Below are 139963 nucleotides of genomic sequence, written 5' to 3'. Positions count from 1 at the left end.
AATAAGAGAAACAGTAAGAGCTAGGGAAAAATTATCCATAAATCTTTAGCAAAAAGACACCTATTTTCTTATTCCCTTTGTTAAATAATATACTTTGGCATTTGTTTCTCATAATTAAACAGCAAACGCTGTATTTTACATGGAGATATACTGATATCTCGTGAAGAGAATAGATTAATGTAATGTTTTGCTACCTTTGACCTTGTATCCTTGGGTCTCTTGATTCTATGTCACCAAACATAGCACTGTAATAGAGTAGAGGTCCAGCTAATAGTGTGTGCTATTCTGACTGTCATGCTCCATCATTGTAACTTACTGCATGAGGTCCCCAAAGTGGTCTCGTGAACACGTGCACATGCATGCCCATGAATGCACACCCACACACACACACAATTCTCATTGGCAGATGTAATCAGAGAATGCCTTTAAATACAAATTCTTCATTCAACTTATAAGAAAGTAAATCAACTCGTCCAAGGGCTGAGTTCTAAAATGTTATGTTCAAAATGTATTTAAGTCCACCTCCTTTATAAAGTTTATTAAAAAGAGATAGTCATCGGGCTTCCCTGGTGGTGCAGTGGTTGAGAATCCGCCTGCCGATGCAGGGGACACGGGTTCGTGCCCCGCTCTGGGTAGATCCCACGTGCCGCGGAGCAGCTGGGCCCGTGAGCCATGGCCGCTGAGCCTGTGCGTCCGGAGCCTGTGCTCCGCAACGGCAGAGGCCACAACGATGAGAGGCCCGCGTACCGCAAAAAAAACAGTCACCAAACATCCAAGTCCTTTCACGTTTTGCATTATGCCAATATGGCAAAATGCTATCGATTTACATTTCAATATTCTTTTCAACCTAGAAATATTAAGATTTCTAAAAAGAGTAAATATTTTATGACGTTTATGTTCCTTGAAATTGTTCCCCTTAGGTGACTGATTTTAAAAAGAAAACTTAGAAATATATTAAGTTATTTACAAGCTAAATATACTAAATAAGTTGCTTCCTCACTACCTACTTCCCTGTTCCTATATAGGAATAAATGTATGAGAGAGAGAGAGATTTTCCTTCCAACTAATAAGAAAACTATATGAATTTCAAGCAGCTGAACATTACCCCAAAGCTATTACCCAACTCTTCAAACTTTAAGAAGGGATTAAAATTCCTTAGGAATGCTGCAGTCTTCTAAGTGAGTCTTAAAAACGTAAATGAAGAAGCAGCTGTAACTGTTTATAAGTGAAAGGAATACCCAAGAAGTATGTTTGCTCTTAAGAAGCCTACCCCAAACCCATTATGAGATTTAAAATTCCCATCTTCTCCCCTGTTCCCCAGTCTCTCATCCTCTTCCCTCTCCTTTCCATTTTCCTTTCACTGCTCCATTCTCCACCTTCATTTTAGGTGCTGAATCCATTAGACTTTAATGAGCAATTTCCAGTATCTGGTAATAACACTGTCTTTTTCTAAATTCACTTGAATATAACTCTTGGGCAAGATCATTTCAATTCCAAATATTACCCCAGATGACTGGTCTGATAGGTCCAACATTATTTTTTTAAGAAAAAATCATAACAAGATAAGCAGTGGTTATAATAATTTAATCTATTTTGAAAGCATTGCAAGTGTTTCATTTTTGTAAAGAAAACTACGAACAGTTGCCATTTTTGTTACTTCATATAAATATATATATATACACACTGCGCACACACACACATACATATGAACATGTTATATAGTTAGGTGCACAAGCAAATTTGAAAGAAAAGTTGTCTTATCTTGCTAAACCAATTTATTAACACCAAACATAAGCTAGACACAACAATAGCCATAGTAGCCATTTGGGGAAATGGTGTAAACCTTAAATAGAGTAGAAAGAGAAGTTATTTTTAGCCAATGTTATTTTTTTCTGTATGTCGGCATTTAAATCGCATTTTATAAAATTTTAAAAATATATTTTTTTCGCACCTGAAATTTTACTAATTGAAGTTTCAAATCAGAAGCATGATGGTTATCTGCATAAACTGAATGTTAGGTATAAAAATTATGTTTAAAACTTTAGAAATAAAAATGTTCTGTTAATGGGTATCATAGTAAAAATGGGTTAAATGTTCTTCCTAATATGGCCCACCTAGATACATATGAGGCCATCTGACAGATCAATACATATGTAAACAGGATACCAGATCCCAAGTGCAATTAGAAAATCAGATTGGAAATTCTTTATTCTACAATTAAAACACAAGACTTAAAAGGAAAAACAGCACATTTTCAATTAAATCAACTAAGTACAAGTTAGTTACTACCATGTCCCACTTCTAAAATAGTAGCTTTTGTTGGCACGCTTTAGGAAGTAAATGTTTACCCAGAGAAATGTAATTTCCTTTTCTTTTATTTAGAAACTGCATGAGCTGATCTCTGCTTTCCAATTTTCCTTTTACTAGTTAAAGTAGTAGAGAGATTTCTCATTTTCTTCATTTTGTATTAGAATTGCGTAGTTGAGTTTGTATATATTTGAAAGAGAAAGACAATATTTTTCCTAATGTTAATTAGCAACTCTCTTACTTCCACTATGCTTTTTTAAATTAAAAATAAACCTTGATATAACATCAATACCTATTTCCAAAGTTATTTTGAATAACATCTGCTGACGAGAAGCATGCAAAAAACTTTCATGCCGGTAAATGTAATTACTAATAATTTCATCATGATTGTTATGACTACAATTTACTTATTCTTAATTTATTTTTATAATGAACTGCTTCACTAAAATGACAAATGATTCCATTAGTTAAGAAACTAAAATGTCAATTTACATGTGGTCTTCGGTGACTAATTTGCTGAGTTGAGGGTTTTGTTTTCGTTATGCTAATAATATTTGGCTATGCTCTGTGAGCAAAATTTATGAGGTCTTAAATATTAATCTTTCGATTTACTGAAACAAGGTAATTTTCAGCTTTAAACTGTTAGCAGTTTCTCTTTCAGGCTCTTGAATACACAAGTTTTAGGCACAAACTTCTGAAACCATGTCATCCAAAAAATAATGCTCACTTTGTTCCCTGGGATCAAAACAATTCTTTTTCACTAATGACTGCAAATATCAGCTCATTTCTAACACAGTTTCCAATGGAAAACATTACTCAGTTGTCAGTAAAAGAAAAGGGATTACATCAGCATTCAGGGGGGAAAAAATGTTCTGTTCCTTCTCACTCCATAGTCTATGTTCAATCAGCCTGGAGCTAATGGAAGCCTTCCAGTGCAGAGAAATAAACACACACAGTTGGGCAAATAGTCCAAAATCAAATCTAGTATATAAGGTGGACAATACATAGTTAGTTCCATTACCGAACCCTCCCTTGGGAGCTAGAGCAGCTTCAGAGCCCTTCTCATTACACACCAGCACCATCTGTAGCCAGCCTGAGCCTGATTTGGGAACATATAAAGTACACGAAAAAAATAGACTCATAATCAGGAGCCAGAGAATCCTATTTCAAGTTTAAATTTTGCTTGTGAAAGATCATTTGGTTTTAGACTCAGCAAACAGTGGGCCTCATCACTCACAATGAGGGACGCATGTAGCTAGGATTACTTCAGATCAGGGAGATTGAAGGTAATTGCTGCTTTCCACAGGGATGTGTCTAGCTCTCCTATAGCTCAGGAGAGTTACAGCATGGTCCCATTAGCAGCAGAGCTTCTATTCCACTTCAAATGGCAGGTTCTCTTTCCTTGTGGCATTTGTTTCAGTGTTGTTAAATTGCATTATTTAATTCTAAATTGTGAATGGAAAGAAAGCCAATGGCATTGCCATCCTTAAAATCCATAGACACTTCGTGTGTGTGTGTGTGTGTGTGTGTGTGTGTGTGTGTGTGTAGTGTGTGAAATTTAAGAAAGGCTCTGGCTCAAATATAGAGCAGAAAGCTTTTATTTAGTAAAAATAAACCATGAATTACTACTAACAGGAGCGGATGATGCCAGTTGTTTCTGTTTGGGGGCTAAAAATTGAAGACATTATTACCAATTTTAAAATATGTTACAAGATTATGTGCAGTATTGGATATTTTCACCCAAAATATGCCAGCTAGCAGAAGTTACTTTATCAATATTTTCTCTTGTCATTTTTATTCCACCCCCATTCCCCAAGCAACCTCCAGCTTCATCTGGTATCAAAATGTCTCTGGAAATCTGATTCTCCTCCTCTATTTGAATCACTCTCATACAGAACTACAAATGACTGTGGTTTTTTGACTTTTGAATGCCATTATAAATATGTAGAGAGCACTGACTACATAAAAAGTATCTAGGGATTTATAGGCAGGGTAGATCACATTCATCTGAGGGGATCAGAGAAGGCACTCTGAACATTGTTTGGACCCTGGCTTCCTGCCCAAGCAGAAGCTGTACTTCCTGTAATCTAAACCTGATAGTTGTAACCAGCCCCCAACCTAGGAAAGCCCACAGTCCCCAAATTGTACCCCTCATCTCCTTCTTGGTGCACATCATAGGTGGGAATCGTTAGTTATGTCACACCCTCCTCTGGCCCTCACCTGCTGCTGGAGGTGTTTCCAAGCTTGCCAAACATCAGCTCCTTTCCACGACTTATGGGGCTGCAGGAGCTTTGATTGTCGTCCCTCCTGGTATGGTAGGATGATTAGGACCTCAGCCATGACCTGGCAGTATCTCTAGGTGGCATCCTAACACCCTGGAGTGATAACCTGAATCTCAAACAAGATCCTACAAATAATTAGATATTTCTTTCCCCACCCATCCTCATACTCTGAGATGTGTCGTTTTGCTCTAGGCAAAAATTTTAAGTGGGCAAAGTTGTTATTGCTAATGATGTCCCCCTGCTCCATCCTGAGACAGACCTACCTCTGGACTTCTTTAGAATTTGACTTTTCATGTTCCTGGCCTTGGCTGAGAACTGTCAACAATCCTTCCAAACACTCTTGATAAGTTCTATTCATTTTTGTTTTTAGACTTGATGAATCCCCTTCACCCTAGATTCTGATATAGACTTTTTTTAGAACCTGAACTTTCTAGTAAGGTGGATCTGCAATCAAATCTTATTTCTCTAATTTCCTGGTTGTAGATTTGTATAAATTACTTAATATTTTAAATCTCTGTTGCTTCAACTAAAAAATAGGTATAATAATAGCACTTGCATAATAAGATTATTGTGAGTATTGAATAAATTAATCTATGTAAAGGTCTTTATCAAGTTAGTAATCAATGAATGTTAACCAGCATTATTGCTACTTAATAATAATAACAATAATAATAATATAAACCTGCGTTGCAATTTGTCCCTTGCTTAAGATTTCGTTCAGTAGTTCTGATACTCAATCACACCTACCCAGTTCTGATACCTCCTATTATAATACCCAAAACGATGTCCTTGAATACCTTCTTCTCGCAAAAAGACAAGAGTTATCATTTACCAAGTAGTTCCTATTGTCAAATACTGAGCTAAGTACACTATGCACAAATCACTTTTAATCCTTATAACAATTATACAAAGTATGAATTAGTATTACTACCATTTTACAAAAGAGGAAACTGAGGCTCAGAAAAGTTAAGTAATGTGTCCAAGTTCACAGAAAGTAAATGGCATTGTTGGGACTTAAATCTACCTTTGTCTGTGGCAGAGATTGTCATTAACGTCTTAATACTCATTTCCTCTTCTCGTGGACACATTGACTGTATTTTCCAGCCTTCCTTGCAGTGAATTTCAGCCAATGGGATATGAGTGAAAGTCATGTACACAATTCAATTCCTGGCTTCTTTAAAACTCCCATTTAAAATCCTTTAGGTTTTCTCCCCACTTCAACTGGCTGGATGTCAATACCACATGGTGAAAATGGCAGAGCCTTCATCAACTTGGATCCTTGAATAACAGCATGGAGTAGAGTACTTCCCGCCACCCACTCACTTTGCCAACTGAGCTGGAACAAGCTTGTTCTGTGTATGAGACATATGCTTTGCAGTCTTTTAAAATAAATCACAGTCCAATGGTACTGTAACTAATACAGTGTCCAACTCTAATGTATTCTATCTATGCTATTATATTATACTGGCATAAGAACTAGCCAGAAAAGTGTACCAATCTGCTGAATCACAGAGGAACTGTTGAAATGTTTAACAGGTATTTTGCCTCAACTTTGGAATAAAGGTATTAAAGATTTTAATTAATAATTTCAAAGTATTATAAAATGAAGCCCTTAAATTAGAGAATTATACATTTCAAAAGTTAACTTGTAATGTTCTCCAATTATCCAAAATGGTATAAAAATGAAATATGCAGGATAGCTTTAATCATGGAAATCAATCCCTAAAGCTTTTTTTTTTTTTTTTTTTTTGCGGTACCCAGGCCTCTCACTGTTGTGGCCTCTCCCGTTGCAGAGCACAGGCTCCGGACGCGCAGGCTCAGCGGCCATGGCTCACAGGCCTAGCCGCTCCGCGGCATGTGGGATCTTCCCGGACCAGGGCACGAACCCGTGTCCCCTGCATCGGCAGGCGGACTCTCAACCACTGTGCCACCAGGGAAGCCCCCCTAAAGCTTTTTAAAACGTTGTTTAGAATTATCCATTGTATCCATGGTTTTGTACCTCTCTTTGTGATTGACACATTTTTGAACTGAACTAAATTTTGATATCCCACACAAAGAGTTGATTACACGTTTTAAAAAGTAGTATTCTATCAAAATCCTCTGCATGTTGGAACCATTAAGTGTAAAAATTTTTTTTAATATTGCCTTCTCTTAAAACATTGATTAGCAACAATCATGACAAGCAATGAATGCTTTTATTTCACAATTTATTCAGAACTTTTCAAAATACGTATTTTAATCTACAGACGTCCAAATTCAAGGTTTGGTGCCATGGAGGGAAGATTCTATAGTGTACAGTCAAGATAAACATTTTGAAATTAGACAGCCCTATTTTTATATTTTGTCTTTCACATTTATAAGCTGTATAACTTTGAGAGATTTACTTAAAATCTCTTGGCTTCTGTTTTCTCTTCTGTAAAATAGGGACAATAATTACACCTCCCTCAAAGATTGGATATAGAAGACTGGCAAGAAAAGTATATCAACTGACATATCATAAGTGCTCAATAAATACTATCGTTTTAAAGACTATAATTATTATTAGCCTTAAAATTTTTCAGAAGTATTTTATTTCACATAATCTTTACATTATTAATACTATGCTATGTCAGACATTTCAGATGGAAGAAGTGTGAATTATATTAGCATCTGCTATGTCTAAGACATATTGCGAATGAAAATTGTGTGCTTCATAGATATTTCCAAGAGATTTAGAGTTTTTATTTCAGATTCCAGGAAGCAGAGATTTAATGGCTAATATTTAAATGACAGCAATTTTTCAGTTGGGGTCAAAAGCTTTCTCCTTTTGTGCATGTAATGATGCCAAAGAATTGCAGAACCCCATTCCTCTAGCTTAATCTGATCCCAAATTATGATGAAATAGAATATTCATCAGTTCTCTCTTCTCCTGAAAAAAGCGAATGAGTTAGGAAATAGTGAGTCTCTATCCTCTTTTTGGAGATTTGTTGTTGTGTGTGTGCAGTGGCGGTGGAGGTGGGTGTCTTGTTTTATTGTTGTTGTTTTTATTTTTAAGAGCTAGAACATTTCAGTTCTCAATCTTCCACCCAATACCTGCTTGGCTTGCTTTCAGATGCACTATCTAATTGTTTCTCTTTCAGCACAAATCAAGGCACCTCTGGAATCCTGCCTATATCCAAGTTATAGCCATAGAGGGAGTAGAGTCAGGAGGATATTAACAAATTTTGCGTACCAACTGTGAGAATTTTCTGACCACAAATACCCTCCCTTCCCATGTCACCCCACTGCCACATTAAGAAAGTTCTTTAAAGAAAGCAGTTCTGGATGATTCAGCAGTACTTCTCATTGGGTATTCCGAACCTCCATTTAGCCGCTACACATCCATGTTTCCTTACAGCCAACTAAACTCTGCCCTTCCCCTGCTAAACTCATTCTCTTACCCTAAAAACGACCCTGTTTTCTGTGTCTCTATTTCTGTTTATAGCATCATCATCTTTTCATTAGTTCCAAATAGAATCTTGTAGTCACCTTTGACTCCTTCCACCCCAAGTTCTAAAATCAGGCACATCTAACTCTGAACAATCACTCATTTCAGGCTCTCTCTTCATAGCTTTTTCTGTAGTCTGGGCTTCACTCACATCTCACCTAGACTAATCTCTTTGTTTCCATTCACTTTCAACCCACCCAACATCCAATCAGTTCTCTATTCTCTTAGCATAATTCTCTTTCTAAAGCATGATGCTGACATCCCTGCTTCACACCCTGGGATAACTTATTAAGATACCAGTACGTGCTTTGTTCTCACTACATTTCCCTTTCTGCTAAATGAGATCTTTCCAAGCTGGTGGACTTGGGCTTTATTGAAGAGAAGTTGCAAGGTAGAAAGCAGGAACTCCTTGCAGAAAACCACTTCTGCCAGCTTTTGTTTTCTACAGCCTGAGTACACCGAAAGGATTATTCTCCCAGGCATGTGAGAGGAGAGTTTCTTTGAGGAACCAAGTGTCACGCACAATGCCGAACATCAGACGATTCTTCTCTTGAGAAAGGTTTATTTCTTGGGGGACTAGAGAAAGATTCACTCTAGTTGATGTTAGCAGTGGACTCAGTGGTGGGCTTGTTATCAGAAGGAGCAGGCAGCAGCCGCCTTTGGGCAGAATCTCTATTGAAGGTAGGTCCTCTGGAAACAAATTTGAAGCAGAGTTTTGTGTGCAAGATGTTTATTAGGGACCAACACCCATACTAAAGAAAGGACGAGGGGAGGAAACAGGGATTGGGTAGTGGGAGCAACTTAATTGTGGTGCAGACTAGACAAAGCCTTGGTCAACCCAACATGGAGCCCTAGGATGAAAACTGCTCATCAGACCTGTCTTGCATCATAGGCTGCCCTGGGAAGGTTACGACCTTGGGTGAAGAGGTTCTTTGAGGCTGAAGCAGAAGACCCTGAAGGAGCTGAGAGCTGGAAGCTGAGGACTGGAAGCTGGAGGACCACTCCTCTCACAGTTGAGCAACAAGCCCTTCTCTTTCTTCCTCTTAATTGTCAAGCACAAATAAGTGTAAAGGTCTCTTGCTGGTAAGAGCAATGCCTCTTCAATCTCCCTGACTTTGAGCATCACAGATGGAAACAGTCGAGACAAAAAAAACACAGGAGCTGAAGTCCAGCCTCAGAGTAGCTGGCAGTGGGCAACTCTTGCAAACCCATCAGTAGCCAAGGTGCGTGTCAACAGGAGCCATTCATGGACACACATGAACATTTCTAAAATTTTTCAAAATTATTTACAAAAGATAAACTTATAAAAAATTTAAGTATTCTGAAGCCAAGCAATTGGAGGTTGAATCACAAAAATTTGAACATTGTGTATAATGTTCAAAAGGGCAAGTCTGTGATATTTGGTTTATAGTATTTACATACCTGCAAGTTTGCCTTCCTAACTAGATTATAAATTTCACAAGATTGAAAATATCTCTTTTGTGCTTACAAGACATTAAATACACATGTCAATGAAAATGAAAGGATTTACAGTTATATATGGGGTCTCAAATTCTCATAATTTATTAATATAGTAGATTGCATACTCTCTTTTACTTTCCATAAAACAGAGGTGGTTGTTTAAAAAGGATTGTATTTTTAATAAACATATGCATACAAACTATAAGTTATCTAAAATGTGAATAAATTGTATGGCACTGCAAATTACCTGAAACAGTCCCTCATTCTTGAGTGTGTATGGGGGAGGGGATAAAAGAGGATGCAATGTGTTTGCGTAATGCGTATGTGGAAAAGAGAAAGATAGAATAAGAGTTATATATATTCTGAAGTCTGCCTCAGAAACGCCCCACTCTTGAAGTAAAAATGTTTAGAAAACATTGATCAGATTCCATGAAATAAAGAGAATAAAACGTTGAGTGTCAAAAAGTAATTGCTACTATGTGTCAGGCAGTGAGCATACAAAATGATTAAGACAAAAGAGAATGAAATGAGCTCCCAGTCATATATAATAACTGACATTTGTAAAGTGCTTTCACTTACATTTTTCCAATTGACCAGCTAGGGCATGAATCATAATCATCCTCACTTTACATATGAGGAAACTGATGTCAGACGCCTAGTTGAGGACAGAAGTATGATTTTGAATCTGTGATAACTGATACAACATCCTCCCTCCTATGTCATGCTAATTAGCTACTGACGCTGAATTGAAAATGTTCTTAAATTTGTATATGTTAAATAGTATTTATTGATCTTTTCATTCAGTCAGTCCACAAGAATTTAGTGAGCCCAATGATCAAGGGCACCAAGTGATGGGGATATACAGATAAAATAGACCAGATTCCTGCCCTGAGAATGACTACATTCTTAAAGCATATGATTCTGTGGAGAGAGGGAGATGGGATGTTCTAAGATGCACTCTCATGATAAATCTAGGAAGAAGGATAAGTAAGAAAGTTCCATGAAGATGATTTTGGGAGAGGCACTCCAAAGTAAAGCAGCATATGGATTTCTCCTTATGGAGTATGCAATATCAAATCTTTACGTGGATGAACCATTTGGAAACATAAGTGAAGTCATACCCTCAAGGATGCTGTCTGCACTACTGAAGAATTAATTCTGTACACAATGAGGGCTAATAAATGATTTTAAGCTAAAGAATCAGGATTTTAGAACCAACAGCATCACTGCGCAGCAATGTGGAAATTGCTTTCACTTAAGAACATGGGTAGCATAGAGGAAAGTTAAGCTGTAGCAATAGTCAATGGGAAGAAATGTAGCAGTCCAAACTAACAATGGGTAAGTAAGTCTACAGGGAGGCAGGCTGGATAGTTTAGGAGTTATTTAAAAGATAGTCTTAACTGGATTTCATAAATCGATTTCAAATAAAACTTAGTGAGATGCTTTTTCTCTGGGATAGAGGAAAACAAACAAGGATGGATTTATTGGTGGGAAAGTGGGAAATTGAGCAAGTCCATGTTGGACTTATCTGTCATTGAGGAGAATAGATCACCTGTTACAGGGAGAAAAAGGACCTGGTGGGATAGCGGTTTGATATTGCCTCTGTGTGAGATGAAGGGCAGCATGTAAAAAGATCTCTGATATCATGGCCCATCCGAGGGTCCTTGCCACACTCTTGCCACAGCAGTATTATGCAAGTCAAGGTAACTCCTCTCCAATGGCTCTTAGCACTTCAGGGCTCGAGTCAAAAGTGCCAGGCTGTGTGGATCCTGTCCTCCGGTGTGGAGGGGTTAGTTTGGCAGAATGATGGGAGTTGAAATATTATTCCATGATCTCTGAGCTGGGTACAACAAAAAGCAGGGAGAATTGGAGCTGAGACTGGAGGCCTCGATGAAAAGACTGGACGGAGTGGAAGTAGAGATGAGAAGAACCAGAAGAGGATGTCATGTCAAAGAGAGTACATTGTAATTTACACTGTCTGAATTCATACAATGTTTCTGTGCTCAGTGCGGTGCAGTAGTCTTGTACAGCACTGTATTATGCAGAATAACATGTTAGAGGTAAAAAGGACTTTAGAGACCATTTATTCTCATCCCTTCATTTTACAGATGACAAAAGTGCGCCCTAGAAATCAGGCAGCTAGCTAGTGCAGAGCTGAGGGATGAAACACTGACTTCACCGGGAGGTCTGCCTACCCTCAGTAGAGCTTAAATATTAAAAAAGATTTGTTAAACACTTGCTAAATGCGAGGCCCATTGATAAGCACTGATTGATATATAATCCCTATTTTCAAGGAATTTGCTACCTAGTGTCCTACTGAGAATTCATATTATGTATTAAATGAAACAGTTATTAAGGTGACATTCTGAAAAAGCAGGAATCCAAACTCCCTCTAAATTAAGCAAGGTTTGTCATCAAAGGGTTGAATAGCTGCCCTTTCTTTGGTGGAATCACAATTTTCTATCACCAAACATAGATAGTGGCATAATTTTTATGTCCTAGGACCACAAATGATAGTTTCTATGAATAATGCCTGCTGAAAACAAAGTAAATAAACTGGAAAGTTATTTCACATCTTTACTTTCCTATCTGCAATATTAAACTGTGTTCATTGTTTCCTCAGCTTTTCCTGTTAACGACCAATTTCTGGTGAGGCTGGAATTAAAATTGTGTGCAAAATGCTTCATTTTTTTCTCAACAATTATTTTTATATTCTTCACCTCTGGTGAAATGACCCCTACCCATTGCATCATTTTATAAGAGGCAATCAGGAGTTTTACAGGAAAAAAACCCACATATTTTATTAAATTAATTTAAAAAGAAATATTTGAACATGAAATTCTACATAGTATAAATATTTTATAAGGGAAATAGCAATAAAAATTAATATTTAGTTATATTATTCATGTGCAAGGGGAAAAACCTGCTAACTAATTTGGAAGCCAATGGTTCTCCTCCTAGAATATTCCAAATAGCATATATGGAAAAATTTTGCTGTACCATATTTTAACATTTGCTTATAATAACTCTGTTTTACTGTTTTAAAACTATACTAATGATTATATTTCTCACATATTTTCTTGAGTGCTCACATACCTCAGAGATATATGTAAAAATAAATGTGAAATTCACAAAACCACTACAACCAAATTGGAAAGAATCCAATATAGTACATATTAAAACTTCTTGGTGAAATGTGAGACAGAGATCTTTACCAGCACATCCCTTTTATGGGCATGATGCAATATGTGGGCTGGGGAAGCTCCCTGCTACATGGGTTACTCTATGGGAGTAAGTGCAGACTTCAGGAATATTACTGTTCTGGTGTAGTTCTCACAGCACTCTTTAGAACTGTCAGAGATGTCTTAATGGCCTGAGTAATTTAGTTCAGATTCTCAGGGTTCTTTACTCCCACAAAATAAAATCTCCTCTGGGAGGATTATCACATTGAAATCATTCCTGAGTGTGTCCCTTTCGAAATTTAAATTTTTTTGATACAAACTTTTGCACAGAAATAGAGGTGATTAAAAGTAACATTCTGGGACTTCCCTGGTGGTCCGGTGGTGAAGACTCCATGCTCCCAGTGCAGGGGGTGCAGGTTCCATCCCTAATCAGGGAACTAGATCCCGCATGCCGCAACTAAAAGATCCTGCAGGGGGCAATGAAGATCCTGTGTGCCGCAACTAAAACCTGGCGCAGCCAAGTAAATAAATAAATAAATAAATATATTTTTTTAAATGTAAGAGTCTGTGAAAGATTTCAAACATCTTACCATCCTTATTTATGTGTTTTCACGAAGTAATCAGTCAGCGCTGAGCATTCCCTGAAAAATATTTAACCTCCGAAATGACTCAAGTAAGTTCAAATATCTCTTTCTCGGAGAATATACAAAATATTCTTAACACAGGTTTTCACCATCCTTGCTGTTCCCTCGAGAATGAATTCATGCAGTTGATTAAAATAGCATGTGACACGTTGAGACTTGTCTTTTTTCTAAGTATAACCGATTTCCAGTGAAAGGAGTAATTTAAGCTACATGTGGGCAGTAGCTTAGAGCTGTGATTTCAAGGTGTTGCCCCTAGACCAGCCATATCAGCAGCATCTGGGAATTTGTTAAAAAAAAAAAAAAGCAAATCCTTTGGCCATACCTCAGACATTCTGAATAAAATATTTCAGGGGTGGGGCCCAACAATCTGTATATTTACAAGTCTTCTAGGTTATTCTAATGCAAATTAAAGTTATATGACTGTCTTAAAATTTACCTCACCAGCAGAGGCCCATTTCTTAGTCCAGAAAGCATTGCTATACTCAATAAAACATTTGCTGAATGAAGGAATAAATGAATGAATGAGTCATAGTTTGTGAGATGGTCTTCAATAAGTCTTAGATTCCTACCCCAGCAGCAACTAAAAACACCAAAACTGGGTATTACTAGATAAAGCTCAGGCAAGGTATTCGTTTATTTAGTACTTGGTCACACTATAACGCCAATTACTCTTAGTCACTGACTCACAATGAATTTTAGATGCTCATTTCAGAATGAGTATATAGAGCTGTATGTCTCAGTTCCTGGTCACTTCAATAGGCCCAAGGTGCTGGTAAGAGACGGACATAATAAAACAGAACCCATGGCATTCTACCCTGCTCACTATGGAAAGCCAGAAAGTGCTACCTGATGTTGAGGTCCCCTGCCCATCACGCAGTAAAGCCAATCTATTGACACCGGGTTGTGGTGAAGGAACATGCAGTGTTTATTGCCAGGCGCCAAGCAAGGAGTCCAAGCAACTAGTGCTCAAACACCCCAAACTCCCCGGAAGGCTTTCAGGAAAATGTTTTTAAAGACAGGGTGAGGGAAAGGGCTGCGGGGTGTGTGATCAGTTCATGGACATTCTTCTGATTGGTTGGTGGTAAGGTAATCAGGAGAGGAGTCAACATGATCAACCTTCTGGTTCTAACTGGTCTGGGGTCTACATGCTTGTGGTCCGCATGCAGTTAACTTCTTCCATTGGTTGGGGTTTCAGTATCGGCAGAACAGCTCAAAGAATATGGCTCAGAATATTATCTTTAGCCTTTGAGGGGGAACTAAAGGTCCTTGACTTTGTTTAAAGGCTGAACTATTATTATTTTGTCTGGCTTGACTGTTTTCCTTTGTTTCTGCATTTTCTCACTTCTCTGATTAAATTTATTCTTTGGAACTTAGGGGAGGCTAAAGTTTTTCTACAAACAAGAGGCAGGCAGAGGACATGGAGTGAGGGGTGGGGTCTGTCCCAGAAGGGCCCCAGAGGGTCCTGCTTGGTTACACCTTTTCTGTGGAAATAAAAACAGGTATGAGAAATATGTCAGCAGATCATGCAATTAACTCAAACTATAAAACAAAGCCTAGTATGATTGTTGAAAATCCTTCACAGTGGATAACTATCTAAGATGTAGTCTAAATAAAAGTGAAGACAATTTATTTTTAGTCTCTGTGACATTTAAAATGTGTAAAACTTTCTAGGTAATTGCCTGAACGTGCTTCCACTCACGTGTACCATTTCTCCTGGGCAAAAATTTCAGGGATAAGGGGAAGAAAGTAATTCTCCTAGTAGATCCCTCACTCACCACCCCTCTTTCTGAGACTATATTGCCAAACTCAAAGTCATGCGGAGAAGTTGAATTTATTGAATTTGTTAGCAACATGGCAACAAATAATTATAGCAAATAATAAGCTAAAGAAAAGGTGACAAATAATAAGCTAAGAAGGCTTTACTGCTTTTACATATCCCTTCCATCACTAAAATAATTTCCTGGGCTTTCAAAATGTGGTGAGAACAATGTCATAATTATTTTTATTTGGCTTGATTTTCCTGATTCTTGTTCAGATCTGGGGTCATATAAAAATTGTAAAAATTACATATATATGTAATATAATATATATATATATCTCAAAAAGAATAACTCACTAAAAATACTGCTTACAAAAAGATATGGAAAAAAAACAGCGGGATTTCTATTTTGTCAAAACCTTGTTAGTCATGTTTTGGTTTTGGATTTGCAGTCCGTGGAGTATTTTATACTTCTCAAATTTCTTCTGTTCACTTGTGACTCGCAAACCTAATAGAAATCTCTTTTTCCCCTTCAAGTAATACTTGTCTGCTTCTAGGGCTATCAAGGGAATACTTTTTAAAAAATTGTTCAAACCAGATAGAGCAGTGCACAAATACATATCGAATAGGAACATACTGAAAAACAGCCATTGAAATAGCCAAAATAATCTAAAAGCTCATTGTAAAAAAACACAGAGAACAAAGTAAAAGGAATGCCTTAAGGGCTTAGTTTCAATTTCTGCCATAATCCACCATTTCAGATAGAGTTAATTCCCTAGACTGTGTACATATGGATAATTTAATTCCACAGATAATCTCTAATATTTGTTTGGGGATAAAATGTCAAACTTTTCCCACAAAACCTTTTCACCTCACCTTTGGACAAGTGGTCAAATGGGGGGATTTGTGTTTGCCTCTCATTTGCCTGACTCTGTATGCCAAGGGCAGTGCAAACAAAGTGCGAAGTGAATCTACCCATCTCTCTTCTACCTCAGCTTTGTTTTGCCCAGGTTGAGGGAGGGAAGTGAACAATGAAGTAGTAAAATGCCAAAGTCAGAGGTTTTTTTTAAAAAAGACATTGAATTTATTTTAATAATAGAGCGATTATTTTATATATATATATATATATATTTTTTTTTTTTTTTTTTTTTTGCGGTACGCAGGCCTCTCACTGTTGTGGCCTCTCCCACTGCAGAGCACAGGCTCCGGACGCGCAGGCTCAGCGACTATGGCTCACGGGCCTAGCCACTCCGCAGCATGTGGGATCTTCCCGGACTGGGGCACGAACCCGTGTCCCCTGCATCGGCAGGTGGAGTCTCAACCACTGCGCCACCAGGGAAGCCCTATTATTATATTTTAATGTAACAAATAAATTAAACCCTCCACATAAAAAGTGGATACCTCATTGTTCAGTTTGGAAAGGCAATATTGGAAAAAGCTTAGGAGTTTGAGGCAAAAGGCATGTGTTTCAATTGCAGCTCTGCCACTTGCTGAGTGACCTTCAGAAAGTTATAAAAATCTATGAATCTTAGTTTTGTCATCTATAAGATGTGAATAATAATAATTTTCTCAAAGTATTGTTATAAGGACTAAATAAGGTCACGCACATGAAACGCCCTTTTAAACCATAACTGCAGCATAGTTGTTACTTTTTAAGAGATAAAGTATAGAATGTGAAGCACTCTAATATTGGTTGTATATGAGACCAGGGTGTTTCAGAGTAGCTGAACTTCAAAATATCATTGTCAGCAGCAGTCAGTGGAGCTCTCTATGGGCTCCTATTTTTATAAACCCCATTATCATTCAACATGTTCTACACACAGTAGCTGCTCACAAAATCTTTCCCCAACAGACAGATTGAAATCCCGAACAGTAACCAACCGTCTTCAATGCATCCTGTTCTTTGGCTGACTAGAGATGGATAACTAAACAAGAAAAAATCGTTTGCTTTTGTAAAAAAATATATGTTTTATATATAAAGTGTAAATATAAATATATATAAAATATATATTTTAAGTGGAAATCCTATACTGAAAACCAGAATTCTCAAGTAGTAGTAATCCACCTCTCAATAATCAAGACCCCAATTTTGTTACAAATATCATTTTCTATGAATTGTTATACATTGTGTATATACAGAGGCTGAAGGCTATGGAGTTCTAACTTTACACTTTTCTTCCAAAACCTTTATACTCATGAAATGAGTCCCTGAATTTGGAAGACACATATTTTCTTAGGCAATTTCCTTGCTTTAGATAATAAGAGAAAATATGACAAATTTTAATTTATAAGAAATTACAAGTGGTCGCTTTCTCATTTTATTTGTGCATATTCAAATAAAGGATTTAGCTTTTAGCTGCAGTCAGCATCACCAGAGTGAATCACCTCCAAAGAGAGAATTGCTAGATAAAAAAATTCGACACCTGGCATAAATATCAAAGAATCAAATAATTGCTATTCCTTAGTGTGCTCATCAGATCATTTTCAGTTGCAAGTGTTAAGAATCTCAACTCCAATGAGCTTATGGAACAAAAGAAAAATGCATTGGCTCTCTCTACCTCTGTCTCTTTTCTCCTTGTACATTATACTTATTCTCTTCTGCTGCCATAGTTCTCCTGTCTTGGGGTAGGACCATAGCCAGCAGCAGCATGGAACCCACATGCTAATAGCTCTACTACCAGAGAAAAATTAAATGTTCCCTTTCCAAGCTCTCCAGTTATATTTTTTATCCTGGAAAAGGCTCTTGAATGGCTTGACTTAGGTAGGGTCTAAGACCAGAAGAAGTGTGGAAAGGAAAAGAATTCTGGAAAGATAGTATTAATGGCCTTGATATTTAATATAAGAACAAATTATTTTCATTAGTAAAGAAATTCCATTAACTTCTATAATAATTTGAATGAGTATTTTTAGCTAAACAATATAAAAGAGGAAATGCTTTGAGTTATTATTGAAACAATTATAATATCCTTATAGAGGACTGCACTTTAGATGAAGGAAAATTTTTTCATACAATTGCTGAATTTGAACAAGTTTTCTATCAATGAAATCAAAGTGTGATATTGAAGCTTTTATGGTCCTCTGACATCTTGGAAGACAAAACTTTCCATTACTCCTTCTGAGAAAATTAACTCACTAAAGACTTTCAGCATCATATTCCTGAAACATAACATTTTATATCAGCAGGGTTAAGAAGACATTATGACCTCTAAAAAACACTTCAAAGTAAGTCACTGTTTCTCCAGTTTAAACCATCAAAATAGTAAGGAGATGAATATATATCAAACAAAGGCTTGAAAGAGAGCTGAGTTCTAACTGGCTTCTCTATCTTGATAGTGGTCAATCTTTTAGTGGTCTCTTCTACAGGTTAAGCAAGTTGTATTAGTTTCACCACTGCAGGACTTTTCAGAGGCTTTGATGAACTACCATGTAACACTTCCAATCCTATGTGACTTACAGAACACTTGTAAAAATTGCTCCCACCCCCAGAATATTTATTATCCTCTTCTGTAACAGTGATACTGTTTAAGAACTACTTTCCATATATTCATGACCTGAGACTTGCCATTCCTTACGTATTATACAGTTCTTTGACTTTTTAGTAGGACCAAATTTTTAATAAAATATTATAATTAGGAAAGTCATCTTGTTAAATCTTCTAAAAAGAAAATATTTTTAAAATCTCATGTGAGGTTTTAATTTAAATTTTTAATTAAAATTTTAATTTGTGATTTCAGAGTAGCATAATAGAATATTTAGAATTTGAATAATCTCTACTATTTAAATGGCTAGAGAATATCTTGATAATGCTTTTTACCACACCACTCCTCTCTCAGCCCTCAGGTTTGCTGAAGATAACAGAAAGCTAAGAATCACTGTATCTTGTAAAGTCTCCTATTCAGCCATCCCATCTTAGATTCTCTGACACTCCCCACAACCAATGCCCAGGATACAACCGACTACAGCATTGCTCAGAGAAACAAGCAAGGAGTCAGAAAGGCAGAATGGTCTTAGACAAGTCACTTAAATCTTTGACTATTGATTTTCCTCATTTTTAAAAACAGGTCTTACAGTATTATAATATTTATTATTTTTCATCACATGGTTATATTATTGTGAAGAATCAATAGGTAACATATGGGAAGATAAACTGGTTATGCTACATAACTAATAATTTTTTGTTACTTTGCCATAGCCTCTGAGAGGACATTTCTACCTGCAGGCTCTTCAGTCTTCAGTCATCCTACACACTGGTGAAGAAACACTCCGTAAACTGGATTATTTCTCTATTGGGAAGGCCTGCTGGGTGTCTTCTGTTTCCCCTCCAGGTTCTTTATCCAGCCTCTCTATCCTGTCCTTTGTCCCAGATGCTGACCTTTATTGACTACATCAAATTTTTCCCTTGTCCTCTGGCTTCTGGCTGGGTTTGGCCAATGGAGAACAGCGACAGGAGATGTCAGAAGGGGAAGAGACTAAGTTCCAGTTATTAATCCCCTGCTGCTTTCTGCCACAGCCTGGCTGCCCACACAGTGCAGAGGTCCAGCTCCTATGAGGTGCTCATGTCGACAGCACCCTCTCCGTCTTCACATTCCATTATCTGCTCACTTCTCATGACTGGTCAACCCATAGGTGGTACTATTCAATGCACGTGCCATCTTTAGATGGAGGCACAGGGGCTTCTGCCTTTGGCCTAATGATTTCAAGAGCCCCACTCTGATTCTCTACATTGAGGAGAGTCTTCAGGGCCAAAAAGATGTGGCCACTCAGGCCTGCTCTCTCCCAGACAAAACCATACTCAGGACCTCAGAATTTCCTGCCTATACAGACTTGTGACCACAGTTATCCTTTTCCCCAGGTCAGCTGTCCGAAGGCAGACTATGCTGTGGATGAGTATACCCTAGAGCCAGAGAAATAGCCAAAGGGTTGCTGTATGTGAAGCGTGGCTAGAGTTTGGACATAAAAGGTAGAGATGCCACCCAGAAATATGAGCATCTTTTGCTAATTCTTTAAGGTGCTGCCGTCTTGCCAAGCCATGCATCTTTAGGGCCACATCCACCTAATGAGAACGCTTTCTTCTAACTTGCAAAAAGGTACCAATAGTAGCCTTGGAACTATTAAAACTAAGATTTTAATAAAATTGTGCTACCCTAAACCCTAGGGCTTTTTTGCAGGTGCTTTGTGGGATACTGCTGAGTCATGAGGGAGAACTGTCAGTTGGCCAGGGTTTTCATTAATCAGAGCAGTAAGGCTCTGATTACTTTTAAAGTTTTATTTGAATAGCTAGTTCTGAACTTAACTTTTGGAAATCACTGGACTCTTTAATCTAAAAGTTCCCATCAAGCTTGACCATTAGGAGGTCTTATGATCTTCTGCAACCTTCTAGTCTTCTGGTTCTAGACTCTATTTAAACTATGAAATTTCTCACTGCCCTACCTATTTCCTTTACTGGTCCTTATTCACACATGTCTCTCTAATTCAGAATGGTTTTCTTTCCTTTTTTCTACTACGTCCTTCAAAGAACTGCTCCCATACCACCTCCTATGTGAAGGTTTCCAAGTTAATCTGAACACTGATGAGATGTTTTAAACTCTTTATCAGATACTCCAAAGCAGAAGGAACACAAGCATTTTGTTAGAGTTGTAGTGTTGTTGTTTGTTGTTCTCCTTACTTGAGCTCTAGATATTGCCCACTTTCTCTTGATCCTATGTAATAGGAAAGAAGGTGGTTCCAAGTCATGAAAGTGCTCTCTACTCTGTTGAAATTATAATAAGTTTAAGTCTAAAGGGGGAACATAAAGATTAGCAGCCAGGTTCAAATGAATGTTAAAATTCCACAGAAAGGAATAGAGAAGAAATATTGGCTGAATACCATGAACCAAGTGTTTTAGAAGATTTGTAATAATAAGAACATCTAACATTAATTGAACACACATTATGTGTCAGAAACAATTTCACTCAAGCCTCCCAACCCTGTGAGGTTGGAACTATTACTAACCCTATCTATAACTTCAACTATCCTAAGCCTGCTTATTTTAAAATCCCTTGCAGGATGTTTAGTCCTGTCCAAAATGACCATAGGACAGCTGGTCCGTAAGATATTTGGTCCATGCGGGGAGGTCCTTGAAATTTGGTCCTATCCAAAATGTCCATGAGCATATTTGGTTCATGCCAAATGGTTTTGAACAGGACCAAATATCAGGAACCTTTTGACATGGACCAAATGTCTTATGGACGTTTTGAACAAAACCAAAATGCTGACCCCAAAATCTCTATCTCAACATCCCTTACAATTAATTTAATCTGGAGTTAATTTATGCCCCAATTGTTAAATTCGTTGCCTGCCTTTCTTACTACTTGATTTAGTCATTTGTTTAGAATTTTAATATTTGGACTCAATTTGAATAATTTTTGTATGTGTGTTAATTTCTTACTTATTCTCCTATGGTTCTCTCTATCTCTCTGTCTCTCTCCATCAGTCTCCCTCTCTCTCTCTGACTGTCATCATTCTATTCATGAGTTTGGAATTCTTGTCTGTGAGTTTATTCTGAGTGTGATTTTTTTTAATCTACTTTTTTTTTCTTTATTCTCCTTTGTTCTCCTCTTTCACTCTGTTCAACCTAGTTGTCCAGCTTTTTATATCTGTCTCCATTTAGTCCCCTGACCAGAACCAAATCTTATAGATGCATTTGGGTGTTCCTGTCCCATGGTGGTCTTGCCAATATTGTGGATCCAGTTACAGAACCAACGGGTAGCTAGTTAAGATCCCATTTATGTGGCTCTGTGTTCTCCTGTTCTCCTGTCTCCCTGAGCCTGCAGCTGGCTAAAAACAGAAACCAGGACCGCATAATTATTGAAAGTATACATTTTCTTTATTTCAATTTTTTTTTCCTACAAATGGAAGCCCCTTATCTCATCTCTGGTTTCAAATAGTAAAGTTCACTCTACTGCTCCATCTGGTGTGGAGCAACTTTCTTCATTTTTACCCCAAGAAATCCCAAATGCAAATGCCTTTGCCTAATTCCAGATTCAGTGCTCAGCTGGCCCATGGTGACTAAAAAGAGGATACTTGTATTGAAACTTTGAAAGCAGTGAAAATACTTAAGGTAATCTGGTAAGTTCAGAGAAACCCGAAATCACTAAGGATTGTGACAGAGTTGTTTCTTAGTCATTCCGAATGAACTTCTCATGGAGTAAGGTGAAGACTTAGCCCAATCACAGGTGACGTGAGCAGCAGCAACCAATCTGAAATATCACTGTACATGTATACATATTTAAAATATAGGACTTAGTATTGTGCACCTAAACCTCAATGTCTCTTGTTTCATAAAATCTTGCACAATAACTACAGAACAGTCACATTTACAGAAACATTTAAAGATTTCTTGGCAAATTTTTATAACTGTCAGAACTTTTAATAGTCAAATGTAAAGGAGTCCTGACTTTTGTAGGAGCCATACAATAAAAAACACAAACTATTAAATAAAGAAACAATAAATATTTTATCTTTCCTTTTACTTTAACTTCAGAATAACCTTGTAAAGCATTGCAAAAAAAAAAATCTGTTGATCTTATGCACCCTAAAAATGTTCAAATTCATTTTGCGTCAAAAAGATACAGCCACTCTAAAAAAAAAAGGACCCTTATCAGACCAAATATCCAAAAGAAAGGTAACAACTGTATGTGCTTAGGAGCTGTACTTAACAATTGTTTGAACACTTACAATTAACCCACTCTTTACATCATCTCTGAAAGCTCAGATGTTAGTAAGTTGATGATTTGATTAGTCTGCCCTTTTTAGTATAATGATCTTTAACAAAATATGTTAATTCACAACATGATGATAAAATATTTGATAGTAAAATATGTTCATTTTACAGATAAGGGTATTAAGTCTCAAAGATTTTCAGAATATTTCCTGAGGCCATACAATAAGCTATAAATGGCAAAGCCAATTTTAGAACTCAGGTATTCTGACCATGAATTCATAAGATTCAGATCTCAGCTACAATGTCCAAAGCCAAGATAAATCTAGTTGGGTTATTTATTTATTTATTTATTTGCGGTACACGGGCCTCTCACTGTTGTGGCCTCTCCCGTTGCGGGGCACAGGCTCCGGATGCGCAGGCTCAGCGGCCATGGCTCACGGGCCCAGCCGCTCCGCGGCATGTGGGATCTTCCCGGACCGGGGCACGAACCCGTGTCCCCTGCATCGGCAGGTGGACTCTCAACCACTGCGCCATCAGGGAAGCCCTAGTTGTTTTTTTTAACTTAGGATCAGTTATGATATTTTACAAGTTGCAATTCATATTTTAATATTTTCATTGCCATTTATTTCAAGTTTTTGTTAAAATGCCACAACAAATATGTAAGATATTCTTTTAAGCAACTTTAAGAACTATAATATCAATGAATGACTTTACAGAAAGAATTACCGAATAGAATTTCCACTTAGTGTTGAAGAAATGCCTTGGTTCAGCAACATCCAGTAAAGTGAGCACATAAATAATTGCTTATTAAAGACTTTATATATGGAATATTACAACTTCTAAGTATTAGCAATTCGATAATGAAAACATGATGATTTACTTGCCACTACCATTAGTAATTGACACCATGGATTATATAATATTACTTCCTGTCAGTAATTTTGATTGAAGCAAAGGAGAAGTGGCCATGAAATATACATTTCTAACTCTATATGACTACAGTACAATTACTATGAATGGTTGATGAACTCTTTAACTTTCTGATACTCATTGACAAGCTATATTAAATTTCATTCTATGGCACCTGTCAAGGGAAATACAAAACTGTATTTACTGGGCCAATTAGAAAGAGAAAGAATGTTCAATCAAATTTATGTGAGGTCTGAATAAGTTATATCAGATTTATCCTTGGATAGGGGAAGAAAATGTTCTTAGACTTTTGCACTTTTGATACAGGAAAGAAACTGAGAAATTGATTGGGAGTTCATGGCAAAAGGAATTTTTGCAAGGTCATAACATATTGGGGGCCCCTCCAATGTAGACAGCCTGAAGGTCTGACCCCATGAGGACCACAGGAACATACAACGGTATTACAAAGCCAATGTTATAAAGCCCCTTTCTTCCATGTTCACATGAGCACAAGGCTGTCCAGATAAATTCATCCATTAGGTATTCTTATTCATACATAAATTCTGAAATTAGAAAATCTGTCTCCAATCTAGAATTTGTCTAGGTTAAAGAAGCGTCTCTATCCCTCATGTGAGAGAAAAAAAAATTTGGCAAACCAACAAATCGTGCAATTTCTGAAACTTCTGATATCTCTCACAGAATAATGCTACTATCTGGACTATGTATGGTCACTTAGTTTTGTCTCAGCACACAAATTGTTAAGAAGGGGGAAAAAATCTATGGCCTCTAAGTACCAACAGAGGTAGAATTCAAGGTCTTTCTGAAGATGACCTAAGAAACAAACATGTGAGCCAAAGAATTGAAAAAACTTTGTCCCATGGCCCTTTTAAATTTATCCCTCAGCTAAACAGACATCTAGTCATTTAGAAAAGAACCCACCCCCTTGTTAGACTAGCTGAGGGACAATCCCCTGTTGTCATTTTTATTGTCTGCCCTGGAGAAGGAGGCAGCTTGGGATGCCTAATGGAATCTTGATTCTATTTCACAGCTACAGAGCACAGCCAGAGGCCCGTGGTGCTTTTGTGAGCCAGAATCCACGGAGGCTAATTTTGGCTGAATAGAGGCTAAAGAGAATTCATTTTTCCTTGCTACATTTATTTCACTAAAATTGTTCAAACTCACAAGATATTGCTGGAAGGACACCAGCAAGCACTTCTTAATTGGGGCCCCATTCAGCAGCAAAACTGACTTTGCAGGTACCAGCCACAGAGGTGATGAGGATTTTCAGGAGCCCTAAATGCATGGAAATTAACCTGAACACAGGAGACATCAACGCTATCTCTACTTAGATGTGGAATATAATCTCGAGGCTTCTGTTTCACATACTTGCTGGAAACTGTAACCATGGCTCTCATCTTTCAGTTGCTACACATGAAAGGTTTCATGTCTGGACATCACCAGTAGATCCTGCTGAGCATGCTCAGGGAGATAATTGCTATTCCCCCCAAACACTGAGAGTCTCCAGAGATAACTAGCAGCACTTGAGTATTAACCAGTTTGCAGTGAGCCAAATGGACAATAGAGATACAAGAAGAATCATTTTGCCTTTCCCTCCTACTTCAAATTTTAACGAGTAAGAAAAATTTTACATTTATGTTTTTAAATGTGTGCAACACTCTGGTCCTACGAATTATCTCAGTGTTAATAGCACAGATTCCTATTCTGAATTTTAAATTTGCACACATTGCAATTACTACTTAAAGTTGTAACTTTACATGTATTTTTAGCTCAGTAATTAATAAGGTAAGCCATTAAACTGTTAAAATCTTGCAGAACAAAATTCTGTTAAGTCCTTGCTAACTCTTGATATTACTCTTGTTATTTTCTATGGGTTCTTGTATCTTTGTTTAAAGGCAGCATCGTCCTCAGAAGGTACTTGGGAAAAAGTATAATCGTCCCCACTTTACAGATGGAAAAATTAAAGCACGCTGGTGGGTGTGCCTGATGGAAGAATTTCTGTCTTCCATTTCAAAACTCACTCTTCTGGAATCAGCAGCAGAAAATAAACCTAATGTGACTTTTTTCCCAAAATAAATTTAAAATATAAGTCGAATATGGAAAATGGTGTTTCACAACGGAAACTCGGGGAGAAAATGAATTTCCCTGTAACAGGTACTCCACATTGTTTGTTGTCCAGAGGGTTCTGAGGGTAGTTAACCTAAGTTCACCTGCATTAAATATTGACCCTGAGGGGCAATTTGAGGCCTTGCTAATGGGGCAATTTGGGGCCTTAATGATGCAGACAAAAAGGTCCACAATCCTACTTGATGAAGTGAAGAGGCTCATTAGCATGATTTTCAAGGGTGGTGCTAAAAGAATTAGCTTGCCAACCAAAGCCATGTCTAAACTGGTCAAATAAAGAGCTCTTCATTTAGCTAGAGTGCTGTATTTGAGCAGTGTCTACAAGTTCCTATGCATTTGCTTTGCTTTTCTTCTAGAGGAGTAAGTTTTTACCACTACATAAATGGACAGCTCTTTGACTTTCCGCAAAATTTTGAGAGCATAAAAAAAATGTATTTTTTAAAGCAATACAAAATAAAAGGGGAGTTAATGTAAACTTACCCCGAATGACCAATTATCCCCACTAGAGCAAAGTTCTGTGGTGAAAACAATGGGATTTTGTTTAAACTCCTGGATTTGTGCAACAGAAGCCAATTTTCAATATACAGTGAAGGCAAATTTAGGAAATAAGGCAAGCCAAATCACTTTTAAACATAAAACAACTGAGCAACAAATGCCATCACATATGTAATTTCAGTGACATGCATGGAGTTTTACAAGTGCTCAGTGAATTTAAATCTGTAATGCCCGCAGTAGACAAATGCACACTGAAATACATACCACACATGCCGCACGCACACACACACACACACACACACACACACACACACACACACCATGCAAACCCACACGTCAATATTAACTTAGTCAAGTAGAAAAGGCAGCTGTACATAAACTTAGTGCTTCATCATTAGAAATCCACATTCCTTGAACACATACGCAGTAGGAATTATCAACGGGGGTGGAGAATTTTCCTTGTTCCTAGAAAATGTGTTTAAAAACTCTAAGAAATATAATATTCAATGGATAATAGAAAATATCTTACAATATTTAAGTTTATCAAATAAATATATAACTGTTTTTTCTAGTATAATTTTATGTAATATATAGGCACACTGTCTAATTCAATTATCAAATACAAGGATAGACTATTCTTTGACTTATCCTGAACTGCTAGACTAGATAGACTGAAACGCCCTCAGCTTTGCCCTAGGCTCTTAATGCCTCAAGCTACTGCTTTAGTGACTGGTTGGAGGGAAAAATAAAGAATGAAAATTCACAATGTGACACTTTTAACTAATCAACTGCTAGATAATTTCTTTTCAGCACTGGTAAAAGTATCCTCTTCCTACGAATATGCTCTGTATTTGGCTATAATCTTCAAAATGAACATGTTTAAAAAATGGAATAATGTAATTATTATCAAAACTAATTTGTACCTCAAACAGCCCAAATTAAATTCAATAAACGCAGTAGAAATTACAGTGATTTAAGTTCCGATGTTTCATCCTACTAAATTTTTAATTGTGGCAAATATGTTCTGCTTCTGGGATGTAGAATAAGGAGGGAGGGGAGTCGACAAAGATGTCTGAAATTCCTCCACATAAAAATGTTTTTGTAATCACTCTATTTAAATAGTAACATTTTATTTTTTTAAGCATTTAGTTTCTTGATCAGGATCCATACTCATGGGGTCTTTCTGTAATCCACTTTACCACTTAATGTTGCAATTCAAATGTTCAGTCAGAAGCAAAGCCCTCCAGAATAAAGCATGAATATTACCATGTGGGGCTGTAAAGAGAAGACTATTAGAATATATCACCAACACACTAGGGGACCATTTAGTCCACTGCTCTAAATACATCATTTAATTACAATGGAGACATTACTTCATGTTTCTACTGATGTAAGTATTATTAGAATTCATGATATTCGCAGGCTACTGTGGGCCATTACATTGGCCATAAGCTATTCCATAAGATTTACTACTAAAGGCCCGCAAGGGTATTTGAGCATTCATGGATTCTGTGGCAGTAGGCTTTTATCTAAGACACATAAGTGAGGGACAACCGAGTTATTATCTCTAAGAAACATAGCTTAATATTTTGGATTCTAAAGGTTAAGGTACCATAAATCCTGAATTACTCTGAGATATCACATAAAAAGGCATTTTTATTTTATTTTACTCTATTCTGCCTCTTAAAATATTTTATGATGGCAGTTTCTAGAGTTGTACCATGTTGTTTACATTCAGTCCCTGGATGCATCAAAACACTGACACAGCAATTCTTTTCAACTGTAGTAATGAAAGCAAAAATATATTTGGGGAGGTGTGTGTGTGTGTGTGTGTGTGTGTGTGTGTGTGTGTGTGTGTGAAGTCTGGTCTAGAAGGAAGGGAGAGGAGAGTTAACAGAATGCTTCCTGTTTTTAAGGCATACCCAATTTCCATTTGAGAAGTCCTGCTCTCAGTGCTTTGATTGGTCCTTTTCATGATGGGTGTCACTGTGTTGGGCTGAGCTGAGCTGAGCTTATCTGCCTTTGGATGCAAAGCTGGGATCCTCTTAGACAAGAGATTCTAACGGACTACACAGGGAAGCCAGGGAAGTGCAGAATCCACTACAAGAAGCAGTTTCAGAAGGCTGCCTGCCCTTTAGACAATGAAAATTGCAACCAGAAAACTCAAGAAAGACTGATGAAGGGATTAGTAAGTTTTGTCACAAAAGTAAGCAGAGAAGAAAAACTTTTCTCTATTATAAAATGGAAATTTCTAGATAACTTTCCAACAAATCAAAGATCAGGGGTTTGGAAAGCAAAGTTTTGAAAACAGCAGGTGAAACATGAAATTCAACCAAACAATTCAATTTCCCTGTGTCACAGCAATGCCAGTTTTATGGGTTTTTTCAAGTCTTTTTCTTGGTATTGGAAGGCACCTGTTAGGTTTCTGAGTCTTAACAGATGAAGTACATAACTCTTTTGCATTTTCCAGGAAAACTATTAGATTCATCCGCATTGGCTGCCTCACTGAGAGATGGCTCTAAAATGATAGAGAGTAGCAGGCAGCTAGAAGAGTCTAGTGAGGGTACAAGAAGTTGTGTTTACTGAGACACAGGAGGAGCCATTGGTTTGAACACAGAAAACCAACTGAAAAGTTGGGCAGACAAGTCAGAGATCTGGTCCCCAAAGCTGAACTTGTAATATGGGGATGCCTCACTTCTGGGGCAGATTTTGTAATCATCTACCTTTCTCCTTACCCTCCTTTTCACCCCAAACTGGTCAAGCCTCAGTATGTACTATTCTAGGTCCTTAAGACTTCTCCTAGTAGAAGGATTTCTACCATTGCTACCCAAACTGTCACCAGAAGGGCTATTCGTTATTCATTATTCCATTAAAAGTCTCAATTTCACAAAGCATCACTTTCTTTTTTTTTGGGCTGTGCCACATGGCATGTGGGATGTTAATTCCCCAACCAGGGATCGAACCCGTACCCCTTGTGCCCCCTGCAGTGGAAGTGCAGAGTCTCAACCACTGGATCGCAAGGGAAGTCCCAAAGCATCATTCTTTTTGCTTTATATGAATTACAAAAGTACCAAAATATTATCTTTAAGACAATAAAATAAATAAAATAAGCAGTACTGCCTTGGACAAAATGGGCTATTCTTCATTAAACTCAAAAATATTTAATTACTTCAATTGAATAAAAAAGCATCAAATATATGCATTAATAATGTTTATCATAAAGTCACATTACTATCTTTTCCATCCAATTAGAATGTACTAAAACACTGCCCTTTTGGACAAAACTTCTAGATTTAACCACTTCCTGTTTTGCATAAAATGTATAATGCATATATTTTACTCTCAAACATACTAAATATGAATAATATTTAAAAAGCTAAGCATTCTGAATTCACAGGTCTGTAAGAATAAATGAATTTTTAAAAAATTAATACTATTTTTAATGAAATCACCATGCTGTTAAGACTGTGCAAAATTTCTACATAAGTATTAGCCTTTAAGTTGACATATAGCTGTTGATAATAGTATAATATTAGAGCTGTGTGCCCAATTAACATAATAATTAGGCTATCAGTATGAATCAGCATGACTCTAAGTGCATTATGAGTATTATATAATTTAATCCTCGCAATAACCCCATTATGCAGATATTATCATCATCCTGATGTTATGGATGGGAAAACTGAGGCCAAGAGGACTTAAGCAACTTGCCCAAGGTAACATAGCCAATCAGCAGCAGAAGCAGAGGTTGAACTTGGCCACCTGACTCTGCAGCCCCACTCTTAACAAAGGTGCTCTACCCCTCCCACTCCATAGAAACTCAATCCATATGTACTGCATGATCGCACCAATGGATAGACATTAAAGAAAGAAAATGCAGGAAACACACAACGTTGAGGTGTTTATAGGAACATTTCTACACATGCTATGCTTTTTTCAATTAGACCGTTAATGTATCTGACACACTTATGCTTCTCTAATTTTCTTTTCTGAAGCCATATTTTTCCCTATAAATGTTTCCAACCACACACATCCACCAACAACAAATGATTTTTTAAAATTATGCTTAAACAAATTTGTTCAATCCCTCTCTTTAAAAAGTAGCAAAAATCACCATAATCATAACTTTATCCAGCTACTCTTGTAAAAAATCTGATGGTCTAGGGTGGTGCTGCCCCTCTTCCTAATTTCAAACCAAGTACCTCTTCCTTTTCAGGACCGAGCGGCACCTGTAGAGTGGACACTTGGGCTCAGGAAGCGGGTGGAGGCAGAATTCCAATGGAGAGAGCCAGCACAGGATTTTTGGCAGCCTCAGGCCAGAGGTACTGATGGCCAAAAGACCAGTGCTGAGAATCAGGGCTCCAGGATTTCTGACTGAAGGAAACTTCACCCCTGGAGACCTGGGGACATTCAGCAGGAGGAGGCTGGGAAGATTTGGGGTTGACCTGGTTCCCAAAGAGCGCGCTGAACAGGTAGACTGATGCTTAGAAAGGGTTAGGATTCCGTTAATTTATTCATCCTATTTATAGAGCAACCACTATGTGCAAAGCCCTGTTCCAAGTGTCAGGAATACCAAAATGAAACCAAAAAGGCAGAAATCCCCGGCCTTTTGGGTCTATCATTGTGGTGGGAGTGATTAAAACCAAAGTTTGTATCAAGTGCCCAAAAAACATGTCTCATTGTTCTTGGAAGTGTGGCTCACTCCCAACTCAGCCTTCCCACCAGGTTCTGCCACCAAGTAGAGCAGCTCCGTTACAGGCTCACAGTTTTAGACATTGCCCCAACCCATTCAGACATGAGGTCCTGGGTCCCCATATTTAGCTCACTGAGCTGTCTCTTTGAAGCCACTCTGTCTTTGCATGAGGTAAGGAAAAAGCCCCTCCCATCCCTCACCCCTGGGGACAGGGATGGGAGCTCAGCCTATAGACAACTGTCTCCTGTTAAACTTCTCTCCAGCCACTTTTTCCTGGCTGGAGGCAGATGATGCTTAATACTGGGAGGAATGATTTTAATAATCTCTTTGCACGGAAAAGATGTGTTTAGATGGTTTAAAACAATGCATTTTGTTTTCTTTCATGTAACCCTAAGTTTTTTAATTAGGTCCCTTCATGCCTATTTTTAGGTTGATAATTAAATTTTTATCCTATATTTAAAAAGCTACGAAAAATGTAATTACTGGCATTAGAATAAAACCTGTTTCGTTACTCTTTTAACGTATCCAGTGAAATCTATCACAGCAGCTTGACACCCACCACTATCCTTTTAAAATACACGAACAAGGGACTTCCCTGGTGGCGTGCTGGTTAAGAAACCACCTGCCAATGCAGGGTACAGGGGTTCGATCCCTGGTCCAGGAAGATCCCACATGCCGCAGAGCAACTAAGCCTGTGCGCCACAACTACTGAGCCTGCGCTCTAGAGCCCACGAGCCACAACTACCGAAGCCCGTGAGCCACAACTACTGAAGCCCCCACACCTAGAGCCTGTGCTCCAAAACAAGAGAAGCCACCACAATGAGAAGCCCATGCACTGCAAGGAAGAGTAGCCCCCGCCTGCCACAACTAGAGAAAATCCCGTGTGCAGCAATGAAGACCCAATTCAGCCATAAATAAACAAACAAATAAATATATTAAAAATAAATAAAATAAAATACATGAACAAATTCTTCTCTAACAGTTGGAAATTTTACATCACCCTCTTTACTCTTTGAATTTAAAGTCCCATCCCAATTCCCTCCACAGGAATTTCACCTAATGTATTATATTGTTATGTTTGAAATTATTTTTGCAATCACCCTGTTATAGCTCTATGGGACTAAAATATGTATATAAGTCAAAAAAAATTAAAATCTTTTGTGACCACAAGTTTCTAAGTATTTTAAAAAATTATTCTGGATTGAGTCCTCATTACCATTACTATTACCATGTAATTGATCAGAATAACTTGGATACATTACAAATTTTTATAAATAATTTTCAAAGATAAAATTACAATTTTGTTGGAAAGAAATATTTTAATGAGAAGATTTGGCTTTTATTTTCAGGTAATTCATGAATCCCTGGGTGAATATTATTTTTGCTGGAATAACACAGGATTTAGCATCAAATCTATCTATATTTTATACATATAAAAATAAGAAAACCTATCCACATAAGTAAGATGATGGTAACACAAGGACTTTTATGATAGTAATGTTTTCAATTCTTATAACTCTTAAATTAAAAGCCAAAAGCCTCATGGTGATCATAACAAATCTATTCTTAATAATAATTTGATTAGTCCCTGCTTCAATTTTATTCAAAAAATAAAATAAAAGGAAATAATCTCTTTTTAAAAAGGATGGATTACACCATCATTGGAGTAATTCATTTCCTTATTTCTAGTAAGTAAACCAAGATTTATTAAATGACAGTAATCCCATTATTCTTCTACTTAGAGGCAACTTGTTTAACCTTACATACACAGAAATAGTTAGAAAAAAGAAAAATACAGTTTATTTAAGTACTCTTTCCCAAAATATTTTTGGTGGAAATAGGATTTTTATATTTTCACACATTTTTATCAAAACCATGGGCCTATTGATTTGGCTTATTGCCCCTTCGGAAAATAATTATTATAAACCTAAAGGCAAAGCAAGTCCTTATTTTCAAGTCAATCAGACTGACTTTCTATTAAAAAATCTGACTTCATTTTTCATTTCAAATAAATGTGCTACTTTGTGCCTCCATGAAAACAATCTCTCTTTTGAATTCTAATTCTAAGATAATGTTAGATAGGTAGATAGATAAATAGATATAAATATGGATATAGATGAATAGACAGATAGGTATTAGATACTTAGATAGTACAGTGATTTGAATGGTAGCCCCTTAAAGATATCCACATCAAAATTCTGGAATCTGTAATTGTAACTTTATTTGGAAAATGGGTCTTTCAAGAAGAAATTCAGTTAAGGATTTTGAGATGAGAAAATTATCCTTGATTATCCAGGCAGACCCTAAATCCAATGACAATTGTCCTTATAAGGCATACACATAGACAAGACAAGGAGGCCATGTGACCATGGTGGCAGAGATCAGAGTGAGGCCGCCACAAGCCCAGGAATACAGACAGCCACCAAAAAGCTGAAAGAGACAAGGAGTTGATCCTCTCCTACAGTCTCCGAAGGGAGTAAAGCCCTGCCAACACCTCAGTTTTGGACTTCTGCCTTCAGAACTGTGAAAGTATAAATTTCTATTATTTTTAGCCACCCAGTTTATAGCAATTTGCTAACAACAGCAATAGGAGACTGATAGAGATAAACAGATAGATGATAGATAGATAATAGTCAGGTCAAGGAGTTTGCTGTATGGATGAAATAAGGCACTTCACTCCCACCTTTCTTTGTTTTGTCCTTATTGGACTCTTCATAGTCTTCCTATTCTTTATCAATATTCAGTGGATGGAAGGGGCAACAAATCTAAATGAAAATAATTATCTAACTTTGGAACCTGCCAACATGGTCAAAATATTCCACTTCTTATGTCATGTGTCACTCCTAATAGAAGCGGTCAGGTAATGATTTTTTAAAAGTCTGGATTAGAGGATCTTCTCCAAGGGCAATATTTTATGAAATCTCTTTGGTACCTGAATATTTTTAAACCCAGAGGGGGAAAAAGTCACCATGTTAAGATTCAGAACAAGTTATGCGTTCCTTTTGTAAAGTAAGAGAAAGAGGAATGCAAACGGGAAAATGCAAAAGAAAAACCAGCATGACACTTGGACCACAGGCATATTTTTAGGTAAATCAATCCACTAAAATAATACATATAGAAGCTAAGGATATGGAGACTGATACTCTTAAAACTATCTATGCTGCATACCTCTTGGAAAGTGTTGGTAAAGTACACTTAAACTCCTGTGTGAAAACCACTGGTCCCCAGAAGAAGATCCAAAATTTTCAGTGCCTAAGCTTAAACAATTCTAGGAGCCCTCTTGAAAAAAAAAGGACAAAGTTTTAGTATGTGTTTAAATAAAGGGCCTTGGAAGGATCTCATGCACCTGAGAAACACTGAAGCTTAAACTTCTTTAGCTTCATGGTAATTCTACCTCCAGACAGAATAACCGGGGGTAACTATACAGTAAGTGCTAATTCTTAGCACTTACTGTATAGTTGGCCTTTGGGACCTCAGCTCAGACACAAAACATCCTATTTTAATATCCACTTAGAATTATATTTCTTTTGTCATTTGTGATATTTCTTTATGCAGATTTGTCTCTCTCCTCTCTTAGATCACAAGCCATTGAGTCATTTTTCTACTGCTGAACACTCTCCAGAAACCTGAATAATGGACATGCCAAAATGTTGGTGACCAAATAAACTGACTCAAGCCTTCAAGCTTGTAGCCAGGACAGCACAAAGTCTGGACCTATTAGCCTCTCCATAGTTTCCAAAGATCTCCTGGTACTGTGACAGTCCAAAAATGTTAGAGTACATTGCCTCCTGTTGTCAGATGTGTTCCAGGGATGCACTGTTCCTTCCCGGAAACCTCAAGGAGACCACTAGGATAAGATAAGGATAAGATGGAGCCTGGATAAGACACACTGACAGCCCAGAAGTAGGAGGAAGCTTTTAACTTGGATAGTGACCAGGGTCTCCTGTGGGGACCTCGGAGGGAATTTCTGGGATCTTGGTAGGTTCTGACCCAGAAGTTGGGTCCAGAACATGGCAGCAGGCACTATTCTCTGTGTTTGCTCTATCATGCTCTATCCTCTAACAGGTGCTTCTGTTTCCAGGCATAGCCACTCCTGGGGCCTCAAGCCTGGATCCAGAAAGAACCCTTCTGTGAATGGAGGTTACTTCTCCCTTTAGAACCACACAAGATAGTTCTGATTACATTATCCTTGTATGACAATGGAGGATCCATCCTAACAAGAGGAAGGAACTCTCATTTTTTCCAGGAGCCCTGACAATCGCACACTTCAGAGAGAGGCTATCTTCAGATATCCAGTGTTGGTCTGCTCTCCGGAGACATAATTTCTCAGTGATTACAAGATGTTCAAACCTGTGCTTCTAAGGGGCTACCTTCAGTGGTCCTATGAGGATTTCCTACTATTAATGTATACTATAAAATACACGATTATTGGAGCTTCCCTGGTGGTGCAGTGGTTGAGAATCTGCCTGCTAATGCAGGGGACACGGGTTTGAGCCCTGGTCTGGGAGGATCCCACATGCCGCGGAGCAACTAGGCCTGTGAGCCACAACTACTGAGCCTGCACGTCTGGAGTCTGTGCTCCGCAACAAGAGAGGCTGTGATAGTGAGAGGCCCGCGCGCGTACCACGATGAAGAGTGGCCCCTGCTTGCCACAACTAGAGAAAGCCCTCGCACAGAAACAAAGACCCAACACAGCAAAAATAAGTTGATTAATAAACTCCTACCCCCAACATTTAAAAAAAAAAAAACAAGATTATTCTCCCGAAAGGCATAACACTGCGTTGGCATTTTATCATCCATCTCCTCTTTAACATGTATATTTATGTTCGAATTGTCTTTTTTTCCTTATAGCCTCCTTAAAGGCATAGATTATATCAGAGCACTTCTCTGTAAACCTATAGTGCTTTGGACGATTAGGAGCAAGCAGAAGCTTAATTGTCTCCAGGACTGAACTTAGTTACAAGTAACAATTCCCTAACTAATTACACCTTACTTCTTACAGCTTACAAATAAATGTTTCTGTACGGGACACTAAGGAAGCCAAAATGAATATGAGCACCCTGGCTCCTTGGCAGCATTTCCCTCAGCTTATACCATATTCCTTCCCACACTTGCTGATATAAACGCTTAAGCACAGCAGGGTGCTTAAGAGTTTAACCTCATTGTTAAAGCTCTTATGAATTATGTGTTTTTCAAGTAGATATAGAATTAACAGGTATCCCCACTTCATCATTTTGGTGGCCCCCAAAGAATTACTGCATCTTTCACCTTGTGGTTCAAATCAGTTCAAAAGAGGAAGACAGCATTATATGATGGAAAGGGCCTCACGATCTCAATTAGATTAATAGACCCTCACTTTAATCCAGTTCTACAGTATCTAACAAGAACTAAGTCTTGCCATAAAAATAATAAAATAGTAAACACAGACCATGCGATAGCCAGAATACATTTTTGTTTGACAGGTAAATTCTCAATCAAAACTGGGTGAAGAAAATAATAACTAGGAATATTCTTTGAATATTTAAACACCAGATTCTATAAGTGAATTATCTCAGGCTGACATCAATCCTATGAGTTAGGTACTGCTATTGGTCTCATTTTACAAAATAGGGAATTGATATTTAGAGAAAATAAATTGTATTGACTAAATTTATATAGGTAGCTAGTAAGGAGGCAGGATTTGTGCCCCCAAAGGTTCCTTATTGGTAACTATGACCATTACAGAGAGGTCTGAGAAACCTTCCCAGTTCTATTTACCCAAGGCCAGTTTCTATGATAGATGGGGAAGTGACAGATGGGAGGTGGAAAATCTGGTGATTTCTATTGGCTGTTATCTTCCTGTATAAGACATGATAACAACTTCTATGAGGTTCTTATCAACAAACAGCATAAGCTTAATTGAGGATTAATGGTGAACCTTACTTCAGAAACAATACTTCACTGTGATTCTTGAGTTGGAATTAAATGCCACCTCTGGTCTGTACTTGTGGCTATAGATGGAGTAGAGTGCTTTAAAAAAGGCCTTCCACAGAAGGCCTTCCTTCCTTTTGTGGTCCTACAAAAATCAATATCCATGATATATGCAGGCTTTTTGATTATTCCCATTTCCATGGAAAAGTGGGTGCCTTTGGCAGATTATGCAAAGTAAACTGATGGTCTTTCAATAACTAAATCAATTCAAGGTCACAGACACAACTCTTAGTAACCATCTCCTTGAAAACGATTCCAAAATCCATTGCACAAAGCTTAGCCAATATAATAGGATGGCTGTCTTTTGAAAGAGCAATATAATTTCCATAGGAAAAAATATCATTTGTGGCAGGTAACTTACGTTACTGTTTTGTGAAATGCTTCAGTTCCTCAAGAAGCTCTCTTATTTCTATTTATACTTTAAAACAAGGTAGACTGAACTAGCCAACATCTTCTTCCAACATAAACATTTTTCATGATGGTGGCACATCTACCATCAGCAGTGGACAATCATTCAGGACATCATATGATATTTAAGCCAAAATGAAGACACACAGATAGTCGTAAACACTTAACAGAAACATTCAGATGATATACAGGTTGCATAACTAACACAGGAGTCAAATTACCTAAATACCATAGAAGCGGTTTCTATTTTTGCTTGATGAAAAATCTGTAATGTTCGTACTGTGGCACAACAAACAAGAGTTGTAAGTTAATTAAATTTCAAAATTTACATCTACTTTTTTCTTGAGAAATTTGATCATATTTCTGATATATCAAATATTAAACTTATGCTTATGTGTTATATTAGTTTCCTATTGCTGTTGTAACAAAGTACCATGAACTTAATGGCTTAAAACAGCACAAATTTATTATCCTACCATTCTGGAGGTCAGAAATCCAGGATGGGCCACAAACCAGGTTAAAATCAAGGTGTTGGCAGCCTCAAGTTACTTCTAGAGGCTCTAAGTGAGGATCTGCTCCTGGTGGAAACTTCTACAACTTCTAGAGGATGACTGCATTCCTTGGCTCAAGGCAGCATCACTTTGATATACTTCCATCATCACATCTCCTTCTCTTACTCTGACCCTGCTGCCATCCTCTTACAAGGATCCTTGCAGGACCCACCTGGATAATCCAGGATAATCTCCCCATCTCAAGATCTTTAACTTAGTCACATCTGCAGATAAGGTAACATATACCTTATTCCATATTAGGTAACATATTCACAGGTTCTAGGGATTAGGATGTATGTATACATCTTTTGAGGAGGGAGAGCATTATTTGACTAAGAATGAAATTGAGTGTTACAGTGGAAAGAGCCTGGGTTTGTAGCAATCAGACAGCTCTGGGATCAAACCCCAACTCCTTACAAGCAGGCTGTGCCATCTATAAAGTAGTTACTCCTCAGACCCCTCATGGAAGAGTTAAGTGGGACTTTAAAATTATTCTCTTCATTCTCATTGGCTGGAATTGTATGTCAATCAGGACTCTTGAGCATGGGTAAAAATTACTGTACACAAAATGAACCATGGCTCACTTCTGGGCTTGAGGGTAAACTGATCCACAAGCTGTAGGAAGAAGGATGAATAACTAAAAAAAATTTTTTTAGTTAAAATAAAAATGGGGAAAATAGGGTTTTCTTAAGAAGGAGGAATGCTGAATAGGAAACCAACAATATCCATTGCTGAGCTTTCAAAACTTAGCTTAAGTACTAATAAAAACAAAGAATAACTCTAAACACCTAACTGCCTTTATTCCTTAACATGATGTGTTGAAAATACTTAGAATATTGCCTGGCACACAATAAATACTCTATGTATCAGCTACAATTATTATTCACTGACTTTATTAGATAGGTTTTTTATTAATGCTGTGGACAAGTATAAAACAGTCAATCTTAAAAAATAGGGATTTAAATAATCTCCAAATACAAAAACTGACACGAGTTTTGAAAAAGCTGGGAATCCAGCAGACAGAACTGTCTGCTGGTCACATTATGCCACATCTTGCTTCTCTCTCTACAACTCCATAAGCAGTCTCAGATTTTGATTCCTACTTGAGTTCTTGTCTATCAGATTGTTCACATTAAGTTCCAAACTCTATCTGGCATTTCTTTTATGTGTGTACAGCCTCTTATTCATAATTCCTTCTCTATTCTGTATCTCTCAGCGCTCTCCTCTCTGCCTGACACACGTAATTCTCCCAGGTTTCTGCTGTTACTCTGCCCCCCTCTTGGGTGTTAATTGTCTCAGCCAGAAATCCTTGTGGTCCACTTGCTACTGGGATGCTGCTCTTTGCTGCCCTCATTGGCCACTATCCATCACTGCAGGTAACTTGCCAGGTTCACATGCGTTTATGCAGGACAGCATACCCAAGCGGAGCCAAGTTCTTGTGTGCTATTTCATTTGTGAAACTGAGATTCCCAAGCATGAACTGGTGGTGCAGGAAAGAAGTGCCTTCTTCACAATGTGATGACACCAAACAGCCTGGTCTTAGTAAAGCAAGAGTGGTGAAAGACCTTAATCTGTCATGCTTTGGGCCAGAGGTCAGGAACAAAATACTCTCCTGTTCAGGATTCACATCAGGTTTGCTTTCAGCCAGTTAAAGTCTCTCATAATACGAGTCTCAAAATCAATATGATCATCATCCAATATGTGAGTGTACTAGCCATTTTAAGAAGAGCAGAATATTTTCAAAGTTTGGTGTCACTGGTACCCTTGTGAATACTCTCCGTTATAGTCATACTAGATGTTTTTTGTCCTTGTTTGTTTGTTTGTTTTTTAAATTGAATTGCTAAAATGCTGAGTTTAGGGTGAAGCAACTAGGCAGAGTTTGAGCACTAACTTTATTGTGTCTACAAATCACATAATAAACCCCTGCCATTTCCTGTAGCATATAAATAGCTGAACCTATACAGAAAACTGAAATAGGTTTCCCAGTCCGTTAGATTTCACCCACTAGCACTGTGGACAAATGAGTTCTTAATAAATACTTTTGGGGGGATGATGATTTGCTAGTTTGTGTTATGCATCTCTGAAGTGACAGCAACTGGAAAAGGTCAATGTGCCTTCTGATTATGCTTAACTTGTAAGGGAATTGCTAAACCATGTTATATTGTGTCCATTGTGTTTTTTGGCATGTAACATCCCTGGATATTTTCCACCTAGAATTTGTAAAATTATTCTTTAAAGTAGTTAAAGTCCCATTTAGCGACCTTCCCACCGACTCTCTTTGGCTGTCCCACTCTCTTATTCAAAACTCCCCCAAGGTCACTGTGACGCCCTCACACTTTCTACCAACCAGTCTAAGCTTACTTTCTTCTCAATACGTCCCTTCACTTCTCTACCTTTTGTACATCACTCCCACCTCAACCCAAAAACCTGTTTCTTTAAGGCATTAGTTTCAGATGTTCAAAAAATATAGTAATGTCTTGTGTTTGTAACATTTCCTTCTAAAAAGCATTTCTACATACAGTTTCCTTATTTGATCTTCATAACAATCCTTTAACATTGGTAGGCTGGACATTATTATCCCCTTTTATAGATGAGAAAATTGAGGGTCACAGGAATTAAATGAATTAAGCTAGGCCACATAACAAGCAAAGGAGGAGGGGGTTGCTTTGAGACACACACATATAAGTTTTATGTTTCTAACTTTACTGTTCCTTCACTAATCATTCTAAATCCCACTAAAATACTTAACTTGCACAGGCATTATTCAAAACAAAGTGCCTGCAACCAATGGTAAAATAAATGGATTTTTCCCCCAAAAAATGCAAGTTACTTTTCCTTTCATGTATGAATACAGCAGTCTTTTTATAGGTTTGATGACAACTCCTGGGATGTACTGTCGAAGCAGATGTTTTTGAACCAGACTGTTCAGATAGTTATCCATATTTGTACATGTCTCTCCCCCTTCCTCCCACCTACATAGGTAAAAATGGGTAGAAATATAAATACAGTATATGCTTTCATCTAAAGGGCCAAAATTTGAGGTGTGGTAATTTTTGGAAATCTCCTCTCAAGCCTCAAGGGTCTCAAGAGAACTGAGAGTGTTTAGTGACCTTCAGTTGCAGTGTATCATCCTTGGAGGATTGAAATTTATTTTCTTCACGTTACTGTGTGGGAATCCAGAGCCTGCGCCCCCTGACCCACGCGTTGCCTAGGAGTGTGCCACGGCCTCACACAGACAGATGTGAGCACTGGGCTTGGAGGGAATCATAAACGGTAGCAGCAGGGCTCTCATCCTGCTGCATTGTTTTGAAGTTATTCTTCCAGATTGTGCTTTCATTTCAGTTCATTCTTCTTCGCCGTGTGCTGCCGCATGTGTGACTCAATTCTAAACTTGCTTTTTTTAGCTTCTGAGAAACAAAAGTTGGTTATCTACTAACTGATTTTATTTTTACTGTAAAAGCCCTATGACTGAATTGTGCAAACAAAGCTGAATTCTATACGGTCTACACTGTATTCACTATCCAATATAAAGCGACTGAAAACATCAGAAGTTGAAGAACACCCCCCCGCAAGATGTTGGTCAGCCAAGCTTTCAGGGCAATCAATGGCAACAGCAAGGCAACTTTATAAAGGAAGCAGACGGGAATCTGTGAAGCTAATGAAGCTTAAGCTGCAGAGCCCTTCCTTTGCACAGATGCCTAACAAGACCCAGAGACAGGAGCCTAGCACTGTGTTTACATGGTCACATATTTTCTTTAAACTTGCAAAACTAGGGCATATAACTACAATTGTGTAAAGGGTCGTATTTTTCTCCACTCACACTGGCTGTCTGGTGGCATTGGAAAAGCCATGGGCATTTGAGGGGTCTGGGATAAAAGAGGTTGATTTGGACATACACTTAGTTTGAGCTTACTGGAATGTATTTGTACATTCAGGCATGTCTGTGGCAGAGTTAAGTTGGTGGTGGTCATTCAAATGTAGACACAGCTCCCAGGTATCCTCCTATGGTCCACTGTGCCAGCGTACCTAGCATTGTGACAGCAAGCCCAACTCCAGAGGTTGTATCAGGACAGGAAAGTGTCCTTGTGGAAAACTGTTATAATCACAAGACTTAAATTTGTCAGCAAAGAATAAGAATCTCATCAACACCCAGTAAATATAAAAGTTATTTCCTGTCAGGAACAGACTTAATCATGTACCACATTGGGTTCTAAACACAACCTCTATATAGCTCTTCCAATTTCTTTTGATGGGAATAGCACAAAGTAGGATTTATCAGAATTCCCATGTTTATAGGACACAAACTATAGCAGTGACAACAGAAAGTATTTGCAACAATTCACATGAAAAAAACTTGATAGAGTTTTTTCCAAATTTGATAACAACTTAATATTTCCAGGATATTACCAATGATTTGTGAAGATGAAAAAAATTTTCTAAACTATTAATATTATGGAAAATTTTTGAATTGCCATGCTATAAGAGACACTGAATTATATACGTTAATAGTCTCTCTATTAAAATATAAAAGGTTTTGTCAAATGAAAAGGCAAAGAGCATTTATTCAAAAACTACAGGAAAAAAATATAGGTATATCAGTCAATAAATTAGTATAAGAAAGAAAATTGTGATTATTTTTCTGGAATTGTGGAAATTGTATATTTGACCTTTTTTTCTTGAGTATGTAAATTGTCCTGATTTTTTTTCTCATTTTAAGCAAACTTTTACATTTGAACAGGTCCATCACTCCTAACATTCTTGGGACCTAGGGAAGAGTACAACAAAAGTGCACCTACACCACATTCTAATTATCTAAGTTTAAACACGCTAACGACTATAAATAAAGTACGTTCTCCAACCTTGACAACTCTACCTCCATAATGATAAATTAGGAAAAAATGTAAAAAATATATTGGTTTTAGGTGACTGTAAGTTAATCAACTTTCAAAAATGACTGAAATTAATTATTGTACACAGCTTGGTATTCTATTAATGGAATGATAATTTGGGGGAAATAATAATATAAACATGCATACAATTCATGGATTAAAGATATTTATTGCCTTATTTCTTTTCTTTTTATCAAAAGCACTATATATAATAATCAAGAGTTTCAGATAATTTTATTTTATTGATATTGATGCCACATTATCAACTTTTTTTACTATTTTATAATTTTTTATTAAATTCAATTTGAAGAAACTTTGCTTTGTTGGGGTAATAGCAACTGGAATTGTCAGTAAACTTCTTAAGGCAATACTTAGATTCAGAAATGAACCTTGAGTTTTGAATATTATGTTCAAACATTACAAGGAGCTATATATATCCTATTGTTATTACAGAAAATATTACAAAACATTTTAATTTTATCATATGAATAGCTGCTACTTATACTGTAATTTCATCATCTTTTAAGGCAATATCTAGATTCACATAGTGAGGTGAAGAATCTATATTAACCTCAAGCACTTATAACTAGAGCTACATATATATACAAATTTAAGACTAATATGAATTGTTTAATATTGAAAAACATTTCTCAGCTGCCTTTAGTGCAAATGTTGTGAACACCATGTTGATTTTATGAGTACCTCTGCAATCATATGTTAGGACATGAATAGGGGCATAAGTGAATGAATGAATGAATTCTTGGCACTACTGGAAAATGATACGTTAAGAAGTCAGACTCTCTTGCAGTCATGCTTACTCAGAGAGAGGAATTGACAAGATACTCAGTATTTCTCTTACACAAGTATTTCTGCTGTTCAAATCCTCTTCAAACTCCAAAGCAATGTTTTTCTCAGATATTCACATCAGCAAAACCTCCAAATCTTCACAGTATGGATGTGGTAACTTTTTTTTTTTTTTGAGGACGTAGAACATGAGATGTGGAAAAGACTTTCCTGAGATCTGAAAGGTGTTAGTCATGAGGGCATGTGTTTGGGTTTACAGGTTGTTCCGTGTTAGTAGTGCTGACAGTCAGATCCCAAGTTCTTTAATAAACTGTGTGTATGCTTGTGTGTTTATGTGTGTGTGTGTCCAGAAGAGGGATCCTGGTTTAAGGGCAACACTGCTATGGTATCTAATTTTGGATTTATTTGTTTATTTATTTATTTACTTATTTATTTTTCTTAAAGTGGGCCCTGAAAATGTCTAAGCTTCAGCCTCCACAACATTTAGATTCACCCCTGGAGAGAACTTCTGGATAAACACTGCAGACTCTACACATATGTGTTTCCTACAGCTCCTTTCCAAACCCCACTAAAATGCCTAACTAGTGGGGTTTTTTTAAAGTTATAAACCCCTGAGAGAAAATACTGAAAAGGATCCAACAGCAACAAAATTTGGAAAGCTAAAAAACAGATGCATGAGTGGTAACTGAATTAGCAGACAAGGGAAGATGAAAACTTCAGGTGTCAGTCAACCTTGGAGCCTTTCTCTTTAATATCCAACATCCATGTCCTTAGACAATTCTGCTGGCTCTACCTTCAAAATACACCCAGAAACTCATCACTTCCCACCGTCTTTTACTAGCACTACTCACTGTCATGGGTTAAATTGTGCTCCCCAAAAAGATATCTTGAAGCCCTAAACTCTGGTACCTATAAATGTGACCTTATTTGGAAATAGGGTCTTTGTTGATGTTGTAAAGTTAAAATGAGTTCATACTGGATTAGGGAGAATCCAATGACTGGTGTCTTTTTAAGGAACAAAGATTTGGAGATACAGACACACACAGAAGGAGGACAACTAAGTAAAGACAAAGGCAGAGATTGAAGTTATGGTGCCACAAAACAAGGAATGCCAAGGACTACTGGCAAACAAGGATTGCTGGAAGCTGGAAGAGGCAAGAAAGAATTTTTCCCTAGAGCCCTCAAAGGGAGCATGGCCCTGCTGACATGACACCTTGGTTTCAGACTTCTAGTCTCCAGACCGTGAGAGAATATTTTTTTTTAAGCCACCCAGTTTGTGGTAATTTGTTGTGGCAGCCCCAGGAAACAAGTATGCCTACCGTTATTTCTTCCCTGGACTAATGAACTAATTCTTAGCTAAGTATCCTGTTTCTACCCTGGCCCCTCATTCAATCTATTCTCAACACAGCACCAGTGATATCCCTAAAATATGAATCAGGTCACGTCATTTCTGTGATTAGCAGCCTGTACTGGCATGCTATGTCCTTCGGAGTAAAAAACCAGTGTTTATACAATGTTTACACAATAATCAGGGTGTCTCTCCAGCTCACACCCCTGCCACCTCCCTGCCTTCCTCATCACCTCACAGTCTTCTTCTCTTCACTCCTTCCACTCTGGCTACACTGGCCTCCTTGCTGTTCATCAAACACTTAAGTACATTCTCACCTCAGAACTTAGGCACTGGAAGTTCCCTGTGGCTGCAACACCCTTGCCCCAGGCTGCCCCACCTTGCCCCTTAGATAACTGTTTTGCTTCCATCAAATTTTAATCAAAATTCACACTCTCACTAGGTATGACTACCCTTTTTAAAATTGCTACCTGCTCTTTATCTCCTGGCACCCCCCCATCCCCTTACCCTATTCTAATGTTTTTTCCATGCCACTTAACAGTCCCTAGAATATTAAATAATTTATTTAGTTAGTATGCGTCTTGTTTATTGACTGTTTCTTACATTCTGTAAACTCTTTGAGAAGAGGGAGTTTTGTTTTGTTTACTATTGTATCCCAAGTGCCTAATCTCTGCCTGGCACATGATAATACATATTTGTTGAATAAATTTGTTATATTGATTGAGGCATCTCAAATGCAGGTTAATCTCCATCAGAGGACCCCAGAAATACTAAGGACTCCTGAATAACAGGACTTCTGGAAATAGGAAGCATTTGGGACTGAGATGGGAAAATTATTTGACAAGTTGTGTAAATAGTTATTGCATACCTGGTTCTCCTCCACACTCCCAGAAAAAGACAATAGGTTTACTCTCTGCAAAGGGTCTCCAAGAGACTCTGGGGTGGGTCAGAGAATGATTTCAGGGATATCACAAAAATCTGTTCTCTGAACAGGGAAATCCCCAATTCTCTTCTGTTATTTGACTCTAAGAACATTGACATTCAAGTTCATGAATCATGGGCAGGAGCTTGCAAGATTTCTTTGTGGAGAAAATGATAAGCCCAAAAGGAAATATTTACTGATACAGAGTTGAGGGTGCTCCTAAAGAAATAACCCAGCCATGCTACCTCACACTGGACAGGGTGAAGCTGTCCATTCTCACTGGGCACCTGATAAGCTTTTACAGCCTGATCCTAAAACATGAAGTGGCCATCTTCACAAAGGCCTCTAACTTGAAAGACACTACCTGCTAGCAATGGAGTAAAGCAAGTCTATGTGTTTCTTTAAAAAATAATATAACTTAATGTGAGAACGCTAACAAAAGTGAAATCTTGTGTTACAAGACATATTTCCAATTAACTATATCTGTTATAAGCCTTAAAATATCAAGAATTTATGACAATTATATTCTGGTATTTTTCAGAAATCAAACCAATGAACTGTTTACCAGGCATTTGAAACCATGACTGATGTCAGGCAAAGTGAAAAACCTTTTCCATGCAGATGTGCTGATCAGTGATCTAGCTGTTTTGTTTAGACTCTTTTTGTTCAGACTCTAAATCCAAACTACTTTCCACCACTTTACAAATATTTATCAGGTGCTTACTGTGGGCAAGTCATTTTTGAGTGCTGGGAAATATATTATGTCATTATTATTGCTACACAATCACTCTGAGATATCCAGGACAGGAATTAGTTCTTTTGTTTGGTGGCCAGAGAGAATTGAAACAAAGAGATTATATGATTTAGGCAAAAATCAAACCATTAGCTAAAACATCCCACTGTGGCAAGTCTTCCCAACTGACAGGACACAAATTCCTCTGGAAGTTTGGGTCTGATGAAGTTTCTGGTCTTATTTTCATCTAATCAAGCACCTACCTAGGAATTCCCATAGTTTTATTACATCAAATGGGACAGATTACATTTGACATTTTCTCAAAGCATTTTGAAATCCCCCTCCCTGCCTCCACTCATATATTTTATTTTCACCTAGTGAAAGGGGGTCCATCAGTTCAAAATGGCTCCAAAAAGCCCATTGGCTCAGGCAGTTACTTTATTTTCTCTCCTTGAAAATGTCATGCACATTTTAATGACATTGACAAGCAAGCTTGCAATCCTTGTCACTTTTAGAGATGCTACAAAATACAGTCTGCAAGGATAAATGGATCTTTGGATTAAAAGCTGTTATTAGGTTCAATCTTTGTGATATTTTTTCAATCTCCAATACAGAAACAACACTCTCCTCTCCTATTCTCATCTCCCAAAGTTTTCTGAGATTCACTGTAATATTAAAATTCTCTCAACGGCAAGCAGTAGAAATCCCAATTAAAATTGGCTTAAACAGTATGGAAATGAGTATTTTCACTTTACTAGAAACCCAGCGGGTTCCAAGAAAGTGAAGTTATATGTCCAAAGACGTTATCATCTCTCTGCTTTTCCATTTTTGCAGGTATCACCTTCCTCTTATTAGTGGTAAGATGGCTACAGCATATCTAGACATGAAAACAATCGGAAAAAGAAAAGAGATAGAGATTGTTTCCTTTTCTGTATCCCTAGGAGAAAAACAAAATTTCCCAGAAGCCTCTCTAGCCAACTTCTGTTTGCGTTGTATCATTGGATCACATGCTCATTTCTGAATCAATCATAGACAAGTATAGATTACATGACATTAAAATCTGGGATAAAATAGATGAAATGGATGTTGGGGCATAAACCACACCTTTTTCTTCTTTGCCTTTTGTTTCTGACTGGCCACCTAATTTTTTTCTTTTTTTTTTTTTTTTTTAGTTTGGTACTTCTACTTTATGGGTAAAATTAGTTTAATGAATTAGAATGTACTTGTTCCAGGTCACAGCACCAAATGCAAGGGTTTATTGTTTCATCTTCATTAATTTAAATGCTATGATAATCAGAAATTTGTTATTACTTACTATCAACTCTTGCTTCCTACCACAATACCTCTTCATTAACAGATAATTCAGGAAAAGTAGAGTCAGAAATTTTGAATTTCGGTCTTCTCTTTTCCACTAACAAAGAGTTTGACATTAGACAAATTACAATGTCTGCTAATCAGTAAAGTAGAGATTATTGATTCCCTATATGTTATTGAGGCTTTATTGGTTTTATTAAAGAATGTATTCTAAAGCCATGCTAAAACGTTAAAGGCTACACAAAGCTACAATTATTGAAAATTTTAGACAGGTTTCATGTTAATGACTTTAACAAACATTTCATTTGACCTGTACAATACTTTTATGAAGACACTATTATTATGCCTGTTTTATAGATGAAGAAATTGAGACTCAGAGTTTAAGTGCCTTGGTGTAAGGTACAGAGTTGGGATTTGAACTAAACCCATGCTTGTGTGACCCCAAAACTCATGCACTCAACTGTCACACTTTACAAATATACAGAATTGTTATTACTATTTCTGAAAATTCACTCATATACAGCTCCCTTACTTCCTCTGTTATGGCCTATAATACATTAATCAGTGAATATTTATTGAATACATACTACGTGTTGGATACTAGGCCAGATGCTAAGAAGGATCCAGATAATTATTTGACATGCTTCCTGTTTTCAAGGAGATTACAATCTAACCAGGGAAATAATAAAATAATTGATCATTGAAAGCAATATGCTATAAATATGAACCGACCAGCATGGGCAAAGGCTACTGCAGAAATGTGTGTTCTATGGGACAAGGAGGGTCAAGAAAGTGGGTAGACTTGGGGCTTCAAAGAGAAGTGGACTTTGTCTGACCAGGTAGAAATAACATAGGTAGTGAGGATGAGGAAAGATGTTCCAAGCCACTCAGTATGGATCATGATAGCACATAGACGAGTGAAAACTTGTGTATTTTAATAGATACAAACTACTGTATAGAAAATAGATAAGCAACAAGGATACACTGTATAGCATAGGGAATTATACTCATTATCTTGTAATAACCTATAATGGAGTATAATCTGAAAAAATACTGAATCACTATGCTGTATGCCTAAAATTAACATAATATTGTAAGTCAATTATACTTCAACAACAACAAAAGAAAAAAAAAGTACTTGTGGGGAGAAGTAAACTAAACTATCTGCCCAGTACTAGAAGGTCTATGTAAAGAAACCTGAAGGTTGATGTTGATGAGGAACTATTGCAATAATTCTGCACCTGGGAAGAAATTATTTTCTCAAGCTGGAGAGTTGAGGTGGGAGAGACTGAGCCAGTAATGAGTAAGAACTCTCCTGACAGGCAGATGGCAGGGTCAGATTTTATGATTTTTCAGATTCGATGAAAGTGCTTCTTCAAGCTTATCCTCTGTCCATAAAAGTCTCTTTGTCCCACATGTTTTACTATTTGCCAAAGGAATCTTTAAGAAAAATATTTAGGCTTTCTTGAAAGGCAAAATTTTAGGAATTAAAAAAAACTTTTTTCCTAAGACTGTCTTCTCTTAAAAGAGAGCCTATGGGACCTATTCTCTCTCCCACACTCTCTTCCATCCTTTTGTGGGCAGGGATTTACCTCCGTGTCCTTGAACTTTCCTGGATTAAGTAGAAAATCTTTTACAACTAGAAGCTCAGTTTATATCTGTCAGGATATTTAAGATTCTCCCCCTCTCTCTGTCCTATCCCCACCACTGCCACACACACAAACACACACACACCCATTGCTCAGGGATAGGAAATAGTTAAACCTCACCTCATATTTTGCCTTGGAAGTTCCCTTTTAAACAGGTCTATTAAAATATTAGTTTCAATAAGTCATAAAATATTGAAATGTATAAATAGAGGTTAAACTCCTTAGAATTCCTTTTTATTTTTTAGCAATGTTGTTGACCTATAATTTATATACAATAAATAGCACATATTAAAAGTGTTCAATTGGATAAGTTTGATCCATGAAACTACCACTGCAAGAAAAATACTGAATGCTTCCATAACGTCACAAGGTTTCCCTATGCTTCCTTTGCAGTCTATCCTTCTCTATACCCCTGTCCCCAAACAACCGCTAATCTGCTTTCTATCACTCTAGGTTAGTTTACACGTACATTTTGTATCTAACTTCTTTCACTCAGCCAAATGATTTTTCAGGCTCATCCATGGGGTTGCACACATCTGTAATTTGTTCCTTTTTACTAGTGAAGAGTATCCCATTGTATTGTTATACCACCATCTGTTGACCCATTCACCTATTGCTGTACTTCTGGTTTATTTCCAGTTTTTGGTTATTACATATAAAGCTACTATGAACATTTGTGTACAAGTTTTTGCATGGGTATATGTTTTCAATCCTTTACGTAAAAACCTAGGAATGAAGTGACTGAACTATACGGTAGTATTTTAAGAAATATATAAAGAAAACTGCTAAACTATTCTCCAACATGGTTTTACTATTTTACATTTCCACCAGCAGTGTATCAAAATTTCCATTCTTCCACATTTTTACCATGGTCAGTATTTTATCAACATTCTTGAAAGGGTAACTTGGTTTAGTTGCATTACCTGATGAATAATACTGATAAGCATCTCTGTACTTATTTCCCATCATATATCTTCTTTGGTGAAATTTATGATCAAATGTCTTGCCCATTGATTTTTATTGGGTTGTTTGTCTTATCACTGAGTTGTAAGAGTATTTTTGTGTATTCTGGATACAAATCCTTTCTCTAATCTTTTTGTTGCAAATTTTCTCCCAGTTTTGGTGTCCTTTTCTGTTTTCTTTGTAGAGAAATAAAAGGGATTTTTTAACATTGATAAAATTTAATTTAATGATTTCATTTTTTGTGTGCCCTAAACAAAGAAATCCTTGCTTAATCCAAGGTCACAAAGTCCTTTTCTTATGTTTTCTCCTAGAAGATTTTAGGTCTATAATCCATATAAAATTAATTTTTTGTGTATGGTGTGAGGTAAAGGTTGATTTTTTTTCTCATGAATATCTAGTTTACCAGAGCCATTTGTAAAGAAGACTCTTCTTTCCCCCTGGAATTGCCCGGGCAACTTTATTGACAAGCAATTGACCACGTATGTGTAGATTTATTTTTAGATAACTTATTGAGTTCCATTGATCTATATGCTCATCTGTTAGCAAATCAGAAACCACCTTGATTATTGTAGCTTTAAAAGTCTTGAAATCAAGTGGTATTAGTCCTCCATTCTTGTTCTTTTAAATATTATTTGCTGTTTGGGATCATTTGCATTTCCATATAACTTTTAAAATAATTTGTCAGTTTTTACATTTTTGATTGGTATTGTGTTAAATCAATCACCATCTTAATAATAGTCAGTCTTCCAATCAATTAACATAGTTTACATCTCCATTTACTTGGTCTTTTTTAACCTCTCTCTGCAGTAATTTAAAGTTTTCCTTATAGTACTTGCACATCTTTTGTTAGAGTTATTCCAATGTATTTTATGTAGTTTGTCACTATTTAAAATGGAATCTTATTTTTAAATTCATTTCCCAATTATTTCTAATACAAAAAAAAAAAAGTTGACTTCTGTTCCTCCTTCCAATTTAAATGCTGTAGCCAAGTAGAGTGAGTAAGCAAACAGAAATCCACCTAGACACACAGTCTATGGATAAGATGATTTTTTTACTAAACTGAGTACATTTATGCTAGAGAGAATTTCTAACTTGTCAGTCAAATCTGGTTCTAGACCCAAATTAATTTACCTCATATTAAATTATACTAAGTAAAAACAGTAAAAGCTAGCCCACCAAGGACTGTTACAGTACTTTACATATAATTTTATTTTTTTAAGTCTTACAACAACTTTGTTTTAGGTACTATTGTAATCCCTGTTTTACAGTTACAGAAATTGAAGGTGGTAATTAAGGAACTAGGTCACCTTCACTAATCAAAAAATCTTCAGAGACCATACTCAACCAGTTTTTTATAATACTTCTTGAAAATCTTGTTAAAATCTCTACTCGAGTTGAAACTAGTAAATTTATGTGTGCACTTTTGTGAAATTTCCTATAGTAAAGCATACATACCCTCTAATGAGAACAGTATTTCAAGAGTTCATTCTTGGAGCATACCCTCCAAGAGGAAAAATAAATTATAGAAACCAAAATGTTGGAAAGGATCCTGGGCTAAGACTTGGTGGAGGTCAGATTTAAGTAAATTTTGAGGTAAAGTGAGGGGAGATATTAGGGGGAAAGGACTTCAGATTCATTAAAGATGAAATGAAAAAGAGAGATGCCTAGGATTTTACTCTCACTGCTACCTTCTTACCACCTCTGAGAGAAGCAATGAGATCACCATCACCTCCTTTTTTACTGTCCAGAGATTGAGACTCTCAGAGAATAAGTAATTTGTCCAAAGTCTCCTAGTTAAACAGTGTTTTAGGAGCAGGGATTCAAACCCACGACAGTTAGATCCCAAAGCGCAGACTCTTTCCACAGAACATCCCTCCTTCTCCCCATTCTCACCAACTCCCATCTCCACTCTTCCCAAGGATTATCTTTGGAAACTAAACTGAATGCAGTGAAAGGAATGATGAGTAGAGAAAGAAAAGATTCACCATAGAAATGCAAAATTGATTGAACAATGAAGTTTGGAAACTGCCCTGGCAAGGTTGGCCTAAATGAAGGGGAGAAGAATAATATTATTACCAGAGTTGAGAAGAGAGAGCCACTATTACCTTTTCCTTAGATGTTTGGAGGTCCTTGGGACTTCTGACGAAAGAAATGGAGGAAATATCAAGGTAGGTCTCAGGGATACCAAGTTTTAAGAACTTAAAAAAGAAAAAGCCTCAAGAAGTACTAAAGAGAGTCTCCAGGTCTTTTATTAGTGCTTTACCCTAGATTTTTTCTAGTAGGGAAATAGAAACTCATGGCTCCCTTCCCCCAAAATCTGGACCTACCTATTAATTTACAGCAAAAGTTACTGTTCTGAAATAGCAGCATTTTAAACTTATTTGTATTTTTTGAAAGTAAATGATTTGCCTACTATTAAATTTCAAACATTCCGAAAGAGTTACAAGAGGAATTTTGGGAGTTTTCCTTTCCTAGGAATCAATGCGGAAGGCCCATTTTTTTTGGAGTAAAGCTGCTTTAAACCTAAGGGAGATTGAATTTATTCACTCCTTGGTGGTTAAAAGAGATATTTAATAGAGTTCTTCCTGTCTAGTCAGAGAGCATGGTGTCGTTCTAAGTTAGAATTACAGGGGCTGTTTGCATTTCCACTTCATGGTTCTATTAGCTTTATGCTATTAGGGACAGTTTCTATTAATGAACTAACAAGCAGATGGACCTTGGCAGCCGAGAAAAGCTTTGCTTTCAAGATGCTAGAAAAAAATATATTGACTAAAAATATCATCCAGACTTTTAACTGAGTAAGTACAAGCCTTCTTCTTGGCCATTTAACATTCTAAGTATATACTTTAGTGACACGGGTTTTGCTGACACCTTTAAGTACTAACTTATGAAATCAAGGAAAATGAGATGACACTTCTGTATTTTTTTGCAGTAAGAGTATTACAGTGGCTAGTTTTCCATCCACTTTGCTCCTGTGTTTATACAATGCAATTAAGGAAATGAGAATACTAAGGAGTTTTCTCATAAACTCATGTAGTTCACATTAATTTAGAAATCGATGCTAAGGAAGGAAGGAGGAAAACAATTTTTAAATGTGTAGGGGATTCCACCTGCTTTTTCTCCTGCTATACCCTCAGTCTTGAGAGCATTTAAAATAATGCTGAAATATACATATATTCCATAGAAATTATCCCCAAACCACTATTTTATATGTACATGAAGCCATGTGCACTCTACTTTGTAGATAAAGGTGTTTTCAAAGCAACGTTTACTTTAACTGATTTTTGCCTAGGTATTAACTTTTTTAAGGCCTGAACCAAAAGCTGTTAAAAACATATTATTCAGTCAAAAAGATATATTTTTTAAAAAGCTGCCAGTAAAAAAATGGAAGAAAAGTCCACTGTATTGCACTAGTAAAGAAAATATAAGCTCAAATAAATAAAAACCCAAACAGTACTTTGTAGCTAACTTTTAAGACATATATTCAAACATATAAAAGTATGCAAGTTTTTGGGCTTCCCTGGTGGCGCAGTGGTTGAGAGTCCGCCTGCCGATGTAGGGGACACGGGTTCGTGCCCCGGTCTGAGAAGATCCCACGTGCCGCGGAGCAGCTGGGCCCGTGAGCCATGGCCGCTGAGCCTGCGCGTCCGGAGCCTGTGCTCCGCAGCGGGAGAGGCCACAACAGTGAGAGGCCCGCGAACCAAAGAAAAAAAAAAAAAAAGTATGCAAGTTTTCAATGAAAAAATAAAAGTGATTAATTAATGTACATTATTTTAATGTGTTCTCGCTTGGATTTCTTCCAGTGGCAGGGAAGTAACACTCCCCATCATCAGGTCATAATGTCCGTGTTAATACTGGTTAGCACTAGCAAAAAGAACAGAATATCAGATTCAGTTTTTCTTGCTGTGGTAGCAAAAGTCAGAGTCAAATAGAGAAAGAGAAAGAGAGAGAGAAGAGAGAGAGAGAGAGAGCACAAATGGCAGTGGAAGAGCAAATTGGCCTAAGAATTTATACTTTTGTGCTGGTTGATACATTTTTCTTTGACTTGATTGTAGGTTCATTAGTTTTATGACTTCCTATATTCCCCACTGTACCAAAGAACTGCTTTGTTGCCATATATGCCTGAAGTACGGAAAGTAAAAAATTTTGCCAAAATGTATCCCTCACATAAGTAAGCCACCTTATCTTTGAATGTTCAAGTCTTTCATATTATACATTATTTACTCTTAAAAGCAGGATAATATTTATGAGATTTTCAACCTAGTTACACATTAGGATCACCCACAAAACTGCTAAACATGCCAATGAATAGGGCTGTTTGTCAGAGATTCTGACTCAATTTGGTCTGAGATGGACCCCGTTCATCGTAGAAAAATTTAAGCATCTCAGGTGATTCCAATGTATAGCCATGCGGAAAACTACTGCAGGATCTCAATATTAGTTTTGGACACTTATAGAGGCCACCATATAAAATCAGGTATAAAGAGGCAGAGAAATGTAACATAGATTTAGTAATAATTCTTGTGGGTATGACTTTATAAGTGTTGGATGCCTTGGTACACAGCCTTTTAAAGATGTCTTTAAAATATACACATTAATGGTTAAACTGTAGAGATCTATAACTACATAAAAAACAAATGTAGCAATATTAACAATATTCACTGAGCACCTAAGATGGACAAAGAACACAAAATTATACTAAAATTATACTAAAAACAGAATTATACTAAAATTATACAAATGAGTATTTGAGGCTTGTAAAATCATTACACAAGAATGCTAAAAGTGATTAATATCAATAACAGGAAACGTGCCTTATACTTCATTTGCAACCTCCTTATGAATTACAGTACAGCCCTAAGAACTTACATATACCTATATGTAATATACATTATATCACAATAGTACATTGGCTTAAGCTTAGATATTACAAAATTATTTAATATGCTTTCTCATGGTAATTGACCAAGATGCAAAATTGTCTATTCAAAATTCATATCAATTAAAATTATCAATATTTTATCTTTTCAATTACCAAAACATTTCAAACTAATGTTTTATGCCATTAGATTTTTTGTTGTTTTTTGATAACTTTTAGTGATTCACTACTAAATAGTTTTAGAAGGCTAAAAATACTAAGCATCTAATTTGTCAATTGTATGTTGAATGAATGAATGAATGGAGAGCATAAAGACTGCTTCTTTTTATTTTTTATACATTAATATGGAGATTTTTTTTCAACACTACACTATCTCAGTGACAATCAGAGGAGCATCTGAAAGTAAATTCATTAATGTGGCAGGAGCTCGAGCAAACCTACTCTAGCCCATTTACACCTTGTTCTATTTCCCTCATCCTATGAGGGATTAAAAGTCACCTAACAGGGACTTCCCTGGTGGCGCAGTTGTTAAGAATCTGCCTGCCAATGCAGGGTACACGAGTTCGGGCCCTGGACTGGGAAGATCCCACATGCCACAGAGCAAGTAAGCCCGCGCGCCACAACTACTGAGCCTGCGCTCTAGAGCCTGCGAGCCACAACTACTGAAGCCCGCATGCCTAGAGCCCATGCTTCCCAACAAGAGAAGCCACTGCAAGGAGAAGCCCGTGCACCACAACAAAGAGTAGCCCCCACTCGCTGCAACTGGAGAAAACCCACGCGCAGCAACAAAGACCCAACACAGCCAAAAATAAATGAATAAATAAATTAATTTTTTAAAAGTCACCTAATAATACTAGTAAACACTTGCGTATCATTGCTATGTGTCAGGCACTATTCTAAGCGTGTTGCATATATTAGCTCATTTAAGAACCCCATGAGTAATGAGGCTTCAGTTTACATTATATGGATCATCATTAGTTATAAATTCTAAAGAAAATGTTTTGGGGCAGAGCTTATTAGATCCAATTGGCTTCCAGGAAATGCATATCGAAAAACTAAATCACTAATTGCATTTTAAATATTCAGAAGTGGTTTGTTGAACAAAAGTAGCTCCAAAGATGTTATTCATAATGATGCTAACCCTTCTGATGAATTCAAGAATGACTCTGCATTCTAATCTTTGATCTCTGGCTTCTTCTCTTTCTCCTAATGTTTTTACCACCTCCTTCAATGATTAATCTTCAATAATGAGGCCAAAGTTGACTTCTCACACCTGTTGCTTTGGCTATACCACCTACTTTCTACAATCTCAATGGCATTTTGGATCAGAACCAATTAACAACTAGTTGATTCAAAGCTTTTCAAAAGGATGCCCTTGGCCACCTCAGTATGCTTTTGTTACTTTCCATACGCTTTACTGACTATCCCTCTCTTCTTTCATCCCATCCCATTTTCCTAACTTTCCTCCAGACTACCCACTGAGGCTAGTTTTCTAACTGTTTCTTTCTTTAGCTTAAATAAAAAAGCCAATGAAAGTCTTCCTTAGTAGAAAAGCTATGTATGTTTCCTTTAGTTTCTTTCTTACCAGAGAAACTCTACAGGTTGAATTGTGTCGCCCCCCCCCCAAAAAATTCATACGTTGAAGTCCTAGCCCCTCAGTACCTCAAAATATGACCTTTCTAGACATAGGGTTGTAGTAGCTGTAGTTGATTAAGTTGAGGTCATATTGGGATAGCGTGGACCACACCCCCCATCCAATATGACCGGTGTGCTTATAAAAGGGGGAAACTGGGACACATACATGCACACAAAGATACACCCACACAGAGAAAACATCATGTGAACGTGAAGGCAGAGATCAGGGCAATGCATCTACAAGCCGAAGAATGCCAAAGATCAGACCACCAGGAGCTAGGAAAGAGGCATAGAACAGAGTCTCCCTCACAGCCTTCAGAAGAAACCAGCTCTGCTGATTTACGCCTTAAGCTCAGACTTCCAGCCTCCAAAACTATGATACAATAAATTTCTGTTGTTTAAGACACCCACTTTGTGGTACTTTGTTACAGCAACCCTATCAAACTAATACAGAAACTACAGACACAGTTGACTTTACCACTGTACCTTGTACTTTTCCACCTCTCTGCATAGTGAGGGGCTTCGGACCAACTCTCTTTAGAAATAAGTATAATGAAAACACTCCATAACCTACCACCATGGAGCTGAATAGCTGGGTGGACAAAACACTGGATCAAAGAACAGACAGAGCTACCATCAAGTTTTCTTTCCCCCTATTTCTGGCCACATTAATTTGGATATATTTTGACTTCACCATGTTGATTTTTCATCTGTAGAATGAGACAGCAATACACAGTATTATTATGAAGTTGAATAGGTAAGGGAAGAGTCTGGGCTCTGGCAGAGCTAGGTTCCTAGTCAGCTCCCCTATTCACTGCAGGTATAGTCTCAGGAAAGTCTTGAGGTGGTCTTCTGTTAATTTCTGTAACAGAATTCAGTCCCCTGACTGTAGGTCTGGGCACTAGACCCAGGCTGAACCAGTAGGATAACATCATCCTAGCCACAGCAGTTCGTTCACTGATGGGCATGAGACCCAAGTCAGGCCAATAAGTAACAGTATATATGGAGTAATTATTAGAGGGAGGGTTTCTTTTGTCACACTACCTTAATTGGGAAAAGCAGCAAAACCACCTCCTGACGATTGGACCTTGAGCAAGTTCCCTGACCTCTCTAAGCCTGTTTTCTTTTTTGTTAAAAATTAATGGAGATAAAAATAACTTGCTCTTAGGAGTTTTGTAGAGTGTAAAGTTCTTAGCACAGTGCCTGAAATAAACTACTATTACTTATAGTATCATTCTGTGTCCTTCCAAAGTTGCTCATGTTGGAGACGGCAGTGAAAAGCTTCTTCTTTCTCTCAGGTTAGAGAACTATTAAGATGTGACTCCAGAGACGCCAGTGACCACTATACTAGCACCCAGAGAGGAGCAGAAACAGAAGGAATAGGAGACATCTGAGGAGAGGATTCTAGCAGTGGCCCATCCTCCATTCCAGTCCCTAAGGTCCTCTTGTTTCAAATCTGTGAGCTATTCCGGTGTCTGCCAATAACTCTCTAAGTTGATAACGTGTGCATATAATCAGCTCATGATATTGGCCACTGTATACCAAAAAGTCACCTGGGGCTTGAAATTCTGATCACACTACTTTCTGGGCAGTGAGTTTTGGTAGATTACCTTATGATGCTAAATTCAATTTTTCTTCTAGGTCAGCATATTTATTCTCAGTCTTCCTGCGGCCATGAGTAGGAAAATACAAAAATGGGTTATAAGCCTCATCCAAGAAACATTACCCTATTGCTAGCCAACCTTTCTGCACTGCTCCCAGAAAGCATCCAAGAGCATTGAGTGAGGTGTGTTTCAAGTGGGGGGAAAAAAATCGTTGAGTAAAGAAAGAACTTCACTGAATGGAAATCCTACTCCATGTTTTGGGTTGAAATAGAATGAAAGGTGTCAATAATAATCTTCTTTTCTTATTAAACCTAGAACTTGCTCAACATTTCCTTGATGGCATCTAAAGATTACCATCTAAGTGTACAGCTCAGTGACTGTCAAAGGAAAAAATTACTTTAAAAATGGAAAGTTATTAACATATTCTGAAGAAGACACTGTCTGGCAAAGAGCTCAGGCCATCACTTTTGTCCTGGTTTTCAAATGGTTAGTGTGAACACGAATTCCCCCCAATTTTTTTTCCTCTCAGGTAATTTAGTACATTACCCTGCCCTTTGCTCTTATTTTTTCCTTTTGAATTTAAAAATATTTTTAGTATTTGAATTAAGTTCAGTGTCAACAGTGGAAGTCGAATTTAGTTCATTATTGCTATTTTTAAAAGCATTATAAAATCTATTTGACTTTATAAATTTAAAAAGTAGTATGGATAGTTAAAAAAGCTGAAAATAAAAGTTTACATTAATCTCTATGCTCAGAAAAGCACTTAGAAAAGCAGTGTAATGATTAATGTTATTTGAAATATGTAGGATATTTAATGTAATGTAAAAATTTCCAAACAAAGAAATATTGCCTCAAAACATTTATTAAATGTAGGGTGGAGTTATGTAAGTCTTGAGCAGAATGAGTTAAACTCTCTTACTGTAATTTCCAATTTGCAATTACAGTACTGAAAGAGACACTATATATTTTAAACTTAACGAAACAATAAATTAATTAAAAGAGAGAAGTTGACAAAAATTACAACTTTAGCCACAAAGGACAATGGTTAGGATAAAAAGAACAATAAAGGCTGAGAGTACCTACACATATATAACTAAATGAGCCCAGAGAATATGACAAAATATCAGGAAATTCTCTTTAATTCTTGTTCATCCTACTTATCTTCAAAATCATGTGTCTGATATAAACTCAGTTGTTCACATTTTAAGTGTTTTGGAGACATGAAATTGACAAGAACATTTTGCAAAAATAAAAACTTAAGAAACCTTATGTTTGCAGCTCCACAACATTGTAAACAGACAGGGGACAGGCAGCTTAGTTAAAACTCTTTATAACAATTAAAAACTGAATCAGCTCACACCCAACTTTCTCAGCTCTAGAACCACAGAAATCCCAAAGGTAAAACCTAACAAGAACTTAAAACTCTTAAGTAAATTTGAACATACTGGAAAGAAATATAAGTGCTATTTAAAACAATAATGGTTTTCCAGCGGGGGAGAGTTCTATTAAATACAAGATCTTCTGATCTTACAGAGCATATTAATGAATTGGGTTATGCAGTGGTCAGAATGGAAATAACCACTGGAGATTGTTTAGTTGCTGTGCATAGTGAGATAAATTTGGTGCTTGAGGGAAGTAGATGAGGAAGAAAGATGAGAGGAAGAATGAAGACAGACTAACCAGTCAGTTCCCTCATGAGTGCCAGTCAGTGTGAATTATCACAGGACAAATTTCAGTCATAGAATGGCCTGAAGAACATAAAAGCCTAATATTCAATTGGAACTTCTTTACTTTGACCTATAAAGTGAATGTGGTTGTCAGAAAGCCTTGGGTACTTACACATAGGTCTTTCCAAAGGACTGCCTTGAGAAATTGTAGCTGACCATGTAAGTGAGCTAAGAAGTAGATCCCTCCCCGGTCATGCCTTCAGATGAGACCACAGCCCTGCTAACAGACTATAGATTCATTAGGGAGCTTGAGTCAGAAGCACCCAGCTAAGCTATGCCCACAGAAATTGAAAGATTTAAAAAATGGTGTTTTAAGTTGCTAAGTTTTGGAGAAATTTACTGCACCATGCACATATTAGCATGTGCATAGGTAACTCATACTCCAATAGGTAGTAAAAGAGAGATTTGGAGTGTCGGGAATTACTCAGAAGTCCTCCAATCACAGGCATCCTCAAAGTGCTAAATCCTCCATAAAACAATATATTGTATCTCTGGTCTTAAACCTATCTCTTTCGAGTTTCCAGGGTGACACACAATCACACCATTGATTAACTTCTTCAAAAATCTGGAAGTTGACACCTTCCAAAATTATTTGAAGCAGTTAGAAGGGTGAGACAAGGACAAGAAAGGAATAGCAGGAGTAGTAAGCAAAATCGTGATTAGTATGCACCAGACATTGTTCTTAGTGCTTTACATATTAATACATTTAATCCCCACAAGAACCACAGAGTAGGTGCTTTTATAACCCTCATTTTACAGATGTGAAAACTGAGGCAACAGAAAATCAACAAATTTGCCAAGGTTATACAATTAGTAAGTGGTGGAGCTAAGACCAGAGATTGGGCTGGTTAGCTCAATATGCTTAATCCCTATATTGTACAATTTTCTTTTTAGCAAGTAATTGCATCCCTTCCCACAATGATAATTAAATGGATAGGGTAGGGACCCCTTTCTCAGTAAAGTTAGTACTTAGAAGAAAGAGGGATGTGGTATTAACTCCTCTGCACGTCTTGCCTTTTTTGCCTTTAAATCATCTTAGAAAAGGAAAAGCAAGGAGATGGAGAGATACAGTCCCACTCATCCCAGTAACAGAGTGGTCACTTACATAAGGTGGGTGTTCTACAGTGAGGGTTTCTTCATTCAATGTTCACATGAGAAGTTACATTTTCTTCAAGAAGATAAAAGGAATGTGGTGCTCCTGTTTAATCTTTTGTTCCCATGGTTATATTTAAGAATATTTTACAGTTCGTGCTACTACTTACCTACTTACTAAAAATATATCTTTAATTAAATTCTTTCTTATGGGATGGTGGTATCCTTCCTTGGTTTTGTGTGAATGATCAGTCTATTCCATTTTTCTGCCAAATGCATGAGAAATTCTTTGCTGCTATTGTTTAAAAGGAGAATCAGGCACATCAGAGATGGGAGAAGTAGAAAGACTCATGATATTTTGCTAATTAGTACAGACAACTATATGGATACAAAAAAATTAAAACAAAAAACACCTGAAGTAACAGTATTTCTCACTTTGTCCAAAGAACATAATACTTCAAGGGCTTACAGTTAGTAAGAAACCTGACTTGTTGACAGCTGGAAATATCTGTGAATGTCATTCCTATATTCTTTCTACTGCTTAGATCGTGTTTTTTTAACACTTAAATGTCAACAAGTTTGATTCTGTGTAAATAGGTTACCTCCACATCAGCCAGTGACAGCAAAACCTCAAGATGTTAGAAGAAAGAGACAAAAGTTGGAAGGTTTTTCATGTTTTTGTCAAAAGCTCATTTATTCATTGTTCATTGCTAATAACTCATAACAAATATCTCATAAATGTTGGAAGGATTAGTAAGATGCCTCGTAATTACTTTTACCCCAGTGATAAATGATCTACTAATAACATGGAGCCTCCCATATAATAGCCCTCAGACTCCATGATGTGAATTGGTCTTAGAAATGAGACTGGTGTATAATGAGGTCCTTCTGTTTAAATCTTATTGGAGAAACTAAAGCCATGGACATATCTCAGGTTGAACTCCAACTTTTAACAAACTACATTATAAGGAGATGACACAATACAGTAGCATTACCTGCACAACTATTAGCACTGTTACCAAAAACAGCAATAGCACTATGATGTTTGAAACATTTTAGCTTCACTGCATTTTTAAGAGAAATCTGAATCAGCATTGGAATAATATCTCCAGTATGAATAGAGGAGCTAGAAGCAGAATCAAGGTCTACTGTGAACCACAGCAGTTCTTTGGCCCCTGGAGAAGATTCCTTTCCATGCCATAGCACTAGATATGTACATAGAAGAAAAAGCATGGATTGTACATAGACATGAGAAAGGAACAGAAAAGTAGAGCCAAGGTACTGATGCAGGTCAAGGCCATTAAGCGTTTTAAGATGTCTTAAAAGAAGAGCTTGCTAACAAAATTCTCTATGCTAAACCTTTCTTTCTTTGTTCATCTTGTCATATTTACTTTTCTCCTCTGTCACCTTTATTTATACATGATCCAATGGCTTATCAATGGATTTATCACATTAAATTGTTGACTTAAAGGTTTACTAATGTCTTCCAATTCACTTTTTTCTTTTCCTGATGTGTCTGAAAGCAGCATTTTTAGCAAATAATGTAATTTTTCAACATAGGAATGTATTCATGCATAGTTGTTCCTTTGTGGCTGGCTGGAGGAATGAATATCCACAGGCAGATAGAGCCAAATAAGTAAAGTGGTTTACCAAAGTAGAAAGTTGATTGTCAGAAACACAAATAAACATTTCCATTATCAATCGGAAGAATAACTATCTAGATATCTACATTTCTTGACAGAGCTTGTCAAGAGAGCTCAGTGGACATTCCAGGTTTGGTTTACTGTGGAGTATTTTTTTTTAGTTTTATTGAGGTAAAACTGATAAATAAAATTGCAATTGCAATATCTTCAAAGTGTGTAATGTGACTATTTGATATATGTATACACTGTGAAAGAAATCCCATAAAAACTTAATATATCCATCGCCTCACATATCTACTTATCTGGGGTTTTTTTTTTTTTTTTGGTGAGAAAACGTAAATTCTTCTTTCAGGGAATTTCAATTATACAATACAGTGCTATCAATGATAATCACCATGTTATACATTAGATTCTCAGGCCTTATTCATCTTATAACTGAGAGTTTGTATCTTTTACCAACCACTCCACCTTCCCCGCACTGCTCCCAGCCCCTGGCAACCATTATTCTGCTCTTTGTTTCTATGAGTTTGTCCCTTCCTTCCCTCCTTCCTTCCTTCCTTGCTTCCTTCCTTCCTCTCTTCCTCCCTCCCTCCCTTCCTTTTTCTTTCATTCTTTCTTTCTGTCTTCTCACTCTCTCTTTTAGATTCCCCATATAAGTGATAGAATGAAGTATTTGTCTTTCTCTGTCTGGCTTATTTCAATTAGCATGATATCCTCCAGGTTTACTTCATCCATGCTATCACAAATAACAGGATTGCCTCCTTTTATAAAGCTGAATAATATTCTATTATATATATATAATGGCATCTATATTTTCTTTATTCATCTGTCAATAGCTTAGGTTGTTTCAAAACCTTGGATATAGTGAATAATGCTGCAATGAACATAGGAGTAAAGATACCTCTTCAGATAATTATTTTATTTCCTTTGGATATATACCCAGAAGTGGGATTGCTGGATCATATGGTAGTTCTGACTTTAATTTCTTGAGGAACTTCCATTCTGTTTTCCATAGTGGCTGCACCAATTTACATTCCCACTAACAGGGCACAGGGTTCCCTCTTCTCCATATCCTCACCAGCATGTGTTATCTCTTGTCATTTTGATAATACACATCCTAACAGGTGTGAGGTGATATCTCACTGTAGTTTTTATTTGCATTTCCCTGATGGTTAGTGATGTTGAGCACCAGCTGCCCATTTGCTTTTTGTTTTGTTTTTGGATCAAACCATTTTATTAAGGGGCTTGGGGGGTGGGGGACAAAGGGCTGGGAGGACAAAGGGATCTGATGTCCTCCGCTGGGCCAGGATCTCCCGAGCTTCAAAGTCACCAAAAATCCTGTTGGCCATTTGTATGTCTTCTTTGGAAAACTGCCTAATTTAAGTCCTTTGCCCACTTCTAAACTGAGTTGTTTGTTTTTTGCTACTGAGTTGTATGAATTCCTTGTATAATTTGAAATATTAATCCCTTATCAGATTTGTGGTTTGCAAATATTTTTTCTCTTTCCATAGGTTGCCTTTTCATTTTGTTAACGGTTTCCTTTGCTGTACAGAAGCATTTTGGTTGGTATAGTACTACTTGTTTATTTTTGCTTTTGTTGCCTTTGTTTTTGCTGTCAGATCCAAAAAGTCACTGCCAAGACTAATGTCAAGGAGGTTTTTCCCTATGTTTTTTCTTAGGAGTTTTATGGTTTTTGGTCTCATGTCCAAGTCTTTAATCCATTTTGACTTGATTTTTGTATATGATGTAAGGTCCAGTTTCATTCTTTTACATGTGAATATCCAGTTTTCCCAACACCATTTAATGAAGAGATTATCCTTTTCCCATTTTATATTCTTGGTGCTTTTGTTGAAAATTAATTGACCATAAATGTGTGAGTTTATTTCTGGGCTCTCTATTCTGTTCCATTGATTTATGTGTGATTTATGTTTTTATTCCAACATCATACTGTTCTGACTACCAAAGCTTTGTAATGTGGTTTGAAATCAGGAAGTGTGATGCCTACAGCTTTGTTCTTCCTTCTCAAGATTGTTTTGGCTATTGGGGGTCTTTTCTGATTCCATATGAGTTTTACACTCTGGAGTATTAAATTATGATCCAGGAAAGTAGGTTGCTCATGTGAGGAGTCCAACATATACTGCATGACATTTTCAATGCATTTTTCTAACCAAGATTTCCAGATACTTGTGCCTGACCTTGCTAAGAAATAAGAACTCCATATCATGACCACATTCTCACCACTTTCTGATTTTCTCTTTCTTATTAGAGTTGACTGCAAAACTACCCCCTTAAAATACCCTTTACTGGACATATTTTGTAGGGATAAATGTCAGAGTTCTTCCAGTTTTGGTGCTGCCCACCATCCTACAATTCCCCAACTCCATCAGCACCTCTATCCTGTCTCAACACAGCAAAAATAGGTATAATTAGTATCTAGCATCATAGAATCACCAATTAACATGTGTTAAATCTGCTGCTTCCCATCATCTATCTTGGAATATTTCTTGACAGTGAGAAGCATTTAGACCAAAGAAAAGTGAGAAAGAATTACATCCTTGCATATTTGATTGAAATATGATTTCCTTAATTGTATAGCAAGATATAAAATATGTGTAAATAAATATATTTTATAATTTGATTTTACCACTAAAATTATTTTGGTGGACAGCACAAGACAGATCTTAGATTGCTAATGACCAATGAATGGGATGACCAATGAATGAGATGACCAATGAAATTTGGAGGTGACATCCCTTTGGACATTTTGTTATGTGAAATAATAAATGTTCTTGTTGATTAGGCCACTTTCAGTTCTCTTTTCTGTTACTTTAAGCTGAAAACATCCTAGAAAATGTAGAGATATTGTCTTATACATGCCTTTTTATAGTGATTGAATTAACTGAATAAATGGGGAAGACAGAGGTGGGGAACTAGGAAAGGCATCAGGAATCTCTGTGAAAAGGACTACATAGGGGAATTTTGAGAACTGCTGATCGTAATAATATCCAGCTTCATAATTTGGCCTAGGATTAGTTTTATTATAAATTTCTGATTCTACAGTGAATTAATGGATGTTAATGGATTGCAAACATCTGTTCCTTCAACAAGTGATATTTTATCCTTTTTTTTCTTTAATTACTGTCCATCTACAAAGTTAACTTTTCCTTTCATTTGACTGACTTTCCCTTTGTATATCATGGGCAGTCAGTCTTTTTTTTTCCTGTTTTTTTTCCCTGTAGGAGTGATTTCTTGGACCATTGTCCTGGCTCCTCTTTTCCTAACCTCCCCAGAATTGTGTTGCTATCTACCTTAGATCTTATAACAACAACAACAACAACAACAAAACTGAAGCTAAAGAGTTCTTTAGGCAAATGAGACTATTCAAAAGAGTCTATAATATGAATGGCATGTCCATCCCCCGCCTCATTTGTTAATATGTGTTGGGCTCAAATGTTCAAATTTGCCAGGTCAGTGTTCCAAACGCTGATTGTTTCAGGCGCTGGGATGCAGCCACAAGGCGGGCGCAATGCACACCACCGACACCACCGGCGACCGCCGCTACCAGGCGACTTGCCATTGCCAGGGTCACGCCTTCATCCTGGTCTACTCCGTCACCAAAAAGCAAACCCTGGAGGAGCTGAAGCCCCTCTATGAGCTAATCCGTCAACTCAAAGGCAACAGCCCGCAAAAGTGCGCCATCATCCTGGCGGGCAACAAGTGCGATGAGAGCCACCGGGAGGTGAGCGAGAAGGAAGGTGCTGCCTACGTGTCGGAGTGGAATTGTGCCTTCTTGGAGACCTCCGCCAAGATGAATATCAATGTGCAGGCGCTGTTCTAGATGCTGATAAACTTCGAGAAGAAGCCCGCCGCTGCCACCGGTGCCCAGCCTCCCTAAAAGAAATCCCAGATCCCCAAGACCACGGAGAAGCTGGTGGTCAAGTGATCATCATGTGAACCCTGAGCCTTAAGGAGCCCGACCCGCTTCTCCTTCAGGGTGCCGAAAACATGGACAGACCCCATTGTGCTGTGTCACCTGTACATGACTGACTTTTGTGCTGTCCTTTGGGTTGTAACAATTAGATGTCAATAAATGTCCCTTGTGAGTTAGTAACTTTTCTTTTTCCCAGGCAAGAGGACTCGAATTGTTAAAATATGGACATTGGAGGAGGAGAGGAAAAGGAACAGGATGCATTTTAAAGGATGGGACTTGGACGGACTTTAGAGATTAATGTTTAAAAAAGAGAATGGAAATAGCAAAATGAATTGAAAGATGTCACTGCCCTTCTTGTAATCCTAATATTGTGTATTATTCTTAAACATTTCAAGTCCTGTAAATGTCTGATCACATCTTCCCATTGTGTATTTAATTGTTAAGAGACATGTTTTTGCAACAAAAGCTCTGACAGCTGACTGTGAGACAGAGATACTAAACATGATAAGTAAATGAATGTTCTATAGCTGAGCATTGAGGGTGGGAGCAGAGAAAATTGTGAAAGTAGAACTTGCTTACTAAATATATGCCAATTGTTTCCTAAGTCATTTAAAAATGTTTAAGTATTCTACACTGCAGTTTTAAAAAATTGTAACAGTTCCGTGACTTAATAAAGCTTTTCCTGCATGCAAAAATAAATAAATAAATAAATACACACAGAACTGATCTTACTTACATGACATATATTACAGATGGCAAACAAAATGGTTTAAGGTTAATAATAACCAGCTCAAACATAGAAAGAGCCCATTTTGGGATTCAAATATCTGACCTGTCCATCTACAAAGTTAACTTTTCCTTTCATTTGACTGACTTTCCCTTTGTATATCATGGGCAGTCAGTCTTTTTTTTTCCTGTTTTTTTTCCCTGTAGGAGTGATTTCTTGGACCATTGTCCTGGCTCCTCTTTTCCTAACCTCCCCAGAATTGTGTTGCTATCTACCTTAGATCTTATAACAACAACAACAACAACAAAACTGAAGCTAAAGAGTTCTTTAGGCAAATGAGACTATTCAAAAGAGTCTATAATATGAATGGCATGTCCATCCCCCGCCTCATTTGTTAATATGTGTTGGGCTCAAATGTTCAAATTTGCCAGGTCAGTGTTCCAAACGCTGATTGGAAATATCTAATGTGCATTGTATGCAATAAAGTCACACTTCAATTTCAGCACAGGTTTTACGTTTTTGTTCCTGCTCATAATCTAAATAAACTTAGCGTTTCTCAGCTTAAATTTATTTCAGGCATGCTTTCTCCAAAGGATTTAAAATTTTAAATGCCTCCATGGCAGAATGGGAATGTTTATCCATTTGAGATGCTTAGAAATATAAGGAGTAATCATCTTTCTTTTCTCTGCAATACAGTTTTTGAATAACACAGATCATTTTGAAGTATATTTAACAAGTAGCTTGTTTCAGCTTCGATATTAGCTTGATTTACCATCTGCAAAATTACAAATAACATGACGCATTTATTACCCATAAAAGCTATTAGCAGGTCATTTTGTTCAGTTCATCATATGTGTCTTGAGACACAATCTGGCGTCTAACAGATTTTCATACATTGATGTCGCAGAGAATCAGACTGTTCTTTAATTGATTGTTTCTTGCTAGACTCCTTTTGATTAAAACAGGTTATGCTATTTGCTTATAGTTCCACATTTCTCCACTTCAAAGTCTGGCTTTTAGTTCCACATTTCTCCACTTCAAAGTCTGGCCATAGAAAGCAGAAATTATTCTCATTTCTCTGAATTCTTTTAATTTAAAGTGAATGTATATATTTAAAAGTCTGCCATAATCAAGGGCTTTAAAAATGCCTTCAGTTTTTTCAATCTATGACTCCCTCAACAAGAATACAATCCTCACCATGTCTTTACAAAATGGATTGATCTTTTCCTGCCAAGTCATCGAATTTTGAACCTAGAACCTAAAGTGAGTACAGATCACAGGGACCAAAGGGAAAAGGAAGGGCTCCCTCAAAGCACTCTCTTTCCCTCACAGTTTGCACAGACCCAGACAAGCAAAACTGAATCGTGGTGATAGTGCTGTATTCTTCTCCAGAGGGAAAAGAAAGTAAGAGTCTTTTGCTAAACTGGTTTCAGAAGGCCTATCTCATATTGTTCATTTAAGCAAAGAGATTGGTAACCTCCTGAGACATCCCCTTCCTCCTCCCTCCCCCCCACCAAAAAAAAGGAAAACTCCAAAAGCTATGTGAACTCTGGAGGGATAAGGTCGGTGGTCCTGTCTCAGGCCTTCTACCCACATTCCCTGCGCAGTTAACACCATAAAAATAAAAGGGCTGCAATCAGATCAGCACTCATCAATAGGAATGAGTAGCAGCTCGCAGGCTCAAAACAAGAGCCTAATTCAGCATTCAAAAGGTTTTTGTTTGCCTAATGTCAGAAACAAACATAAAACTTTCTATCATGTGACATCCATGACACTAAGAGAGAGCAGTCACCCTTCCCTTAGGCTTCTGTCTTCCACAGACAAAAGCCATCAATAGCTCCTTTGTGTTCTACCTCAGCTTTCTGTCTTCACTGAGTCAGCCAATCATTCCCAACAGTCATCTGCTCTTTCCAGGTGAAATTCCCAAGTTCCCAGTCACAAAATCCCATGTCCCAAGGATGCACTAGTTGGCATAATAATATCCTAGCCAATAGTATTCTTAGCGGATCAAAAATTTTATTAGGATACAGGAATAATTCTAATTCTTGTTTGAAAATTTTCTAGTGCTTTACTTGTTGTTTATACAACTTTTGTGAAACATTTGCTATTTTAAATTATTTGGGGCAACCAGAAACATGTAAGTATACCAAACTTATTTTGTCATTTTTAGCCCCAATTAACTCCTTAAAATTTACACTAGATTTATACAAGGCATAGCTGCCTGGGGATTCTAAAAGATTTTTAATGATTTAAACTTGAAAGCCACTATTCAGAGCCAGTGATGCACTGAGGAAAATTATGTAAGTTATGTCTTTAGAAATTACTTTTACTCTAGAATTTATTTAAAATCGAGTTGTGCTGATCATTTAAAATATTGTACTAAATTTAATAGAAAATCTCTTGGTGGATGCTTAGTGTAGATTGAAAAGCTTAAATGGCTTAAAAATAGCTTTGAAACATTATGTAGACACGTGAGGCAGTTATCATGTTTAAATGATGGGAGTTTAATGGTCTTCTCATACATTAACCCTACACTCTGATGGTGAGAAATGCCTGCATCTTACTCTAGAAATGGATAAAAATAAACATTTAAATTTAGTAAATCTGATGATTTAGTTAGCATCTCCTTACCTATTTGTAATATTTTTGAAATTCAATGAGGTAAATTTTTATGGCTAAGAGATCATTAGCTACAACGGAACCTTCAAATATATAATAAATAGTATGCACTTGGGACAACTTACTGAAGTATAGTTCTGTCTCCTTTCATGATATGCCCCAGTCTGTATAAGTATGAAACTAAAAAACAGCAACGCAACAACAACAATGCTATCTTGTTTGATGGAATACTTTTTAAAATTAACAAGTACTATTTGACTAAAATACTATTTGTTAGTCAACTCCTAAGGAATAAGTATATCCTATTCATGGAAATATACCTATGTCAAAGGCAATAGAAATGGCTAAAATGTACCATTATTTGATTTAGAATGTAAAATAAGTCACGTTTTTTCAGTGAATCTATTATGGAGAGGTATATTACAGGCACGTCGTTGGCTTCTAGAAAGAATTGTATGAAACAGTTTGTATTTAATACAAATGTGGGCAGCTAACTGAATGGGTTTAAAAAGAAATATATGTTTTTTAAATAGTAAGCTTCTCTAGATGAAAATATGAACCTTTGTCAGAATCCCTTTGAGAGAGAGAGGGGAAAAAATAAAAGGAACATTCTTTGAAGTACTCGTCAATGTTATCTGGTCTAATCCAAACTGTAAAGTTATAAAATCTGTAGATTTCATTCACCAGCTCTGTACCAGTCACTCACACTGATAAAAAGGATTGGCTAAATATACTAAAATAGTAGTTGTATCCTGAATTGTTCCCTCTGACATGTGAAGTAATAGATTCTTTTATTATTATTAATAACATCTTGAAAAGAATTTCTATGCAGGTACATTTAGAGATGATATGAAAGGTAATGCACTGTAATTTTACTTCATTCTAAGGCTTCTGTAGTGGTGTAAAGTGAGATCAAATAAGTTGCCTTAAATCCTAACTAATTTTACTTTGGATAGACCTCTATATCTAGCTTTGGTGGAATATTCTATCACAAATACTTCCTAGGGATTTTAACATTATTTGATAGAGTAGGTATTATTATTATTATTATTATTTTTGTGTGTGCTACACAGGCCTCTCACTGTTGTGGCCTCTCCCGTTGCGGAGCACAGGCTCCGGACGCGCAGGCTCAGCGGCCACGGCTCACGGGCCTAGTCACTCTGCGGCATGTGGGATCTTCCCAGACCAGGGCACGATCCCGTGTCCTCTGCATCGGCAGGCGAACTCTCAACCACTGCACCACCAGGGAAGCCCTAGAGTAGGTATTATTATTCCCATTTGTATATAAAGAAACTGAGGCTGGGGATGCTGGGGTTTTTCTCTTTTTTTCATTAAAAAAAAGAAAAAAGGCAAATCTCTTCCGTTTTACACTGGTTTGCTTTATGCTCATGGTGGGAATTAAAGTCTATTCCATTTTATGAACACAGGTGATTGCATAGTGGATGAGTAAAACTTAGCATGATTTCTTACTTCTCTTCTTCGTTTTTTGTTTTTGTTTTTAATTCCAGTAGCCATCTTTATTAAGTTACTTAATCAGTCTTTGGGTGTCTATGGACAAATCTCCATTAATATATAAACATGCCTTAGTGTCTTTCAAAAAACCACTAACCAACCAACATTGCTTCCTCTAATCCCCATCCCCGAAGCTATCTCTTTCCTTTGCTCCATAACATACAAGCTAATTGAAATTACTTCTCTTCTTTGGAAATGATGTTCTTTTAGGAGAAAACTGAGGCAGACATCCCTCTTCCTCTTAACTACTGCTTACATTACTTTTCCTTCAACTCTGTATTCTATGCTATGAAAGCATACCTTGGGAACACAAACGTTTCCTTGCCAACCATCATAACAGCATCTAGGGGTAAATCAGTCCAAATGGTGTCTCAATGGCCCAAGAAAGGTGCAATGAAAAAACAGTGAGCTGCGGATAAGAGGACATGGGGGCTGGTCTCCACCAGCAAGATTCTACGTAAATATAAGCCTGGGGTCTGCTTACTCATAATTGCATTATTAATTGAATGTTTTAATATATGACACACTCTTCTACAATCTTTGATTTCTTATTTAATTCTTACTACAAGCCTGTGAGACATATTATAATCCCCATCTTATAGATAATGAAATGAGGCCCAGAAGTTAAGAGGGTGAGAGCTGAGATTTGAATTGGTCTCTGGAGTCTTACTTTTGACCACTATGCCCATCCCCACATCCCCCCTCTATATAATAAAAGAGTTAAAGAGACATACGATCAAAGTTCCCTCTTTTTTGTACAGACTGATTAATTCTTTTTCCACTCTGAGTTAAACACCTACTTGTTCATCTAATCCTATCACTTTTTATTTACACACTTTGATTTGGCTTCCAGATAAGCAATCCACACTCGATCCAAGACATGAGATAGCTCTTTTGTTCTCTCTTACTGTTTCTCTCTATATATACAAATATAACCACTGCGAATAAGAATCAGCTGTATACACACACACACACACACACACACTCACAGTTGATTCTTATTATTCACAGTAGTTATGTTCATAAAGCCACTACAAAACTGAGTTAGCAAATACTGAATCATTGCTCCTAAGAGATATACAGGGCTAGGTTCCTGTGAGCCTCTGGTTGCAACATTTTTGTCAACAAATCAATACATAACCTTGTTTTATGTGTGTTACTCTTTAAAGATGCCTGATTTAATACAGATTGTTGACCCATTAACATTGAACTCACAACCTACAGCTTATAATTCATGCTTAAATGAAGCTTACCTCATTCATATTTTCTCTGTGAGCCACATCACCACCTTCTTGCTCTTAGGAACACTAGACAGCACTCCAGCGATATGCCTGTGGACCATTATAAATAGTTAAGCACCAACAAAAAGCACAAAAAGGCAAAAATACACCACTAAATATACCACAAACAGGACACTTGTTTACAGCTGAAACTGAAAGGCAGAACATCACCTTATTTAGCCTCTTTTAGGAATGTGTGTCCAGCAACTCAAATTTTTCACTGCTCTTCTTATGTATATGTTTGAGAATGATCATGACAGTGCCTAGAATATTGATTTTGAGGTCACAAATAAATTTTAGCAAGTAGGCAAATTCATAAATACAGAATCCACAAATAATGAGGATGGACTGTATGTATGTGTGTGTGTATCTCCTCAACTCTGATCTCTGTTTTTCTGCCTTTCTCTTTTCCCACTTCCCCACTGTCCTCTCTTTTACCTTCTCTAGATAAAAGTAAATAAGTAAATTTTTTTTTGAATTATTTTCCACCTTGTTTCTGCAATCCTTATTTTCTTCTGCTTTTCAGAAACTTTAGGGCTATTTTACACACACACACACACACCACACACACACACAGAGTCTTTGATTCCAAATCAGTTCAGCACACATCTATGTTGACAACAATGTTGTGGCTGATTATAAAGTATAATTGTTTTATATAACATGATGTCTGCTTGACAAATGGTCTTTAAAATGTAGTTAATATCTCAACAGAGAATCAAAGACAGGTCCAGGAATTCTTACTTTTTCTTTTCTTTCCCTGACCTTTGTATCACCTCATACTACATGGGGGCAAGAATGTCTATATTCCTGATTTTTTTTAAAAGCTTCAAATTACTTGCATTTAATTTAGCAATCTGTTCTTCATTGGAGACTGGCTGAACTTACAAAAGCAATTACACCAGTTTCCTGTGACTTTGAAGGATATATATAGTTGTGTTAATTAAGCAGAAGAAGAGAATGTGGATTGCTGGTGATTTTCCAGTGGAAAAAACAATTGTCATCATCTGTGCAGCATTAATTGCTACATAGGGTAGGAGATTAATATTTTTTAACATTTTAAGTGGTTTTGCATAAATGTTAGCAATAAGCAAGCCATTTCATGTCTTATTGGTTTGCAGTTTTAATAATATTGGAATGTTAGCCTTCCCATAAAGGGAAGATTGCAACAAAACTGAAATAGTGTTAAAACCTTGCTAAGTTATGTGCAAACTGACACTGTGTACCCCCATTGGGGAACACTCAGAGACAATGGTACTGTTGAAAACATAAAAAGAGGAGGAGGTAATTTGTTTTTAATTTTTCTTACATTTGTGAATTTAGTGCCATGAGAGGCCAACAACACTGGCCAAAGACTCCAAGGAGAAGACATCATGAACACCTCCTATATCTTCTTTAAAATTATGTTAGACTTGGCCTTCTTTCAAGAACTGATCATTACGTTAGTAAAATTGCACCGAAATATAAATTGGTATACTTATTTGTACAAAGAGAAAACTCAACCAGATTCTTCACTATTATTTAAAATGGAAAAAGAATCTGAAAATATAGTGACCATGATTCATTCATTCAGTAACGATTACTGACCTGCTGGGGTGTACCGGGCCCTGTACTAGAAGTGGGAATACATAGCAAACATGACAAGTGGGGCTCCTTCTCTCTCTCAGGTTACATTCCCTGGGCATAGAGGTAGTTGTAGCAGGACCCACCATAAACAAATAAGTACAATATTTTCAGATAATGCTAGGAAGAAAATAAAGCGGCGTGGTATTTTAGAGTGTTTAAACAGCAAGGTCCTTGAAGGCCTCTCTGAGAAGGTGGCATTTATGCTGCCAACTGAGTGAGGAGAGGGAACAATCTACTAAAAGATGTAGGGGAGGTATTTCCATGCAGTGGTAAGAGGAGATGTCAGAGCCTGCTGCAGTTTTGGGCTTCGACTGTGAAAGACTAGCCTGGCTGCAGCACAACAGGAAGCCAGGTAAATTGAGGCTGGAAAGACCAAAGCCAGATCATGGGAGGGACTTGCATGCCCTGGAGAGGACACTGGATCTTGTTCTAAGTGCAAGGGGAAGCCATGAGAGAATGTAAGCAGGGAAGGGCATAATCTTATATTCATTCATAAAATGAAATCTAACTGTGAGGAGAAAGAATAGGAGGAAGGCATGGTGAGAGGAATGGGCAAAAGAGTTGGTAAAACCTTATTCACTATTTTAAGCCCAGATTAAACAGAAGCAGAGACATGTGTTCCTTCCCCTATGCTCCCAGAGTTTTTTTTTTTAATTGCATTTGCACTATGGGTGAACACGGGTTTATTGTTTCCTATGCAGAACTGAGGAAATACTAGACTCAAAGCCCTTGTTTCTAGCACACACCCCTGAGCATAAGTGATGCTCAGGTGCACTTGCTGAACTAAAGTGAACCAAATGAAGGCAATGACACACTTCAGTCTGAATGTATGAAATATAGGTTCTTAATACTAAAATAATAGGTAACTAACTGATGGTTGAAGATAAAGAAAAATTTCTCCAGATGTAGATAAAATTTCATAGTAGTATTAAAAGCCATCTAATCGCTGTCTTAAATGCCAAATGAAATCTCAACATGTCTAGGAAAAGTCCCAGATTCTCTAATTTGTATTCCCATTAAGTCCTGGTTTGAAATAAACTATTTCTTGATGTATATTTAGATAATAGGAGTACCTTTCTTGAACTACACATCAATAAATGTTAAGGCTCACTCATCATTGACTTTCATTTTTTTTAAAGTTTAATTTTTTTCCATCACAAGAGGAAATTTTGTTCATCACACCTCAAGAAGTAACTTTGCACAGAGCTTGGTTTGAGCACCATGGTATTTTAGGAAGCTTCATCAACAGATATTACTTTCCACTTTCTGGACCCAAATTTATGAACACGATTTTTTATCTCTGAAATGAAAAATTCAGAAGTCCAAGTGTTATAAATCATTCAGGAGGTTTTTCAACAAAGACCCTTTTATTTTTACTTTTTCTGAAAATTTTAAATAAAAATCAGACTGTTCTGATGTCTCACTGATGGAATTTCTTTTGTTTTTAATGTGCAGGCAGTTGAAATCCGCCTTCTTGGTTGGAACAGGCACAATCAAAGTTTCAGGCGTGACCAAGTTCCATGGCATGACCTGATGTCTGCTTCCAAGAAGTTGAGGTAGACTGACCCCCTCTTTGAAAACCTAATTAAATGGATAGTGATGACATCTAATTATAACTTTTTTCCTTCTTTGGGGCACTGAGAAGCACACTTCCTCCATTCTCTAATAGAAATACTACCAAGGGGCTTCCCTGGTGGCTCAGTGGTTAAGAATCCACCTGCCAATGCAGGGGACACGGGTTCCAGCCCTGGTCCGGGAAGATCCCACATGCCGCGGAGCAACTAAGCCCGTGTGCCACAACTACTGAGCCCTGGCACCACAACTACTGAAGCCTGTGCACCTAGAGCCCGTGCTCCACAACAAGAGAAGCCACTGCAATGAGAAGCCCGCGCACTGCAATGAAGAGTAGCCCCCGCTCTCTGCAACTAGAGAAAACCCCATGCACAGCAACAAAGACCCAAAGCAGCAAAAAAAAAATAAAAGTAAATAAATAAATTTGAAAAAAAAAGAAATACTACCAAGTATATTGCATGCATAATTTCTCCAGACTGAAATATGTATTTTGTAAACTATTGCTTGTTTATACTCCTTCGTTTGGCATAATTTGTGACAAATTAGTCAGGTTCTTAAAGGACTATATTGTAGAAACCCCATGGTCAGTTTGACCACCTCATCACTTCCTAATGAAGAAAAAATTATCATATGAAAAAAAGGCCAAGAGCTCCCTCCTCAAATTAGCCTTCTACGTAGGGTTTCTCCAACCAAGGTCTTTTGGCCCAAGGAAGGAGATACAGTATACAAGACATGACATCTGATCTCACGAAGGGCAGTTTGGTTTATAAATATCTCTTTCTAATGTGCTTGCTTATAAGTTACCTTATAAAAACGCAGCATTATATTGTTAACTTGAAAGCATAAATGACTCACAGAAACTTCAGGATATCATCTCTGTTGAAATATCTTGGGCATCAACAGCATAATTTCTATCCTGAAGCTGCTCACTGACTATAGTTGGACTAGTTATTTTAATACCCAGTTCTTACCAAGGTTATAAGAAGGGAGGTGGAGCTTTTTAATGTTAATTAGTGCTACATGTATGAAAATGAACAATAGACTTAACAAATATGTCACTTTTTTTAGCCGCTGAGGAAAGATGAGCTGATACAGAGTTTCTGGGGAATTCTAATGCTGATGTTGTGAAGTTCCCCTATTTGTCAGTGCAAAATCTAAGAGGAATCAAAAAGAGAAACTTTCCATTTTGTATTTAGGGAATACACAGCACTAGAAGCAGAATCAGATTAAGTAGAATATTTAAAGAATAATTAATTCTGTATTTAACGAATATAAAGTATTCTCAAGTCCATGATACTGTTATACGCTAATTAACTCAGTCTTTGTGACCACTGACAACTCCAGAAATTTTGCACAGAAGGGCTTTTGAAGCTGCATTTAAATTGCAAAGCACTGTGCCTTTTAGCAGGCTAATTTAGAGTTGGCTGGTAAGTGGAGGTGGTTGGGTATATTAATCAGGGTTCTCCAGAGAAACAGATTCAATAGGAACTATATATGTATATATGTATACACAGATATATGTATCCATCCATATATGTGTATGTGTGTGTAGAGATTTATTATAAGGAACTGGCTTACATGCTTATAGAAGCTGAGAAGTCCTAAGATCTACAGTTGGCAGGCTGGACACCCAAATGAACTGATGACACAGTTTGAGTCCAAATCCAAAGGCCTGAGAAGCAGAAGAGTGATGGTTTAAGTTCCAGTCCAAGTCTGAGTCTGAAGGCAGGAGGAGACCAGTGTCCCGACTTGAAGACAGTCAGGCAGAGAGTGAATTCTCCTTTCATCAGCTTTCTTGTTCTAGTCAGACTTTCAACAGATTGATTAACACCTATCCACCCTGGCGAGGGCAATCTGCTTTACTCAGGTATTGATTCGAATGTTGATCTCAGCCACAAACACCCTCACAGATACACCCAGAATAATATTCAACCTAATATCTGGGCACCCTGTGGCCCAGTCCAGTTGACACATCAAATTAACCATCACTTGGTATCTGATGTAAATAATGCCTCCTTGGTGTTCTCATGACTGTGACAACTGAAGTCATTTAATCTCTGAACCATAGCCTTCTCATCTGTAAACTGGAGATAATACAGCAAACCCTGTCCTATATTATTATGAAGTTTATGAAGTGACTACTCAACCAAAGCAGTTAACTGAGAATTCCTGGGTCTGGGAACCAGATGCCAATCATATTATATATGAATTTGTGGTATCATGAAATTTTACTGTAAAAGTACTTGCTCATAAAGTTGTTTGGAAGACCAGATGGGATGATGCATGTTAAGCACTTAACAGAATTGCCTGGCACAGAAAAAGCTTATTAACACAAACTGTTCTTTCTCTTTCTTTATCTTCTCCCCTCCCCCTCTTCCTTCTCTTTCTTCTTCCCCCTCAGTCTTCTCTTCTTCAGATTCTTATTCTTCTACAACAAACATCTAACACTCTTGATCATTCAATCACTCTAGAAACACCTTATCATGTTTTCCATAACACCACATTCTGATCAATCTTATTTTACTTGTCTGACATTTCCTTCTCTGTCTCCTTAGAGGATTTCTACCCTTGACCCTGTTCTTCAGTTGATAATATTCCTCAGGACCCTATTCTTGCTTCACTGTTAATCTTACTCTGTACACTCTCCCCAGCTGAGTTCTCAATGCTCCTGGTTTCACACTACACTGTGAATATGAGATGCTCAATAAAAATGTTTTGGCTGAGTTAACAAAATTAAGGCAAAATGAATCCTGAAGCGAGTAACAGTCCCTCTCAATTTATAAAGCATAACAAGATTAGGGGAAAGATCTTTCCAAGATTTCAGAAATTGACCTATTACACTGTTCATCAATATTCTCAGAAACTTAAAAGACAGATTTTCAAATAGCAAATCAGAAGCCACAACTCAAAACCATGTATGTTCAATAAATACATATTTATGCAAGTAAATTAGACAAATTATATACTGCAATGATTTCCAAATAATGTCCTGTAATTATTATGAGATTGATATTTTGTGCATGTTTAAAAGATAAGAAATTAATTTCCTCTTAATCTCCTAAGGACATCAGTAACAATTCAGTTCACCTCTCAGACTTAAAGCTTAAAGGTTATAAAATGTGGTACTCAATTCATTTTTATTCAGTTCAATTCAAGAAATATTTATGAAATGTCTGTTCTGTGTAAGAGCTGAGTTAGATCTCTTTTTTGACATCATGATGATTAAAATACCTCCTCTGCCCTTGAGGGGGGTACATTATCATAGGGATGTTTAGACAAGTGTACACATATCTATAGTGTAAAGCACAATAAGCTGAAAGCTATAGAAGTGTCATAGAGAATCAGAGGGAGTATACTGAATTAGTAGGATTAGAAAGGATTTTAAGGAGGAGCAAGAATGAATTCCTAAGACCAAGACATAACAAAGAATACTTAGTTTATTATTTTGAGTTTCATTTGTCATTGTGATGACTCCAAATGAATATGCTAGTACTCAGGAGACATGAGGATTAGATGATAGGTGTTTCAGTGATTGGTTGAACAACTGTACCTCAGATTACTTAATGGATTGGCTTCACTCTAAAGCAAAGTATCTAGTAGTTTGCCACATTTGTGTTTATTTTGTTCTACATTTTTCTCGTCATTTGGATTGGAGACACAGAAATCTCTCTTAGGAAGTTTGCCAACAACAAAGGTGATTACTACCAAATTGGTTCCAAGAATTTTAGAATTTGAAAAGATCTTATAAACCATCTTGTTCAGCATCCTTATTTTAAAGTTAAGAAAACTGAGTTTATTAAAAAGTGGTCATTTCATTTACCATAAGTTTTATATGCTCCAACAACAAACCTTCACACTGCATCTGAGGAAATATTCTGTATTAATTATAAGATGTAATTATCTCTACTCAGTACTATCTACACCATCACAAGAGAACTAGGTACCTCATCTTCAGAAAAAACTAACAAGCCCAAGATAACCATTAGAGACCATCATGATGGAAGGGGGCCTGGAAAATGGTCCCTGACTCTGTTGAAGGCATTAAAATTGTTCAGTGTGAAGAAAAAAATTCATGTAGATATAACACTTATCTATTTTAATGGAAATTATGTGGCAAATCTTCTATATTGCTTCAGAAGAAGCAATGGCCCTATGCGAAGACATTACAAAACAGATAATTTTAGTTTGAAATCAGGAGAAATCTTCTAAACATTAGAGTGGTCCAAAAATATCTGTCTGGTAAAATCATTGAACTAGACTGTCTGGTAGAATACCTTCCAATTTCTCAACATCCTACATTTCTCTGGATTTGCAATACTAATAGGTATGGGATTAATTATTCTCAATGCCAAATGGTTTAATTTCTTTATTTTTCTCTTTTATTATGTTACCAATATGATTTGACCAACATAAATACGACTTATGAATTATCTTTAAAGAATTTGTTATCTCACAAATTTCTTTTAAGGCTCCAGCTGTATTTGAATTTGATTAAATTCTCAATGACCACCAGCTATCCTTTTATTCTTTTTACATCTGAAACATAGGTAATCTTTTATTTTCTGGACTGCAATGTCATACTGTGGAAGGGGAAAACATAATCACCAACAATTCTCCTTCCAAGTTAATATAATGGGAATTTTAGAAATTACATGTCATTTGTATTTTAAATGGACAAATTATTTTACTTGGGTTACCAGTGAGATGAAATGGACAGAAGGTGTCAGGAAATAGATTAGGAATCATCCTAGATACAAAATATCATATGAGAAATGAAGATAAGTGAAGAAGACCAGATGGAGAACTTAGGAAGAAATAAAAGTATGGGTAAAAATAAATGAATATTGACATTGTTTATGGAAGAAAATTGAAGAGTATTGACATCATTTTCTGATATTGGACCATCGCAGAGAACCAGAAACTTTGAGTTCTAACATTAATACTATAAATTATAGGGTGACCATGTATAAGTGAAAAAATATTTCTTAACATTTTCTTTATGTTTAAAGTGAGGGAAATGAAGTAACCCAGTGCCATGTGGGGGCTCACAAATAATTTTTGTCAGGTGTTTTATCAAAAAAATACATATATACCTTACCCTATAATATATATATATTATGTATATATATATATATTTTTTTTTTTTTGCAGAGAAGGGGTTTTATTTTTTAAAAAGAAAAGTCTAGACTTTCTACAAGTGCTTCATTTTACACTGTCAGGTTGGTTTGGCTATTTGTCAGAGAATCTTTTGAGACATTATATCTCATATCAGAACTGTCTTGGAGAATAATTGTTTGCTTTGTGGTCTTATGGCAGTAATTCTAAAATCTCTGGAGGCAAGGTTATTTACAGAATAAGGTGAGAAAATTTGAGACACTGCTAAAAACAAAGACCATATCTTTAAGTAACTTTTGGTAAGCACATCTAGTATTTGCTATAAAATGCATAGGCAACCAGTATTGGGAGCTGTCATTATACTTATGTTATTGAGAGTTAATTGCAATGAGAAAGAAGAAACAGAGAGAATATCTACAATAATAATGCTCCAAAGACATTGAACTTTGAACTTGATATATACCTTGAAATCAGAATAAAATGGCATCTTTAATACAGCACCTAGCACAAAACCAAGCACTCCTCTAGTACTCAATAAATGTTTGTTGAATGAAAGTCCCAATTGATCAATCCTACCAAGAGTCAATAACTAGATCGATGTTAGAACAATAATATACATATGTTCCAATTATTTGGGAATGGAAAACAGAAGCTTTGAAAATTTCATTTGGTGGTCAGAAAAGTATATTTTTGTTATCAGCAAAAAAGTACATTTTGGCCTCAATAATAAGCTGTAAGACAAAAGAAGTTTATTACCATTCAGAGGAACCAGTATTACTAATAAATATTTAGTGTGCAATGTTGATCTCAGTTTGAAATCATCAGAAAATCTTTTAAAGCAAAAGGAAATATATTCAAATTGTTGCACTGATAATTAGACAAATGTCAATCATCACAAGCATGATTTACAATCAGGTTTCAAAACAAACAAACAAAAAAATCTGTTCAGTTTTGCCATATTTCAGCCCCTTGTAAGCTCCATGTAAAAATAGGCTGCCTCTCAAATATGGGCAGATGCTCTAATTAGTGAAAATCAAGAGGATGTAAAGCACTGTATGTATCACAGACAAACCGATTCTTTTTTTTTTAATTAATTTATTTTTTAAATTTATTTTTGGCTGCACTGGGTCTTTGTTGCTGTGCGCGGGCTTTCTCTAGTTGCGGCGGGCGGGGGCTACTCTTCGTTGTGGTGCGCGGGCTTCTCATTGCGGTGGCTTCTCTTGTTGCAGAGCACGGGCTCTAGGCACGCGGGCTTCGGTAGTTGTGGCACGTGGGCTCAGTAGTTGTGGCTCGCGGGCTCTAGAGCGCAGGCTCAGTAGTTGTGGTGCACGGGCTTAGTTGCTCCGCGGCATGTGGGATCTTCCCGGACCGAGGCACGAACCCGTGTCCCCTGCATCGGCAGGCGGACTCTCAACCATTGCGCCACCAGGGAAGCTCGTCCCTGGACTTTTATTGCAGATGAACTGAACATAGCTTTCAAAGACAAAAGATGTACAAAAGCACAATCTTTTAATATAAGCATCTGCATTTACTAATGCAGGTTCAGCCACCTATTTTTACAAGATACTTATTAATGAATGTAGAAGAGCAGGATAAATTGATGAGAGTTTAATTTATTTTGGAAGTAATGGTTTGTACAGTAATTATCGAGAAGCAGCCACTTGTCAAATGGAATCAGTAACAAGTGCAGTTGGGAGAGGTTTTCTGGTACACAGGCACTGTGAAATGTTTTCCTTTGCAATGAGAATGGACTCCCTGACAATAGTTTATTTTGCTTTAAAAAAAACAAAAAACACCTCTAAACCAATTATATTTGAGAAACTACATATGCTAGCATGTTTGTGAAGATTAGTTTTATTCTAATCAGTTTCTCTTTGTTTATTAAAAAAATTAGAAGTTCTCAGTGATAGATAGTATTTAATATTTTAACTTTATTCAATGTTCCATTCACCCTTATTCTTACAGGACTTGACCTTGGCCCAGAAACATTGACTTGGGTCTATGGGCAGGAAATATGGAGAGTCACAGTCCATGGGGCATATTCAAGGGGGCAGCATCTTGGGGACTAGGCCTAATAAAAACGTAAGCATATTATCAGAGAATATATAATCCTTCCGTGGCAGAGAGGGGGAGGCATTCATTCCACAGAGATAAGTAATGAAAGGATGAAATCCAGAAAGGAAGACCTTTGGAATAGTTACTGGCTAATCAGGGTGCTGGGGCATTTTATACAGTCAGTTATGACCTCTGGTTTGAGAAGGAAGAATCAGATAAAGATATCAATGGAAAATATACTCTGAAGTAAATTTTTAGCTGTTGAGAAAAAGACTAAGGGCTTCCCTGGTGGCGCACTGGTTGAGAGTCCGCCTGCCGATGCAGGGGACACGGGTTTGTGCCCCGGTCTGGGAGGATCCCACATGCTGCGGAGCGGCTGGGCCCGTCAGCCATGGCCGCTCAGCCTGCGCGTGCAGAGCCTGTGCGCCACAACGGGAGAGGCCACAACAGTGAGAGGCCCGCGTACCGCAAAAAAAAAAAAAGAAAAAAAAGAAAAAAAAAGACTAAGTAAAAAGTGATACCTTTACGTTTTCTTCAGAAAATGAAAGAAAGAGAATAATTTGGGCTCAGAATTGTTTGGGCCTCCACTAATACACTACTTTTGATAATTCTTCAGGGTTCACCAGGCTCTACATGTTTGGTCACATAAAATAGACTAAAATGACCAGTGGGCAGTTAAGGAACTAATCAGTAGCTCAGTCAAACCATTCAATTCTTCCATCTTGAAAATGAATGCAAGTTACTTTCTTGTCACCTTGTCTATGTCACATTTGCATTCAAGTTAACATAGTTTAAGAAATTCATAGTAATAAATCATAAACAGAAGATCTGACTTAACTATACCAATCTCTGTTGATGCATCTAAGTTGATTGATTAAATATCAAGTTATAAGATATAATACTCAGGGGATGTTTGGAATTCTCTTCCCTGGCAAATAGCATTTCAAAATCTTTTTCCTTTTGAATAGCAGTTACAACTTCCATTTTTGACAAACACGGGGTAACAGAAATCAGATGTTCCCTTCTGATCTGAAAAAAACAAAAAATGGATCAAAATATATGCAACAATAATGTTCACCAAGGATGATGATCACTAAGAGATAGGAAACAACCAAGATGAACCATAAAATCACCCTAGTTTGCTGCCTTGAAAGAATTTTCAGGCCATGGCACAGGGAGAGAGAATTCAGGTGGAGTCTATCAGACTCCCTAAGTTGAGTGGAGCTGAGAGACCAGGGAGACTAAGGCAGCTAGAGCTTGTAGGACAGAATAATGGAGAGAAGAGAGCTACACAGAAGGAGAATTCTTGGAGATCTGTACACTGTCTCCCTTTGAGTTTCCAGCAGAATACTGATCAATGCATATATATAAAGAAAAAAATACCTGAAAATTTTAGATAAAACAGTACCTGTAGGTTTAGGACTAGTACCCATTCCTCCCAGCAAATTGGAACACCTCCCAATTCAGGGAAAATTGGTTTAAAAATTCAGAATGGTCTTGTCTCAGTAGTGGGGAATAATTAGCTCTAGACTACTCTGGTCCCAGCTAACAAATCTTAAAAAGCAAGACCCAAAAAGATCAGTTCCCAAGTAACTGAACTGCATCTTGGAACAAAGGTCAAGTATACTTACTACAAAAATATCCAGCACCCTAATAGATGAAACCATCAATGTCTAGCATCCAATGAAAAATTACCAGGAATGAAAAGAAGGAGAACAAGACCCATGATAAGGAGAAAAGCATTAATTCCAGAGGAAGAAATCAAAGTATACTATGATAGAGTTCTTATCCTATATGTGCAGTGGTATGATATCATTTGAAAGTAAAACTGTGGTAAGTTGAAGATGTATTACAAAAACTAAAACAAGCACTAAAATAACTAAGCAAAGAGTTATAGCTAATAAACAACAAATGAGATAGAGTGAAAAAAAATACTCACTTAAGCAAGGCAGAATAGAGAAAAAGGTAGAATCATTGGACAAACAAACAACAAAATAATAAATTTAACTTAGCCATATTAACAATCACATTAAATAGAAATGGTCTAAATACCTCAACTAAAGGACAGAGCATGTCAGATTGAATTACAAAGCAAGACCCAAGTATATGCTGTCTAAAGAAACCTATATGAATAAAGATGTTAAAAAATAAAGAAACCTATATTAAATATAAAGGCCAACACATTAAGTGTAAGATAATGGAAGAATATATACCATGCTAACACTAGTTTAAAAGAGACTGGAGTGCCTTTGTTAATGTTAGACAAAGTAAATTTCAGAACAAGAATATCATTAGGGATCAAGAATTTAATTTCATAATGATAAAAGAGTCAAGCACACATAGCAATATTAACTATTCATGTACCCAGTAACAGACCTTTAAAATACATAAAGCAAAAACAACACTGATAGAATTTCAAGGAGAAATAGACAAATTCATAATTGTAGTTGGAGGTTTAATATCTCATTCTCAATAATTGATAGAACAAGTAAAGAGGAAATAAGAAAGGATACAGAAAACTTAAGCAACACTATAACAACATGATCTAAGTGACATTTATAAAATAGTCTATCCAACAATTTAGATAAAATGGACAAATTTTTTGAAAGAAATAAATTACAAAATTCATTCAAGATGAAATGAAAAGCATAAATTACCCTATATCTATTAAAGAAACTGAATTTGTAGTTAAACTTTCCTATAAAGCAAACTCCAGACACAGATGGCTAGTGAATTCTATTAAAGAGTTATGGAATAAATAATACTAGTTTTGGGCTTCCCTGGTGGCGCAGGGGTTGAGAGTCCGCCTGCCGATGCAGGGGACACGGGTTCGTGCCCCGGTCCGGGAAGATCCCACATGCCGCGGAGCGGCTGCGCCCATGAGCCATGGCCGCTGAGTCTGCGCTCCGTGATGGGAGGGGCCACAGCAGTGAGAGGCCCGCGTACCGCAAAAAAATAAAAAAAAAAAATCCTTAAAAAAAAATAAATAATACCAGTTTTACACAAACTCTTCCAGAAAATAAAAAAATGACAAAATCCAGACAAACACATTATAAGGAAAGAAAATTCCAGATCAGTATTCCTTGTAAACATAATACATAATTTATTTAATGTATAAACATAAACATAATGAACAATGTTTTTAAAAATTTTAGCAAATGGAATGTATAAAAATAATAATACATCATGAATAATTGGGATTTATCCCAAGAATGCACATTTTAAAAAATCGATCAATATAATTCACCATATTAACAAACTAAAAAGTAAGAAAATCATATGACCATCTCAATAGATACAGAAAAAGCATCTGATAAAATTCAACATTTATTTCTGATAAAATCTCTCAACAAGCTAGGTATAGAAGGGAACTTTCTCTACTTGATAAAGGTTATCCATGAAAAATCTACAGGTAACATTATATTTAATAGAGAAAGACTAAATGCTTTTTCCTTAAGATCAGAGCAGGCAAGAATGTCCTCCAACATTTTACTTGAGTTTCTAGTCAGTAATATCAGGCAAGAAAAATAAGTTATAGGCATCCAGATTGGGACGAAAGAAATTAAGTTGTATTTATTTAGGCAATATAATCATCTATATAGATAATTCACTGGAACTAGAAACAACCAAACAAAAACTACTAGAACTATTAAGTGAGTTTAGCAAGATTCTAGGATATAAGACCAACAAACAAAACTACATTTCTACATACTAGCAAAGAGCAACTGGAAAGTGAAAATTTAAAAAGCAATGCCATTAACCAAAGCATCAAAAACAGAAAATAGCGATAAATCTGATCAAGATATTTAATAAACACTGTACAATGAAAACTGAATTAAAGAAGATCTAAGTAGAAATTAGAGAAGATCTACGTGGATGAAGAGATACGCTGTGTTCCTGAGTTAATAAACTCAATACTCTTAATATGTAAATTCCCCTCAAATTGATCTATAGATTAAAGGTAATCTCATTCAAAATCTCAGGTGACTTTTTTATAGAAATTGATAAGTTGATTCAAAAATTCATATGGAAATGCAAAGGATCTAGCATATCCAAAACAACCTTAGAAAAAAGAACAAAGTTTTTGGACTATACTACCTAATTTCAAGGCTACACATAAAGCTACATTAACTAAGAAAATGTCTGGATAATGTGTATTGGCACAGACAGAGAGATACTGTTCATGGAACAGAATAGAGTGTCCAGACATATATCAATACATTGTGGGGAATTGAATTTTAACATTTCAAAAGCAATTCAGTGGAAAAGACATAGTCTTCTCAAAAAACAGTGCTAGAAAATTTTACACTCATTTGTCTTAAAAAAAGAACTTTAATCTATACTTCAGAAAACATACAAAAATTAACTCTAAATGGATCATATACCTAAATGTAAAATCTAAAATGACAAAATATTTAAAAGATAATGTAGGAAAAATCTCGTGGCCTTAGAGTTAAACAAAAATTCCTTAGGTGTGACACCAAAAGCACAGTCTATAACAGAAAACATTGATAAATTAGACTTTATTAAAATAAAAATTTTTAATTTTAAAATTTGTTCATTAAAATTTTTAAATACTTTAAAATCTGCTTTTTGAAGATAAACCACAGACTGGGAGGAAAGATTTGCAAATCATATACCTGATAAAGGACCTGTATCTAGAATATATAAAGAACTCCCCAATGAAGACAAACTATCTAATTTTAAAAATAGGCCAACGGGGCTTCCCTGGTGGCGCAGTGGTTGAGAGTCCGCCTGCCGATGCAGGGGACATGGGTTCGTGCCCCGGTCTGGGATGATCCCACATGCCGCGGAGCGGCTGGGCCTGTGAGCCATGGCCGCTGAGCCTGCGCGTCCGGAGCCTGTGCTCCGCAACGGAAGAGGCCACAACAGTGAGAGGCCCGCGTACCGAAAAAAAAAAAAAAAAGGCCAAAAATTTGAAAAGATATTTCACCAAGCAAAATATATTGATGGCAAATAAACACATGAAAAGTTACTCAACATCGCAAGTCATTAGGGAAATGCAAATTAACACTACAATAACATGCCACTGTACACCTGTTAGAATGGCTAAAATTTTAAAGCCTGACCATATCAAGGGTTGTCCAGGATATGGAGCAAAAGGAACTCACACTTCTGGTACAACCGCTTTGAAAAAGTTTCTTAAAAAAGAGAAACATATAACTAGTACCCCATAAGATTTGGACAGTCCACTCTTAGTTACTGACCCTAGAGACATTAAAGCCTATGTCCATACAAAGACATGCACCTAAATAGTCATAGCAGCTTTTATTTCAATGGCCCCAACTGGAAAAAAAAAAAAGCAAAATGTCGTTCAACAAGTAGATGAATAAAATAATTGTGGTATACTCAAATAATAGAACACTATTCAGCAATAAACAAGAAAGAACTACTGATACATGCAACATGTTTGACCACCAAAATAATTATGCTGCGTCAAAGAAACCAGACCACTAAGAATCCATGCTGTATGATTCTGTTTATGTAAAACTCTAGGAAAGACAAGCTACAGTTGACCCTTGAACAGCTCAGAGCTTAGGGGTGCCAACACCTCCACACAGGTTGACTATCACATTACAATCAGATCGCTGTATCTGAGGTTCCGCATCCTCAGATTTAACCAACTGTGGATCATGAAGTACTGTAGTATGCATTTACTGAAAAAAATATCCTCCTGTAAGTGGACCCCTACAGTGTAAACCCATGTTGTTCAAGGGTCAACTATAATCAGTAATAACAGCAATCAGATAAGTGGTTTGTTAGACAGTTAGGGGGCAGTAGAGGTGGGAAGGAGAGGGGTGGGTTTGCAAAAGGTCAGAAGGAAACCTTCAGGGGTGGTAGATATGTTCTCCATCTTGATTGTGGAGATGGTTTCATGGGTGTATTTACCTATTTCAAAACATCAAATTTTACACTTTAAATATGTATAGTTTATTGTACGCCAATTATATCTCAAAACTTTTTTTTAAGAATTACCTGTTGGCAAGTCACTGCTATACTTGCTCTAATTTAGAAAATCTTTTATTCAGCTATCAATTGCTAGTTATGTCTACTGACCACTGAGTTTGTTCTTCATACTTGTCAAAATTTAACTTGTGATTATACTTGGCCTCTGTCCTTATCATGCCTGTTCTTTGTTTAGCTTTGTCCAGAAAATTGTCCATGCCAGGAAAATTGTCATGGTCCTCCAGCTATAAATCCCCTCCAGGCAATTTAACTGTTAATATCTTTCCCTTATTTCCTTCTTATTGAATGAAGACAGGTTATATTACTCTCCCTCACTCAGCCTACAAGTATGTCAGGTTATATATCAGTTTCAATCCGTGTTAAATAAAGCATACATATACCCAGGTTCATTGGAGAAAACACATGAAAATGAAAGTTTAATAATGCTTACTAAACATTAGAGTCCTAGAAAGGTTTGCCACTGGTGCATGTTAACTTGGTTATAAGATATTGAATACTACGTATTTCACAATATGGTTAAAACCAATCTCTTCAGACCGCATTTATCTACCTTCTTCCAGTAGCCCTGGTTTTGAAGCATTCCCAGTAGAGAGAGAGTGATTTATCTCCCAGAAAGAATTTACAGAAATTTCTGTGATTTCTATTCATGCTACCAAGAGTCAAAGAAGAAATAGCAACTGTCTTAACACTCATCAGAAGCATTGATATTTAAGAACTATTTCCTCCAAGCTTAAAAATACATATATATTTCACCATTCCCTTAGGAAACTTAGATATTAAATAGGTCAACCACCTGATGAGTTGCCTGGCTTTAAGCTCCTTATTTTTTGTTTCCATTCTTTAAATAGATTTTAAAATGTTAAATTAGTTCATTTAAACATGCACCATTAAATTAGCTGATAATGTATAATTAGGTAATACATGGACTTATAGCATCTAATTTCTTTATATCATGTTTTTGTAAAATTGTAAGAATGGTACAAGTTAATTATAATTCCACAAATTCATAGGATCTTACAGTATTAAAGATTACCTAGTTCACTGAATATGTGCTCATAACCTAATTCGTTCGAGATTCAGTTTCTCCCTATAAATAATAATAACCCCTACTTGTTAAAATGTAACATGTGGCCAGTAATGTGTTAATGCTTTTCTAATATTATATTTAATCCTACAAGAATACAGTGAGGTGACTCTTACTATAACCATTTTTCAGACTAAGAAACTGACATCTAGGGAGTTAGACACATTTCTCACAGTTGTACAGCTGGTAAGGGGCAGACTTGAGATTCAAGCTCAGGTCCATGTAATAACACAATCTATGTTCTTACCCACTAACAACCATATTGCATGCCTATAAGTATGAAGATTGAATGAGATAAAAGGTGAAAGTGGGTAGTACAGTGCCTAAGAAACATACTCTTAGAAAATGATCATTTTCTAATGCTATCTGAGCATCCCTCAACAGGTGGTCAATTTATTTTCCATTGGAATTCTTATGGTGACAAAAAGTTGACTATTTCACATTCTGTTCCATTTCTGGATAATTCTAACTCATAGAAGATGCTTTCTTATAGTGAGCTGAAAACTGCTCCCCTATAGCTATCACCTCTTTGACCTATTTCTGCCCTCCAGTTGGAATATTGATTGCAATTTCATTAAATTTAGAGCTTAATTTAGGGAGAATTGGCAACCTTACAATATTGAGTCTTCCTATCCCAGAATGATTTGAAGCTCTGATTAATTCAAGTTTTCTTCAAAGATGTCCTGCACAGGTGATTTTGAATAGCGTATGCCTTTTGGTTGTACTGTGGCACAATGGGAAAAGAATGACTTTCATTTCAAAATAATTCAGGTTTAAATTCTGGATCCATCTTTTATTGAAGGAGTATTTTATTTCTCTGAGTCCATTACTTAATTAATAAAATAGAAATAAAATCATCTACCTCATGTAGTTGTATGCAGAATGCTTTGCACAGTGTCTGGAATATAATTGATATTCATTAATGTTAGCTACTATAATTAATATTGATCACCCAGCCAATTTTCTAGCATTTTAAGAAAAGATGTGACACATTCTTTTGGAAATCTATACTAACATGTCATAGACTTCATTATCAAAACATTCTTCTCAAAATAGTGATAATAGTCTAAGTATTTCACATTGTCATAGTTTTCTTTCAGAAGATAAAAGAACACTTAGAATAAGGTTTTTGAGAGTGCAGATCTTGAAACAGACATAACTGGGCTTCAATACTGACTTGTACTTCCTTGGGGAAGTATTATCACTTATTTAGGCTTAGTTTCCTTGCCAGTTAAAATCGGGGAAAAAAGACAGTACCTGCCCATAGAGCTGCTTTGAGTGTTAAATGAGACTGACATGCTAATTCTTGCTGCTGTGAGTATTAAATGAGATAATGTATATTAAAAGTACGTAGTAATGGATATGTAAACACAACTGCTGTAACTTTTACACCAAGCCAGATTTGTAATAGGATATATAAAACAGATTTATGGAACCTGCACAACAGTGGCTTGCTCCCTTGATGTAGTCTTCTCATTGGGCAAGTCTGCTAATCCCCATGATTGAGTTCCCAACAGTACTGTCTCTTGCTTTATTCATCCATTTCAAGACAAATGTGTTTTTTTCTACAAGTGAGAACTGGAAGAAGGCAAACACATCAAGAATCTCATTTATCCAGCAACGTAAGGGTGTTATTTCCTGAGTCTAAGCAAAAAATTATAACAGATGATGTCTCAATTCCATCTTCTGTGTCCCTTCATGCTTATTTTATTGTCTCTCCTTTGTCCCATGTTATATCGCCTCATGACCCCATACTGACACCTCATGTGTCTGAGTACTGTACTAATGCCACCATTCCTTTTGGAAATCAGTGATCTGATAAATGAATAATCATCAACATGTCTATAAATACTTAGGGCTTCTTTCATTTAGAAAGATAAGGAGAAACAAGAGTATTGCTTAGTCAAAGAATTGACTCTATAATGTGAACATTTTAGATGTTGCAATAAGAAAGATAATTTTGGATGGGTAATTTTTTTTTTTTTTTTCAGTACGCGGGCCTCTCACTGTTGTGGCCTCTCCCATTGTGGAGCACAGGCTCCGGACGCGCAGGCTCAGCAGCCATGGCTCACGGGCCCAGCCGCTCTGCGGCATGGGGGATCTTCCCAGACCGGGGCACGAACCCGTGTCCCCTGAATCGGCAGGCGGACTCTCAACCACTGCGCCACCAGGGAAGCCCGATGGGTAACGTTTTAATCTTATTCCTTAGGATAGTTCTGAACTTAGTCCTAACTTGACCTTGACCACTTCTATCTTCTGGCCATTTCCCAGAGACTATTCATGCAGAATGTAAAAGTGCAGGTGTTTCATACCACATAAGTAAAATAATTTACTTTTTTAGCAAGTGTGGGCCCAGACGATGCTCCTTTTCCTTTCTATTCAGTGAATACCCTACTTGTAAAAGGGAAAATTTCAACTGATTATATTAGTTATTAAGTATAAACCTTTGTCAGGTGGGGAAGGTAGGGACAAATGGTTATTATTTTATTTTTTATGTATGGGAGAAACCGTTTTAAAAATCACTGTAGCTAAATTAATTGGTTAAATATAGTTATTCAAAGCTATTTACCAGAGCTACAATCTCCTGTTTCCAGTTGCAGGTTGTTTGTTCCTTATTATAGTTCAGCTGAATATTAGAATGGGCTTTCACTCTTATTTCTCTCTGTGATAAAGGAAATAGTCCAGAATTCAGAACACAATGAAATATGCATAGCCAAATAACCAGAATATAATTAGTACCTTTTGTGTTTTTCTTCTTTTTTTTTTTTAGTTTTAAACACTTATTCTCAAGGAAATAAACAAGTAGAGTAGACTGGGTTATTGAAAAGAAGTGAGTAGTTTTAATGACAAGTTATTTTGTGGTTGTTCCTGTGTTATTCCATAAATTATGAATTCAACTCATGTGGAACAAAGTTAAAAATTCCTCCATTTCCTCAGTACAAAATAGAGGTCCTCATTCATCTACTGGTGGGACAGGATCCTAACCCTAAATCTTAACTTGTTCTCAATCTGAATAAATAAAAAGATCTGAGTCTAATCCTGTCCTTATATTCAAGTAGTGAATTATATACAAATTCAAAGGACAAATAAAAACTTTTGATCAAAATATATTATGAAACCTCATTTTTATACTTCATATACCATGCTATAGCCAAATTTATCACACTGTAGAAATTAAAAGTTATCGTTTTGTATTCTAGTGTACTGAATAAATGTCTGCTTTGAGTAACAACAAAAAAACAAAGGATTATAGTTTAGAAAACAGTTAACAATACCTTTTGTTCTTCTAAAATAGAAATCAAATTGTTAAAACTTCACAGCTTAACTGGCGCAAACTTGAGTGTACATCTACCTTTTTTTTTTTTTACAATTTTTAATGGGTGAAATTTCTTACTAAACAATTTTGTGTGGTATACAAATTTAGCAGCTTTTTTTCAATAGAAGTCACAGTTTATATATTGATGAAAATCCTTAGAGTTCCATGAAAGGGTTGTGCTTACAAACAGCTAAATTAGAAGCAGGCTTTGAATTAAATACTGAGTGGAAATTCAAGCAAGGTCTTGTTCAAATGCATGGTGATGCTGTGTTACTTGTCCAAAAAAAGAGGGAGGGGCAGTTAACATGTATTAACTACCTACCAGGTTCCAGGCACTATGCTGAATAATTTATGAATACTATTTCATTATATTCAAATAATATCTCAGTAATTTATAATTAACATCATTTTATATATGAGGAGATTAAGGTTCAGAGATAAGTAATATGACCAAATTCATAATGTTAGCAATGGGTAAATTTGAAGAAGTGGATATTGCATGTGGTGTGGTCTGATTCTGATGTTGCTGCTTATTCCAAAAATTGTTCATTTATTCAGCAAGCATATGTTCTTACTATGGATCTAGCTCTCTACTATTAAGCCATGAATTTTTTTTAATGATAAGAGAAGTCCAACTAAATAAGAAGGAATAGACACAAACATTATCTCACACCCATATGAAAGCCTACTACAACAAGAGCAGAAGAAATGACTGAAGATGTGATAGTAATAACAAAATTTTGTAAACTGGAAAATAGACTAGTGATAACTGACTTATTTAGGCTTCAGCAATTTCCATTCAATTAAGTTCCTAATTGTTAGCGATGTCTGGAAACCTCAAATTCTTCATTTCTGGAAGTTTTTCTCTTAGCATTTCTTTGACAATGCCTTCTCTTCCATTCCTCTGTTCTCTCTTTCTGGAACTCTGTATTTGTTACAGGCTGGAACTCATAAAATTACTCTTTAATTATCTTGTTTTTACTATTTTCCTTCTACTTTCTAAGATATCTCATCTTCAGACCTTTTTACCTTCCGACCTTTAATTCTTTTTTTGTTGTTTTGGGTATGTTAACACTGCTTTATTGTCTCTAAAATTTCTTCTCTTTTCAATAATTTCCAAATGCTTTTGTTGATTTTTTGAATATTCTTTTTGTAAAAAATAACATTAGGTTCTTTTATAATGAGTTCAATATTTTCTCTTATTTTTCTGGGGATATTACTATAGATTGCTATTTAGTTGATTTATATAGTTATTTAATGCATCTATTGATTAATTAATGAGGTTGCTTCTTTTCCTACAACTTAATTTCGTAGTTGGAAAGAGTATATTACATGTCTGGCTATTTTGCTTTCCATTACTACTTCCATGAAATATTATCATGTTACTCTTCCCTTAAATTTCAAATTTATTGCTGAGCCTCACTACTTCTTCCCAAAACAAAGGCAAAGATAAGTCTTTACAGATTTGGAGAAAATCTCATTTTCTTCTTCTCCATTCATGGAGAAGACTCTTGCTTTAGATAGCTGGCAAGTGGAGAAGAAATCTACAAGAGGTGAGGGCACAAATTCCCTGAGGGAGCCAATTCATTCCCCCAATCATAACTACCATGTACTCAGCACTTGCTATGTGCCAGGCAGTGTGCTGAGTGTTTTGCATTTATTATCTAATCTAATCCTGATTGTAAATCAACAGTGCAGGTATTATCATCATTTAGAGATAAGGAAACTGAGACATGGCTAGGTTTAATAAAATATGCACTATTACCTGGGAAATAAATGGCAGAGCAAGGATTTAATGTTATCTCTAAATCAGTTAAGAGGCAACACTCTTATTAACCTAAAATATAATACTGCCTCTTCCTTTCACCAGAGAGTAAAAGGAAACAAGTATGAAGATCTGGTAAGCTCATCTCACTACTGTTCCTTAAAAACATTCATGCCCTGAAAGGTAGGATTGGGAAAGAGAATAAAAAAGATGAAATGTTTTCTTTTTCAAATGGAACAAGGGTAATAATCAGAGAGACAATATAAAAGCTCATTAGCTCTTAATGAGAAACTCTGATTTATTGGTAATGAAGGTTGGCCTCAGTATGTCCAATGTCTTCTAATGTGAAAATGATACTGAAATGGCAATGAAACCTGGTCAAAAATTAAGTTAAAACAGACACAAACAGAGGTCTGCATACAAAAGAAAAATGAATAAGTGATGATTCACAACTAGTAAATAAAAGAGGACAACTTTAGTATGATTTAATGCACTGTTTTTATGGAGGGGTACCACCAAAATGAACCAGTACCTAGAAATTAGTTTTTTATTTTTGCCTATGTTAGGGTAACTGAGATTTTTTTTTAAATGATATTCTTACAGAATAGAAAATATCACTAAAATGGAGGCCAAATATGCAGTAGAATCAGAAAAATAAGACAGTAAAAGAACAGAAAACTATTTCCCATTTAAGTGTTCAGTTTATAGAAACAAGATGTGCTAGTAAAAAATGAAAGTTACCATAAAAAGAAACGAAACTGAGCTATTTGTAATGAGGTGGATAGACCTAGAGTCTGTCATACAGAGTGAAGTAAGTCAGAAAGAAAAAGACAAATACCGTATGCTAACACATATATATGGAATTTAAGAAAAAAAATGTCATGAAGAACCTAGGGGTAAAGCAGGAATAAAGACGCAGACCTCCTAGAGAACGGACTTGAGGTTATGGGGAGGGGGAAGGGTGAGCTGTGACAGGGCGAGAGAGAGTCATGGGCATATACACACTAACAAACGTAGTAAGGTAGATAGCTAGTGGGAAGCAGCCGCATGGCACAGGGATATTGGCTCGGTGCTTTGTGACAGCCTGGAGGGGTGGGATAGGGAGGGTGGGAGGGAGAGAGACACAAGAGGGAAGACATATGGGAACATATGTTTATGTATGACTGATTCACTTTGTTATAAAGCAGAAACTAACACACCATTGTAAAGCAACTATACCCCAATAAAGATGTTAAAAAAAAAAAAAAAGAAAGTTAACAATTAATTATAGAACTTAATATTACCTTTAGCTCATTTTGAGAGGAGGGAAAAGTTAACTATAAACCTGAAAATTATAACTCTAATAGTAAGTTTATTATAATTCTAGAACTCTTTCTAATAGCTTCAGGGTTTTGTCCCTGCTTACATTTCAGTAGCACAGAATGAGTCAATATTAATATTATTGATAGATCATAGTAATCATCTAAAGAAATCATAAAATAGAATTAGAGAATTTTAAAACTGGAAAAAGATAAAAGATTCCCTTTTTTCTACATTGTCTGCAAAAGAAAAATGGGGATCTTGCTCTCAGTAAAATTGGCCCCATGATTCTGCCACTTTCTAGCTACATGTTTTAGGTAAGTTATTTGACTCTCTCTTAGCCTCTATTTCCTAACCTATAAAATAGAATAATAACACATTCTTCACAGAGTTGTTGGAAGAAATAAAAGATATGAAAAGTGTTCATATTTGGCACTTAACACTAAATAAATATCTATTACTAATATGGGAATTCATTTTATTTTTTCCAGTTTTAATTATTTATATTTACAATCTATAAAAACTCTAATTCTAAGTTTGCCAAAAATATATACATCTTCTAAATTTCTTTTTACATATGCAGAGATAAGTAGACAGATAGCTAGATATAGATAGATAGAGCTCATTTTTTTATACGTGGCCCACACGTAACTATTCATTTATGTATAATAATAGTGATTTCCTGGTAATTGAGGGATATTTAAAATACCAGTGTTTTTGAGATATGGTTTGCTTTTAAGCTATTTTCTTGTAGGGTACTGGGAATAGCTATCTTTAGAGTTGTAGAAGAAAATGCTAAGAAGATACGGTTTAGAAATTAAACAGAGAGCTGAGCCCTCAACTAGGTCGTCTGGTACTTAAATAGCTGTTACTTTGAGCAAGCTACTGAATGTCTCTAAGTCTCAGTTTTCTCATTTGCAAAATGAAAAGGAGAATATCAGTTTTGCAAAGTATTTTGCAGATAAATCAGATAAAGTGTAACAGATGCCTAGAGTGGTTCTGAATACATAGGAGGCCCATAGCAAGCAATAGCTGTGCCCTATTTAGCACCTGACAATGTGGTCAGCACTCTTAGGAGTCACATATTGTCACAAGTAAGACAGCACAAATTTTGAAACCAAACTACTTAGGTTCAAATATGCCTCTGATATTTACTAGCTGTGTGACTTTGAGCTACTTACTTAACATCTCATGCCTCAGTATCCTCATCCGTAAATAGAGAAGAATAAGAGCATTTACTTCATAAAATTATGCAGAGGATTCAGTGAGTTAATATTAGTGATGATCTTAGAATAGTGCCTGGTATATTATAAACACTGGAAAGTGTGTGCTAAATACAATTTCTTTTTACTCTAATACATAAACTTCTTTTCGATGTTTAAAGTTACCAGTTATATCAAAATGTTCTTCATTTTTAAACTCTAGATACCCCTCTATATTGTTTAAGACAGTGGTTCTCAAATTTTTTGGTATTAGGATCTCTTTAGACTCTTAAGAATTACCCAGGACTCAAAATTTTTTTAATGTGGATTATATTTTTGAGATTTACTGTATTAGAAATTAAAACAGATAATTTAAAACTCTGTTATTTATTAGAAAAAGACATAATGAACCCAGTACATGTTAGCATAAGCAACATACTTTTGTGAAAAACAAATATATTTCCAAAACAAAAAAATAGTGAGAAAAGCGACAATATTTACATTTTTGAAAAGCTCTCTAATGTCTGGCTTAATAGAAAACAGTTGGAATCTCAAATCTATGTCTTCATCTAATCTACAGAAAATATGTCATTTTGGTTGAAGTATATGAATAAAATCTGGCCACACACAGATATGTAATTGGAAAATGGAGGAGCATTTTAATCGCCTTTCCAGATAATTCTGAATGTCCTTTTTTGATACCTCACCAAAACTGACAAAAGGCAGTTTCTTAAAGGTTACTTTCAGTGTGGAAACTGAAACCATAAGTTATGCTCTGTTACATTAAAATACATTGATCTTTCTTGCACTTTGAATGAAACTTTTATGAAAGCAAGATTTTACAAAATCCTGCATTAGCCATTTGAAAAATATTGGTTCAGTGACTAACATGAATTTTCCAATAATACATTTCATGATATAGAATCAGAAAATTGTATTCATTATCACCACCAATCTCATCAAGAAAGTCTTTAAGTGTTGATAAGCAGTTAAGCTTATCACTTTTACAGGCTCCCATGACAAGATCATTGAAAAATTTGGTATGATGAGAAGCATGAAAATCTACACATCTGAGCATCATTAACGGGGGCAGTCCTAAGGGTGAAGTCCACAAGAAAACAACATAAAAACAATAAAACATAAAAAAATTTGATCAAAAACAGAGTTTAGGCAAGATGAGGAAGAGGGTGGGGAACATGGGCCTGAAGAGATTCCATAAATCAACAATATGTAGAAAAATGAAAGCCCTCAAAGGGATACCACAACATAAGAAGATGGAAGCCATTACAAAAATGAAGAGTCACCTTGATGAGGACTCCACCACCTACTAGAGAGTGTCATGTTAGTGGAAGTAAAGATAGGATGGAATATCAAAAATATGCCTAAATGTTTGAACTTTTTAAGTAGTGCCATTATTCCTTGGACTAGCTGGGATGGTCCTTCATCCAGGCTGTATTGGTTCTGTCATGGGCTCCTCCAAAAGTCTCATGGACTATATTCAGTATCTCCAAGCATTCTCTGGGTTGTCTTTGTTGTGCAGACATGACTGCTAGGATCAGACCCTCTGGGCTGACAAGTATAGTTACTCACCATTCTACATTTGGCCTTCTTGTTATCTAGAACCCTCGGCTTCCTTACCAAGGAGTCCTAGAATTCTCAGAAATCCATCTTATGTAGAAATATGGACTGCTTTAGTCATTTGTGCTTGGCTGTTGAATGGATAAAATGTGTCTAGGGGAGCATTTCATAGCCAAGATAAGGAAATTTCTCACTGTGAAATTGCTCTTTGAGATAAAGTAGTATCTATGTAATTAAGCGGAGATAGATGCACTCTTTCTTCATGTTAATATAGTTTGGATAATTACTTCTCAAATTTGGTGTTGGAGTGGGAAATTTGAAAGACACCTACCCTCTATCATTTTAAGAGATTTTTCCTCTCTTTTTCTAATGCTCCCTTCTCCCAACCTGCCCATCTAATTCTACCAATCTTTATTAAATATGAAAGGGTAACTAGGATATTTATTGATATAGGCTCAAGGGATAATCTCATTAAATATCATTTAAATTTATTAAGGAGCTTGGCACTGGGAGTAAGAGAAGGCAGATCCTACGTATATCTATATTTATCTGTGACTGTGTACTTCTGATATGCTGGAAACCAGAGATTCAGGAACATCTTCCCCAAAACATCCAAAAACCACAATTGCTATTGGTTTCATTACTGTCACCATTGTTCTTGCAGGGCTTTGTGTGTGTGTGTGTGTGTGTGTGTGTGTGTGTGTGTATGAGAGAGAGAGAGAGAGAGAGTGAGAGAGAGGGAGAGGGAGAAAGAGAAAGAAAGAGAGAAAAAAATGGAGATGCCACTTTCATAAGGTTGCTGAATCTTGCTCTGGATCCAATTGACAAATAATGCATATAAATTACAGGGGGACAAAGATCCTCCATACAACAGCTATAAAGGATCTCAGAGAAAAATTTTGCATTTTTGTCCAAATTATATAACCTGAAGTACAAAGAGCCAAGGGGCCAGAGGACTCAATACTTATCAATATGATTCTTTGTACAAGAACTGTGTTCTATGGAAGTTGCATGCCAGTGAGTTCCATTGTCTCCAACAGAGGAAAGAACAGTGATCAGTTAAAGACAACTGATCCCTTGGGGAAAACTACACGATTTCTGTGAAGAAAAATCACACTGTAAAATCTGTGAGAGGGTTCTGGGTAGGGAATGGGAATGGATAAATAACTATACATAAATGAGAAGTAACTGCATTTGATTAATTTAGATATTACAAAAGTTTCTGCACTTAAAAAATACATATTTAAAATTCAGTGATAAGCATGTGCTTGAAACTTGTGGGCTATATAAATAAAAGAGTTTATGAGAGAGAGAGAGGAAGAAAGGGAAAGAAGGAGGGTAATGGGAGGGAAGGAGGAAGGAAGGGAGGGAGGGAGGGAGGGAGGGAGGGAAGGAAGTTAGGTTTCTGCTCAATGCTCCTATTCTAGAAAATGGAATCACTATAAAATTGAAAGAACACTTTATCATGGATAAATTACTAGTTTAGAAATTAGGCACAGCGATTATGGATACATGACTATTTTTATAGATAAAGTACTTTCAACTATATTTGACTTTTAAAATACACGATCTAAATAACATAGTACATAATCTAAGTCTGCATTTAACCCTAAGCTTTTCTGAGTAGTAAAATACCAATCCATTGGAGAAAAAGTAGAAGTGCTTCAGAATTTGAATAACTCTTTTCCATTGGATTACAAACTCCATGAAGACAAGAATGCCATATTTTGTTACTGAGTGCCTGAAGCAGGCAATAAATGAAGGACAAAAAGATGTATGGATAGATGGATAAACAGAGAGCTGAAACAAAATAGGCAGATGACTTGAAATGGGATGAGTGTACCGAGGAAAATATTAATTCAAAATACTTCCAGGAAAATTGGTTCTGATCTCTCAGCTAGCCCCAGTAAAAGGATTTTGAAGTCACTGTAAGCTTTTTGCTAAAAAAAAAAAGAGCCCAAATTTTCTGCTATGGAAAAACGTTAGACTTTATTTTTATAAAAATAATGGAAATTAAATACAAAATGTTAAGCGAATCTTCAATAGAACTAGATAGATGCAAAAAAAAAAAAAAAAAGTTTGTGCCCTAAAATATATTATAGCACGCAGGTAACAATGGTATATCCAGGAATACTGCATGCAATATTAATCAAAAAAAGGAAAATGTGCTATAATATATGCTTCATTTTAAACTTAGGAAATTTAAAAAGAAATGTTGGGAGGGGTGGTGAACATTACATAGTATATTTTACTGAAGAAGATAGGTATATTAGAATTAGTTACTAGAAATGGAATTCATTAGGTCATTGTATCTCGGAACTGCATAAAGATTTTTAAGACAATGTGGAGAACAGACATGGTCAGAAGGAGACAATAACGTGTACATTCTTGAAACTGCAAAAGTGAAAGCAAATAAGAATAGAGTTTATTAAAAGGGATTAGTAGAGTACTTGCAATTGAGAGGTCAGCTGTGAGCACCCCACTCTTGGTAAACAGCCATGTACCTCAGTTCTTATATTAACGATATAACAGTGAGGAAAAAACACGTGCAAGTGAGGAAAAGAGAAGTCAAAGGTGGGGTAAGATGTGTTCAAATGAAAACTAGCTCCTCGTTGAAGGTAATCTCGGAAGAAATTAGGAAAGGGTTTATAGAATGAGCAAAGGATGAAATCACACAGTAATGGTATTGGATTACAGATAAAAGAGACTGTACTGTGTGCAATATTGTACTTCTTGGGTACTACAAGCCTGTGATATATTCACTAACTGGGATGTTTCAGTGTATATAATGAATTAAATGCATTGTGCCATCACATCACTTCACCTGTTCTGTTTGGTGTAATTTCTGAATGGAAGCAAGCCCAAGAAGAAAAAAGCTATTTGAGTCAACAGTTACCATACCCCAAGAAGCTTTAGGAAATGAGATAAAATAACCAACATGTTGGGGTCTGAGAAGATCAACAGAAAAAAAAAAAAAAAAAAAAAACAGGTTTCTGACATCTAGAAGAAGAAATGCCAAAATGTTTGTTAGAAATATTTGAAAAAAGAGAATAGACTTGCTTATCAATTACCAGAATCTAACAGCCAGAACTTAGATTTTTTTTAACAGTAAGTACAGGACAAATATAAGAAAAGTAATACCTTGACACATCAAGTGCTAAGTAAATGGAACCTGTTATGGCAAACAATAGTACACACTAAAAATACAGATAGTCTGCACATAGTTTTGGTTAAATTCACAGCTAATAAGTCAATAAAGGATTGTGACAGAAAATTAGGAGATATTAAAAAGCACATTTAGTGTTTGAAGAGTGTATCATAGACGGCAGTTGTTCAGTGGGATATTCTTGGGGACATGGTTAGAGTCTGAATATTGAATTGGACTAAAGATCTGACTAAATATGGAAATTTGTATGCATCCACATACAAAGAGGAAAAAACCATGGGTCACCTTCAGTTAAAAGGCCAGCCATTTTGAAAACTGGTTAATAACCACTCATAGTGATGGTGGTGTGGGTACTACCATTGTTTCCAAATCAGTTCCACTTGTGGATAAGTATGTATAGAAAGTCTTTGGTATTAACAGCACAATTTCTTGATTTCTATGGCATAGCCTATGCAAAAATGGAATAACCCAGTAGTGTACAGATATTAGATGGCAAAACCTCTCTCTTGGGGTTATTTTATCTTCTTTAACCTTTCCTGATTGGGTATATTTTTCCTCTATTAGATAATGTCTGTCATTACTATTGCATATGCTCTAATATTCAATAAGCACATATTTCACAATGGTGGTACTACATTACTGACTCTTATTCACCTTGGTAAGGGCTCCAGGTCTACTTTTGGCCACTCATTCTGGCCATTCCCATCTTTTATCAGATTAGTGATAGTCTCAGCCTAATACTTGTTTTGTACTTGCCCTTTTCTGAACTTGTGTTGACAGGCCATTTCTTATTCGTCAAAGTCCCCTTGAATTAATTTCCTCTTTTTTCCTCCCTAACTGGGTTATCGGAAAATCTAATAAGGATGCTTTCTCTCCCCTCATTCAGAGCATTGATAAACATTACTGGAATCAAGCTGATCCCAAAGGAACATCCTGCTATATGCCTTATCTTCCTTTCTTCTGCTTCTCATGTGACTGCAACATTTCTCCCCTTGAACATGGGCCTTTAATTACCCTTCCGTATCACCAGTGTTCTTCAATTTTTGACTTAGGTAGAAGCCATTAGGTTTATGAATGCTGCCTAAATAATTCTGTCCATTCCCCATGTAAACACAGAGATCTAGAACTTCTTAAGGAACCAAGGTCATCCTTAAGACATGTAATGTGACACAGAATTGATCAGATAGTTGTTTCTATTTGATAACTATGCAGCCTGAAGATATTAGGTTACACCATGTTCATTTTACAGATGGAAGCTCAGCAGTTAATCAAGTCATTCTCCATTGGACATGCAACGAATCATGGTGAAACTGGGATCTTCAAGAAGTAGCCCATCGAAAGTTTGTGGTTTTGCCTTTGGATTACACAAAATTTTCTAATAAATTAATTGGGCATTTGTTTTACCTATACTTTTGAGATTCACCATGGCCATATAAAACAATTTGAAGCAAGCATTATGTGAGAGATAGCTTTAATGTTGGGTGTGATGTGATAAGGCAGAAATTTAAATGTTAGTAAATGTAATAAAATTAAGGTGTATCCACAATTCCTATTCGATTCAGAAAGCACTGAATGTGTCCCTCTATGTTTGCCTTGTAGTTGACATTCAGACTGGAGAGGTACTGAAAAACTCTGTTGAGTAACAAAGTTCCTTGACACAGATCAAAAGCTGATATTTAAACAAGAACCTGTGAACATTTTTGAGTTACAAAGCAAGGAGACCATCTTCAGAGTTTATTCTCTTTTATGATACTACTGCATTAGAAGTGTTGAAAAGCTACACCACACTAATTTTAATAGCAGCAATATCAATTCAACCACTATATATTCCATGTGTCATTTTATAAAAAATCACTAAGCCTCCAGACAAACAGGTGAACTGGTCAGTATCTCATACAAAGCCAGCCTGGTGTTCCAGTTGGGTGTCATTTTAAAAATGACAGTGGAATATGTCCTCCAAAGGAATCACATTCATCCATTTCTAAGCATGGTGGTATAGGAACTTCTAAATGGCAACTCTCAAATTGGGGGTCTAATTTTTTAATGGTAGCAATATGGCTGACTGCTCATTTTTTAAATTCTCAAATTACTTAAGTTAAACATTAAGTTTCCAAGCATTTGTTACATTCAGTATTATTTTGAAGGTTAAATGTTACAGAGTTGGCATGCTATAAATTAATAGAAAAAATATGAAAAGATAATGAATATAATTTGGACTACTGAATATCTTCAAGTTTATTTAACAAACAACGTATGTGAGTACTTTCAACGTGCCAGGCACTGTTCTAAGTGTCTTACAAAGGTTAACATTTAATCCTCAAAGCAGCCCTATGATTGATGTATTGTTACTATCATTCTCATTTTACAGATGAAAAAATTGAGGGACTAAAAGATTAAATAACTTGTCCAAGGTCATATTACTAATAAATGACAGAGCAGGGATTTGAACCATATAGTCTGGCTCCTAATTCTGTCCTAATTCTGTAATTTTAAGCACTAGTCAAGTCTATCAAATAAGAATGGAAGGTTTACAGCAGTTGATAAATCTCTTGTTTATAACATTACAATTGCTAAAATTTTGTACTATGCAAAACATGATTCTGACACCATAAACAGCAGTACACCCACAACTTTATTCTCATGTTTCGTGGTACGAAAGATAATATTCTCATAAAATTTTATAATGATGGAGAGCTTTAAATTTGGGAGGAAAAAAAATCCAAATTAGAATAGTAGGATTTTTCCCATCAAGGAAATTATTTCGAATGTTAACGGCAAAAAGGTGAAAACACAATCACCTTTCAAAAAGTAGTGTTATCACAACAGACAAATAATTTTAGAAAGATTAACAAACCTTAAGTCTCTTCAACTCTGGAATACCAGATACTGTGCTGTGTGCACAGGCAGGGGGTCGGTAAATATTTGTGACAAATGGTGATTTCTGCCAGCAGATCTTCCTTCCGTGGACATGCTTATATTTTTATCCCTAGAGGTAAATGCTCAGCTAAATTGTTATCCTTACGATATGTCCAATAAGAAGAGCTCACATATTTGGGTACACAGAGTGCATCATAGAATTTTTCTTGAAAAACATGACTGTAACCTAAGCTGGCTGAAGGCAAAATTATCTTGTCCTTGGCCTCCCCTTCCTACTTCTTTTCCAAATCCACTATTAAAACTCATCTCAGGGATAAAAGGATAAACCCATTCATACTGAAATACATGTAAATAACTCCGAGAACTCTGGCATCACTCTGCCCCAGCTGTATTTAGATCATAACAGCAAATGTAGGCATTAGCCAGTTGGGCTGGGGAAGTATCTGAAAGTAAATGTTTACAGCTCCTCCAAAATCATTTGATCTCTGTAGTCTTTTAACAAGACAAACTTCGTTCCTCTACATTTTACCTATGACTATTGTAAAGAGGGAGTACAATGGAGATCTCAGCTGATATAGAATCAGTAAACCCACTCCTAACAGGAGATGGACAAAATGGCCACATCATTCTGAGCACTCCATTTCTTATGAAACCAAATGATGGTTGACAATGAAATTCAAGCTTCTGATTCTTATTAAGGCTGACTATTGAAACTTGATTAGGCCTATAATTACATACTGCTTGAATCAAGAATGTCAAATAATGGGGCAGGACCTCTACAGCTGAGGAATCAACTTACAACTAGGTTCATCCATGAACAACCTGCTCAAACAGCACTCAGTTATAAACTGTCCCAAGTTTAACCTGGTAAAAATTGCTAGGAAGACATTTTCTGTCAAGTATCCAAAACTGGATTCTTTATTTCTGAAATTCTAGCTAATCCTGGGCACTCAAGAAAGACAGAAAGGGAGAGAAACAGACAGAGAGAGAAACAGACAGACAGAGACTAGATACAGCCAAAATGGCCTGTAATTTGTGGCTAACAAGAAAGACCAAAATTATTAGATTTTAACAAAATTTATTATATGTAAGTATACAAAACTAAACTGTTTAATTAAAATTGTTAAAATTTAATTTTTTGTTGCTGATCATTATATGGAAATATGCAAGATACACTTTTTGTCCTTTGTTTTGATAGGAAATGAAATTTAATGTTCTACGTGTAAAGTGTAAGAATTATTTAAATGTATAGGTTAAAAAAATACATTATTCTTCTATTTATTTCATAGAGGTTGAGTAGAACCTAATTTAGGAAAATGTGAAACAGCATATGCTTACAATGCGTTATGCAATGTGCGTAAAAAAATTTGTACTTGTACTATGAGAAGTTTCCCTAATTCTTAGTTTAAGGAATTCCACAGAGGTTATCAGTTACATACACCCTAGATAGCTATAGCAGTATAGATACGGCTATAAAATAGTAGCAGATCTGGCTGAAGAGATCACAGTGTATGTCAGATGGCAATTTGAAACTGGCACATATTCAAGGGACGTAAAGCATTCACATTATAAGGAAGCAAGTCTAGGCAGAAGCATCATAATCTTGAATTTTTTTCAATCTGCCCTGTGAATTCTATGACCCATGCTTACCTCACTCCTTGGTTCCACTTCAGCCAAGTGGAACTAAGCTGACTTTGACTTAAATCCTTCCTGGTGCATTAACTTGGGGTTTCTGGTAGTACCTCTATTCAACTCAATCTTGGTCCTGATTTGGCTTCTCTTCCAGCTTAATCCTACAGTGTAGACCAATCTACCACTGCAGTTTCCAGCATCCTGGTTCTCTTTCTGGGATGACTGTCTGACTTTCAAAAGCTGTAGAAATATATTAAAAATTACTTCTGTCCTAGAGGTTAGATATTCTGTTCTTGGTTTTGCCAAAAACTAGTGGCATGACCTTGGTAAATTATCTGAGTTTTCTATTTCTTGGATTATTTGTTTTAAAATGTGATGGCTAGGATTATATGACTATTAAGAACTCTTATAGAAATTAATGATTTTATTTTGATATTACTTGGGTTAATGCCATTATTTTATCAACTCCGAGGGTTATGAAGTAAAAGTTGACAAAGACAAAGTATATCAGAAGATGTAGTGCCAATGACAGTCAATATTTTAAGAAAATTTAGGATGGTTTAGACACTAACTAAAAGCCAACAAATACATATATATACACACGCATATATACACATATAAATATAAGCATAAGCTTCTCTGTATTTCCCTGTAGCATAATTTTATCATATAATTTGCAACCCTTCCATTTTTTCAGGTTCTGCTAGAAGATCAGCTTGATTCAGTGAGATGTTAACATCATGCTATCTGCATTTTTCCAGCTTTTAATTCTCAAAACATCTACAAGTAAAATGATTGTTTTTGACATTATTTGACTTTCTTGATTCAAGTGGGGTGTAATTATACCCCTGATCAAGTTACTGTAGACAGCTTGAATCCGAAGAGAGATGCCACATATGGAAGCGTTATGGTTAATCACAAACAGATACAACTGGATTTTTCTTACCACATTTCGTATGCTTAAGGTGATATCTACTTTTTACATTAAGTACAATAAAAAAGACTGCATATAAACATATGCTCATATTTATGGTGTTTCAATTAAATTTGAAGTTAGGAAGTGGGTGGAAATTTTTTTAAATTACTCCAAAATTTGCAGTGCTGTTTTATGAAGACTTTTAAATTGAAATATTTCATTGTAATAAAAGCACATGTATTTATTTGCTGCTCAAACTCAAATTGATCATTCTCAACAGGACCACAAAGAGCTAAAATATCCAGTCGACTCAGTTTAAAAACAACCTCAGGGGCTTCCCTGGTGGCACAGTGGTTGAGAGTCCGCCTGCCGATGCAGGGGTCACGGGTTCGTGCCCCGGTCCGGGAAGATCCCACATGCCGCGGAGCGGCTGGACCCGTGAGCCATGGCCGCTGAGCCTGCATGTCCGGAGCCTGTGCTCCACAACGGGAGAGGCCACAACAGTGAGAAGCCCGCGTACCGCAAAAAAAAAAAAAAAAAACAACCTCAGACACGGGGAGGGGGAAGGGTAAGCTGGGATGAAGTGAGAGAGTGGCATAGACATATACACACTACCAAATGTAAAACAGATAGCTAGTGGGAAGCAGCCGCATAGCACAGGGAGATCAGCTCGGTGCTTTGTGACCACCTAGAGGGGTGGGATAGGGAGGGTGGGAGGGAGACGCAAGAGGGAGGAGAAATGGGGGTATATCTATATGTATAGCTGATTCACTTTGTTATAAAGCAGAAACTAACACACCATTGTAAAGCAATTATACTCCAATAAAGATGTCAAAAAAAAGAGAATAGTGAAAATAAAACCTACCATATTAAGCTTTAAAAAATTAATTAATTAAAAAATAAAAACCACCTCAGAAAATTACAGAAGAAAAAAAATTTAACTTGTTGATGCATGTAGATACTTGTATGATAATTCTTTTATTCACTTTTACATTGGATTTAGTATAACTGCTATAGAGTATTTATCTCACAAGGTCAAGTTTCAGGGAAAGAGAAGCCATAAATTCTCATACATGCTATTGATTTATATTCTTATTTATTATAAACTATCTTCTGAGATTATTTTTACTCTGTCCTCAATCACGAAAATGAGGTCAATTTCTAAAAACAAAATAAAATTAGTATTAAAACAAAAATCAAAGAGACCAAATAGAATTATCACTGTGCTAAAAATTTCTTAGTGTAAGCAAATACCACATTCCTTCAACCTTGGCTGAAATGTGAAAAATTAATAAATCATTTAAGTGTTTCATAAACAGGAGGTCAAAATTTTAGTATTTTGAGATTCTTAATATATAAGATACTACAGTTTCCTCTAAAACACAGTTACTGAGTATATTAAATATAAATTCTGTAAAGATACAGGACATTTAAACAGATGGTATAGAAAAATAAGTATGTTGTACAAAAGAGACCTATTAAAGGGATGGTTCTAAAGCAAATGGCTTTCAAAAGAGGAAGCTTGGAGCCCCAAAATCTATTTTTCAAAGAATTAGTCTAATAAATGAAAAACAACAGATTAAAAATATAGGAAGTTTGCATTGGTGTCAGCAATACAAGTAGAAAAGCCCATTATATTTCTGGCTAAAATTGTATGATTGCTGAGCAATAGAATTTTTTTTAACTTGAGGACAATTTTAAAATTATAAATTTGCATACTTAGTTCTTAGGATTCAACCCTTTATCACCTACATCCCTGTTATAGGTTGAATTGTGTTCCCTAAAAAGCCCTAACCCCAGATGCCTGTGAATGTGACCATATTTGGAAACACGGTCTTTGTAGATGTAATCAATTTAAAGTGTGGTCATTAGGGTAGGTCCTAATACAATACAACAGGTGTCTTTATAAGAAAAGGAAAATGCCATGTGAAGACAGAGACAAACATGGAGAGGGCCTTGTAACAACAGGCAGAAATTAGAGTGAGGTAGCTGTAAGACAAGCAATTCCAAGGATCGGTAGTCACCACCAGAAGCCAAGCAGAGGCAAAGAAGGATTCTACCCAGAGTCTCAGAAGGAGCATAGCCCTGCTGGCACCTTGTTTTCAGAGTTCTAGCCTCCAGACTACAAGAGAATAAATATGTTGTTTTAAGACACCCAGTTTGTGGTACTTTGTTACAACTAGAAACTAATACAGTCCCTAACCAGCTTTCTTCATATTGCCTTGGTTGTAAAGGAAAATGTGAACAGTATTAAATAAAGCATGATATGACAGTATCTTATCAGCCTCTCTGCACTCATGGGCGACAGCTTTCCGTTCCAGTGTATGACCGAAGACAGCCTGAGCTTTAGATGCTGTAAGATATAAAACCAGCACCAGCTTGGAGCATGACATCCTATTTTTTTTATTAATTTTTATTGGAGTATAGTTGCTTTACAATGTTGTACTAGTTCCTGCTGTACAGAAAAGGGAATCAGTTATACGTATACATATATGCACTCTTTTTTTAGATTTCCTTCCCATTTAGGTCACCACAGAGCATTGCGTAGAGTTCCCTGTGCTATACAGTAAGTTCTCATTAGTTATCTATTTTATACATAGTAGAGTATATATGTCAATCCCAATCTCCCAATTCATCTCACCCCCTCTTCCCCCCTTGGTAACCGTAAGTTTGTTTTCTATCTGTGACTTTGTTTCTGCTTTGCAAATAAGTTCATCTGTACCATTTTTCCAGATTCCACATATAAGCAATATTATACGATATTTGTTTTTCTCTTTGACTTACTTCACTTTGTATGACAATCTCTAGGTCCATCCACGACTCTGCAAATGTCACTATTTCATTCCTTTTTATGGCTAAGTAATATTCCATTGTATATATATACCACATCTTCTTTATCCATTCCTCTGTTGATGGACATTTAGGTTGCTTCCATGTCCTGGCTATTATAAATAGTGCTGTAATGAACATCAGGGTGCATGCATCCTTTCGAATAATGGTTTTCTACAGAAATATGCCTAAGAGTGGGATTGCTGGGTCATATTGTAGCTAACCCTATTTTTAATTTATGGAAATAAACGTTCTTCCTGAAAGGCTCATTAAGAATTTACACAAAGAAGGTTCATCTTGCAAATTTAGATACAGTTCATCTTTGGTGGAAGAAAGCACTTGACAATAGTTGGTTAGGGCACCTGCTTTTCTCTTTTCTGATTCTCGACCAGTTCTTATTTACAATGAGAAACAGAAAAACCACCCCATTGATCTTGCAAGCATATTTTTATTTTAATGAAGCACTGAAAAGAATTGTTTTTCAACTTGAGTTAAATGCTTTCCTTATTACATATTTATTTATCTTGAAAAGTCAAAGAGCCATACTCAATAGTAAAAATGGATTTTTGTGATTTTAGCTGACTTGATTTCCTTAAGAGGTAATCAAAGCCAATTAGGCAAAATGCAAAATCATTCTGGGGGTTTGGGCAGTGCCTTACGTGGACACCAAAACTACTAGCTATTACTTTTTTTAAGAAAAACCTTAGTCTTGGTTTTTCATCTACATGATGAAAATGCCTCCTTAGCACTGAAGAAAGGGATGGGCATAGGCGTTGGCTAGAAGAGAGAGACAGAGACACCACTATAGGGTGGTGATGGGGGTTGGCACTAAATAATTATGCAAAATTACAAAATTAGAAATGTATGGTAGAAGGGTTAACATTATAAAGCAACTAATATTATAAAGACATCAATATTATCTGAAGCCAGATGATATTAGAAATAGTGAAGAGATGTAGACTCAGACATGAGTGAAACAAAAGAAAAGAAGGTTATGTCTCCAACCAAACAGGCACCCTGAAGAAGGGGAAATGTATTTTTCCAGAATGATCAATCAGCAGTCTACCAAATGTCTGCCCCACCCACCCCGAAAAAAAGAAAGGGAAAGGAAAAAGGAAAATTTGCCTTATCAGCACTTTTTTTGTTTGCTATTCTTGTCAACAATTTGTCTTTAACTCCAATTTTTAGATGTAGCACATATCACAGTGGGTGTTATGAAATACACAGTTGGATGCTGGGAATTGAGACTACCAAAACTGTGAACTAAACAGGGGTAAACACATATCATTTCAAATAGTTTCAATTACATTATCTTCAATAGAGAAAAATAATATTACATATCTGTCTTTTTACCCTAGAAATATGCTTTTCTGTTTTCTTTGTAGAAATGCAGTGCATTCCTGTGTTACTTTATGTATTAATTTAATTGTAACCCTTTCAAAGGTAATTGTATGATTGGAAAGCAGAGAGGACACAAGAATGTTTAAGAGCTAAATCTGCTCAGATTTATTGTATATTTGATTGACTGGGGAAATGACTTTCAGTTGACATCTGAGCCAACAAGTTAGCTGAAGTAAAATTTTGCTTAATACCTTTGCATCAATAATCTAGGCACAGCTTCACTGATTGAGAAAGTCTGATCAATAGAGTATTACTGGTTGCCTAACTGTAACTTTGCCAGACTTCTTTGCTAATTTTGCTGATGACCTTCTTACCACTGCTTCTCAGGTTCACCTTTTTTTCCACTTTGAAATTCAATTTGCTCCATTTGCTGTTATTTAAAGAATTTACACATTCAACTGATTTTATTCACCTGATGGTTAACATACAGGATACAAAAGCTTGCACCTGATTATGGTGAAGCTTTGGAACTGCTAGGGTAGTCAAATATTTAGCAAGCATTTTCATATCAATTATAGTTGGGAAAAAATAACCTAGAACAATCAAACATGGGGCTGAAATAATAAACAATGGAATATTCCATTTTTAACAATAATTCACAAAGCAAAGGATCTACAAGTATTAAAGAGGATATTGTCAAACTGAGGGGTGGGAAGCAAATAGAAAAAAGAAAATGTGGCTCTGGTTTTCAGGAGAGCAGAATAAACAATAAAGGAAAGGAGGCAAAAAAAACCCCAAAACACCCTAACAGAGAAAGAAGGCTCATAGAATATGTTACAGCCTGGTGAAATTTAGAAACAATTGAAAGGAATCGTGAAGGTCTGAGATTTTAATCTAGATATAAGCTAAAAAATTAACCTGCCACAGTTTTATGAATGCTAGTGGAAGACACAAAAACCCTGGGTCAGAGACAAAGAACTTTATATCTCACAGCAATAACACTAGCCAAATTATCAGCAGTTTGTGCTGTTCCCCAAGCCCTAATTCCCAAGGGCAACATGAAAAGGACCAAGTAACACCTGCATATGGGGTGTGTTGTGTTACGGAAGAGGAGCCCTGAACTTGGGTACCCTAATCTTTTATAATGAATAGCAAGCATACCTGCTCTTTACTCCAGAGGGAGTCACTATCTCTATCTTGTGCATACCTGCTCTTTACTCCAGAGGGAGACACTATCTCTATCTTGTAAGACTTTGCTCTAAAAGCATCCTTGAAATGATAATCCACAGCAAAAATCGTTAGTGTCTTGGCTTGCAAACTCTGCAGAAACAAGACAGCCTCACGGAGAACTGTCTCCTAACAATGATCTGATATGAATCTCTTATTTTACAGTTATTGAAACTAGAATAGGCTGAGATCTAAGGAACCACATTCCCCCCACTAAATCCCTAACCCCTCAGTTTCTCAACCTCTTCACCTCAAATGATCTCTTCCACTTTAATTCAGCCACTCGTTCTCACAGCCCACTGCAGGCTTGTCATCACCAAGACCTATTCTATCTCTGGAAATCTGAAATTAAACACCATCCAATTACTGACCACAATGTCCTCCCCTTTCAGCCCTCTCACTAAGCGACTGCACCTATTCTTCAGGACCTCCATTCTCCCCACCCCTGTACTTCATCCTGATCTATGAGCAGCTATTAGTCTTCCCATACTCCCCTCTTCAGCTCAGACTCCACTTTCCATCCCTTCAACTGCTCTCATGTTAACATCCTCAACTTGCTCATCCCATTTGTCTTCCTTGGCATCTTCCCAATAAAACCTCAGTTTTGAATAACATTAACTTCCAGCTTTTCTCTTATGTACACCTGGGCTGTTGGGCAATGCTAGCAAAAAATTGCACACCCATGCAGATTGGTTTCAATATAAATTCATGGTCTCCAATCTCAATCTGACTCTCAAAATGGCACTTTTTAGCTCCATCACTCTTCTTAAATTTGACTCAATCTGATCCATATTTGCAACGAATGACATCATTTCCTCTGCACAGAAAAAAAAGCAGAAGCCACCAGATAAAAATTCTCTCAACTTCTTAACACCAAACTTGCAAAAATAGTTGTAATGCCATCCATCTTGTTCTTCTGCTCAAAGGAGGCAATGTGTCTCCTGTCACCTGAGACTAAAGTTAATTCTGCTATCTGTGCTTTGGAGCTGTGTCAGAGTCTGTTAATTGTCCCCCAATATCTATTTCACCCTTCTTCTGAACTAACATAATTGAAAAACTGTAGCTGGGCTTTTGACTACCCAGAATCAAGATTATAATTTTCATCTGTAACTTCAGTTAAATGTGGTCATGGAATGAAAGCATACTTAAAGTATGCTTAAGTATGGGAAGCATACTTAAAAGAAGTGGATGTAACCTTCTCCCTCCCCCTTCATACTGCTGTATGGAACATAGATGTAAAGTCCAGGGCAGCAATGTCCAATAGAAATATAATGCAAGCCACAGATGCAAGCTATAAAAGTAACTAAATTTTCTACTAGCCACATTTAAAAAGAAAAAGAAACAAGTGAAATTACTCTTAATAATACATCCCAGTTAATCCAATGTTCGCATTATCATAACTTTAATATGTAATTTATTATAAAAATTATTAATGAGGTATTTTGCATTTTGTCTGGTGTACATTTCAGGTGCTTAATAATACACATGGCTGGTGGCTACATACTCACTAGCACAGGGATAGAGTTCCACTTTGAGGATCTTAGCCATGCACAATGAAGCAACAATATGGAAAGCAATCAGATTCCTCACAAAACGGTATCACATCAGTGCCATACTACTTACCCAGATTTTTGGATGACAGAAAAATAAACTGACAAAAAAATAATCTGTGCCCAAAATTATCCCAGGTTTTCTGTCCCTTGCAGCTGAACCTCATCCCCTTCTGTTTCATCAAGAATACATGTCCTAAAATAGGTAACTAATAAGGACCTACTGTATAGCACAGGGAACTCTTCTCAATACTCTGTAATGACCTATATGGGAGAAGAATCTAAAAAAGAGTGGTTATATGTATATATATAACTGATTCAATTTGCTGTACAGCAGAAACTAACACATCTTAAATCAACTATATTCCAATTAAAAAAAAGAATGTATGTCCTTTCGCTGCTATACATTTTACTGTTACTATTTATTTGATCCAGTAGAGTGAAGTAAAGGCAACCTAGCCCAGGGACAGCAGTACTGAACAGCAGTTAAGAGCACAGACTACAGGGCCAGGCTTCTGTCAGTTTCATTCCAGCCCTACAACTTATTAGCTCATGACGTTGGGCAAGATACTTGACCCCTGTGCCTTAGTTTCCTCATCTATTGTGAATAATAATAGCACTTACCTCATAGGGTTGTTATGAAGATGAGAAAGGGTTACTATATATAAAATACTGAGAACAGTGACTGGTACTGTAAGTGCTGTTAGTTATATAAATGTCAGTTATATATGTTAGTTATATAAAAGTTAGACAAACTGTTAGTTATACATGTTAGTTATATAAATCCTCATATACAAATCCTCCTAATGATACTTAAATATTCAAGATCCTTTTATCTTAAAGAAAATTAATAATAACAGATCCCTCAACTGCTTGTCAGTTACTCTTTCATGGCCCAATTAAGAGCTGTCTATATCCACATCTCTACTTACTTCAGTGCCTCAATCCACTGCAATCCGGCTTCCATCTACACCACTCCTCTGGAGCTACTCTCATCTCTCTTGCTTTAGACAATTAACCATTGCCCATTTTGAAATACTCTCCTGTTGGTTCACTGGGTTTTTTCTGTTCCCTCTTTGGCCATCTTTTCCAAGTCACCTTTGTGGGCTCTCTTTCTCAGTCTCATATACCCTAATTTCCATCTCGGGCTTTTTGTTCTCTTCCTCTATGTGTTCTCTAGATTATCTCATCATCCCCATGATGTTCACAGTATCTCAAGACCTTTTAGCTCTCCTGTGCTCTACACCTGTATTGATATTTCTATTTAGATGTTCCACAGGGACTGCATTATCTTAACCTCCAAATCTTTTTTCTCCTTCTTATATTCCAATCTCAGCGAATGGCGTGGACACCTAATTTCCTGAGCCAAGAACATGGACATTATCCTTAACTCCTCTCTCTCCCTCAATCCCACCAAACCAATTAATTACCAAGTCCTCCTAATTCTATTCCTGAAACAAGTTTTCACATTCACTTTTCTATATCCCCATCACCCATTTAAGTCATCATAATTTTAAACTTGAATTAAGAGTCTCCTATATTTATTGTCTCTCAACCTCCAGTTCCAATTTTCTTTGATTCATTTTCCATACTAGATTTCACAAGCACGATTGTTTACTCCCCTGCTAAAACACAAAACAAACAAAAAAAACCACTTCTTTTCTCACTGCGTCAGGAAGAAGTCCAAGTTCCCTGAGATTATTTTTCAAAGCCTCGCGTCATCTGGTATTTGTTTATTTCTCTAATTCCAAATTTGCTATTCCCCATCTCCAGCCTCCTCAGATGCTATTTGAACTTACTTCAGCTCCTTGAGCATAACGAGCTCTCTCTCATCCTTTAGCCTCTAGTGGGTACTATTGGTTTCCTCCCCAGTATCTATTCTTCCTTCCCTCTACCAAGGAGCAGCTCGATTTCTGGGTGCTATTGATCTTAACTCCTGAAGAATATTCTGAATGGCCAAACCATTCAATGTGACCCCATGTCCCAGTTATTTGTTCAGGGATGAGCACATGACCTAAGTTGGTCAATCATAATGAATCCCCGGTGTTTTGTTTGATGACTAGAGGGGAAAAAAGCTTTCTTTTCTATTTTGGTGTGAGGCCTACACTGATATGGGCATTTTGCTATCATGATTAAATCCAAAATCAGGACAAAAATCAAAGCAGAGACAACAAATTAGAAGGAAATTAACTTAGAATCCTGATAAAGTTCATCTGAAAACCTCCCAACCTCTGGAATTTAACTTACATGAGCTAATAAACTACTATTATTGTTAGCCTGTCTGAGCTGGGTTACCTGCAAGAGAAATCCTGACTGAAAAGGGGATTTTTGCTTGCTGGTTCCTCTACCTAGAATATGTTTCTCACATTTCTTCACCTAGTTCACTCCTATTCATTCTAATCTGGTCTCAATATAGATAGCACCACCTGCATAAAGCTTTCTTAGACTGGTGCAGGTGCCCCTTCTATATACCTTCACAGCACCCTGAATCACCCTGATCTCAATGATTCACAATTGCTTACTTCTTCCTCTCCCTTATAAGATTTAAAACTCTGTGAGTCTAGATACCATCTTTTAATGCTCGTAATTGTTTTCCTGGATTTTAATATACTTCCCAGCACATCACAGACACTTCATAAATATCTGCTGAATTTATTATATCTAACATTTGCAGAGTACTTTCTACATGTTAGGCATTGTGCTAAGCTCTTCACATATTTTGTCTTATTTAATGATTACATAAGCATGAACAGTTATTATTAACTATTATTATTCATTAGTTTATAGATAAAGAAACTGAGGATTGGAGGAGTGAAACAACTTCATGGTCACACATTTAGCCAATGTTAGAGCTGGAATATGAAGCCAAGTGGTTTGTCTCTACAGTGTATGCTCTTGGCCACTACATTATACTGTCCCTATAGGAATGAAAGAATAAATAAGAATCATATTTAGAACACTGACCATCTTACTCTCTTCTATGTTTTTCCAGCATATCACTGTTTAAAAACATTTTTAAAGACTCTACCCAAAGTTCTCTTTGCCACATAAAAACCAAGGAGCAAAGTCATCAAAGTTTCAGCTTAATGAAGAATGAAGAAAAAAAACTGTGATTAGATTCTTTAATTTCAGTGAAGCATTCCACCTAGTACATCATGAGCTCAAGCGTAATCTTAGTGTTTGCAATGCTCTATATTAACATACTTCCTTCATATTTCTCTACCCAAAGGAAATTTAGAAGTAACTCCAATTAAGTTGTTTTGAGAAGAAAATTTTTCACAACTGTGAATTTTCAGAGCATTGAACTGGTGCTTCTAGCTACAAAGCCGGGAATACAGGATAGACAGCATTATGGCTGCGTAACATTCCTGACATAACTCAATGTTTATTTGTAGAAACTAATGCCCCAGAATATTCTCATGGGACTTGAAATCTCCCTTTTTCCTTTTTTCCCCTAGTTGGCAATTCTTAATGTCCATTATCCAACTACGATGATGTAAAGTAGGATGTATTTTGCTTACAGGGGCAGGGGGCGGGGTGTGTGTGGGGGGAGAATGGTTCACAACGTCACTGAATTTCTCTAGCTAACATATTTAATACTTGTTTTAGGGTAATGTATCAATATTTAAGTACTCACAGCATGCTAGACTTTGAAGAAACAATGCTTGAAACAAGGTCCCTGCCTATTTAATATGGATAGTCTCTAACTCAAACACCCTGAAATTTTTAGACCACACTTGAATCATTATTCTAGGTTTAAACATGTATTTTTAGCTGATTTAGCCTTTAAAATGTTTAAAACTAGGGTTTTTTTATTATATACATAATACATGTTCACTGTAGAAAACTTAGAAAAGCATGCAAACAAAAAGAAGAAAATAAAGATAACCCATGATCCCAACACTCAGAGATGATAATCACTTTAATTATATTGGGGATGTTCTTCCAGACTTCTCTTATGCATGTTTAACACTTTTTGTTAAAACAAATATGGGATTTTAGTCTACATCCCATTTGGTAAACTGCTTGCTTTATTCAGAAGTAATATTGGTGTAGCACTGATTTGGGATATAATGATAAATTTAGTAGATGAACCCTGGTAAACAGATTAAGAACTGAGTTTATCTGGCCTTAATATGACAGATATCATATTTGCTTCCTTCTGATTTGAGGGAATTTTGACTCTAATAAATTGGACAAACTTACTCAAGCTCTCTAGGCAAAGCAGAGAGAATATTTTGGATAATCATCAGGAAACTTTACAGTTTTTGAAAGCTAAACGTCTAATTGAAGAAATGTATAATTGAAAAAAGAATTGAAGCCTGAGGCCCTATATTTTCAAAATTACATAATTACACTGATCAAATGTACCAGATTCATTTGATAAGCAACCTAACTCTACACAGATTCTAACTACAAACCATCAAAGAATCATAGAGAAACTGGCGGCGGGGCATCAGTTTTAACACATGCAGATAACTGGCCCAACTATTCACTTTTCTTCACGTGATTGGCATGGCGAAGACACAGACCTACTATGTTCTGTAATAAATATAATAAACCTTCCATATTATAGGCAGTGATTCACATCGTGCTTCAAAGGATTTTAAAAATAGTCGGTGTGTGAAGGGCATTTGGAGATTTAAGCTTTCCCTGCTGCATGGTTCACTGCTAATATATCTGGGATACATCTATATTGGCACAAACATAACCAGTGAAATAATGTTTCAAAGATGACATTTTTAATGTAGGAGAGAAAAGTGTGACCTAATGTTAATTACAGATGTCAATTATATTTGTGTTGTTTAGGGAACATTATGTCATTGGTAGTGTATTAAAAGATAGGCAGGCATAATTTGAAATCATTTTGGCAAGTTTCTGTCTGCAATGGAAAGGCTGCCATCTACTAATCTCCCAGGAATATCAGAAAGCTTAGTGGCCCTGAGAATAAATTTATGTCATTAGAAAAAATAAGAATCTATGAAAAATATATAAGTTGCGATAACTTCTGCTAAAAAAGACCAAAGAGAATTGGATGGTTTTATTGTTATCTTCAAGCTTAAGGAGGATGATCATAAAGAAGATGGTGACCAGCTGTTCTTCAGGGCTACAGCAGGAAATGGCTTAACTTGCAAGACAAATTTAAGTTGACATAATGTAACAACTTCTTGACAGCATTGAATTTTAATCACTTAAAAACAGGCTCCTAAGGACAGCTGAGGGAAATGTCTGCTTTGAAAATCTTTAACGTTATGATTATGATAAGCATTACAATTGGCTGCTGGGGTTTGAGTAAGGCCCCATCTAGAAGGAGAAAGCTGGTTTTAGGCAGGATTACTAAATGTGTCCAAAACTCTTCCTGCCCTACCTTTTGGTATTGTCTCACACAACACCAATAGAATTCCAACCAAATGACCAATTCATTTCTTAATTCACTTCACAGTATTGAGCGCCTACTCCTTGCTCCAGTATATATATATATATATATATATATATATAAAGAGATTGTTTTATTTGTCCAAAATGTATAACATTTACTCAATGGATCTAGTGTTTATAGGGGGCTTTTTGTTAACTGTTATTTCTTAGTCTGTGCTTTCATATAATACATATTATGTATATAACACAGGTATCACAACAATATAACGTACCAATGGTTAAGATGTTATGAAGAGAGAATGTATTTCTTCTGACTCTGTGGGGTAACAGGTAATGTTCAGACCATGTAGGATTGCAAGCAATATCCAGGAAAAAATAGATAATCATTCTAATAAAGTTGCATCTCTTATAATTTAGAAGTTTATGTTTGTTCCTAGGACTTTTTAAGGAAAACCCTCAGTCAGGTTTAAAGAAAACCCTCACATAACAAACGCTATTCTAATCATGATGTGTAATTACTAAGGTGAGAAAATCACCAAACACAGTTTAAAGAACTGAATTGAATTCAGTGGGAGATATATGTGAGCACCTAGGCATTGGGCTCGTAAATATAATAAAACAGTAACTAAGAGGCTGGTAGTTATTGACAGTATCAAAAGATGAAGTAACTCAAGGAATGAATAAAGAAATAACAGATAGTGGGTGATGGTTTACCAAAAAAAAAAAAGTGGGAGTTCTTAAGAAGGGAAAAAGAAATTACACAGATTCAATTAATTTGATTTGAAAGGGAGTCTATACCACTCGGTATTTCAAGATTCCTTCTGGAAGCGGCAAGGCTCTCTGATTCCCTGTTTCCTTATATCATGAAGTCGATTCTTTCAGGCCTATTTAGCCTCATCAAACTGGGTCTCCCACTGAGAAGCATCATTAAGATGGCAGCTCCCCCAATCTTCCACCTGAGAAATGGCTGCTGAATTCACAGATTTTCATCTCCCACTGCACTCCCTCATATCCCACTGATTTCAAAGGGAGCTGTGTATATCGAAGACAGATGCAGGGAGGCAGAGAAGGAGGTTTGGGTACTTATATTCCTAAAAACAAGCAGATTGGTACAAGGAGGATCAACATTTTTCTACATAATTTAAACAGATGAATTGTACATAGTAGAGGCACTATATTTATCAAGAAAGAATGATTTAATGATTCATTTTATTCTTTTCATTTATTCATAACTTTATATACAAATAGAGATACATATCCTTTTTTAAAAATTGCATTGTCCATATTAGTACAATATAGAATTCTTCCCCTGCATATTAATGTTTGGGTTCCACAGCCAGTATCCCGTAAGTTACACTTAACCATGCCACAGTTAGATTCCAATAGAACAATATTATACACACAACATGTCTAGTCTCATATAATTTTGCTTCACCTTATGCAACAAGTGTAAGCCTGAAAATTCTGGCACTGAATTTTGTAAATCAAAAATCTGTCCTAAGTGACCTCAGTGACCTAAATGAACTGATATTTCAAGGAAATCTATGTTGAATCTTTCTTAAAAAATAAATAGTCCTTTGGGAAAATAACTTTCCTGTGCAATAGTTGATATTCTATGTATATGCCTATCATATGGTCTTAAAGTTATATAAACTTAAGCAGTTTTTACACACATATTTATATGACTCTAGTCAGACATTGATTTGATAGGTATCTACTTGACCTTACTAATTTATCACCTTTCTTAATGTCATTATCCTACATTTGGGTCATATTGCTCAAGACAAGTATCTGCCAATATGTTCTAAGAGGTGTTTTTACTTTTATTTGCTTTTGTATTAATGGGCAATACATACAATAATATACTTGATGTTTGTTTTTAAAATCCAGATAGTGCATGCAACAAACTGTCAATACTAAGTTCTATTTGGCTAAGGATTAAAATTAGTGAGATTAAATTCTATTACTAATTGGAATATTACTAATTGAAGAAAGAAAAACATATTTCATTTCACTTTAAACATTTCTATACTTCCATATTGCACACCTAAAACCTTTTGCCTTTTATCTACTTTCAGCATCCTTTGTCTGGACATTATAATGTATAGCTTTTCAAAAAGATGCATAGATTTTTCTGCTATTGCTATGCAAGTAATTACAAATTCATTCTTATAAACTATTCAAACAATACAGAAGACCTTCGAATCCTTGCACTCGCCACTTCCCCTTATCTGCAATAACTCTTTTACATCATTCACATCTCAGTTCGATTGTCACACTCCTCTGAGATGCCTTCACTGACAACTACCTTATATTAAATTATGTTATGTTATGTTATGTTATGTTACATTATGTTATGTTACGTTATGTTATTTTATTGTCTGTCCCCAGCGGGAAGGTAAGATCTGAAAAAATGGGGCAGGTGGACAGGGAGGATTTTAATTTTATTCAATCCTGTATTCCCAATTCCAAGAATACTGCCTAGCACATATTAGGCACATGTTAGGTTTAGTTCAATGGATTAATTAATGGCAGAAAAATAAAATAAATGCGTTTCAAAGAAATTTTAGAAAGTATTACTGAGATGGAAGTACATGGACTTCATGTGTTTAAAAATAAGCAGCCAATCTCAGGTAACTTTTTCAATATTAAATCATAGGTCTTAAATGCACAAAAAGCTCAGGTAATTTACAATAGCTATTCAAGCAAACCTTATATCACCTGCATATTACCACATGGTTCCAAGTTCAGTAAAATCACCAAAAAGTCACTTGAGAGCAGTATCTCCAAACTAAACAATGCCAGGTCTGAAACCTCAAATGCAAAACATATATTCCCAGGCAAGGATAAATTATATACGAAGTTGATTCTGATCATTGTCTTTGATTGTCTTCAAGTTTATAGCTGTCAGTGAGTCCCTTCCACAATTAAAATGGTTGCATATATCTCATACAAGGATCTTTGTGAATATTCACGAATTTAAGACTTGAAGCAGGATAAGGAGCATTTAGATGAGTGAGAAAAATATTTTTAGGCGAAAATATACTACAGTTGGCTAACTCTTTGTAATATCTCATTGAAACAAATAGTCCTTATCACAAAAGTCTTTCTAACATTAAAATTGTCCAAATGTGAAAAAGCTTTCCCAGAGTGATACCCAGTTTCCCATTTCCAAATTGTAAAATCATAATTTGAATCATCTTTTGGGACACTGTAGAAGCAATTGTTGAATCTAATTTTTTAATTAGATCAAAGAATTCCTATTTTATCACAAAATTATGTACTGTGTTAGACTAATTCTTTAGGACATTAATATTAAAAATAAAAACCTTTCTTTTTGTATAAAACTTTAAATTGTATATGGTGTGAGGTAATATTCTAATTTCACTGTTTTACATGCAGCTGTCTAGTTTCCCATTTGGTGTCTAGTCACTATTTGTTAAAGACACTGTCTTTTCTCCATTGTATATTCTTCCCTCCTTTGTTGTAGATTAACTGACCATAGGTGTGTGGGTTTATTTCTGGGCTCTCTATTCTGTTCCATTAATCTACATGTCTGTTTTTGTGCTAGTACCATACTGTTTCGATTACTGTAGCTTTGTATTATAGTTTGAAACCAGGGAGTGTGATACCTCCAGCTTTGTTCTTCTTTCTTAAGATTGTTTTGGCTATTAGGAGTCTTTTGTGTTTCCACACACATTTTAGAATTATTTGTTCTAGTTCTATTAAAAATGCCATTGGTATTTTAATAGATTGAACCTGAGGATTGCCTTGTGCAGTACTGTCATTTTAACAATTCTTCCAATCCATGAACATGGTATATCTTTCCAATCTGTTTGTGTCATCTTCAACTTGTTCCATCAATGTCTTATAGTTCTCTAAATATAGGTCTTTTACCTCCTTAGTTAGATTTATTCATAGGTGTTTTATTCTTACTGATGTGAATGTAAAGGGACTTTTTAAAAAGATTTTCCTCTAGTGTATTTATTTCAGTTATTGTACTCTTCAACTCTGGTTCTTCTTTATTTTTTCTCTTTGTTAAACTTCTCACTGTGCTCACCCATTCTTCTCCTGAGTTCTTTGAGCATCTTTATGACCATGACCTGGGACTCTTTATCAGGCACATTGTGGATCTCCATTTTAGTTAGTTCTTCTGGGGTTTTATCTTATACCTTCATTTGGAACATATTTCTCTGTTGCCTCATTTTGCCTAATTTGCTGTTTTTATTTCTGCTCGGTTGGTAGGTTGAATACCTTTCCTGATCTTGGTAAAGTAGCTTTATGTAGGAGACATCTTAAGGGGTTCAGCACTGCACTCTCCTCTGGCCACCAGATCTATATGCTCTAGGGGTGTGCTCTATTTGGGCCATGTGGGCCTTTTTGTTGTGGGCCATGTGGGCCTTTTACTGTGGGCACCCTGGTAGGTGTGGCTACACCAACACCAAGTCCAGTTGGTTGCCAGGTCCAGCCTTGTGCACAGGCTACCGGCCACAGGTAGGTAGGACCGCATCCTGGTACACTGGCTGCACAGCCAGGGGAGTCTCAACCCTGATGCCAGCCCACTGGTGGGCAGGGCTCGGTCACTAGGAACTGGCTGTGGAGTCCCAGGGGACTCTGGAGCTAGTGCTGGCTCACCGGTGGATGATGCTGGGTCCTGGGGTGACTGGCTGCAGAACCAAGATTCCTAGGGCTGGTGTCAGCCTGATGGTGGGCTGGCCAGTTCCTGACATGGCTGGCTGTGGGATCAGGGGTGTCCAGACCTGGTGTGGGCATGCTGGTGGGTGGTGCCAGGACCCAGGGCCTCCCAGAGTGGTGTACCAGACTGCTGGTGGTTGGGCCAGGTTTTGACATGGCTGGCTACAGTTCTGCGGTAGTCCTGGGGCTGGTGTCCACCTGCTGGTGGGCAGAGCCAGGTCCAGGGGTCTCTGGTTGTGGAGTTCAGGGGTCCTAGTACTGATGCTTGACCACTGGTGGGTAAGGTCAGATCCTCGGCCCTCTGGTTGGTGGGGCCAGGTCCTCAGGTGGATGGGGACTCAGAGGGTCCTAGAGGAGCTGACCTGCTGGTGGGTGAGGCTGTGTACCTGCCCAGCAAGCTGCTTGGCCTGGGGCATCTCAGGATTGGTGCCAACCGGTTGGTGGGCAGAGCCAGGTTTCATCACTAATGAGCTAGAGTGAGGATCCAAAATTGCACTTCCCAGTACCTTGTGATAGAATGAGTTCCCCAAAATAGCTGCTGCCAGTGTCTACATTCCCAGGGTGAGTCCTAATTGCCTCCTGCCTCTATGGGAGGCTCTCCAAGATCAGCAAGTAGGTCTGACCAGGGCTCCAATGAAATTACTGCTTCTGCCTTGGTTCCCAGAGCGTGTGACATTTTGTGTCTGTCCTTTGAGAGTGGAGTCTTTATTTTCCTCAGGCCTCTGGCCCTCGTAAAAGTAAGACCCCACTGGCCTTCAAAGCCAAATGTTCTGGGGGCTCATCTTCCCAGTGCAGGACCCCTGGGCTGGGGAGCCCAATGTGGGGCTTGGACCCCTTGCTCCTTGGAGGACCTCTACAATTGTAACCATTCTCTCATTCATGGATCACCAACCTCAGGATATGGGTCTGGACTATACCATGTCTCCACCCCTCCTACCCATCTTGTTGTGGTTCTGTCTTTATATCTTTAGTTATAGAAGATCTTTTCTGATAGTCTTCAGGTCATTCTTATCAACAGTTGCTCTGTAAATGTTTGTAACTTTGGTGTGCTTGTGGGAGGAGGTGAGCTCAGGGTCTTTCTACTCCACCATCTTGGCCACTCCTCTATTAGGTGGTTTTTTAAGTCTGCTCCTTAGATCCCAGAGAACAGGGTGGTTTTTAAGCAGCTGTATCTCTGAACCATCCATCCCATTTCAAACCAAGCCATTTTAAATTTTATCTCTTTTCAGTATTAGGTATCTGCCTAAGATGTTATTCAAAAACAAAAATGGTTTGACAGCTTAAAATAAACATACAATATCTGTAAATATTGTCCTTCAAAATCACCCAACAAAATTGTGTTTACTTGTCATGGTAGTGTCAGTTTACTTTTATGCTATTTTACCTGCAAAACACACATATATTTGGACTATTGTGCTGAATAATTTATGTTAAAATATCTGCTTTATAATCTAAATCCAGAATATATCCATTTCTGTATCTTCTATTAAACTAATCATGCTTCTTTGACCCATTTGTAACCTTAACTTTGATGATAAGAATATCTTAATTTTAATTATAATAAGTATATTGGTTGATAAAAGTTTTATATATATCATATATTTCAATAATTATGTATTACTGAAATACTTCCTTTTGTATTACAGTTTTAAGAAACCAAGACAAATCTGACAGCAAAATTTCCCTGCATAGGTTACAAATACAATATGTAGATTATTAAAACCTGTAAAATGAATATTATTTGAAATAAAAGTTATTTTTAATGTCAGACTGCTAATTAAAATAGAAAAACCAAATTAATGCTCTAACGAGCATAAACATGAAAAATAAAGCAACAGTATTAGACAGCACACACTCTAAAGTGTTTCTGTCACAAGACCTTACTACAATCCAATTCTGAGAAAATGCTAAGTAAGATACAGCCTAATTAAGGTAATAAAAAGACAGTGTCCCCAAAATGGGTGGTAAATTACAAATGTTCATTTTGAAGTAGCTGGGAGTAAATGCAGAAAGTGCAATCATGTCATCACTTTGTAAAAATATGTATAGTGGAAATAATAAACACGATGATAATTTATGATAATGACAATTAGTAAATTAAATAGAGATGCGATGCTATATGAGTAGAAGGTAAAGATTTTAAGAATCAAAAATCTACATTACATACAACATAAAAATGAATGGGTAAAAATCCATTATAAATAAGCTTCCTTTTCCCTAATATTTGCCCCCTGGTTTGTACTGTAGTATTTACACTTGGTGGCCAGGCCACATCACAGCTCCAGCAATGTTAACACTTAGCAATTTTACAAATTTCAATATACTCAGCACTCAAGTAATAAGGGGTCCAAATCACCAACTCCATTTAACACTTAAATAAACAATACGTGGTTTGGCAACGTGAGGGTTTTCTTTCACTTTTGCTTTAATAAAGTGGTCAACAGAATGTTATTAGTGCAATTTACAGTCTCCCAGTAAGTGTGAAAGATTTTAGGTTAAAGGTATTTTTTTTAAAATAGTTTCTTCTTCACCCCAACTAAACAAGGAAGTGAGATCCTTAACTGAAATGTTTATATTCAATATTACTGCCTTTATGGTTAAGGTTTTAGCAGCATTTCTATCCAAATAGCCTTGTTTTAAAGACTAAAGAATTATGTTTCCAAAAAACAATGACAAATTTAAATGTGAGATACTCAAAGTTTTTTTAAAAACATGAATTTTCTTCAATTCATGAACATTTAAGCAAAAAAAATTCAATTAAAGATGCATTTAAAAGTGCAACAGGGAATTCCCTGGCAGTCCAGTGGTTAGGACTCTGCGCTTTTTCACTGCTGAGGGCCCAGGTTCAGTCCTTGGTCTGGAACTAAGATCCTGCAAGCTGTGTGGCACAGCCAAAAAAAAAAAGTGCAACAATACAAAGATTTGCTAATCTTTCTGATATTTGAGAAAATTACCCAATGTTGATTAGGTGTACATTGCAAAATACATGATAATTTGTTTATATTTGCTCCAGGATTTCTTTTGCCATAACACATCAGTGCTATCCACAGATCTAGAGAGAAACAGATGGAGGAAGAGAAAAATGTGTTATGAGCTTACCCCTAAATCATTTGGAGCATCCACTGACTCAATCTGCCAGGCTCTGGTTTAGTAGTTCTTTGCCTTCACCTTAGATTGAGCTGATCTATTTATGATCTAGGGTTGGTGAAAGGGGTTAGGAAGAAGCTGAAAAGGCAATGAGAATAAAAAGAAGATTGGCTGATCCTCTTACTCTGACAATAGCATCAGCAAAGCCAGGCACTGAGTTAGCATTGAGACACTAGTGAGAGCAAAGAACATCCTATTTTCTCTTCTAAAAAGTTCAAAGTATTCAAAAGTAGAGTAGACTCAATAGCTGGCCAAATTATATTCCAAAAGGCTTAGACTCAACTCAGTCTTCATCTTCTTTCTTTTTTTGCCCCCATTTTCTGTATATTCAGCCCAGGGTCAAAAATCCCAAGCTCCGGGCTTCCCTGGTGGCGCAGTGGTTGAGAGTCCGCCTGCGGATGCAGGGGACACGGGTTCGTGCCCCGGTCCGCGAAGATCCCACATGCCGCAGAGCGGCTGGGCCCGTGAGCCATGGCCGCTGAGACTGCGCGTCCGGAGCCTGTGCTCCGCGACGGGAGAGGCCACAGCAGTGAGAGGCCCGCGTACCGCAAAAAAAAAAAAAAAAATCCCAAGCTCCACTGCCCATAGAATACTCAAGAAAAAATGAAACCCACTCTCTGAAATGGAAATGTATGGAGACATACAAAGGTATCACTGTTGCGATTCAGTCTTAGTGTTTTGAATACTGCCACTGATTTGAGTGGAGATGGTCTGAAGTTGATTCCCAACCCTCCCATCAACAATAAAAGAAACCATTAATGGAAGTCTGCTTAACATTGGCCTGTTTATTTCTATGTCAACACAATTCTTTCAAGTTAAAGGTGATAAAAAGGAACTCCAACCTCAGTCAAATTGATTCTATAGATTTAACTACCAGTTTACAGTAAGTCAAAAGATAAAAAAAGCATGTTAAATTATATCACAGGGAAACAGTCAGCCAAACACAGAAAGTAAATACTAAGACATAAAAATTGAAAGAAAAAAATAAAGAGGGAAAAGAAATGATTCTAGATAAAACAAACATTATATATATATATGTATGTGTATATATATATATATATATCAAATATAGTTTGTTTTGATCTTGATTTAACAAACAAATTTATTTTGGGGGTTAGAAATATTATTGAAGCAAAAACATTCTTTTCTTCTTACATTATTTTCCTTTATTAATTCTACCAAATTTATACTTGTACACTTCTTTTTTTTCCTATGATTATATCTGTCCTCTGAGACATTGACTATACCCATTGGACAAGATAGACAAAATTTGCAGGGAATGTATCCATGAGGCGAAACGATTTCCAGAGCAAAAATACATTTTTGTGGCTAGACCAATCCTTGTACAGACAACAGGACACTATCAGTGGTTGATCCTTGGTGCTTAAGGTTAAGCCCTGCGTTTATATAGCTGTGAATTACCTTTACAAATAGCTGCTCTGTCAGGGTTTGTCCTGTCGTTAATCAGTTTCATTTCTGATCAGAGAGCAAACGTGGGGATTTAGATCAGGACAGAGTACTTTACTGATCCTTCCATTTTTAGCCTAAGTACTCTGGATATTATATGATCACCTATTTCACCATTTCCTTCCTGCCTTCAACATTTTTTAGGGTTTACATTTAAATATATCCTACTTCTGTATAAATTTGACTTATTTAGCAGAATGGTGCAGATACGGGCATAAGATAAAATGAAAGTACCCACAAATATGTATAAGGTGTAATTTTAGCATTGTTATTTAGAAAGTATCTGTTAAACATTCTCTACCACTGAGTAGTTTAGACAAAACTTAAACTTCCACTTAGCATTTGTTAATGGTTTTTAGTTAATATGGTTTTGTTAATTATATGAGAACCTATATGTTTTTCCTAAAAGTAGTGAATAAAATACAATCTTCCAAGCCATGCATGAAAATCAACCCTATAACAGTATCATTATAATTCATGCTTTTTCCTCTTTTTTTTTTCATCTATTGGCATACAGAGTTTATATGGGTAGAAAATGAATATTAAGTATATACACTAATTACCCCACTTAGGTATTGTTGGTAGTTACTATTTTTAAGATAAAATCTTATCCCTCTCTTTAAGTTTTCCTAAAATCTGGGAAACCCTAAATTGTATAGAAACAAATAAGTAGTGTTTGTTTCTTCCAGTAAGTAGGTGGTTTGATTTCCCAGAGGGCAGGTGGTGAGAGCAGGGAGGAAGTGAGGCAAGACTTTGTGGGAATTATCTGAGCCTTAAAGAAATTTAGAAGGTTTGGAAGTTAAATAAGGTTCAAGTTGGTTCTTATTGTGAACGTCTAAACTGTTTTGCCCTTCCTTGGTGAAGTGCCATAAAGTCAGGTGTGAATAGCCTGTGAAATGGGCTTTTCTTGTGCAGCAAGCTTCAGCCAAATGGTGATCTCATTTAAACACATATGGCAGCAGCCTGTTTTGTTGGAAAAGTTTTGTGTGTAAACCTGAGAGCTGATTAAATGGAAATAATTCCTAAATTGTATCTGAATTATGGGATAATTCTTAATTTTCTTTAACTATATTAAGGCTTTGTTTCATAGTCTTAATTAGTAAAGCTTTGAGATTTGAGAGACATTTACATACATTCATAAAAGAATATATTTCAATTTAATATGTTAAAATCTTTTAAATATTAGTAAATACATACAGAATAAGAAGATTATAAAATCTAACTAGAAGAGCATCAAAATAAAGACAAAGAGTTGAGTATGCATGAATAATGAGTAATTGATCACTCATTACAGAAATGACTACATATACAACTAAGGTTGGCATTTTCAATTAAGGAAACAAAAAAAAGCAAAAATGAATGTTCATGGGAGTTTTTTTAAGTGAATAATTCATATTGGGGTTTCTATTTTATAAAATGAGCACATGCTTATAAAAATACAGATAATAGCTATAGTAATGATAAGTAATATATATTAAATGACTTGTATACCCTGGGGACCTTATATCATTGCATTAATTCTCACAACCCCTTTATGAGGTAGCTATTATAATTATTTAACATTTTAAAAATGAGGAAACTGATTCTCACAAAGGTTGACTTTTAGGCAAATCACACAGCTAGTAGGTGGCAAAGCTGGGATTCAATTCCAGGTCTCTTTGACCTAATAATTTAAAACCTACTATGGAGTTGGAAAAAAGAAAATAATAATAACCTACAATACTACCACTCTGATATAGATACATATATAGCCAGACCCACATACAAATCTCTATAAATTCAGTAGTAAATGGTATTTATTATTCTTTTAACTTAAAAGTAAGTTTTCTTATGGCTCTCCTTATTCCCATATATCAAGTATCTAGTGGGAAGTATAATTTAGAAAAACTTTATCAAATCAAGATATTCCAATTCTTTTTTTTTTTTGCGGTACGCGGGCTTCTCACTGTTGTGGCCTCTCCCGTTGCGGAGCACAGGCTACGCATGCGCAGGCTCAGCGGCCATGGCTAACGGGCCCAGCTGCTCCGCGGCATGTGGGATCTTCCCGATCCAGGGCACAAACCCATGTACCCTGCATCGGCAGGCGGACTCTCAACCACTGCGCCACCAGGGAAGCCCAAGATATTCCAATTCTTGATTGAAAAGCCTCTACTCTTTGGGAACACATAAACATCTATTGGAGGAGATAAGATTGCTGATTTTTTTTCTTTCTCACAGACAGTAATAAGTACAGACCTTTTGTGTTAAAACATAAGCTGGTTTCTTGTTTGGTCCATTTTATGAATCTGCATCCATTAATGATGTTCTTACCAGTCTGAATAAAGACAGTCTAGAAATAGCACGTAACTATATAAATCATCAGGTTTGAGTTTCTTGGCCTTGAGCATGGTCTGCCTCTCCCGGATCTCGGCTACAATAGGTCCTGAACTCATACCCTCCACAAAACCTGGAAAGAATGTTGGGTTTTTACTACACATTAAATGTTGCTGCTTGGGTGTTTAGAAGAATAAACAATTTCAGCACCACAAGATTGAACTCCTTATGCTTAAAACATCTGATAACTTCTCAAGCCAGGTTCTTGCCACAAATTGTTGATGAACCTGAACTGTTCAAGCTCAGTGTGATAGTTAAGATGGTGCACTGATTCTTGGTCATGGCCCACAGAAGTCCAGTTGAAGTCTGGCTAGAACCCTTGCCAGAACACTCAGGATCTAGGAGATGCTAAAATTCAGAGAAAGGACATGAGGAGTTTGAACATATTTATACGTGTTTTGAAGAAAGAGCATTTTTTGCTTTCAAGACCAATTTCAGCAGTATAACACTGATGCTTGTGATGTTATTTTATGAGAGAACAGCCACACCAACCATTTATACTTAAAAAAGGTATGTAGATTTTTTTTGTCTTAACACTTGAATTTTCTGCTTAAAGAAACACCTAAAAATTTATAGCATGAGTGAAAATCTAGAAAACTGGAGGGGAAAGCATTATTGTACCAAAGTTTTCTTAAATTGCATTAGATTTTTTTTTCATCACTAGTAAAGTTTTCTCTGTCATATCCAATGAAATCAAAGCATTTCTGACACAAACACTAATTAACAAATGAGTACAACTATATAATATTTTACTGGACTGTATACTTTCCCAAGAAAATTAGCAGACAGTGGTAGGAAAAGTCAGAGGCCTCAGCCTAAATTCTACTTCCCCCACTGAATCTTGAGGACCAGCAAGACAGTAGTCTACTTTATTTCCCCCAATTGTAAAGTAGGTACAATTTGCTAATTTTTACCAATGTTATAAGGGATATGAGAAACAAACTTGTCACTTTTGTGATCAAGGAGAAAGATGGTAGCACCCATCTTACTGGGCTCAAATGTTTGTGAGAATAAAGTGAGCAAAAAATAATGATAATAATTCTCTCCATTGATTTCACCACAAAATCACCATATCGTGAATAACCCCCAAACCATGAAAGTGAATCCATGAAGGAGTTGATCTCTTCTTTCCCTCATCTGGCCTAAACACCAGTCCAATGTTTTGAAAAGGGAAACTGAAAAATTAGCCATTGATGGGCTATGGTTATAAATGTATAGAATATTTAGATAAATGAAAACATTTGGTTCTCTTTCTTAATTTTTCAGGTTTTATTAGAACATTCTATTTCACATTTGCTATCACTTCAGAGAAGAAATAAATATGGCAAGACAGGGATACGGAAGCTCCCAGTTTGGAAAACTAATAATTTCACTAATTGACCTTGTAAGCCCCTCTCAAATCACTCTCCCCAGACAGGACTTCAATGTGAGTGGAACATGTATATTCAGTGCCCCTTGTTCTGATAGAAATAGCCTCTCCCTGAAGAATGGGGAGAGAAAAGGGGCAGAAGCCACCTTCTATGGGTTTATATAATTGTGTTTTCTGACCAACATAAAATCACTGAATGATTTCTTCCCCTGTTCCTAAGTTCATCCCACATATTCCCTTTAGAAATCCTTAAATCAGGATTTTACTTTTTTCACCTACTTTAGAAAAGGTATCACTTTCATTTTTATGGGAAATCAAGTAAACTTGATGCTTAGTATCAGTCATCTACTCTTCTGTAATAGAACATGTCCAACCAAAATATATGCATGAGATGCTTTCCTGTATGAAACAGAGACTCAGATACACAAATTCCATTGAAAACTAATAACATCTGTCATAAAAAAGGACAGATCAAAACAGGTATCCAGATAAACACATCTGCCTTTTTCTGAATTATTGTCACTATCAATGCCATTATCTATTGTTCTTCTGCACTATCTTCATTTCTTCTGTATTAATAGATACCTTATAATTTAACCTGTCATTTGCACTAAAAACAAAAAAAAAATATCCAGAATTAGAAGGGAGACTGTCAGTTTGATCACCAAGTCTTATGATGTATGCCACTAGAAATTCTCATTAATTCTTTTTTATAATTATTAAATGTTATCACAATGACTGTGACATATATAAAGAGTATATAGTTTACTGAGTGTAACTAACTGGGTTTAGCCTTGTGTTATTTCTGTTCTTTTTTCTAGACTTACTGACTTTTAAGAAGGGGAAGAATATGGGAAATAAATGTAGTGAGGCTGTTTTTACTCACCATATTATCTCAGAAAATTAATCTTTTAATAGAAAACACCACATCAGGGCTTCCCTGGTGGCGCAGTGGTTGGGAGTCCGCCTGCCGATGCAGGGTGCATGAGTTCGTGCCCTGGTCTGGGAAGATCCCACATGCCACAGAGCGCCTGGGCCCGTGAGCCATGGCCACTGGGCCTGCGCATCCGGAGCCTGTGCTCCGTTAACAATTTCATCAGGTGCCAAAGTCCCACTACAAATTCAAGGCATCCTATTTGTGACAGATGAGTTTCTCATCTTTTCAATGTGGATTCCATCCTCCTTCTCCTACAGGTGGTAAAATTTACAGTGAGCAATTGCTGCCTTAAGCCAGGATGTGCATAAGTCAAGTGAAGAGTCAAAAATAGGACACAAATCTCCTGACCCCTAACCTCCTCCTCTATCCACAGCACTGATTTTTCTCCCTGCTCCATGGTGGCAATAGTGGGCATAGCCAGATGCCAAGGTTTTGTTCCTTCTGTCATCAAGAAATAAATTTCACGGTTAAGGGAGCTCAGCCGGTCACTGATTGCAAAGCACTTTGAAAATGGAAAACCAAATACAGTGTAAGTGCTAGGTGCTGCTATTATTCAGAAGGTAAGAGACTGAGTGCAGAGCTATCATTATGATCATTTGGACCTGGGATACAGAAGAATTTGGGAAGAGAGGCAGAAGGGGCCATAGGTAATATGACTGAGCAACATGAAGAAATTTCACTAAGAAAATTTAACATATTTTCTGAGGCATGAAACCCTAAAATAATAACTGGGAGCTTTGATTATATTAACAGATTAGTAGCATTCTGATTCCTAAATATTTACAGGGAATAACAGAGCAATGATGAACATATAGAAAGTTTATTTTTCCAATGTCACTCTACAAATAAGAAACACACTTCTGAGGGGAGAAATGCAGTAATCCTTAAAACAGAAACTTTGGTGAAGTAACTGGCAAATAGTGTAATGAATGACTCATAGTACTTAAAATAAGACATTTAAACAAATTCCTCCAAAATTCTCCCAATGAACATGGAAGCTGGAAGCTCTTATTTAGGGAAAATTGATACTACTATAGTATAGTCATAAGTAAAGTTTCAGACAGCCAGCTTTATCACCCTTAGCAAAGAGCTCCCAGGAATGACTGGGAGTAAGGCAAGTCAAAAGTGACAAGTCATTTTCATCTTAATCTCTCAACTTTTGTTTATATTACTCCCTTTCAAACATGACCTCCCTCTTTTATTCCATCTACCTAACTTTGCTCCAATTTGAAAGCCCAACCAAAACCCCCAAATCCTCAATGAAGTCTTCACTGATCAGTTTAGCTCACGCTAAAGGCTCCCTTTCATTTGCTGGTGGTAGGCAGTGCCTAACATTGAAATCTTTTTCAGCTTTTTAAAATAATTTTAAAATATATAAAAAAAGGAAATGAACAGTTCAGTAACTACCCATATATTCACCACCCAAATTTAACAACTGACGTATTTTCTGTATCATTTATTTTTGGCTAAGCTTTTTCAAAATAATAATTTGTAGACGTAACAATACTTTAAGTACATCAGCAAACATATTCTGCATAGTCATGGCACCATTTGCATACTTATGAAAATTAAAAATGATTCTATTATCTAAAATCAAGTCTATATTAAAATTTGTGCAATTTCTACAAATAATGTACTGGTTCTGTTGAACTAGAGGATCTAATTAATATTCATGCTTTATATTAGGCATTTGGTTGTTATGGGTCTTTAGCCTTTCCTTTTTCTTTTTTGGTCGAGAAATGTTTACTCACTTTTAAAAATCTTTTTGAAGGTACTCAACCAAGGATGTTTAATAATAAAAATAATTTTTAAAATTGGTAAACCTCTAGAAAAATGTCAAAAGAGGTAGACACATTTACTAATATCAGCAATGAAAGAGAAAGCATCTTTAAAGACCCTTCAGATATTATCAGGATAATGAGTATATTATAAAAAAATGTATGCCATAAATTCAACCATGTAGCTGAAATGAACCAATTTCTCAAAAGATACAAACTACCGAAGTTCATACAAAAAGAAACAGATAACCTGAAAATATATATGGATTAATGAAATTTATGATAGTTAAAATCCTTCCAAGAAAGTAATTCTAAGCCTTAATAATACCACTAGAAACATTCTACCAAACATTTTAGAAAGAAATAATGTTAATTCCACACAAACTCTTCTAGTACATAGAAGAGAAAGAAGTACTTCCCAATGTACTTTATGAGGACAGCATAATCCTGAGAAAGGCATTACAATAAAAGAAAACTGCAAACTAATATCATTCATGAACATAGACACAAACATACTCAAAAACTTAGCAAACCGAACCCAGCATTATATCAAAAATATATTAGTACTTACAATACATTAAATGTAAAACATTGTAATACCTCAATTAAATGACTAAGATTGTCAGACTTGTCTTAAAAAATAAAAAATATATATGCCTCTTATAAAAAAGACATCTTAAATAATACATGACACAGAAATTCTGAAAGAAAAATGATGGAAAAAGAAACACCATGTAGACACTATCCAAAATAAAGCTGATGTTTTTATATTAGTAGCAACAAATTAGGCAACATGTATTACCATAAAACAAGAGCAAAATCACATAATAAAAAGGTCAATCCACCAGAAGATATAAAAATTCTAAATGTTACTGCACCAGTGTTATGGGTCCAAAATACATAAGTAAAAAGAAAAAGAGACAAATCCATAATTACAGTGGGGGCTTTAACTCTTTGTTTTTAATAACTAGATAAAGCAGAAGAAAAATCAGAAAAGATATAAATGATCTAAACAAAACAGTATAAAAAGTTGCCCTTATTTTCATATGTAAAACACTGCAGACAATAATAAAGAACACACATTCTTAGGAAATGGCCATATTTGCTGAGATATTAGCTCATAAAGCAAGTCTCAAATATTTTTAAAAACTGAATGCATTCATGGGATGTTTCTGACAACAGTGAAATTAAGTCAGTGAAATTATCAAAACGAAGAAGAAATACAACAAGAAACACACATACACATCATTCGGAAATAAACCACAGGCCAAAAAAACAATTAAAGACACAAGAGGAATTGGAAAATATTTAGACCTGAATGATAATGAAGACAGTATCTATCAAAATTTGTGGACTGTAACTAAAACAGTGCTTAGAGAAAAATTTTACAGTCTTAAATGCATATAAAACCAAAGATTGAAACTCTACAATCAAAATATCCATCTTTGGAAGTTTAGAATTTTTTTAAAAACAGCAAACTAAACCCAAAACAAGTTAAATGAAGGAAATAATTAAGATGAGGGCAGAGACTAATGAAATTAAAAAAATAAGCATTCAAAATACAAAATCAACAAAATTAAAAGCATGTTCTCTACTTTTAAAAAACTAATAAAAAGTAGGCACTCTCTAACAGGACTGTTCAACAATTATTGTTAATAGTAGAAATTAAAACATACCACTGTAGATCCCACAAGTACTAAAAAGATAAAAATTAGGTTTTATGAACAACTTTATACCACTAATAAAAAGGATTAAATCCTAGGAAAAAAACAATCTAATATAACCAACACGGTAAGAAACAGAATCTGTAATTTTAAATCTTCCTAAAAAAGAAATCTATCTCTAGGACCAAAATCTTAAAATACCTGTCTCACACAAACTCTTCCAGAATAAACTTTCCAACGTTTTATGAGTTAAATAAAATCTTTATAAAAATAATTGACAAAGACATTCAAGGAAAGAAAACTATAGGAAAATGTCTCTAGTAAACATAGATGAAAAATCTTAAAATAGTAGCAACTTAATGCTGCATTATATTGAGTGGATAAGACAACACAATGAAGTGTGATGATTCTAGGAATGTAAGGTTGGTCTAATATTGAAATTCAATCTGTAATTTACTACAATAGCAGAATAAAGATGAAAAAATCATATAATCTTCTCAAGAGAAGTAGAATACACCTTTCATAAAAGTCAACACCATTTTAACCCTTAGCAAACTAATCAAAAAAGGGAACCTCCTTATTCTGATAGTTTCAACAAACTTACATTCAAAGATGAAATACAGAAAGCTTCTCATCCTGAGATTCAAATTAAGACAAGAATACCACTATTATCCCTTCTATACAACATTCTTCTGGTGGTGCTAACCATTAAAATTAAGAATTACAAATAAATAAAATATGTTAACTTTGTACCATAAATCTCTCCTCAGATTGATTCATATATTCAACAAAAGCCCAGTAAAAATGCTAGTCGTTTTTTTTCTTGGGTTGGCATTTGACAAGCTGTTCCTGACTGTATACAGAAATGCAAAGGGCCAAGAAAAGACATGATAATTTTGAGGAAGAAAAGCAAAGCTGGAGGACTTTCAAGACTTATTAAAGTTACAATAATCAGAGTAATGTTCAGCTAGGTAATATACCAGAGAAACATAATATAGAATTAGAAACAGACGCACACTTATATTGTCACTTCAATCATAATAAAGATTACACTGCAGTACAATAGGGAAAGATTAGTCTTTTCAATAAATGGTGTTGAGCCAAAGGAAAAATATGTATATTAATCCCCACCTCACACTATAATTCAAAACTGATTCAAGATAAACCATAAATCTAAATGTGGAAGATAAAGCAACGAAACTTCTAGAACAATCAGAGGGAAGTATCTTCATATTCTTGGAATAAGCAAGAATTTCTTAACAAGACCCAAAAGCCCTAACGATAAAGAAGAATGTTATAAATTGGGCCACATTAAGAATTTGTGTTCATTAAGAGACTGTTAAGAGGATGGAAAATATAAGCCATGGATTGAGAAAAGATATCAACAGAAAAACATACCTTACAAAAGACTCATGTCCAAAATATACAAAAAACACCTAAAAATCAGTAAAAAGATGGAAAAAGCTATGGAAAAATGAGCAAGTAGTGAATAGGTACAACACAATAGAACAATATGGTCAACATGAGAAATGCAATCACAATGAGATACCACTACTTACATACCAGAATATCTAAAATTCTTGTTGCTGAGGATGTAAAGCAATAGGAACTCTCATACACTGCTATTCTCATGGTCTTTGGAAAAGTGACAGAACCCATTAACACTGAACATATGTATATCCTATGACTCAACAATTCCAGTCCTAGATATATATAACCTCCCAAATATATGCATATGCAACCCGATGATGTTCATAGGGGCACTATTTGTAAA

The 139963-nt window shown here is 36.3% G+C and overlaps 1 pseudogene; it reads left to right on the top strand.

The window, feature by feature from the left end:
* The first annotated feature begins 30677 nt into the window (after positions 1–30677).
* Positions 30678–67552, top strand: LOC101273920 (GTP-binding protein Di-Ras3-like; annotated as a pseudogene).
* Positions 67553–139963: the final 72411 nt, after the last annotated feature.

This window comes from Orcinus orca, chromosome 7 (assembly GCF_937001465.1).
Source record: "Orcinus orca chromosome 7, mOrcOrc1.1, whole genome shotgun sequence".
NCBI lineage: Eukaryota > Metazoa > Chordata > Mammalia > Artiodactyla > Delphinidae > Orcinus > Orcinus orca.
The sequence above is the reverse complement of the archived record's forward strand: the minus strand, read 5'-3'. Positions and strand labels throughout refer to the sequence as shown.